The 119,350-nt window shown below is 32.7% G+C and overlaps 1 protein-coding gene across 22 annotated transcripts; it reads right to left on the bottom strand.

The window, feature by feature from the left end:
- Positions 1–20,507: 20,507 nt before the first annotated feature.
- Positions 20,508–106,378, bottom strand: LOC132744376 (sal-like protein 1). Of its 22 annotated transcripts, XR_009627690.1 has the most exons (9): positions 106,222–106,378; positions 100,055–100,237; positions 94,336–94,492; positions 91,323–92,237; positions 44,023–44,204; positions 42,227–42,291; positions 41,922–42,016; positions 39,211–41,334; positions 38,712–39,168 (listed from the first exon to the last, which is right to left on the bottom strand). XR_009627690.1 is itself a non-coding variant. In XM_060733074.1 (8 exons), the coding sequence occupies exons 2-8, from the start codon at positions 100,142–100,144 to the stop codon at positions 41,141–41,143; spliced, it is 1,698 nt and encodes a 565-aa protein (XP_060589057.1). In that variant the 5' UTR covers positions 100,145–100,237; positions 106,222–106,378; the 3' UTR covers positions 38,712–41,140. The 22 variants fall into 22 exon arrangements, 21 of the variants coding, with proteins under 21 accessions (XP_060589068.1, XP_060589067.1, XP_060589057.1 ...); XM_060733074.1 differs by having other exon boundaries at positions 38,712–41,334; XM_060733075.1 differs by having other exon boundaries at positions 38,712–41,334; positions 106,236–106,368.
- Between the last annotated feature and the right edge of the window lie 12,972 nt (positions 106,379–119,350).

The following is a 119,350-nucleotide window of genomic DNA, read 5'->3' as shown; positions in this document are numbered from 1 at the left end:
AGTCACCTTCCATAAACATGAAATATTTACATAAAGTCATAAGTAAATATATTACATGTATCAAATTCATTTGTAAAAAAATCGTAGCTATAACTATAAGTTTATCTGTAAATGCTTTCACGTCTGTACGAGTATGATTTATATGGTATATGATTTACTAGACCGCTTTTAACGAAAGAGCCGGTAGATAATATAAAATTCAACATTAAAACTGTGAAATGTGTAATATTTTCAGGCCTAATGAAATATCACTCACAACGGTGACTATAAGTAAGTAAGTAAGTCAGTCAGTAAATATTTTATTATAGTGACATGTGTATGACAGTTTACAAATAACGAAATTAAATAATTTAACATAACACCCGGCCCAATGGACCAATAAGTCACCTGAAACATATATACATTATAAATAGTTCACATGAACTTATTATACAGTACACATCATCAATATTACAGGATAAATATTTCAACGATTAAACAAAGATTTCTTTCTTTTAAGATAAGCATTAACAAGGTATTTAGCTACTTTTCGTGGAAAACTTACAACAAGATATTTCATTTTCATATCATCGTTCATGTTCATAAAATCTGCATTCATAAATTGTTCACTAAAATGTCTACTCTGATGTTGTTGTAAAAGGGACATTGGACTAAAAAGTGCTTTTCATCTTCTATTTTATTATCGGTACAAAACAGACAAATTCTTTGCTCTGGTGTTTCACTGATATAACGTCCAGTTTCAATCCTTAACGGGAGAATGCCACACCTAAATTGAGATAACATTGATCTTTCATTTTTATTCAAATTTAACTGATCATATTTTTCTCCTTAAGGGTAACATAGGTTCGTAATTTCGGTACTTTTTGTATGTCAGTTTACAATGACATAAAAGTAAACATAATAATTATATGTTTACTTTCATGTCATTGTATTTTTCATGTCATTATATATGTATGCTTGTATATATTTTAATCACGAGAAACTTGTAGTTTAAGTGAAATAAACGTTCTTCTTCTTCTTCTTCGTGAAGCGTACATCACACGGAAACTTACCGAAAATCTACCGAAGATTAATATAATGTGTGCATCGACCGTGTAATCAGTATGTAATTGACAGGTTAATAAAACCAAACAATAACGTCACATAGATTTTCGTATATCAAGTCAATATCCTGTTGGTTTTCTCGACAGCGTTCAATTTGTGAAATAATTTCTAGTAAAGCTAATCTAGATAACTCGTTATTCATAAAGTCTTCGGGTATTTTGTGTAGCTTAAATCGTACACTATTAATTTCCGGATATTTTGACTGTTCATGTGTGGGTTGATAGACAGACAACCGTAGTTCGGTCAATAGAACGCAATGATCCGGTAAACGTGATCTCACTCCTAATAACCGTGAAGACTGTATTTTTCAACAATACACTTGACAGTTACTGTCTGGAAATTTAAACAATTATGAAAAACATCGTGCGGTACACACATATAGAGGTATAATTATCATGTGATTCGTCGAATCTACCGTTAAGGACGCAACATTTGGCTTCGTTTAAGAGTTCTAACAACTCATGACCATGCTGATTAATGGATTCATCTATAATGTTGCGTTTAGGAATGGTTTCAATATCGTCCAATATGTCGGATAGGGATCCAATACGGGAATTAAAGTCTGCCGCTATAATTATACTGTCTGCCTCACTATTCATGTATATCTGCGCTAGTAAATGTGAATAAAATCCTTGCGCATCGCGACCTCTGGAAGAGTTTTCCGGTGGTAGATAACATGAAAACACTATTAATCCGTAACCTGTTACTATATGTACCAGCTTTAAACCTAGTATCCCATCTACAGTTTTATCAATAACTGATATATCAAAATTTTCTTGAATACGTTGATGCACTAATATACCTACGCCTATATAGCTTTCTTGTTTTAACTTTTGTAAACCACACCGTACAATCAAATGGACAGACAACCGTTCGAAATAGTATATACATGTCGGTGTAAAAAACACAATTGACGGACGGTAAATATTCATCTATTTTGAACATATCCCAACTGTGTTCGAGTAAATCAATGTTATGGATTCATAGTCAACATCCAAAGTAGCGCGCATGCTAACAAATTTCTGGCCCTGTCCAAGCATTACTTATGTGAAATTTGACTGAAAATAACCACACTTTCCGATGAGAGGCGGTAATTTTTAATTGTTTTTAAAAAGTCACAAAAACTTACATTTTCTAATGATAATAAATCATTTTGAGATACGATTCGTAAACGTCCGCATTTCGTCATTATATATTCCAAACCATACCTTCAAAATGATTTTCTTTTGAAGATAAAAGGGTATTTAAGTTTGAATGTCTTCAAAATTTGAGTAACGTTATCAGCCGTTCGCCTCTTTTTAATGATAACATCGACATCCACTCATCAGCAACAAGAGCACCGCTAGGCGGAGCATTATATGCCCAAAAGTGTTTTATAGTAAGTTTGAAGTATTTGTTAGACATGGGAATTAAATAAAGTTTTACCTCCTTCAAAATGCAATCCTCCTTTATAGCTGAAGAACCTTCATATATATACAGTTGCTATTTCTAAAGCACCACCATCAAGTTGTTATCTTGTAAGTAAAAATGCTCTGACAGATGGATATATTGGACATGGCTGTTCATCTTATAAAATCTTACCACTGTAGGTTGATTAATACTTAAATTATTGAGCGGGAACTGTTTTCAATTTTAAGGTAATAGTGACCTTGACCTTTGACCTTGTAACCACAAAATCAATAGGGGTCTTCTACCCAAAATGGACAATCACCCTATAAAGTTTGAATATTGTGGACCAAATGGATCTTCATTAATGCTCAGGAAACTGTTTTCAGTTTTAAGGTTAAAGTGACCTTGACATTTGATCTTGTGATCCCAAAATCAATAGGGGTCTTCTACCCAATATCGACAATCATCCTATGTAGTTTGAATATTGTGGGCCAAATGGAACTTAAGTTATGCTCCAGAAACCAAATTGCTAACGGACGGACAGACGGACGGACGCCAGGGAGTGTAACATAATATGCCCGAAATTTTTTCGGGCATATATAATGAATAACGCTGAAAACCGTTCAACAACACAATTTTCAGGGATTTTGCGCTATAGTACATGTGACTAGGAAAGAGTAAAACATTTTGTCCATTAGAAATATTCATTAATTTAAGGTACTTTCTATACGAAATCCATATACACTTCAATATTTTTAGTTGTGATTATATATGGCGGATATGTTGAATTTTCCCACCATACTTAGTTTTCAAGCATTTGCCTCAATTTATTTTGTTAAAAAATGGTGTGTGTGTGTGTGTGTGTGTGTGTGCGTGTGTGTGTGCGTGTGTGCGTGTGTGTATGTTTTATTGTTGTTGTTGTTGTTGTTTTCCGATGTTTTCCTCCACAAATTGACTTGACTACAAGATGCAATAAATAATGCAATTATTCAACTTTGTTTTTTGCTTTTGAGAGGATAACTGATTCATCCGTGAAAATTATTTTTGATAATTTCACAGTTAAAGTTATCAAAATTTAATTTTATTTCAAAGACCACATTTTAATAATTAAAACAACGACCATTCATATTTATGTTTAAAATAAATATTATCACAGACATTTTACTTTGATTTTTTCATCTAGACATGTATTTAATAGAAATTCGTCTGAAATTGAGGGCTATCAGTGGGCAAAATAGATTTTGATATTGAAGTTCATATTAAGGAAATTTCATTTAAACCTTTATTAAAGCAAAAATACAATAAAAAGAAAAATGGTTTGTCGTGTAAGATGTAATTTTACTCCATCTCGTGAACTTCAAATACAGTATCTCACTCGTAGCATAGTGTTTTTAAAGTTTAGTCGATAAGATAAAATTTAATTTTACACAAAAACAAACAAACATCCTCTTGTTATGTGTACGATGTGAGCATGTTATTATTTTTTTAAAAGCTTACATGCGAGGATCTAGAAGGGGTGCACGTGTTATTTGTGACAACAACAAAACAATATCATACTTTAACTAATTTTATTTTATAGTCATACATAGTGGCATATGTAATTTATCTCACTGAGTAATGTCTTAGTTAGTCTTTGGCATTTTATGGGCACGACTCCATTAATAAAAGCCAAAAGGTTTGGATACCGGGCATACAAAACCCTGTTAGGGCATCCATAGCAAAGCAAACAAATAAGCACATGGAACAAACTGTATAGCTTTTTGGAACAGTATGTTCTAGAAAATCATTGATCAAAGCTGTTCAAGCAATATTAGTCTTTCAATTCTTCATTCACAAAATAGTCAATTTTCACAAATGTATATGAGCAACAACACAGCATTGACACTGTTGCGCGAAATTGGTTCTGGGAAGCAGAAACAAGTATCGCCAGTATCACAAAATGTATATTCGCCGGCCGCCACTAGACTTCGGATGGTGAACGGGAGATTTCCCGTTTTCCAGTCGAAGACTCCGCCAATAACATAAAATATTGGCTTCGCCAATATCATATTATTATTGGCTCCGGCGAATTGAATACTAAAAAAAAACTAATCGTGCCCAGCCATTCTGTCATTTATAATACAACACTGCCATGTAAGCAATTCAACTTTAGCAAATAAAGCAGCATTCCAACAAATATGCATATACTAGCGCTCATAAATCAAATATGACACTATCTGAAACACAATAATTTGGGTAGTAACCATGAAGATCTCGAGTTCAGTGCCATTTTTCCTGACATGAATTTAGCAAAAACATTCGAACTGCTCAAAATATGTGCTAGCTAAATGTATATACATTTGACAGTGCATTTTCTCGAGATATTAATTTAGCAATAACGTTCAAACTGCTTCTAATATGTGCTAGATACATGTATACAATAAGTGCATTCAATCAACGTGAACTATAAATTATGCATCAACACATCAACTTTTCAAATATACATTTCCTGAACCACCCTATACCATAGGTGTTCGGCGCGCTGATCGGCCACCCACCCCACAACCCTCAGTCCCACCCCCCAAAACCATGTAAACTGCAGTATTTTTCATTAGAAACATGTTTTAATATTTGGTATATGCTTTTAATTCAATTCATTTCCCACAAAAATTAAAAAATGATTTATTAAGGTATGCAACTCGCTGCACATTTTTCAGCACTCATCTTAATATGAACTACATAACTCCAACATTTTTTCAATAATTTTCAATATTATGGTTCTGAAAGGTTGGAGGGCCGCAAAGTGGGCGAGGGGCCCCCGTGGGCAGCCACCAACCAACGCGCCGAAAACCTATGCCCAATACAATAGTGACCATCAAATCGCCCTGAGGGCAGATATTTCCAATTGCGCTCCATGGGTTCGAATCCTTCCAATTCAACCAACATGTTTAATAACGTTACATTAATAAGGTTTCCATTTGTTTTTAAATCGCATGATGTAAACACTTACGCTCCATGCGGTATAGAAAACTAGCAACAATTTAATGCATCATATCTTCGACAAGGCAGAACACTGGTATTACATTTTAAGTACGCTTAGCAGCTATTGTCATTAGAATAGCATGCAATATTAACGTGTTAGAAATTGTCCTAATTTTTTACCCCACAATTGTATATAGGTTGCCACAATTGTACATAGGTTCGAGCTATATTTTTCAATTTGCAGCATTTCACACCACCCATCCTGGTCAGTCCTGGACTGTCTTTCTTACAACTGTGTGAAGCGCTTATTTAAAATAGGTACTTATACTAATATACTTAAGGTGACAACAGACACTTTCCGTGGTACTCACATAAATGTCATTTAAACCAAGTTATTTTAGTAATAATTGTTATTCATTTAATCTTTGTGCATTAAATGTCGTTGATCATCATAAAAAATAACATATTTGAAAAAAATGCCTTTGTAAATGATTGATTTTGAATAAAAATCCTAAAATTTTAAATCGTCATATCAAAGTCATTTTTTATTTTTTTGTCATCAAACTTTTGGAAAATAACCATACTTATATTATCTGGGGAACCGTGTCTCAAATATTTTATATCTTTTCTCAAAAAAATATTACGTAACGTCAAACAAAATATGCGACTTTTTTCACCATACATATTACGTAATTAAAGATAATTAAGTCGCTGATTGAGCAAACAAAAATCCCTGACACGGTTCCCTCCGTAAATGAATTTCCTTTCATGTGCTTTAAACCGCATGTTAATTGCTTGATTATTAAAAAAGTTATGCCGATTCAAAGTTAGTCCGACCCGCATCAAACGAAGTGTCATAAATCGGCTGTTCTCTCTCGGACCCCTACGTTTCACGCTAAAATATTGCATAATACACAAATATCGCACCAGAGAGGGTCACAAGTTGCGGTAACATACTCTAACAACATTTTATGACCCAGTGACATCTGACCAATTAAAAAGCTGCTGATTAATATCAGTTTATAGCCGAAATATCTTCAATTCTTAACGTGATTTACTGTTCGTCTGGTATCTGTCGCACATGTCACGTGACTATCGGTAAAATTTGAGGCACTCAGTGGGGGCAAATGGAACGCATTTGCGCACCGCTAGCGGGGTATTTAATTGTTTCCTATTTGAAGTTTATTATTATTATCATCAGCATTATTATTGTATTATACCAGTGTCACTCTGCCTGTGTATTCGTGTATGAAATTCCGTTAAAATATAAAATAAAATAACAAAAAACTGAGCTTCTGACAGTCTTTTAAAGTCCATGGTAGATGTACAAATAAGAACGGGATAGTATATATTTTTTCCACCAAATTGATAATGCTTCACATATTTTAATAGATATAAAAGGCATTACTCGATCATTATGATGTGGCCTTCTTGACTTCTATTATCATGAATATCATCTATGCACGGCATAGAGATCCAGTTTCTACCGGGATAGACAATAAATTTCATACTTTGTCCCAGATTTATTAGTACTGTGTCGGATTTACTGGCGAACAATTTATTTTCACTGAGAATATATTTTAATATCTTTTTTTATTCATAGAGAAATAATCATCCTTAGACAATCTAAAATGGTTTAGAAATTTGTCAGGGACACCTTACCACATTTCATATAAGCGTTCACATAAAAAATGTCGTCTGTTGTTGTTTTACTTGACATTGTTAGAAAACGAGGTTGAATGTAAAGTAAGCCCTTGAATCCGTACAAAAGTCTATCAACTCAATGTTATATATCTCAGATTAACGGGATAGACAAATTATTTTCACACATTATGGATATTTTAGCAACTACATTTTTAATCAACCCCGTGGTCGTGCGATTTGCCGCTATGCTTAATTATTTATGTTTCATACATTATGTTACGTACATTGGCCGACCATTTCTTAATTTATAAAAAAGGCTAAATGTTGAGATATTCATAAAAGATGTACGGTAGATGAACGATACATGTATTACGAGAAGTATGGACCAGTATGGACCTGTAATTCACGGATATATATGGAACTACCGATTTCCCTCATTGATGCCTCAACAGGGGGCGGAGCGTTATCGATAATCGACAGGTTACGCGAATAGCAGATACAAATAGTATAGGTACCGTTTTAAATCGTTTAAAAACACATTTTTTGGACTAACTGCTTCCAAAATTAAATCACGAATGTGTTCAGAAAAGGTTGATAAATCTACTTAGCAAAAAATCTCATTTTAGGTATTTTCAGTGATAATTGACTCCGTTGTCACCTTAACTGAGCTGTAAAAAGATTTGAAACAATTTATAGATTTCATGGAATATTTACTAATAAAATATCTTTATTGGCCAAAAGCATACTAAATTCCCAAACTCCAAGAATAATGGTTTAAGCTTTTTGTTGGACATAAATTCTACTGCCAGTGTTATAAGCAATTACACAAAATATTCTTTCACTGGTCAGTTTGCAGCATCCAGCTATACTGTCAGTTAAAAGTTGTTTGATTCTGTATTGGTTATTAGTCAATTCAACCAATTAATAGACTTAAATAAACATTGATTATAATAATACACATGTATTTACATTTTATTTTAATTGAAAGCCACATTCATTAATCTATCTGCAATACAGAAAGCATTTGCTGATTATCAGCCAAGACATTTTTGATTATCAAATTAAGTAGCTGCTGGAAACAAATAGCTTAATAATATGGTAATTTAAGTTTTGAACAAAGTGAAACCTTAGAACATTGCCAAAGTATTTGCATCATTTTATTTAAACATTGTAAAGTTAGTGTTTTTTATGTGCCTTATTATGTTTATTGTTAATAAAATAATCCAAACAGAAAATGACAAGTTTATTACCATGAAGATCAAAAGGCAATCATTTTAAGAACAAAAGTTATATAAATATCAAGAGCTTAGATGGACTCTGAAGTGCATAACAATTTATTACAAAATTATGAAAATATTTGTACATTTAATTGACACTACAGTATTAAACAGTATGTAATAGATATTTTTGACATAATGCACAATGCCCATCCAAGCTTTAATTATAATGAGTGAACAGGTGCCTTTTAGAGACCTTGATTCGCGCCTGAATTATATTATAATTTAGTGTTGAAACAAATCAACAACCCTAATAAGAAGCGGGAACATTTTGGCAGTAATTAAGGCCTTTTGTTCGTCCTGTCATTTTCACATGACGGTTTTGTCCGCCCTTTCAATTTCATGAGAGGGCTTTCTTTCGCCCTGTCATTTTCGCAGGACGACTATTATCCAGGAGAGCTTTTGTCCGCCCTGTCATTTTTGGACGGCAGGGCCTTTTTCCTACTGCTCATCTTTCTCATCATAAAGTCATGATTTAAACGATCATGAGAGTTCAATTACATGTTAACCCTTCGTGCCATATATATAAGATTTAGACTCTGTAGTTGTATGGAACATTTATGTAAGCTCCTATGATCCAGATAAAAAATATTTGAACATTTTTCCTATAAATTGATGCAAAGGCGTTGTTTATAAATTTGGTCCTATACTCGTAATAGCAAAACTAGCCTTTATAAGAAACGAACGACATGAAAAAATGATGTTTATTCCTTTTATTTACATTAACAACTATTCTCAAGAATAACATTCTTACAGTTAAACTGAGGCTGCCTTTTTTCAACGACTTACGTTTAAATATTTCCGACTGGAGACTGAGAATAACAACAACAGTTTGCTATATGAATAAGAAACGTTTATTTAATTTAGATTCCGTCAAAAGTTACCATCCGAAATAATATATGCAGTGGCGCCATAGTCAAGCTGTATAGTCGCCATATGACCTTTACCGTATCATGTACATTTCCCATACAAAATGTTAATATGGTACGCCCATATTACTTTTTATTTTCGCTGTAAATGCAGATCCCTTTGGATAATTTGCACGATATATAGACAATGTCTAGCAGGTGATCATAAACGCGTCCGGACAGACAGACAGACAGACAGACAAACATTCAGTCTGAGAATCAAATTGTCTAAATCACATTGGTATTTGCAGAAATCATCATGCTAAAGTACTCATTCGTTGTTCAGTGGAGTCCAATAGAACTAAGAAAATCAAACTAGACAAATTTACCTAATTTGGTAATAAACACAATTCTTACCTTTTTTCAACTCGTTTCTTGCCATATATGTATGTAACCTTGCTAGTGCATTATATGATATGGAGGAAATGCAACTTATCTTACATATGTGATCCACATTCCTGGTTTATACGATTTAATTTAATCGTCTCTGAGTATTTGGTTCTTTGTCCCTTTATAATTACATAAAGAAAGGGAAGTAACTTCTATTGTTCCTCAACAGCATTTACATATCTACAAGTTACCTTTCTTTAAACGGATTTTGATGGTGTATCGGTAATTTATCATATTATTAAATATAATTATTAAATATACAAGTTAAATGTTGATGTTGCACATCAAAGACGCCGCAAAATGATGTGAACAGTCACAGATAATGTACAAAATCAGTCTTGACAATTGCTCTCTATTACAGTTGAATATCCGGTGCACTTATCAATTTGTCTTGGTATGTGCTCGTTGTTATTTTTGTTTATGAAAAAGTAGAACCTTATGCATATATTCACAAAGTAATGCCATGTCTGAAATTCTGAATAAACCCGTGTTTGTCTGTTGCGACAAAGATTGAAATGTCTGCTAGAAGCAAAATCAATACGCCTTAAAAATTACCAACATCCACCTAGCCTATAATGACATAATTACAAGTTCGTACACTGAATTTAAAATCTTCAGATCTCTAAATCAATCCCTTTTTTCTTTTAAAATGTATGTTTACACTTATTTGTGTTTGTTGTGCATTGCTGATGTTCTATCTACAATGACTCTTACATATAAGAAGGCAACAATCGATTGGAAAATGCATTACGATAGGTAAAGGAAATGCGATGAATTATACTCTCTGGTTCCCTGTCTAAATTTGGTTAATGTCATTAGAATATAGGCTGGCTCATTGACACGTTATTTATTAGAATAATAAAAAAGGAATATGATATACATACATGGCACTATCACTTAAGTTAAACGTTTATTTTAAATGCTTAAAGCTCGGTGACATGATGTACACCAAAAAAGCTATTTCAATTAGAGACTCTGAAAATGTTTGTTTGTCTTTGTTTGTCTAAAGACATAAGTTATTTCACACGTCACATTAAATAAAATAAATGTAATTTCTTAAAAAGTAAATGTTATAATAAACAAATGAAATTAGCTTAATAATAAAAAATTGAATGTACATTGTCCTTTTTTTTCTTCATTCTTCTTTGTTTTGTTTGTCTTAAGACAAAAATTTGTAACAGAGTTACCAACGTTCTCCTCCTAAGGGAAGTATTATATGAAGCATAAAATTGTGCTTTTTTCAAAAGATTGAGACATGTATCAGGACATTTAGTCCATAATTTTACTTTTGATATAAAACAATAAATTTATTTAATAATGAAAAATAAAATGAAATAACTTCTATATACCGCATGTGTCAATAGAAATAAGTGTATGTGGTTATCAATATTTCAAAAATCTTTGCCTTGACCTAAGTGTAGGTGACTGGCTATTGCACGTGACACATTGTCTCATTATTGTGACTATTTGTGCCATGTATTTACAAAATCTCATGATCTATGAAGAAGTTATAAACCGGACACAAAATATACCCTATTACAGACTATGTTAATCTTTAACCTACGAGTGTGACCTTGACCTTGAATTTAGGGGTGCAGGTGTTGCACATGACACATCAACTTCTTATTGTGACTATTTGTGCCAAGTATTTACACAATCCATTGATCTATTAAGAAGTTATAGACCTGACATAAAATATACCCTATAACAGACTATTTTAAATTTTACCTCTAAGTGTGACCTTGAACTTGGAGGTATTGATGTAGGTGTTGCGCATGACACATTGTCTTATTAATTTGTGCCAAGTATTTTCAAAATCCTTTGATCTATGAAAAAGTTATGGACCGGACACAAAATATACCCAAAAACAGACTATGTTAATCTTTGACCTCCAGGTCTGACATTGACCTTGGAGGTAGGTAACCGGTTGTTGCACATCGTCACAATATTGTGAAAAATTGTAGAAAGTATTACAAAATAACAACAAAAAATATTTATTCTCCAAATTTTATCAAAAGTGGCTATACAATTCTTGAGTGAATATAATGTTTTTGTATAATGTTCCCTTAAAATTCAGATCTCTCTGAATAATTACAATTACATATATGAGCCGCGTCACGACAAAACCAACAAAGTGTGTTTGCGACCAGCATGGATTCAGACCAGCATGCGCATCCACGCAGTCTGATCAGGATCCATGCTGTTCGCTATCAGTTTCTCTACTTGTAATAGAGTTAGTAAGCGAACAGCATGGATCCTGATCAGACTGCGCGGATGCGCAGGCTAGTCTGGATCCATGCTGGTCGCAAACACACTATGTTGGTTTTGTCATGACGCGGCTCATATCAACAAGGTTAACTCTTTGTACATTCCCCAACGAGGTTTAAAATGTATGGAAATATAAATATTCAAGTTCTTAAATAGAATAACTTGATAGATATATCAGAGTTAATAAAGGGGAAGAATAATTATTAATCTCTAAAAATAAAATTGAAAATCAAATACTTGTGTGCGACTTAAATCAAGAATGGTTTAAAAACGCATTTGAATTTTAAGGTCATTATGCACAATAAAAAACATTTTTATACAGGAGACACAAGGTGATTAAATTGTCATTTTTCAAATAAGCGATTAATCAAGACTTCGTGAACTAGAATACCAATGATTGAAAAAAATAGTTTCAATTATTTTATGCGGAAAAAAAACTCAGTGGCGTTCCTTTAAATTCCGACACTGTGCAAGTCTTTTGCTATATACAACAGCTTCATAGAAACTCACTGAATTTAAAATAATGTAGTAATACATGTTTTACATTCAAACATAATTAACGAAAATGTTTTTGTACATGAACTCCTATATTCCGGTTCTTTGTGAACCCCTTTCTACATTTACTACATAAAAACATGATAAAAATGTCTATGTACATAAACTCCTATATTCCGGTTCTTTGTGAACTCCTTTTGACATTTACTACATAAAAACATGATAAAAATGTCTATGTGCATGAACTTATAAATTACGGTTCTTCGTGAACTCCATTTACATTTACTACATAAAAGCATGATAAAAATGTCTTTGTACATATGTCCTTAAATTTAGATTTTTCGACTTTAAGTTCGTACACAATTTGTTACGACATTTACTTATCAACTTTATTTGAATTATGTGTTTGTAAATGTGATTTTAGATTCCACTTTTTGATGAACCCTTTGTTACAAAAACTACAGACAAATGGCCGTTCTCAAGTGTGTACTCTCATATGTTCAGTCAGATGATATAAACACTTATAATAGTTCATACAAATTTTCCCCCTTGAACTTGGAATTTATATTAACAAATGGTATCTTTTACTTTAACTTCTTGTCATATAGATAAGAGTTACAAAACGCAAGCTCCTGTTTTCCCAGAATTATCTCTATATCATTTTTGAACTTCGAATTCTATTGTAAATTGATTTAGTTAGTATTGCCTTTTTTCAAGAGCTACTTCCTCTTTGAACTTATAATTTTACTTCAAAAACTTCATTTTTTGCTCTTTTTGTTTTTGGATTTTAGGGGTATATATCAGTATCTTAATGGTCTCAAAAATATAGAGGATTTTTGAAATCACTTCCATAGCTGTCCTTTTCCATGCCCCAATCGCCTTTCAACAATAAAAAATGAAATATTTTGCCGTCAGTTACATCTTATTTTAAATGAGACTGTGAGCCATTTTTTTTTATTTAAGACCAGATCACCGTTTCCAGTTCCAGAATGCTTACATTACACTGCACACATGGTATACATATAATGCTAATATGCCCTCGGGAAAAAAACTTGGACATATCAACAACAACACCAACCGGAGTCGGTATAGCTCCGTTTTAAAAAAAATGCGTTATGCAAACGCAATTCAAAGAAAAGTGTAGTAAGGTATTTTGCCAGACCGACATTATAATGATCGAAAAATAAAGAAAATATATTGCACAGATAGTTAGCATTCATAAACAGGGACAACTTTCCTTCATTTCTTTTATTTTTCTTTTATTAGCAACAATTAATGACACATTGAAGTATCTTGAGTAAAAAGGTTTATTTTCTTAGGGTAATATTTGTGAAAACAGCATTCGAGAGCCCTTAACATAGAAATTAAAGTAACATGACTGTCTTATAAGGCGAAATGTCATTATTTATGACGGACGTTAAATGGCTTTAAAACTTCGCAGACGATTTTGTCGAGGGAAAACTACAAACGACTTAAGCAGGTGATGTTTTTTATTTTATTTTTTTATGTTTTAGAAATAATATACATGTACCCCTAACAGTGATTTTATCGCTCAATAAAATCACTGTTTGGAGTGTGGATGCGAAGAATTTTATCATACGCAACTATGGTGGCTGGTTTATGCCATTTATGTTTTCGTCCCGCGACCCCGTCAAGCGAAAACTCGAGAATTAACAAGTTTAAATGGCGGGGCGCGGAGCAAAAACACGCTAATAAGCGGGGATGCGGGGCTTAGTAAAATAGATAAAACTTCGACCCAAGGTGGCGCGGAGCGAGATTTAAGAAATAAAACGGCGGGGTCGCGGGACGAAAACACGATAATTAGCGGAAGCGGGGCGAAGTTTAATAAAACACGAATGGAAAAAAAATCAGCCACCATATGCAACCGAACGACAAACAGTCATTTAATCAAGCGATATAAAATCATAGATTTGGATATATTATTTCGATTCTAACACGATATCAACAAATAAATGCTGTCGTACTGGATATAAAGCTAAATTGGGCCTAATTTATTTTCAGCGCGTCGCATTTTTTACGTCACATGTCTAATGGTTACGTCATATGTCTAAATAAAGAAAGTCAACAGTGATTTTATTGCATAATATCCTTCTATGTTCAATAGGGGGAAAGGTGGGTCGTGTTAAAATATTCTTTAAATAACAAAACGTCAAACCAGTCATTACGCACTAAGCATATATAATTGAGTAAGAGTGCAGCTCGTAGAAAATTCAGGTGATAAATGTTTGCTAAATATGCACGGTATGTGATACATTAAGTTCTTAAATCAAGTGATAAAGAACTGATTTCTTTCAGTCATAATACCTATTTACCTATAAAAAGATGATGTCCTATATATAGCTGAATTGCCTAAATGAAGGCAAAATATGAAGAAAAAAAAGATTACTTTGCTCTGGCCCTTGAACTCATTCTTAACCGAAACTCTTGTGTTCTCACTGAAATAACACTCTTTCTGATAAAGCATTTAACATTGATTCTCCACTAAACAGTCAAATTAGGCTGTAAGTAATAGTGAATTATTGACATTTGCGAATAGTTACCCAGACACCTTTTTTAGTTGGTACAACTCATGTATAACATTGAACACATACTGGTTCTTTTAACATTTCACCAAAAAACTTGTAATATTTCCTGAAATTAAGTTACCAAGAATTCGAGATTTGTGCAAAAACAGATACGTTACCATTTTTCCAATTGCTTTCAGAGACTAGATAGAAATAATTAGCATGAATATACACGATTTAGAAAATTATTATCATTCTTTCAGCATTATAGCACCAGTATATATTACAAAATAATATGCATTAATATGTATTTTTAAAAAAATCTACGTCTGTGAATAGCTTGTGAACTGAAGCTGGTGAAAATGTTACTTCTTAATCAGACTTGTTTATTCCAAATACATGAGTTACTTATAAAAGCATTTTTGGTCAATAAAAATACTGATGTTCCATACTTGTCTACTGACACAATGTTGCTCGAATTTACTTAATAGTATAAATATATTCCGCTAAGTGGAAACAAATATTAAATCATAATAACGTATCTGTTTCACAGTTCTTCTATGAACAAAATTATGAAAAACCCTGAATACATAGATAGATATCCATAAAGCTTTTTAAACAACTGACCAATAAATAATATGTCTGAACCAGTACTTTTAATATTAAACAGAACACACAATTTCATTTAAAGTTTTTTTTAGGTTTTATTGTTTTATGTGTAGCTTCAAATAGTCAAATAACATTGTGACTTTAAGAAACCGATTGAACTTAACAAGAACATTTGAATAAAGACACTCATCTATTAGAAGAATATTTATTAGCTAGATTAACATGAGTGTTTCATAGACTAACTAGTGTGAATTGACATTCTGTTGTCTTTTTGGTTCATCTGCTGTTCAATTGTCTTTATTTTTCTATATACTTTTTCTTTATATACTGGTACAATCTCGATATACTTCGTGATATAAGTAAGCCTACGTGTATATGCTTATCTACATTTAACAAAATTATATCAGAAACAATGGTACCGCTTAAAAAATCAACTAAGACAAAGTAATAATCAATCCATATATATGTGCACTTCCAAGATTTTGAGCTATATCCAATTAGTCCATCCCTACCATAGACAGAAAATCTTGATACGACCCTGACTAAATATTAGAAACTAACGGGCATTCATTTAAAAATAATTTAATTTAATATGTTTTTTTTTCATTAAGTTACAGTGCTGTTATATATTGCCTAACCATATATTACTTATTTAAACCAAAGTTTTGTTGAAGATTTAGTTATATATATTTAACAGTACTCAGATCTCTTTCTAAACAGATACGTTACTATGATAAACAGATACGTTACCAAAAGTTATACAGTCCTTAACATTTTATTTTTAATACAAATTTTGCAAACCAAAAAGATATCAACATATATTTATTCCAAGAAATAAAACAGTAAATCTTTATATGTTTCTTTCTAGTTTTTTCAACATTTTATTTTCAAGAAAACTCACTAATCCTTAATTTCAAATTCCTGATTCACATTTTCAGTTTTCCAATAAAATCGAGATCAAAGCATCATTTATCGGCTACACGTACGTTATGCTGTGATTTTTTACATGAAATCATTTCAAAATTGAGCAAAATCGTCAATTAAGATTCAAACAATAAATATTGGTAACGTATCTGTTGGTAACGTATCTGTTGGTCAAAAATCTAAAATATATCAGATATACACATATGTTTGCCAAATATATTGAAATATTAAGTTTTGTAAAGCATATATTTTAATAATGCATAAATGGGATCCTACTTTTAAGTACTGGTAATAGTAAATGTTTCTCGTTGGGATATCATGGTAACGTATCTGTTTCACTTTAAAGTATAATCCAAATTGCCTCATCATTGCAAAGTCATTGTGGTTCTAGCATGAATATTGTCGTCAAAATTATTTTTGAATAATGAAATATGATAAAACTTGAGTTCAAAAGCAAACTTTTAATATGTTACAAGCTCATATTACTCTTACTCGGGTTTACCTGAAGTGTGGTAACGTATCTGTTCAATATATGAGGGACATGCATTTCAGCTGGTAACTTTTTTTCAAATTCACTGTAGAAAACAATAAAAATCGCTCACTTAGACATTTAAACTAAAACTTAATACTAAAGCAGTTTTTCTTCAACACATGTTTCAGGTTAAAATATGTTAAACCAACTGTAATATGGGACCCAAGCCTGGGGACATTACATAATGGGTTATACAGCACCTTTGCATGATAATATTTTCGTATAAATCCAACAGACTAAGTCATTAATTTGAATGCTTTACATACATGACTATGAAATGAAGCAATAGAATGCCCAAAAAGTATTTTTCAACTGCAGTGCAACAAAATATACTCGAGGGACAGAATATTTTCTAATTTGCACGTTTAGTGGAGAATCAATGTTAAAACGTTTAAACGAAATGATACCATGATGTTTCTTATTACTTCTTATGATACATGAGATGATATAAAACAAATATGGTCATACATGTATTGTCCATCACCATAAATATGAGATCAATTAATTTACATTTGTTTTTTTATTATAATAATTATTATTATTATTAAATCTTAATCTTTTTAGTATACATTTTTGATAGTTTTATATATGAGACTTTGACTCTGTAGTTGTATAGAACATTTATGTAAGCTCCTAAGATCTGGATCAGAAATTTTTGAACATTTTTCCTATAGGTTTATAAATTTGGTCCTATACTCGTAAGAAACGGACGACGTGAAAAAATTTATGTTTATTCATTTTATTTACATTTACAACTGTTTTAAAGAATAACATTCTTTTAGTTAAACCAAGGCTGCCTTTTTTCAACACTTACATTTATAATTTTACTTTTGATATAAAACAATAAATTTATTTAATAATGAAATAAAATGAAATAACTTCTATATACCGCATGTGTCAATAGAAATACGTTGATGTGGTTATCAATATTTCAAAAATCTTTGCCTTGACCTTAGTGTAGGTGACTGGTTATTGCACGTGACAAAACGTCTCATTAATGTGACTATTTGTGCCATGTATTTACAAAATCCATTGATCTATGAAGAAGTTATAAACCGGACACAAAATATACCCTATTACAGACTATGTTAATCTTTAACCTACGAGTGTGACCTTGACCTTGAATTTAGGGGTGCAGGTGTTGCACATGACACATCAACTTCTTATTGTGACTATTTGTGCCAAGTATTTTCAAAATCCATTGATCTATGAAGAAGTTATAGACCTGACATAAAATATACCCTATAACAGACTATTTTAAATTTTACCTCTAAGTGTGACCTTGAACTTGGAGGTATTGATGTAGGTGTTGCGCATGCCACATTGTCTTATTAATGTGTCTATTTGTGCCAAGTATTTTAAAAATCCTTTGATCTATGAAAAAGTTATGGCCCGGACACAAAATATACCCTATCACAGATTATGTTAATCTTTGACCCCCAGGTCTGCCCTTGACCTTGGAGGTATGTGACCGGTTGTTGCACATCGTCACAATATTGTGAAAAATTGAAGAAAGAATTTACAAAATCCCTTCAAAGATAAGAAAGTTATGGACCGGACACGACATTTACCCTCAAATAGACACTGTTGACCTTGAATAAGCAAGTGCGACTTTGATCCTGGAGGTAGGGGTCTGGTTGTTGCGCAAGACACATCGTCTTATTATAACATACATTTGGACCGCACCGAAGTGTGACGGACAAACGGACGGACGGACGTTCCAACATTTTGGGTTTAGGGGCTATTTTCTTTGTTATTTTCTTTGTTATCTTAAGGGCTACTAGCCCATAAACCCTTTGATCACGGAATGAACCTATTGTTCCCTTTTGTTCTCTTTACTGTTACATAGCCCCTAAACCCAAAATGTTTGCTCGGTCGGACGGACGGACGGACGGAGCCCTTTTTCTTCGAAAAGGCGGGGGACAACAAAATTTATTTTAGAATAAGAAATATACATATCTGATAAGAAAAGAGCACTATTTTATAAACAAAGTATTGACTTTGTCTTACATTCGACGTGAAATTTCCGTTAGCTTTCCTTCCTTTATTGATGTTCAGAGTTTTAGTTATTTGCTGTTAATGTTTTCGATATATTATCTGGAAAACAATTAAATAGCCTGACTTGAAAATAAACACGAGAAAAAAACAACAAATTATATCAAAAGTGGCTATAATTCTTGAGTAAATATAATGTTTTTGTATAATGTTCCCTTAAAATTCAGATCTCTCTGAATAATTACAATTACATATATGAGCCGCGTCACGGCAAAACCAACAAAGTGCGTTTGCGACCAGCATGGATCCAGACCAGCCTGCGCATCCACGCAGTCTGATCAGGATCCATGCTGTTCGCTATCAGTTTCTCTACTTGTAATAGAGTTAGTAAGCCTAATCAGACTGCACGGATGCGCAGGCTAGTCTGGATCCATGCTGGTCGCAAACACACTATGTTGGTTTTGTCATGACGCGGCTCATATCAACAAGGTTAACTCTTTGTACATTCCCCAACGAGGTTTAAAATGTATGGAAATATAAATATTCAAGTTCTTAAATAGAATAACTTGATAAATATATCAGAGTTAATGAAGGGGAAGAATAATTATTAATCTCTAAAAATAAAATTGAAAATTAAATACTTGTGTGCGACTTAAATCAAGAATGGTTTAACTTGAAAGCGTTTAAACGCGTTTGAATTTTAAGGTCATTGAGCACAATAAAAACATTATTCAGGAGACACAAGGTGATTAAATTGTCATTTTTCAAATAAGTGATAAATCAAGACTTCATAAACTAGAATACCAATGATTGAAAAGAATAGTTCGAATTATTTAATGCAGTGGCGTTCCTTTAAATTCCAACACTGTGCAAGTCTTTTGCTATATACAACAGCTTCATAGAAACTGAATTAAAAATAATGTAGTAATACATGTATTACATACAAACATAATTAACGAAAATGTTTTTGTACATGAACTCCTATATTCCGGTTCTTTGCGAACTCCTTTTTACATTTACTGCATAAAAACATGATAAAATGTCTATGTGCATGAACTCATCAATACCGGTTCTTTGTGAACTCCTTTTTACATTTACTACATAAAAACATGATAAAATGTCTCTGTGCATGAACTTATAAATTCCGGTTCTTTTTGAACTCCTTTTTACATTTACTACATAAAAACATGATAAAATGTCTATGTGCATGAATTTATAAATTCCGGTTCTTTGTGAACTCCTTTTTACATTTACTACATAAAAACATGATAAAATGTCTATGTGCATGAACTTATAAATGCCGGTTCTTTGTGAACTCCTTTTTACATTTACTACATAAAAACATGATAAAATGTCTATGTACATGAACTCATAAATTCCGGTTCCTCGAGAACTCCTTTTTACATTTACTACATAAAAGCATGATAAAAAATGTCTTTGTACATATGTCCTTAAATTTAGATTTTTCGACTTTAAGTTCGAACACAATTTGTTACGACATTTACTTATCAACTTTATTTGAATTATGTGTTTGTAAATGTGATTTTAGATTCCACTTTTTGATGAACCCTTTGTTACAAAAACTACAGACAAATGGCCGTTCTCCAGTATGTACTCTCATATGTTCAGTCAGATGATATAAACACTTATAATAGTTCATACAAATCTTACACTGGAATTTCTTTACTTTCACCTTGCTCTTCTTCTTCCATGTATTTGATGTGCACGTGTTAGATTGGTGATATTCAAGAGGAGTATGTACTCTTTGTACTGTCACTGAAAAATATATAATACAAATCTATCATGAATAAAAACATTGTGTAACTTTGTTTTAATGTTCAAGTTTTTATCCAATGTTTATAAGCAATCATTGTTTGGTTTGAAAACATGTCCGCAATGATAAAAATAAACAAACAAAAAAAAAATGCTTCAAAGTAAGATATATACAAGAAAAGCATTGATGCAAAGCATCAAAGGGCGTCCAAGCAAGAAATGCAGCAGGTGAAGATGAACTAGTAGATATATGATTATAAACTTTTCAATGGTTAATTGGTTTTTACCAGAATTGTATATCACTTATGAATGAACGGACGAAAGACATTGTTCATTATTAACTTTGATTGGCAAGCTAGAGATTAGAATATTACTTGTTATTTCTTTATGATCGTGGTTATTAATAGCAACGGATATACATGTATACAATCATTTGATTATAATCCTTATGTGTAAAGCATGATCAACACCACACTTGTCCCTTATTATGTTATCGCTGTTAGCGAAGACCCCCTCTAAAGGTATGTGTTCACACTTACTAACAATATGACACTGGTTACATTACCATGTTGATCATGTTGAGCATAATTGTTTATTATACAATAATTGTAATATCTATTTTAATAAAAAATACAGATTTTATGAATATTGTTTTCTTTTCTTTTTTGTGTTTTATGTGCTATTTTAATACTGAGATTTTACCTTTACTACTATTTTAAAAATTCAATTTGTCATATTGATTGACGATTATAAGTAAAAACTTAACTGGAAAAATCAATTGAATAATTCATAAAATCTAATTTGTAACTTTGAATAATTCCTCGGCATCTTTATTAAACACGAATAACAAATAAAATAAAAGTTTCAAAGTTGATAGTGTCATATTAATACCATAAAAATGTACATTTTTTCTCAATTATTGTACATATTTATTGTTTTTATCTCATATAGATAAAATAAAACATGCTATTGTTGTTGTTGGTTTGTTTTTTTCGAATTGTATGTTTATGTATAATAATAATCAATAAATTTGAGAATTGATCTGTGTTTATTAATTATTGTAACCAAACTAAGTGACAAACATTCATTTTGAAAAAAAAAAAACTTATATAACTGTAAAATATTTGTTCTGTTCTGTAACGATATCAAACATCTACTAATCTACTCCAAAACCGGGAGAGACCGGACAATAAACGTGTGGTACTATTCGCCGGTCACTAGTAAATCCCGGTCAAGGAGAGACCGGGAATTACCGATAGGAGTACATCCCTCTATAAATAGATTTTCGGAATATTTAGGTCATCAACTCATCATTCTATTCAGCTTTCGGATACATGTACCATAATAACCCACTGGGTACTACAAAATGATAAATAAAAATACCCCGAAGAGCGCGATTTATTGACGGAAAAGGTTATTTCATTTGAAAATGTTTGCATTGCGAAATTCTCCAGTTCGCTATTCATTGTATATATCGCGACATTTCATTTTTAATTAATAATCAAGCACCCTCATACTGATCGGAATAATCGGCTTTTATTATGTCCGACTAAAAGGCTCCAGAAGTTGCTGTCGCCCTTTCACAAAATCTGATTTCATTCCATAAGAGGCGCCGCGCTTCGGCGCGGACGCCAATAAGACATTATTTCGTGCAATGCAGCATAGGGACCCGGAGGGTGTATTAACAGCTCGGGCCCTCAATATGAGGCATTTAATAAGACAGAGGGTTTACACTTTATGAGAGATAATACTTAAATCATATTATATATTATTTTGATACATTGCTTTTTTTAGATTAAAACGTCATTTGATGTTTCAATAAAATTAAAGGTTTCTATGTAAGCAAAGTAAGTAACGGAAAATAAAAGTTCTATTTATCTTCGTTTTATATATAAATATATATATATAGTCATTTGCTTGTATTGGTCAAACATACTCGTACGCAGGCAAAACAAACACCAACAAAAAACAAAACAACAACAAAAATTAGGAATGTACAACATTCGGCTTATGTCTATGTAAAAATATACAAAATTCGGCTTATGTCTATGTAAAAATATACAACATTTGGCTGATGTGTATGCACAAATATACAACATTCGGCTGATGTGTATGTACAAATATACAACATTCGGTTGATATGTATGTACAAATATACAACATTCGGTTGATATGTATGTACAAATATACAACATTCGGTTGATATGTATGTACAAATATACAACATTCGGTTGATATGTATGTACAAATATACAACATTCGGCTGATGTGGATGTACAAGTATACAACATTCGGCTGATGTGTATGTACAAATATACAACATTCGGTTGATATGTATGTACAAATATACAACATTCGGTTGATATGTATGTATGTACAAATATACAACATTCGGTTGATATGTATGTACAAATATACAACATTCGGTTGATATGTATGTACAAATATACAACATTCGGTTGATATGTATGTACAAATATACAACATTCGGCTGATGTGTATGTACAAATATACAACATTCGGTTGATATGTATGTACAAATATACAACATTCGGTTGATATGTATGTTACAAATATACAACATTCGGCTGATGTGTATGTACAAATATACAACATTCGGTTGATATGTATGTACAAATATACAACATTCGGTTGATATGTATGTACGAATATACAACATTCGGTTGATATGTATGTACAAATATACAACATTTGGTTGATATGTATGTACAAATATACAACATTCGGTTGATATGTATGTACAAATATACAACATTCGGCTGATGTGTATGTACAAATATACAACATTCGGTTGATTTTGTACAACATTCGGTTGATATGTATGTACAAATATACAACATTCGGCTGATGTGTATGTACAAATATACAACATTCGGTTGATGTGTATGTACAAATATACAACATTCGGCTGATGTGTATGTACAAATATACAACATTCGGTTGATATGTATGTACAAATATACAACATTCGGCTGATGTGTATGTACAAATATACAACATTTGGCTGATGTGTATGTACAAATATACAACATTCGGTTGATATGTATGTACAAATATACAACATTCGGTTGATATGTATGTACAAATATACAACATTCGGCTGATGTGTATGTACAAATATACAACATTTGGCTGATGTGTATGTACAAATATACAACATTCGGTTGATATGTATGTACAAATATACAACATTCGGTTGATATGTATGTACAAATATACAACATTCGGTTGATATGTATGTACAAATATACAACATTCGGTTGATATGTATGTACAAATATACAACATTCGGCTGATGTGTATGTACAAATATACAACATTCGGCTGATGTGTATGTACAAATATACACATTTGGTTGATATGTATGTACAAATATACAACATTCGGTTGATATGTATGTACAAATATACAACATTCGGTTGATTTTGTACAATAACATTCGGTTGATATGTATGTACAAATATACAACATTCGGCTGATGTGTATGTACAAATATACAACATTCGGTTGATATGTATGTACAAATATACAACATTCGGTTGATATGTATGTACAAATATACAACATTCGGTTGATATGTATGTACAAATATACAACATTTGGTTGATATGTATGTACAAATATACAACATTCGGTTGATATGTATGTACAAATATACAACATTTAGCTGATGTGTATGTACAAATATACAACATTCGGCTGATGTGTATGTACAAATATACAACATTTGGTTGATATGTATGTACAAATATACAACATTCAGTTGATATGTATGTACAAATATACAACATTCGGTTGATTTTGTACAATAACATTCGGTTGATATGTATGTACAAATATACAACATTCGGCTGATGTGTATGTAAAAATATACAACATTCGGTTGATATGTATGTACAAATATACAACATTCGGTTGATATGTATGTACAAATATACAACATTCGGTTGATATGTATGTACAAATATACAACATTCGGTTGATATGTATGTACAAATATACAACATTCGGTTGATATGTATGTACAAATATACAACATTCGGTTGATGTGTATGTACAAATATACAACATTCGACTTATGTGTATGTACAAATATACAACATCCGACTGAGGTGTATGTACAAATATACAACGTTTGGCTTATGTGTATGTACAAATATACAACATTCGGTTGATGTGTATGTACAAATATACAACATTCGGTTGATTGTGTATGTACAAATATACAACATTCGGTTGATGTGTATGTACAAATATACAACATTCGACTTATGTGTATGTACAAATATACAACATTCGGTTGATGTGTATGTACAAATATACAACATTCGGTTGATGTGTATGTACAAATATACAACATTCGGCTTATGTGTATGTACAAATATACAACATTCGGTTGATGTGTATATACAAATATACAACATTCGGCTTATGTCTATGTACAAATATACAACATTCGGTTGATGTGTATGTACAAATATACAACATTCGGCTGATGTGTATGTACAAATATACAACATTCGGCTGATGTGTATGTACACATATACAACATTCGGCTTATGTGTATGTACAAATATACAACATCCGACTGAGGTGTATGTACAAATATACAACGTTTGGCTTATGTGTATGTACAAATATAGAACATTTGGCTGATGTGTATGTACAAATATATACAGCATTTGGCTGATTTCATGTACAAATATACAACATTCGGTTGATGTGTATGTACACATATACAACATTCGGCTGATGTGTACGTACAAATATACAACATTCGACTGAGGTGTATGTACAAATATACAACGTTTGGCTTATGTTTATGTAGAAATATACAATATCCGACTGAGGTGTATGCACAAATATACAACATCCGACTGAGGTGTATGTACAAATATACAACCGTCGGCTTATGTCTATGTATAAATATACAACATTCGGCTGACGTGTATGTACAAATATACAACGTTTGGCTTATGTCTATGTACAAATATACAACATTCGACTGATGTGTATGTACAAATATAAAGCATTCGGCGGATTTGTATGTAGAAATATACAATATCCGACTGAGGTGTATGTACAAATATACAACATCCGACTGAGGTGTATGTACAAATATACAACATTCGGCTGATGTGTATGTAGAATAATACAATATCCGACTGAGGTGTATGTACAAATATACAACATCCGACTGGGGTGTATGTACAAATATACAACACCCGACTGAGGTGTATGTACAAATAAACAACATTTGGCTAATTTTCGGAAGAAATAGTAGCTTAAAGGTAAATAGCAGTTATCTCTCATCTTGTTAAATTGGCAAAAACCATTATATTAACCTGTATGAGGGAGGATATTATGAGCAATCACTTCATCCTTCGAAGGTTATAAAAAAGTTGCAATTATTCAGCTTTATTTTATGCTTACTGATATATCCGTGAAAATTATAGAAAGACCCTGTTTTAGTTATTAAAACAAACGATCATTCATAGCTTTGTTTAAAATGAATATTATCATTTCCATCTAAAGTTGATTCTTTTTATCTATGGAGTTCATGAATTGATGAAAAATTCCTCTGGAATTGAGGCTACCAATGGAGAAAACAGATTTTGATATTGAAGTTAATATAGAGGAAATTTCATTTAAACTTTTAATGAAGCATAAAATAAAAAGAAAATTGGTTTGTTTGTCGTGAACCGCAAAAACAGTGTTTCACCCGTGGCATAGTATTTTTAAAGCTTACTCGATAAAATAAAATTTTATTTAACACAAATCAAATAAATATCTTCTCTAGACATAAGTACTTGCTTGTTATGTGTAATGAAAATCTTATAGTGTTTGAGATGTGAGCATGTATTTATTTGAAAGTTTACATGCGATGATCCAGAAGGGGTTTTATGGAATGTTGTCAGTATATAGCATCCTTCTGAAGTATGGTATTAACTAACGTTTATCTATTGAAGATATGATGCAAAAACTAATGAAGATCACGTAAAAATGTTAGTCATGACATCCTTCGGTAAACAAGAAAATTCTCAACCCACTCTGAACTATACATTACTCCTTGTTAAAATTTTGCGACCCCCTCTAGTTAAAAATCCTCGATTCGCGCTGACTTATATTATAATTTAGTGTTGAACAAGCCAACAACCCTAATACGAAGTTGGAACATTTGGCATTTATTGTAATAAAATTTTAACCAAACGTGACAGAGTCTACTGGATCTTTTTACACGCCAAATATCTAAGCATAAACCCCTTGTTATACGACATGTTATACGACATAATAAGCTTAATGCACGTGATGCACGTGTGATATATCCCATTACTCCCGTATGAAGTTATAATTAACATAGTGTAAATAAAAGCATCGAGACATTTATATGGGATTTATATAGAATACCGTCTCTTTTAACAGGTCAATGACTTAAGTTCTTTTGTTCACCCTGTCATTTTCACGTAGTTCGCGTCCATCCTATCATTTTCACATGGCAACTTTTGTCCGCCCTGTCAATTTTATGAGGGCTTTTTTCCGCCGTGCCATTTTCGCAGGACGGCTTCTGTCCAGTAGAGCTTTTGTCCGCCCTGTCATATTTGGAAGGCAGGGTTTTTGTCCTACTGCCCATCTTTCTCATCATATAGCCATGGTCTTAACGAGCATAAAAGGTTCAATTAGACCTTAACCTTTCATGCCATATATATAAGATTTAGACTCTGTAGTTGTATGTAACATTTATGTAAGCTCCTATGATCCGGATAAGAAATATTTGAACATTTTTCCTATAGATTTATGCAAAGGCGTTGTTCATAAATTTGGTCCCATCTACTCGTAAAATCAAAACTAGCCTTTATAAGAAACGGACGACATGAAAAAATGATGTATATTCCTTTTATTTACATTTACAACTATTTTCAAGAATAACATTCTTATAGTTAAACTAAGGCTACGTTTTTTAACGATTTACATTGACATATTTCCAACTGGAGATTAAGAGGAACAACAACATTTTGTTATATAGGGTTAACGCACGTTTTTCCGTGTTATAACGTCTGCAGAGTCCCGAGGAACGGTTGGTGCCCGAGCCCGATAGGGCGAGGGCTCCAACAGTTCCGAGGGACTCTGCAGACTTTATAACACGAAATAAACGTGCGTTGACGCTATTATAGCATAAAATTTTCAAACAAATTCGTGATGTATAGTTTATACAAAACACAATTACATTAAATTCTTGTGCTTGGACGGTATTTATCCAATTCTATGTTTTACGTATCCGTTTCATTTTTCCGGGGCCAACAACTTGGAAAATTCTCGGAACCGAACGAAATTTTGAATTTTAAGTGGTTTAACAAAGCTGAGCCTTTGGAGATTTATTATCTCAAGAAAAAATAAAACGTTACATTACTCTACCCTCTACCCAAGACAAAACATGACCCTCAGAAATTCTTAGAACGGAATTTAGACAATTTGATTCTCACACTGACTGACTGTTTGTCTGTCTGTCTGTCTGTCCGGACGCGTTTATGATCACCTGCTAGACATTGTCTATATATCGTGCAAATTATCCAATGGGATTTGTATTTACAGCGAAAATAATTGTACTCTATACATTGAATTCAATACGATATTGTCTATATATATATATTGTTCCAAATGTGCAAAGGTACCTCCATTCGAGAATAATATCTTAAAATAGAAAATAATATTAGTACATTCGATAATATTCCATTAATATTTTGTATGGTAAATGTACATGTTTATACATAGCTTTAAAGTCATATAGATAGTGAAAGGTAATACGGCGAATATACAGCTTGAGTAGTGGAGCGCCACTGTATATTATTATTTCGGGTTGTAACTATTGACGAAATCTAGATTAAATAAACGGTTTCTTTTGCCTATTATAGCATAAAATCGGCTATTTTTCCCTCTTTTGCCCATGTTATAACGGGACCAAAACCATGTGTTAACATAGTCACGCGCTCTTGTTATAGCCCGGTTTCACCTATGCGCAATACATACAGGGCCCAGTAAACAAACAAACAAAAAATGACGATTTGGCCTGTTTGCCAAAGAGTCATGCGCTCTTGTTATATTGAAATTTATTGATTCGAGGGCCTCAGTCGTATATTCAAGTAACTATGCCGGAAAAACGGCGTATAGACATCGGTGCTTATCTTGGTTGTCGCCCTTTCTAAGAAACGGACAGTTGTCAATGTAAACAAATACAGTAGAATCTACCTGTCATTCAGTTTAACACTCCGATTAACTTACATAACTAGATAACACAAAATTAATATGAGAAAATGTTTTTTATTTATGTTAATGTTGATAAATGCTATTTCTTTGAGAGAATAATGCTTAGTGCCTGATTTTTTTATAAACTTGTTTGAACTTGCTTGAAAAAAAAACCGATTCTGATGTCACTGATCTTTTTTCTACCGTCAATCTGAAATCATTCTAAGAATTTCTGAGGGTCATGTTTTGTCTTGGGTAGAGGGTAGAGTAATGTAACGTTTTATTTTTTCTTGAGATAATAAATCTCCAAAGGCCCAGCTTTGTTAAATCACTTAAAATTCAAAATTTCGTTCGGTTCCGAGAATTTTCCAAGTTGTTGGCCCCGGAAAAATGAAACGGATACGTAAAACATAGAATTGGATAAATACCGTCCAAGCACAAGAATTTAATGTAATTGTGTTTTGTATAAACTATACATCACGAATTTGTTTGAAAATTTTATGCTATAATAGCGTCAACGCACGTTTATTTCGTGTTATAAAGTCTGCAGAGTCCCTCGGAACTGTTGGAGCCCTCGCCCTATCGGGCTCGGGCACCAACCGTTCCTCGGGACTCTGCAGACGTTATAACACGGAAAAACGTGCGTTAACCCTATAAAAGAAACCGTTTATTTAATCTAGATTTCGTCAATAGTTACAACCCGAAATAATAATATACAGTGGCGCTCCACTACTCAAGCTGTATATTCGCCGTATTACCTTTCACTATCTATATGACTTTAAAGCTATGTATAAACATGTACATTTACCATACAAAATATTAATGGAATATTATCGAATGTACTAATATTATTTTCTATTTTAAGATATTATTCTCGAATGGAGGTACCTTTGCACATTTGGAACAATATATATATATAGACAATATCGTATTGAATTCAATGTATAGAGTACAATTATTTTCGCTGTAAATACAAATCCCATTGGATAATTTGCACGATATATAGACAATATCAAGCAGGTGATCATAAACGCGTCCGGACAGACAGACAGACAGACAAACAGTCAGTCAGTGTGAGAATCAAATTGTCTAAATCACATTGGTATTCGCAGAAATCATCATGCTAAAGTACTCATTCATTGTTGAGTGGAGTCCAATAGAACTGAAAAATCAAACTATACAAATTTACCAAATTTGGTAATAAACACAATTCTTACCTTTTTTCAACTCGTTTCTAACCATATATGTATGTAACCTTCTAAGTGCATTATATGATTTGGAGGAAATGCAACTTATCTTACATATGTGATCCACCTTCCTTGTTTATACGATTTAATTTAATCGTCCAGTTAGTATTTGGTTCCTTGTCCCTTTATGCTTACATAAAGAAAGGGAAATAACTTCTATTGTTCCTCAACTGCATTTATCTACACGTTACCTTTCTTTAAACGGAGTTTGATGGTGTATCGGTAATTTATCACATTATTAAATATACACGTTAAATGTTGATGTTGCACATCAAAGACGCCGCAAAATGATGTGAACAGTCACGGATAATGTACAACATCAGTCTTGACAATTGTTCTCTATTACAGTTGAATATCCGGTGCACTAATCAATTTGTCTTGGTATGTGCTCGTTCTGAAAAAGTAGAACCTTATGCATATATTCACAAAGTAATGCCATGTCTGAAATTCTGAATAAACCGATGTTTGTCTGTTGCGACAAAGATTGAAATGTCTGCTAGAAGCAAAATCAATACGCCTTAAAAATTACCAACATCCACCTAGCCTATAATGACATAATTACAAGTTCGTACACTGAATTTAAAATCTTCAAATCTCTAAATCAATCCCTTTTTACTTTTAAAATGTATGTTTACACTTATTTGTGTTTGTTGTGCATTGCAGATGTTCTATCTACAATGACTCTCAAATATAAGGAGGCAACAATCGTACGGTAATTGCGATGAATTATACCATACAATCTCTGTTTCCCTGTCCATGTCTGGTTCCCGTCATTAAAAGATAGACTGGCTCATTGACACGTTATTTATTAGAAAAATAAAAAAGGAATATGATATACATACATGGCACTATCACTTAAGTTAAACTTTTATTTTAATTCCTTAAAGCTCGGTGACATGATGTACACCAAAAAAGCTATTTCAATTAGAGACTCTGAAAATGTGTGTTTGTCTTTGTTTGTCTAAAGACAAAAGTTATTTCACACGTAACATTAAATAAAATAAATGTAATTTCTTAAAAAGTAAATGTTATAATAAACAAATGAAATAAGCTTAATAATAAAAAATTGAATGTACATTGTCCTTTTTTTTCTTCATTCTTCTTTGTTTTGTTTGTCTTAAGACAAAAGTTTGTAACAGAGTTACCAACGTTCCCCTCCTAAGGGAAGTATTATAATAGAAATACGTTTATGTGGTTATCAATATTTCAAAAATCTTTGCCTTGACCTAAGTGTAGGTGACTGGTTATTGCACGTGACAAAACGTCTCATTAATGTGACTATTTGTGCCATGTATTTACAAAATCGCATGATCTATGAAGAAGTTATAAACCGGACACAAAATAAACCCTATAACAGACTACTTTAAATTTTACCTCTAAGTGTGACCTTGAACTTCGAGGTATGGATGCAGGTGTTCCGCATGACACATTGTCTTATTATTGTGACTATTTGTGCCAAGTATTTACAAAATCCATTGATCTATGAAGAAGTTATAGACCTGACATAAAATATACCCTATAACAGACTATTTTAAATTTTACCTCTAAGTGTGACCTTGAACTTCGAGGTATGGATGCAGGTGTTGCGCATGACACATTGTCTTATTAATGTGTCTATTTGTGCCAAGTATTTTCAAAATCTTTTGATCTATGAAAAAGTTATGGACCGGACACAAAAATATATATCCTATAACATACTATGTTAATCTTTGACCTCAAGGTCTGACCTTGACCTTGGAGGTAGGTGACCGGTTGTTGCACATCGTCACAATATTGTGAAAAATTGTAGAAAGTATTTACAAAATCCCTTCATAGATAAGAAGGTTATGGACCGGACACGACATACACCCTCAAATAGACAATGTTGACCTTGAATGAGCAAGTGCGACCTTGACCCTGGAGGTAGGAGTCTGGTTATTGCGCAAGACACATCGTCTTATTATAACAAACATTTGTGCCAAGCTATTTCAAATTTCTTTGATAAATGACAAAGTTATTGACCGTACACGAAAGTGTGACGGACAAACGGACTGACAGACGGACGCAATTCTATAAATAGAAACAGGCAATTCTAACAATAGAAACACGCAATTCTAGGCGGGTGTCAACAAAAGTTATTTTAGAATAAGAAATATACATATCTGATACAGGTGATAAGAAAACAGCACTATTTTATAAACAAAGTATTGACTTTGTCTTACATTCGACGTGAAATTTCCGTTAGCTTTCCTTCCTTTATTGATGTTCAGAGTTTTAGTTATTTGCTGTTAATGTTTTCAATATATTATCTGGAAAACAATATAATATCCTGCCTTGAAAATAAACGCGAGAAAAAAAACAACAACATAATTTATTTTCCAAATTTTATCAAAAGTGGCTATACAATTCTTGAGTAAATATAATGTTTTTGTATAATGTTCCCTTAAAATTCAGATCTCTCTGAATAATAACAATAACATATATGAGACGCGTCACGACAAAACCAACATAGTGCGTTCGCGACCAGCATGGATCAAGACCAGCCTGCGCATCCGCGCAGTCTGATCAGGATCCATACTGTTCGCTATCAGTTTCTCTACTTGTAATAGAGTTAGTAAGCGAACAGCATGGATCCTAATCAGACTGCACGGATGCGCAGGCTGGTCTGGATCCATGCTGGTCGCAAACACACTATGTTGGTTTTGTCATGACGTGGCTCATATCAACAAGGTTAACTCTTTGTACACTCCCCAACGAGGTTTAAAATGTATGGAAATATAAATATTCAAGATATAGAATAGCTTGATAAATATGTCAGAGTTAATGAAGGGGAAGAATAATTATTAATCTCCAAAAATTAAATTGAAAATCAAATAATTGTGTGCGACTTAAATCAAGAATGGTTTAAAAACGCGTTTGAATTTTAAGGTCATTATGCACAATAAAAAACATTTTTATTCAGGAGACACAAGGTGATTAAATTGTCATTTTTCAAATAAGCGATTAATCAAGACTTCATGAACTATGATTGAAAAAAATAGTTCGGATTACTTTATGCAGTGGCGTTCCTTTAAATTCCAACACTGTGCAAGTCTTTTGCTATATACAACAGCTTCATAGAAACTGAATTAAAAATAATGTAGTAATACATGTATTACATACAAACATAATTAACGAAAATGTTTTTGTACATGAACTCCTATATTCCGGTTCTTCGTGAACCCCTTTTTACATTTACTAAATAAAAACATGATAAAATGTCTATGTACATGTAATCATAAATTCCGGTTTTTCGACAAACTCGTTTACATTTACTACATAGTAACATGATAAAATGTCTATGAACATGAATTTTTACTACATAAAAACATGATAAAATGTCTATGAACATGAATTTTTACTACATAAAAACATGATAAAATATCTATGTACATGAACTCAAAAATTCCGGTTCTTTGTGAACTCCTTTTACATTTACTAAATAAAAACATGATAAAAATGTCTATGAACAGGAACATTTACTACATAAAACAATGATAAAATGTCTATGTACATGAACATTTACTACATATAAACATGATAAAATGTCTATGTACATGAACTCAAAAATTCCGGTTCTTTGTTATTTCCTTTTACATTTACTAAATAAAAACATGATAAAAATGTCTATGAACATGAACATTTACTACATAAAAACATTATAAAAATGTCTATTTGCATGAACTCATCAATTCCGGTTCTTCGTGAACTCCATTTTACATTTACTACATAAAAACATGATAAAAATGTCTTTGTACATATGTCCTTAAATTTAGATTTTTCGACTTTAAGTTCGTAAACAATTTGTTACGACATTTACGTATCAACTTTATTTAAATTATGTGTTTGTAAATGTGATTTTAGATTCCACTTTTTGGTGAACCCTTTGTTACAAAAACTACAGACAAATGGCCGTTCTCCAGTATGTACTCTCATATGTTCAGTCAGATGATATAAACACTTATAATAGTTCATACAAATCTTACACTGGAATTTCTTTACTTTCACCTTGCTCTTCTTCTTCCATGTATTTGATGTGCACGTGTTAGATTGGTGATATTCAAGAGGAGAATGTAATCTTTGTACTGTCACTGAAAAATATATAATACAAATCTATCATGAATAAAAACATTGTGTAACTTTGTTTAAATCAACACAAACATGAAAGAATCATAAAGAAAATGACAATTTACTGATGTGTATGTTCAAATATACAACATTCGGCCGATGTGTATGTACTAAATACATCATTCGGCTGAGGTGTATGTACAAATATACATACGACTGACGTGTATGTACAAATATACAACATTCGACTGATGTGTATGTACAAATATACAACATACGACTGACGTGTATGTACAAATATACATCCGGCTGATGTGTATGTACAAATATACAACATCCGACTGATGTCTATGTACAAATATACAACATACGGTTGATGTGGTTATACAAATATACATCATATGACTGACATGTATATACAAATATACAACATACGACTGACGTGTATGTACAAATATACAACATTCGTCTAAGGTGTATGTACAAATATACAACATTCGACTGATGTCTATGTACAAATATACAACATACGGTTGATGTGGTTATACAAATATACATCATATGACTGACATGTATATACAAAAATACAACATACGACTGACGTGTATGTACAAATATACAACATTCGACTGGCATGTATGTACAAATATACAACATTCGACTGACATGTTGGTACATATATACAACATACGACTGACGTATATGTACAAATATACAACGTTCGACTGACCTGTATGTACAAATATACAACATTCGACTGCTATGTATGTACAAATATACAACATTCGACTGACGTGTATGTACAAAAATACAACATTCGACTGACGTGTATGTAGATATATACAACATACGACTGACGTGTATGTACAAATATACAACATTCGACTGACGTGTATGTACAAACTACAAATATACAACATTCGACTAACGTGTATGTAACCAAGTGATGATTGTGTGTATTGTTATTTTTCAAGAAAGACTACTCTGTCGACCTTGTTTGATTTTAGTCTCAATGTTTGTATTATTATGTCCCTTTGACCAGCTACCATGACATTTCCTTCCAAAAGTTAAGGTCATCTGTGATCATTCATGTGCTGGTTATTTTGATATGAAGTAGACCTATGTATTTTATTTAATAAGAATATGATTATTCATAAGGATTGAGGAATTTGTAAGTTTTTATAAGTTTCAATGCCTTATTTTCAATTAAAATAGTTGTACATATATTAAAAGATATTTAGATAAATTTGTATTGTTCTTGAGTGTTAGAATTCAAGATGGAGGCATATGTTCTTCTCTTACAATCACTGTTTCTATTTGTTATGCACTGATGTTTTTAATTTACAGTATTTGCAGTACAGAGTCTAATATCACGGTGTCAGTGACAGAGGTATGGTACACAACTGATAGCTTACATTATATTTATATGTCATTGTTTATATATATTTATGGAGCTACATGTATATTTTGTTCCTTTTTTAAGTTTGTATATTGTTTATTTCAAAGTTTACGTAAACAATGAAAGTAACAGATCTATTCAAAACCACTAATATGAGCAACGTATAACAACTTGTTCACAAATAACCTAGGACCAGACTACAGTAAAGTAAAAACAAGAGCTCCCATAAGACAGTGCGCTCGTCTATTCTTTTTGCTTGGCAGTAAGAAAAAGGCATAACTCCGTAAATAGTTGTTGGACATGTGCCCATCATGTTAAATAATCACAAAGAACAAGCTTGTAAAGTGTCAACCAATTCCCTTCAGTAGCGTAGGACATACAAACCTTGTAATTTAAGATATTTTACTTGGTCATTTAAAAGTCAGACCTCACCAATGACCCCATTGTAAACTGCATTTCAAACTGCATCATAACTTTCTGAGTAACTAAAGTCGGATTTACTTCAGTTGAATGTTTGAAAGTTCTTGAAAGAGGTTGAAACCCTTACATGTAAACAACGTCACAAAATGAACTTTACCCAACCAGCTGTCAACTTTTACTGACAATTTCCTGACTGATTTAACCTTTACTGACAATAATCCGACCTCTACATTAGCTGGCCAAATAATTCAGCAGTTTGGGGTATTATCTTCAGACACACGGGATGATATGGAAAATATAAACATTCTACTAGTTCTACCAAATTTATTAATTATAACAAGTAATTATGAGTACAAAAATATTTACTAATTATTTATAATGTATTAGCTACTTGAACCGTAATTACATAGATTATGTAACGATATGTTTATCAATTATTTTACAATATACATGTAAAAACAAAATTGCCTTCTTTGTTGTACACTATGTAGTCATTTTTATAACAAGAGCTGTCCGTAAGACAGCGCGCTCGACTTTTTTATTGCTTGCCAATAAAAAAAGTTTTTGCAGTAAAAGGCAATACAAGAATCTCTGTATTTTTAAAGTGAACAATGGCCATGAGCATTAAGATATTTAGTGAAGAATTATTTTACTGAATTGTGTGATACCCTTGAACACTGCAGCAAAGTTTGAAATGTTTAAGTCAAAAGAGGGCTGGTAAGAAAGAAAAAAAAACTGAGTTGAGCCTTAAATAAATTTAATAGTATTAAACCCACTTTGAGAGAATAAGGTATTTTTACATCACTCAGAACACCTTGGTAAATGACATAATAACATAATTTTTCAAGAAATCTATGCCAAGGAAGCAGTATATTTTTGTACAATCAGCATAATATATAGATTTGACTTTGTATGTGAAAGTATTATAGTTACCTTATAATACAAGTAATAGATAAATTTTATCAAGCTTTTTTAGATGTTGTCAGTTGGTCACAAGTGGATCTCTTTCACACAGGCTGTGGGTGACTGGTTACTTTTCGTGGGTCCACTATGTAGATAATGCGTTGTAAAACTGATATTTGAATTACATGAAGGAAGTTCAATTCATTATTTAATGTCATGCTAAATGTTCATGAAATCGTGACATTGAGTATATTTTTTACCAATTGGGGCATCTCGTTGAACACATTCATTCTCACTATCTTCGAATGCTCCTAATTTCTGTATGTAAGCACAGTGTAGCATCACGAAAACTGAATATAAGTTATATGATTTACTGGTAAAAGCCAATTCATGGAAGTCTATCAGTTCTGCAATATATTACAAATTATCAATTTACACTATTTATGTCATATGTACACTTGGTATGTTCCAAAAAACTGTAAATTTTTAAGATTCCATCTCAGTTGAAGAAGAAACTGGTTTGTGGTCCTGAGAAGTAAGTCTCCAGCACAGAACAACTAGCAACTGTTAGATCTCGTGTAACGTATACATGATCTATTAATGTTTTGAAAGTCTGTTTGTGGAGCAGTCAACAAGTTGTGCCACAGTGAAGTACAGCTTCAATATAAGTATCTCTCGGTATCTTTTTTAAATCATGATTGAAATCACCAATATAAATCTGCGGCTGCTGTGTATTGTCCTTTGATATGTTAGATAGAAATGTTTTTACAGTATTCTTCTTTGTTTTTGGAGAAGTGGATAGGAATGAATTTTTTTAGATTTTTTAAGTTTTTTAGTGCTTGCCTATAATACAAAACATTGACAGTTAAGGGCCATAATTCAAATAAAATCTTTGACAGAATTACCTTCTCCTGGACATGTTTGGGAATCATGATTGTAAACAAGTATTCCAACTTTCAAATTAATATCTCAAACAGTTCAGTCAAAAAGTGGACTGGTACTAAAAACTTAACCAAGATTCTAAGTCGATAAAAAGGCCTTAATTTTTAAAACAAATCCTTGACAGAGTTACCTTCTCTTGCGTACAGATGGGGGTAATGATGTGAAATAGCATTAAAAGTTTCAAAGCAATATCTTAAAGGGTTAAGGCAATAAGTGGATTTTACCCATATTCAATGTATTTTCTAAGTCAAAAAGGGGCATAATTCTGTCAAAAACCTTGACAGAGTTATGTCCTCTTGTCTGTTGATGAAGGTCGTGATGGTAAACAAGTATGGTCAGTTTCAAAGCAATACCTCCAATGGTTTTGAAATAAAGTGAGGTGGTACAAAAAACTTAACCAAGCTCAATACACTTTCTAAGTCAAAAAAGGGCCATAATTCTGTCAAAAACCTTGACAGAGTTATGTACTCTTGTCTGTAGATGGAGGTTATGATGGTGAACAAGTATGGTAAGTTTCAAAGCCATACTTGTAATACTTCTGAAATAAAGTGGGGTGGTACGAAAAACTTAACCAAGGTGTGACGCCAACGCCGACGCCGACGCCGACGCCGGGGCGAGTAGGATAGCTCCCCTTTTCATAGAAAAGTCGAGCTAAAAATAAACTTTTTAGTAAAACATAGTGTAACCAAAGTCATGAAAATAACCCATGAAATGTTCAACAGTTCACCGTGATGATTATATCGGCGTTACTATTGCACTCCTGCGTTGTTGTTGTTTGTTTGTTTTTTGTTGTTGTTTTTTCACATTCCTGTGTTAGGGGTATACACGACATTTACTTAGTCAGCTAAACTGTTGAAGATGTAGTGTTTAATGATGTATGTAATCTTTAAAGGCAGACACCTTTTACGTTAATATAAAATACTAAATTAGTGTGAATCAAACAATACAACAGCATGCAGTAAAGCAAACGAGTTTGATAAATGAAATATGAAATCTACAAAAATATGATTTTCCATTTTATCATATATACACTTAGAATATTGAAAACAACACACAGTGTATCACTTTAACCTCCTTACTAGGTACAAAAGTGACACACAATTTATTACTTTAACCTCCTTAATTTGTACAAAAGTGACACAATTTATTACTTTAACCTCCTTAATTTGTACAAAAGTGACACAATTTATCACTTTACATTTCTGTCCTATATAGTTACAAATTATAAACAATATAAAAACTACAAATTAATTATTATACGTCTGGTTATAATACCATTTTCTTTGGAGCCTAAATATTTGAACTTTTCATTACTTTTCTTGCGCAAGAAACAACAGGAAGTAGACTGTGTTATCCACTGTGATATAACTGCCAATGGAGCTGAAGAACATACATTTTGGACAGGATGTTTGTCTTAACTTCAGAAAGTAACTTAAAACCCTTTAACAAAACTCACACATCAAACATTCATTATTATTCTAAAAATGTCATTATACACAGTGTTGACAATTACAGAAGCCAAAGAAAAAATATATACAATGTTATAAGACTTTTACACTGGCTGCCGGTACAGACCGGAATATCTAGCTCGAGGGTAACTGTTAACGGCGGTAAGGAGGCTCTGTCGAGTTTCCGCTAAACAGTTACCCGAGAGCTAGATATTCCCGTCTGTACCGACTGCCGGTGTTTGATTCTTTTTCTTGCATATTACATGTCAATTATTTTCGGAATAAATATTACGAAAACAGATATTCTCATTACGCACTTTTTTCTTACAGTAGCGAAATTATGAAATATGAAATTACAGCTTCATTCATAACGGAAACAATGACGGTCATCCTATGAACGCATTCATAAAAGGCACGCAGCAATGACGTCATTTAAAACACGCGACTTGTCTTACATTGGGGTGTAAGACAGGGTTTTCTAGCACCGACGTAAATGGTAGAAAATCCTGTCTGATATGCAAGAATATAAGAATCTTACACTGGCTGTCTGTTCAGACCGGAATATCTAGCTCGAGGGTAACTGTTTACAGCGGTAACGAGGCTCTGCTGAAATCCGCTAAGCAGTTACCCGAGAGCTAGATATTCCCGTCTGTACCGACAGCCAGTGTTTGATTCTTTTTCTTGCATATTACATATCAATTATTTTCAGAACAGGAAATTACGAAAACTGATATTCTTATTACGCACTTTTTTCTTATAGTAGCATATGAACTTACAACTTCATTCATTAAAGGTCAAATGACGTCATCCTAAGAACACAATTTATTCATAAAAGGCAAACGGCGATGACGTCATTTAAAACACGCGACTTAGCTTGTCTTACATGGGGGGTGTAAGACAGGGTTTTCTAGCACCGGTGTAAGCGGTAGATAATCCTGTCTGATATGCAAGAAATATATTTACAGGTACATTAAATAAAGAAATTAAAAAACTGCAAACATTCATAATGAATATTAAACCTAGAAGTACAAGCACTAGAGCATATTTGAGTTTTAATTTTGATCCTAACCTTTGAACCTCAATGAAAGGAAGCTAGATGCTTTAATTTCAAAGTAAAATTGAAATAATTCTATACATTTCATACTAGTATGATTATAGTTTGTCCCATCAAATTTAAGCAGTTCATTTCTTATTAAATACTCGTATAATAGTAAAATCATTTAAATTAATGTCATGTTTACACTGACGTCAATATCTCAAAGCAATGCAAAGTGCTATCCATAAATACACTTAACACCTCCAGGAAAAAAGTTCTTTGTGATCGATATCAAATAAGTTGTTCATTTCTGTACTATAACTAATAGTTACCTAAATATACGCACAACTTATTTGATGAAAATAAGAAATTTACATAATGTATAAATATTTACAAAATTCCACAGAAAGTAATCACCTACAGTTCAAAATATACACACATGTATGCCGTTTCTACCTAACTTTTGTATGAGTAATCTGATGTTCTTCCTTTAGCATTTCCAAAAAATAATAGCTGTTTGTTTCAAAATCTTACAAGTTACTATGAATGCGATGTTTCGAATCATTATTAACGGCGAACGTTCTCTAATACATGTATGTTATCTTAATCATACTGCTTTCTCCGCCCACCTCCACAAGGACGACCACCTCCAATAGGACGGACATTTCCACAAGGACGGCCACTTCCACCAGGACGATCCGGGGCGTACTTTAGGCACATCATAATTGCATTTGTGACGTCATGTTCTGTTATATTTGTACTATAACTGTCTGTAACTTGTGACCTCATAACGCTGGCTAAAAGTAAAATACATCAAATACTCATATTATATGGCTAAATATAAATTGATAAATAAAAATAATAAGTTTTATCGATTTTTATGGCTAAAAATAAACCTGATAGGACACAAAATCAGTTTTATGGCTAGAAACAAAACAGATAAGTCAAATTAACAGTTTATTTGGCTAAAATAACATAGCTAAGTAATAAAAAACCAGTTTATATGGCTAAAATAAAAATAAAATTGATAAGACAAATAAAAGGTTTTTATGGCTAAAAATAAAATAGGCAGGTCAAATATTAAGTTTAAATGGTTACAAATAACTTTTAATACATATTATTATGGCAACATACACAAAAATGTACTTGAAAGCTCTAACAGAAGAAAACAAATCGCAAACAGTGTTTTAACTAATAGAAAATACAAGCTTTACATAAACTTTTTAATCTATTCTGAATTAGTAAATATATTCAAATACATTAATCTCGGTAAAAAGGCTGCTGCGTTTGATGGTTGTTCATACGTTATAAAAAAAGAAGAAGAACTTACTAATCAATGTTGAAATATATAAAACTGAACATAAAATATTGAAAGGTGACTTACAGATAACTAGTCCACACACTGGTGAAGCTTTGAATGACAACTTTTGTTTGTTTCCCGCCATGTTAAATTTGGACATCAGTTCATTAGACATCAACCTGAAAATTTACAGTAATGTCTGATAATTATGAAACATTTAATTAAAAATATAAATCTATTTCTTTAATTTAAATCATAACTATGATTCGCTCTTAAAATTTCAAATGAAAAATCAAATCGTTGCTAAAAAAGAAATCTAAAGAAATAGTCTTAAATTTTCATTATACTATTTTTAACAGCGTGAGAAAAAAGCAACAGTAGGTACATACTTCTCCATTATTTTTTTGACAATGTCTCTCAAGGTCAACCCTCCAATCATTGACAGCGTCTTTACCTGTAGAATATTCACTTATTAATGTTACATTTAATAAATTTCATAAAAACAGATATAGAGACACTTCATTAATAAATTCGGTTTCATATCGACTTCAGATCTTATTTTGGTGTCCAGGCAACCAAAATGAGTTTTATAAGCATAAAAATCTGCATTCCTCATTGTGACGAATTTCTGTATGCATGAGAAACTCCGCCTTCAGATCATCCGTACATCAATAGAAAATCAACAAACATGTCCTAATTTAACGGTATATTGCCGTATTGTAACGGATGTTTTCATACAAATTGAATCTTTTTAATGAGATGATTACTTTTTTTCTGAACCCCAGGCCTAGTGCACAGTGAAGCTAAAACGGTTAAAGTGTGTTTGCACAAGAAAATCTCATATTTGCTGTGTCCCGGATAGCACATATAACACTGTGAAGTAGCACATACACGAGCTGATTATAGTCTTCATTTGCATGTTAAAATTCGTTAATACCGTGGTTGTTAAACCGTAATTTATGAACAATTTTGTTTTAAATGTACAACAAACTCAAAGTTTAATGAAACTGTAAATTCTGGTTTTTAGGCCGCAGGCAAAAGCTTTATATCCAAAGTTTTTTTTTAATGTAATAGTACCTTTGACCTTTACTTGCTCAATAATATTCTTTACATATGAATCAGCTTAATTTAAACATGAATGGCAAAGCAAGAAACATTGTCCTAAATTTTCTCAGACTGGATAGTAAAATAAAAAAGCAGCATAGAAACGGGAGTAAGTCATTCAAAATGCTTCAGACTTACCCACTTTTGGGTAAAAAACAAAAGTATTACTTTCTGAGTATATATCTTGCTATTTATGAACATGCCAAATTGAGATGAACAAGTAATGTTATTAACGAAAAATTTAACTTAACAAAAGGAATTTCCAGGAATAAAATCAAAGAATAATTAGGACACAACTTTTAAAAAATAGCAATAACTGAAGCTTTAAATCTTCAAAAATAGAATCATCCAATTTATAAAGTTGTAAGCATTGCAATTTGACCTTAGCAATAAAAAAAGGCCATAATAGTAAACTTTAATCTACACCTTTTCTGAAATAGAGTTAAAATATTTATAGTCCATAAATGCATACCAAACTTTCAAGTGTAACTTGATAAAAAGAGAACAAGGCTTTAAACTTAAGTTGAAAAAGATCACAAAATTGATAAAATTTGTCCCTCCAATATGAAAAAACTCTTTATCGGATAAAATAGTACAAATGTAAGTAACACCTAACTGTCTTAAACCTAAGGTAAAATTTAATCTAGCTGACGCAAACATGTAAGTTTCTTCCGTACATCAAAATAGAAGAATTTAATAAAAAAATTTTATCTATAACAACCTGATTTATCTGTGTTTAAATTTATACCTCAATGTTTCCACTGTAATTTTGAACTGTCAGACATTTTCAGACTCGTTTCCGTGTAGTGTCAGTTGATTTAGTAATTTAGTCATCAATTAAGTTCCTCTGGCCTAATATTTGAACTTTATCCATGCAATGAACATAAATATGGATTTGTCCGTCTTACAATATGGAAAAAAAAACATTCATCATTCACGGAAAATAACAATATAAGTAAAGACTGAATAGCCAACAGCACAGCCTATTATCAGACCTAGGGTTACTATAAAATTATTTTTGTTGAGGTAGAATCAGGCAGGTTGAAGATCAAAATCTTGATTTAAAAAAAAATAAACTCACCATTTTTACTCTTTCCTCTGGGATTTTAATCTTTACTTCTAATTCCTTTAAATCCTCCAATGTTTCCACTTGATTAATTTCATAACTGTCAAGAACATTTTCAGCTCGCCTTTTTCCAGATTTAAGTGACAAAATTTCTTTTTTCAAGTCACTCAACATAAAAAGCATTACCCTCTGGAATCCTAAAATGAAATTTGTTCTCTTATTTCAGTACATGTTTGTGCAATAAAATATTTTTCCTTTTTCATATAAAAATAAAAAGCATTGTTTTTATGCAAGATATGTTTCACTACAACAGCATAATAATAATCTGCTGGACGAGCTATACATAGAGGATATTGAATGAGTGTAAGTTTAATACTGAATTTTTGAGTTGAATAAAATTATATAATGCGAGCCTTTCTGGCGAGCATAATATTATTATATTCGACGAGTTCAGTGAATTTTGTAATGAACTTACACGAATTTAATATTCTATTTATCACATACCAAAAATAAAGACCGTTTGAAGTGAAAAAGAACCATTTTTCATTGATGCGTCTATAGTATAACGCTTACACTTTGCGCGTCTGAACGCTATGTTTATATAAAGTAAATGACGTAACGTCCAAATATATGCACGGCCGTGCAATACCATATTTACGGAGTCGCAAAACGGTACGGGTATATGATAAATAAATATTTAATATCTTATCATATTGCTGCATAAACCCTTACCACGATAAATCTCTCAGATGGACGTTTCCATCTTTAAATCTGGACAGAACCATTCATCATTTACAGGGAAAATTACAAAATAAGTATTGACTGAATAGCTAACATTGCAGACCATGCATGTAACATGACCATGAAATAAGCTTAAAAAACCTGTGTAGGGCAGTTGTTTGTTTGCTGTTGAACGTAGAAAAGTAAGAACAAGGAAAACGGGGCAGAAAATTCGGAAGAAACAACTTCTACATCAATCAGAATGAAATTACTTTGCTCATAGACAGTCTAACAGTAGACATAGACAGTAAGTACAGTCTAACTTGCTCCAACGACCACGTGTATTTAGCGACATAAATTGTCTTATGCGACCACTACATAATCCCCCGAGCATTTTCTCTCTATATCTGTAATGTGTTAAGCGACTTTGGCTCAACCTGCGACCTCTTAGTCAGCTAATTGAAATCAATCTTTTAGTTTCAACATATTTTATTGTATATACATGTACATACATACATAGAAATTCACAATAATACACAATTAAACACAAATACATTAATGTAAATATACAAAAGGGTTGAGCCAAAAGTTACAACATTATCCATCTTTTATCAAGCGACCACTTGTATAAGTACAAGTTTTGCTATCATTGATGTAAAAAAATCGCTATAAATTGAACAAGAGGGCCATGATGGCCCTGAATCGCTCACTGAGATACATTGCTAATAATTGATAATAATGTTAGCAATTCTTCGAACCAGACGAAAGTAATAAGGGAATATTGGGTGCGCTATTTTTGCTAAATAAACCCAAACTTTATTTGCCTAACATATTTATAGATATCCGCTAGAAAAGATTACGTGGTGAAAATTATAGATCATCATACAAGAGGAATCGAATGTTTTTTTCCTAAGAAAGTTTATATTAGCTTTGTGAACTCTAGGGCTGGTCAAATTGTAACAAAAGGGGCAGTTTATCTTCTAAAGATGATCGCAAGGTGATGCTACATGCCAAATATCTACGCTCTGGCATTATAGGTTTTGAAAAGATTTTTAGGACGTTTTTCAATATTTCCATTTTGTATTCCAAGAATTTGATTTATATCACTTTTAATTGTTTGTTATCCACCTAACAGCTTTCTGGGATAACTTACCAGTAATTTACAACTTCTCCGCAAGTGACCGACTATATTAATTTCCCGTGATTTCTGAATCAACAATGAGGGACGAATCACCACTAGACCCAATGTCCAAGATTAGTTGTTGCGAAGAAGACAATGCTTTAATGCCAAACAAAGATGTCGTACCTTTTATTGCTATCCTTATTAATTCGTTATTTGTTTTGAGAGTTTGGTCTTGAAAATAACTTTATAATCAACAACTTTTTTTCAAACTAATTGCATTTGAGTATTCTTTCGTTACAGCAAATAAGCATTTAGTATTTGTTACATATTGTTCTTATTTACAAAAAAAAATGATATAGTGTTAAAGTCACGTTTACTGTACCTTATATACACACACGATAATTTTATTTTATGATAAAAACATTTATAAGATGGTGGTTGTGGTGATAGTTTACCCTTTGGCAGTAAGCCACTTGGAATATATTTTAAGAAATACCTCATAATTCGAAACACTAATGAATCGTTAATAACAACTACCACTTGTCCAGAACCTTTGCTATAACTTTGACACGTTAAAAAATATCCAGCGTTTCGGCTAATTATCTGTGATCTAAATGTTTATTAATACTTTTTTTTCAGAAAGTCCCTTATAGCACATATCATGATGTTATGTAAGAGTGACTGATTCATAAAACCGTAGAATGTTTGTTGTACATATGGAGTCGTAATGCTCCTTTCCGTATAAATCCCATATTGCACAGGTTGCAGGTATACGGTCTTTCTCCCGTATGTATCCGTATATGTTCATTTAGATGACCTCTCTGTTTAAATAGTTTCCCACAGTACTCGCAATCCATTCTTTTACGTTTCTTATCATCAGCGTGTTGGTCAGTCTGCTGTACAAACAATATTGCACTTTCTATGGGGTCTTTATATACGTCACCAACTGGAATAAACAGAAAACGAAAGGTCATGAAAAAATTCAAATTAGTATTTATAATTAGCCAGACGCATAAGTAAAATATATAATAAAATATATTAAATGGTCTTTGTAGTTAATTGACGTAAATAGCATATTCGAAAACCTTAGTAATACTTGACCTACCATAGTTAAATATTATATACAAGTTTAGATTAAATATGTTAATTTCTGTCTTCTTATAAAATAACGCTTATTAATAACTATAGGTATAAACAAACATTGATATGCACAATGTGTACATGGTTTGTTGTACAACAATATATTTATATATTCATATTTATTTATTTATTAAAGTCTCATCTATATACATGGTACAATATAATACAACATAAAAATATCAATTGAATATTATATAGCCATTCTATACAGAACTACAACAATGATCAGTCGGTAATACAACAGGTCAAAATCAAGGCAGTTGGATTCTTCCTATTAGCCATAAATCAAATACATTTATAATAAGCCTGCCTTGGATGTCGACAAAAGTTCGGCACCGACTGATAGTGATAGTTAATCACCGGTAAAAATTATTTAAGGTGATCTTACTGCAATGCTTTCTCGCCAAAAATTCTGATATCGGCCAATAACGTAATAAATCGGTCATTTCCGAACATTATTTTTCGTAATCTTCGGTATAACAATAATTTTTAACCGTTTACAAACGGAATTTATTACATTTAACAATAAAGGATGTGTGATTGTAAATAATTTAATGCCTAATATTTCGAAAAAAAAAACGTTCCGGAAATAATCGATTGGCTACGATATTAGACGAGGTTAGAATTTTTTGGCGGGAAAGCATTACAGTAAGACTACCTTAATATCACAAACTCTTCTAGCAAGTATGTAATACGCCTAGTAGTAACTCTAGATGCATCATAAAATTAGTTCACTACACAGTCCGTTGCCCATTTTGGCATTTCTATGAATAAATTTCATTTTATTGACATTTTCTTTTAAGAACTTTTGATTAATATATAAATGTCCACATGACAAACAGGTAATACTTATTTAAAAATTGGACCACCGATATTCTAAATAACAAGTATGTCGTCGTCGTCGGATTTTTTATGTTTAAATAACAAGTATGACATATTAGTAAAAAAATATCTTTCACAAATCCAGATAGTTCTAGCTATTATTGGGGCTTATAAAACTGTGGAAATCATAATAAACCCATTAAAGTCATAAACTGTTGGTAATATTAATGCTGACTTTATACGCACAAGTTAACATTTAATACTAATTTAATAGTTATCCAGGCAATCTTGATTTAATGTTATTGATTGTTTTCTATTAATTCTAGTAATGTTTAAAACTCAAATAAAAAGCATATTAATTAAATATTACTAAACAACAAGGTAAGGGCAAAATACACAGTATGGTGTTAGTCAACAACAGTATCAAGAAGTTTTCATTTTATCTTCTTTGAAATATGAAGATAAATAAAACAAGTGTGACAGACAATCATTGCATTAATTCTATATTATTGTAAGTCTTTGTTTCATTTTCTTTAAAGCACCATGACTGCATTTTTCTGTTCTCATGGCCTTAGGTGTTTATTCCACGTAGATAGTTTAAAAGGCCTATTAATTAAGCCTCTAAAATTATATATGTTTAATTTTCAAAAACTTTTACTTTTGATGTCGTGTAACAGTTTTCAAAACATTACTCATTGGCCAAATACCTGAGCTATCGTTTGCGAAATTTGCATTTTTGCAGTATGTTTAGTTATAATGAGAGTATTTTGTATAGAAGTAAACTACTACCTTATTTATAATTTACTACCTTTATAATAAATAATTTCACATTCACATGTACATTTTGAGTCACTGTTACATCTCCAAATGTTTTAGTTAAAGAGATGTTCAAATGCCAATGTTTCATCTAAAAACAGAAATAAAACACTAAAGTCTTGTGATAAAAGCAATCTCGTAAAGTTATTATGTGAAACAAAATCAGAATGTTTCATGAAATAAGTACAGTGGAACCTGTCTAATCAGAACACGTCCGGACTACAAAAAAAAGTTCAGATTACAAAGGTTTCCGGATTAGATGTTTTTATGCATATTTGTACATGTGAACGGCAGAAGAGTTTATGGAAAGAAAAAACGGAAATGCATATGAAATTGATACATTTTTAATATATGCAATCTTATAAACTCATTATACAGATTCTATATGTTTCTGAAGCATATGAAGACGTAATAACCGCTCCCGAATAAAACCCTTATTACAAAGTGTGCAATTATAAGGGCGCTCTCCGGTATGTGTCCATCTGTGTTCATATAAATGTCCTTTATGTGTAAACATTTTCTCGCAAAATTCACACTTCATGACCTTCCTATTCCGTGATCTTTTTCTACTGAACAAACGTTTGGGTTTGAAGTCAACGTTATCTCGATTCATTTCAATAACTGAAAATATAAAGAAACATGCATATTATATTGGTTCTAAAATCGATTTATAAATGTTTTACTCATATGGAGTTTCATATATAGTAGTGGAGTACGCAAATGGCAGTACCGATATTGTAGATACATGTATGAACGAGGGATATATATATAACTAACAATCAGTTTTACAATAAGGACATTTTAGACGCCTTCCTATTTACTGAATAATTTCTTTTTAATTTTCAGATGTTCGCAATTTTGAGTTCATCATCTGATTTTCAACTTTACATCCCTAGACCAAAAACTGAACAATTTCGTCTTTTGTTGATCCTGAATCTTGTATTTGGAACAGCCTTCTTGTTTTACATCAAATCTTCTATATCTGAACAATTTTAAAACCTTATACTTGAGATATTATCACATACACGAATGTAACATTAAAGCAGCATGCCTCCAGATTCATGCTAATTTTCATAAAAAGATTGTGAAGTGTTAACAAAGAAAATAATTTACACATTGCAAACAGCTCTTGCAATCCACATACATTGTCAAAAAGAGGTCAAAATAAGCCCTAACTGCGTTAGTAACGCAGTAGAAATATGGTGATAAATACCGGAAATCAGCCCCTAATCGCATGTAACATGTAAATCATAATAAACATTTTACTTTTTTTTAAATTATAGCACATTTTTCTCAAATCTAATTTTCTTAAAATATTTCGGCTCATCTTGCGGCATGTAGCTTTAAACTATTTTAATAGTTTGAATACGTTAATTAATATGGTTTCTTGTTGACGACCTCGTGGATGAATGATATGTTATTCAAATGAGTTCACTCGTTAAATAAAGTCTTTATTATTAGTATACTATTATCATTTTTAACCCGTCTAGTAATTTTTAACGAATTTATTATACAATAAACCTCGTTCATAAGTGATAGAAAAAAAGTTCTTCATAAATTGACATAAGCCTCGCGGCTCGGGTTATATTTCCAAATAACCGTTTATATAGGGCCATATAACCTGTCAAAAATCTTTATAACTAGAAATATAATAATCTTTATAACTAATAATACAAAAATTAAAAGCGGCGTTACAAGTCGTGCAATATTATAAACATGCTCGGTAACCAATTCTGTATACCGTATACCAGTTCCACATGTAGCTCATAATTATGGAATGTGTTCAGTGGGTTCCGGAAGGTGTTCAGTGGGTTCCGATGATGTTTTATTAATTTCATAATAAACGTTATTGTATACAGAAGAATAACCATGAATAAAACCTAAAGTTACAATATAATCCTTTGCCCCCGTTGATTTAACAAAACGTAAGGGAATTCAATACCAAAACGAAAGTTGATATATAAACAGTTAAACTGTGCCCGATCAAACTGCGGGCATTTGTTGTATACTGATGGCAAAGGTTATCATTTTAAGTCCAACAGGTTTAAATGTTTAATATTTACAAATGATGGAAAAATTAACACCATCCATTGTAAAAACGGTCATATGTAAACACGATAAATATTTAACTTTCAAAATGTTTAATAATTCACATATATTTCATGGGTTATGTACATATTCCGCTTCTGGCTTTAACATCGTGAAAAAATTATCAACTTAGTAACTTACAAAAAATAAACATCCAAAGGCAATAGCGTCATGCATATATATAACAATTAATGACAATTTGCAAAAAACGATATGTACAAATATCGATAAAGAAAACAAAAAGTGAAGAAACGATATGTACAGATATCGATATAGAAAACACAAAGTCAAAATACGTGAATACAAAACCGTTATGTACAAATTTTAACAGACTTATCATTGTGTTCGGCTATATATTTTAACATGGCGCCTTGAGTAAGAGCAACAACGGCGCTAGTTCGCGTGACTTTACCCGTTAACGCATACTTTCTTTTCCGTTTTCCTGCATGCACAGTTATTTGTGTGCAAAAATCTAATGTTCACATTTAGTATAAGTAGTAAATTATCGACGGTTTGGAGGACTAAACATAACTAAGTCTCCGTTACTTGATAAAACAGATTTTGACACAGCCTTCACTAATACAAGTTTGTTATTAATGAAGATTTCACAAACAAACATGCAATGAACACATTTCGATAAACGTTTGACCATGTATTTGTCTCTTTAAGTACATATCTATGATGCCCACTTTCGAGCAGTTCTAAGACCAAATGAGCCGCGTCACGACAAATCCAACATAGTGGGTTTGCGACCAGCATGAATCCAGACCAGCCTGCGCATCCTCGCCGTCTGATCAGGATCCATGCTTTTCGCTATCAGTTTCTCTACTTGTTATAGGGTTTGTAAGCGAACAGCATGGTCTGGATCCATGCTGGTCGCAAACCCATTATGTTGGTTTTGTCATGACACGGCTCAAATTATTTTAGAGTTTGACCATGTATATTGAAAGCGTGAAGTCGAAGAGCTATCTTCTGGATGAAGCCTTTGTTACAAATCGTGCATACGTGGGGGCGCTCGCCTGTATGTATCCGTCTGTGTTGGTTCAAATGTCCTCTATGATTAAATAATCTCCCACAGAACTCGCATGCTGTTGTTCGTCTTTTTGGGGTTCGTTTTTTATGCTGTCTTCCTGATGACTTGTTTACATTGACGTGCTCCAATTCGGCATCATTTTCTCGATTTATTTCAATAACTGAAAACATACAGACACAAATGTTGATTCATAAAGAAAAGAATATATTTTATATTTAAATACATGAAGAAATGACAAAACAATATTAAATATTTTACTCTACTTTGATCTAGACATATAAATGTGGCGATGCTCATTAATACAACAATTATATACAATGTTTCACAAAACCTGAAAAGAAACAATGAATATCTTTAGACTGCGATTAATTTTTCTTTACTTCTTAAACAAAGAATAAAATTTAATTTGATCCGGAATGGTAACGACACTTTGGTTAACTGTAAGAATATTGATTGGCAATGGCTTCTGGCAAGAGAAATGTTTGACTCTCCTATGCGCTTGGAACAATACGCTCATTTCATTTAGAAACGATTTTTGTTCGTCTAGTCACAACAACCGGTGCAAAAGCTTTACCGTATAGCTATTTAAAGAGTAGTGACCGTTCACAAAGCTGTTAAAGTTTACATTTCTTAGATCAACTCTGCTTAAAGTCAGTCTGCTAAGCTCATATATGATAGAATTAGATTTGTCAAGAGGTTTTACTGGTTCGATCCTAGGCCGAAGGACATTGAGTATAATTCTTATTTGTCTCTCACCGCCGCTCATTCACTTAAGTAGTCGGTCACTTAATTATTGAGATACTGGTTTGTTCGTTATTGGGAAAAGCCGGAGGAAGCGTCGACATATGGCAGCAAGTAATATGCAAGTGAAAATTGGCATAAAGAAGAGGACCATGATGGTTCTGGTAACATTTTTAATGTTAAAAAGGAGGTCATATTAGATTGGTTAAGTATTTAATTTTCATGTCGGGGCTTATAAAACTGTTGAGGTCACAATAAACCCATTTAAGTCATAAACTGTTGCTAATATTAATTCTGACTTTTTTACGCAAAAGTTAACATTTAATAGTCATCCAGGCAGTTTTTATTTAATCTTATTAATTTCAAGCCAATTGAGACAAGTTTGATAGGCAATCATTACATTAATTTTAAGGATTTTTTCATTGTAAGTTTTTTATCTCTTTTATATAACCGTGTTTTTTCTTGTTCTCCTCTTACGCTATTGTGTTTATTCCCTGTCTTAATATGTCCATTACACCTATAAGTTTGCTAACATTTTTAATTTTCTAAAGCATTTTACTTTTGATGTCTTGTTACTGTTTTCAAAAAAGTACTCATTGGCCAAATAGCTGAGCTATCGTTTGTGTTTTGGCAATTCGTAAAGTAATAATGAGTGAGTACTTTGTCTAGGTATCAAAATACTACTTTGTTTATATTTAACTTCCTTAATCATTTCATATACATCGCCTATTTCTTAGGTGATAATTATTTTAAAATGTTTCATGAAATAAGTAATTGAAAACACGAAAGGGTACACAAACAATTAGTTATTATAATGATTCCCTGTTTCTGAAACATATGAAGTCGTAATGATCGCGTTCGAATAAAGAATATTATTATAGGTTTCAGGTTTATTTTTTACATATGGTGGCATTAACAGTATCTGATTCAAATACTCACTTGTAAAATAAGGTCATATAAATTTGTTATCAATCACAAGTATTCCATGGGTTCCGCACACATTTAACTTTTAACTATGACACTTATATGAATTTATGCAGTTTTTTTACATGAAATAAAACTAAAACATTCAAAAGCAACAGGATCGTACATATATAAGTGATTCAAACAATAAATAAATTGCAAAAAAAAACAAAATGTACAAATATTGATATAGAAAACACAATGCCAAAATATGTACATACATAGCCATTATGTACAAATCACAACCTATAACAGCTATATAAAATTTTGATGTACATAATCATAATTATGCAGAAGTATAAAGACGCCGAGTTTGCATAACAAGGGATTTCACCTCAAGTTCACTGCATCCCGAGGACTTTTGCAGAGGTAAATGAAGAAAAAAGTGTTGTTCCTGATTTTACACGTAATCGCACGTTTTCTTCCACGCATGAACTGATTTTATGCAAGAATGAGGATTTATTTTTCATATTCAGTATACGGAAGAAGTAAATAATAGATAGTCTGGAAGCTTAGATATTAGGTGTATCAGTAGACTTCAATCATCACTTTGATTTGATGGGGCATTAACTAATACAAGTTTCGTCTCATTCACAAAAACCGAACATGTACTTGTGTCTTCAAATGACATGTCTATGCTGACCAATTTCGAGCAAGTAAATGGTTATTTTAGAGTTTGACCATGTATATTGAAAGCGTGTTGTCGAAGTTTTAACTTCCGGATAAAGCCTTCGTTACAAATCGTGCATACATGGGGGCGCTCGCCTGTATGTATCCGCCTGTGTTGGTTTAAATGTCCTCTATGATTAAATAATCTCCCACAGAACTCACACGCTGATGTTCGTCTTCTGGGAGTTCGTTGTCTTCCTAATGACATGCTTTCATTGACGTGTTCCAATTCTGGTGATTCGGCATCACTGTCTCGATTTATTTCAATAACTGAAAACATACAGACACAGATGCTGATTCTCAAATTGATAATTTATAACAAAAGAATACTTAAATGTATTTTCCTACAGTAACCTACGTAAATTAAGTGACACCAACGGCTGTCAATTTTGAACCAAGTGGCATGTTTTACATTACTTTTTGAGGGGAGATGATACATGCCAAATACCTAAGCTCTTAGCATTGTAGTTTCTGAGAAGAAAATGTTTACAACTTTCATTTTTAAGACTATTTTAGCTCCTGTCACCTATTTATGCATCAGACAGGAACCCTTTATATAACTGTTGTAGAGGTCCACCTAATTTTTCATTCCTGTTGAAATTCGGTCAAAGACTCTGTGCTCAGATCAAACAAGCACAGCTTTTACACGAGAAGTATGAGATAAGACGTCAATGCTTCTGTATTATGCTTCTGTATTTCGTTAACAAGCTCAATCAAAACTGGCTTTGTAATTTCTGTGCTGAAAATAATAAATATAAACTTATTTTATCAATTAACAAATATGTGCTGAGTTCGGGTGAAAATAAAATCAGGTATACATTATTTTCCGATAAAGCCAATCATTGACCATTACTAATGTGTAATGACAAAAAATGGATGATTATTTGTAAAGCAATTAAACCTTTGGAAACAAAAGCTGCCTTTATAGTTCATACCTTTATAGTTCAAAGATGGAGATATTAATTGTTTGGTAGTTAAATAAGTTCACAATAAGTTGTTAATTTTAAAATGTTAGAAAAACATGATAAAGAAGGGCCGTCTTTTGGACCAAGAACGGGCAACCATGACCTTGACTTGAATATCAAAGACATGGTTACTATAAAGTGTTTCAACAATAAAGAAACATAAACAAATATTTTCTCAAATTCTCAGTTAGCCCAATTAATTAAAAAGATATCCGTGAAAGAATCACAAAAACATGACCGGACACAGCTATGTCAAATTCGTGTATGCTTCTTTTAAAATGGGAATAGTTTGCATTTGTATCATAGCTATATGATAATAAACAAAATAAAGAAGAAAACAATGCACAGACTCATACATTTAATCTCCATATACAACGACATTCACAAAGACGACACATACAAAAATCATTTACAATAATATATCTAAAAAAAACATAATGTATAATATAATGAAAAAATCCATGTATCCAAAGACAGTATGTGCAAGTCAACACACGGCGTATAGAGCAATATAAATGTATAAATATCGATTAAAATTAAAAATTCTGTACTTAAATATTAAGTACTAAATCTCATATTTTTACGTTAAAACAATAAAAAGCAACATTTGAATAATAATAGCTTGGTTACAGCATGATACTATTTATCTCAAGAGTCCATTTCAATGTTTAACATTAAACATCACAACTGTCGATATTTTCTACTAATGAAATATAAGCACAAATTTACTTGCAATTAAACAAGTCTATCACTTCTAAAATGAACTACTTATGTACACGTTCTGTTAAAATATATGATCAACTAACATAAAATGAAAAATAAATATCATCATCTCTTACAAGTCTGTGCTTTCCAAAGGGCCATTAAGCCTCAGGGGGTTTCTTCTGAAGAAAGGGCGAACGTGTTTTTTCTTGTAATAACGGTTAGAAAATATGAGATGATTATCACCTTATGAAAATATTGTTCAATTTGAAATAATGTTGAAAGGAAAGGGGCAAAATGGTATTTTGACTTCAATACTTAATCACTGTAACTTAACTTAGTGCCAAAACACAAAATAAAGTGAACCATGTTTCAGTTATATTGTCACAAAGTAACCTTTGAGCAAAGCAAAAAATGGCACCAAACATAAAAAAGCTTTTGAACTATAGAAATATGTGTATTTTGAGGTTAAATGGACTTTACGGCTTTAAAGGGATACTTCTACCACACATGTTATTATTGTAAAGTTTCTCCGTGTTTATTGAAGGCGTGTAGTCGTAAGGAACGTTTCTGACTGAAGCTTTTGTTACAAATCAAACACACATGAACACGCTCGCCTGTATGCATCCGTATATGCTCGTTCAAATGTCCTCTATGATTAAACAATTTGCCACAGAACTGACACGCAATTATGCTTCGTCTTGGAGGTTTAGTCTCACGCTGTGTGTGTTCCGATTGGCTAAAATTGTCCGCTTCCTCTTGAAGCACTGAAATAAAATACACAGAAAAAACATTAATATTCAAGGAATTTTCTTTAAAACAATATCTTAAATCTATGTTAAATTAGTTTAGATACATTGTATAATATAATTACATAAAACATTATTTCGGCAAACTGCCGACTAGTCTATTTATCTTGGTGCTTGTTTTAGTTTGTTTTTTTTTCTATGAAAAAAAATCTAACAACTCATGCGTTTTGGGAAAAACTTTGTCAATACTATGAAATGTACTTTAATGTACTTTTGTACTTCCGAAAAAAAACTATCGTCTATAAATTTATATCTGTTTTAAGAAACAAGAACTAAACTTCCTTTCAGTGAATAAAATAATTTAATAATAATTGCAAAATCTGACCAAGTCGTGAACATAAGTTATTCAAAAGTTTTGTAAATATAGCCTTATTGCTTACTGATATTATACGACAGAAAATTCATTAAACAAAGAGGACTTCTTTTAACTTGTGATATGATGACAGAACACTACATGGTCTTGTATAAAGCTGTCATAAACATTCAACATTCTTTTTAGATGTTTATGCTTAATAATATTTCATTGCATATATAATCAATATATAATCAACAGAACTAAACAATATACAAAAGGGTTGTCCAAAAGTTTTTGCAACATTATTGTGGGCCCATTCCTCACAAAGTGAGTACAAAAATTCTAAATTCTACTGGACGAGTTTACAGTTGTCAAATCTTTTTTGGACTAAGTGATAACAACAGAGTCCACTACAGGTTTTGAAGTTGCGTACGAGTCCAATAGAAACAGTATTGCACCCAACAATGTAAAATGACCATCACCATTTTTTGCAATGTGCCATGACTCTGTTACTTCAAGTTAAATATGCATTTGTTTCTTAATTACTCTGAAAATGACCACGAGGCTAAATATAGTACATACATATTCGTTAGGTCTAAGACTAAATTGAGAAGAATTGACCCACGAATGATTTATATTGTGGTATTACATGGTACAAACTTGGATATACTCGGGCTATCGTATACTTTAAGCAGTCATTATAAGACCAAGTTGAGGGTCTAGGAACTCTACATTACAGTTTTGATGTCTTCATAAAAGCATATACATTGTATATTAAAACAGAAAACAGCAAGTGTCTTTCATCATGCATGCTGGAACCTCCAACCCCCCCCCCCCCCCCCTGATCTTAAAATGTTCCGAAAAAGGGCGAACTAACCCGGAGGAGTTCCACGAACTTCTGGTATATGTTAAATATGCGGATTTAATGGCCTGGTTTAGATACGTTCGATTGGACCTTTTAATTAACATTTTAATTGTGCAAGAAACATCTTTTCTTTTATTTTATTAAAAATTCAACAGTACTCACGATATTACATAGTATGATATCTGTATAATATTTCATTATAAAATCACTTTGATTTTCGGGTCTTGTATAAAAATAACATAATTGGCATTGTATAACTTTCTCTTTTTTCTCTCCAGAAATCTTGTTTCGTTTATTTGATCCACTTCTGTCAAATGAACTCACTGAGTTGAAGAAGGTCGAAGACTTCATAAATTACTTCATTTGTTAAAAGCTTACTAAGTGTATACTATTTTTTTATTTTTTTTTTTGAATAATAAAATATTTATTTACATGTTAACAGTTAGTATATCCAATCACACGCATGCTCTATTTAGCATTTTGGCATGAATACTGTCCCTTAATCATACAATCACACATTTGCACATCACTATTCTGACCTTTGTTATTTCTTCATCATAACTTATCATATAAACAAATATAAATTTAGCTCTGTTTGGTCTCGTAGGTCATTTTTCTTTTATACTTTTTAATCCAGTGATAGTGATTAATAAATCACGTGTTGTGATGGTCACTCACGAGATATTGTATCTCTGACGTCAAGTTTTGACGTGGCGAAGCATATGGGACTGAAGAGATCGCTTGGTTTTAAAGTCCCGCCCACATATCTGACACACAAATGGTCGTTCACCAGTATGCATACGTCGATGACCCTGTAATTTCCAGTTGTCGGGAAAAGTCTTTGTACAAAACTCGCAGACGTATCTCAAAGATCTCGTCGGCGTTGATGAATATCTTGGTTTTTGAACCTTTCGTAGTTGCTCTGAAATAAGAAAAAATATAGTTCATTTGTTATTTATGTCGTAATACTTTTATGATTATGTTGAGATGAACAAACACACAAACAAACACACAAATAATTCAAACAATAATCAACATTTGTTGAGGTAATGACAAGGTCACGTGATATATGGGTGATAATGCCGGTAAGTTGGTCGGTGAGAATGTCATTTAGTTATGTGTATTACTAACTACAAGGTTCAGATTTCATTATTTCAATCATATAGGAAATACTTTAACTATGTTAATCAAAGCGCTGAAAGCACGAAATACGATGGATACATGAACGCATAGTGAACGCTGAGCATAACTTAATGGTAGTATATTTTATCACCGATTCACAGGGAAGTGAATACCTATTACTCTCCAATTACTTTACAGGTATTGCAGTTATTTCCTTATGTTTGAAACACTGACAGACGACTATTTAAAGGTAACAAAGGCGAATTTCCAGTTTTTTTCCATTACATATTATTTATTTTTTATTAACTTCTGTAATTATGTATTGTTGAGTGGTTTGATAATAATAAACATACAGCATAAATGTCTCAAAATACAAAAATAAATAGAAAATAGAGAACAAAATGAGTTTATTATATCATACTGTACAGAGAACAAACATGAAGGATAATTTTGACAAAAGTTATATTACGACATACATGAAAATATTAGGATCATATTTACAAGTTACATAAATGGTCATGTTATTACAATAAAAGGCACGTTATGCCTCAGAAATGAATAAATGTTACATCTTTAGAAAGGGCAAACATTAATTTTATAATGTTTAAAAAAATATCCATTTAGAGCATGTTAGATGCTTTTTTACTGACGAAAGTAGCGTTAATGTGATATAATTTGTCATAAAAGTAGCAAAATGTAAACACAGTAGTATTTTGACTGCAATTCAAAATACTTAATCACTAAAACTGTACAAAATGCCAAAAAAAAGTAACAGAATAAAAAGATGGAGCAGATGATAAGCCAATGCGTAACTTTTGGAAAATTGTAAAAGTCCATCAAAAATAATAAAATTTTGAGAAATAAAAATCAAGGCATTTCTGGGGGCAAAATGGGCATTTAAGCAATTCAAAATCTAACTACGTTTTCATGTACTGTTGGTATTTAACGAATTTCTTAAATCATAAATATCCATCTATTTTTTATTTTTATTTTCACCAAAGAAATTCCAAAAACCGTCCTTGATCCTTTTGAATACAACTGGTTGAGTACTCTGGAAGAAACGTCTGTACAATGTATATTATGAACACTTGTCAGTTTCCGAACTCCTAGCACAATTATTCTCTATGTATTTTTGTATTTCGTAAAAGCGTTCATATGTCTGACCACGTGACTTTTAAGATGATATTTCTGAGAAAACCGGGAGTGACATATTTCACATTGGAAGGGTTTTTCACCTGTATGCACTTTCATATGCCGCACAACCTGCCATTTTTGACGGAAACATTTGCCGCACTCTGGACAACTTTCTTTCTTTTTCTCGTCGCCCGGTAACCATTGCTTAGTTCTAGATGGACTTGATACTTCAACAGAGCCATCAAAAATCTCTGGTAACATGTCAAATGAAGAAACTGAAAAATGAAACAGGTACACTATTAATTATGATCTTTTATATACATGTATATTATTAAAATATTACGTAGCTAAGACTACAATAGATTAAATTCTGAAATATAAAGCTATTATCCGATATAAACAGTGTAAACTTTCTGTGTATATAGTTACTTTCCGTATTAAGCTGCTTAAGTTAAAGCAACGTTACACTCGGAGCAAACCTAGCCATCTTGTCTCTTGCAATGGAATGAATTGAGTGCAGCAAACATGACACCCAATTCATACATGGGAACTCCTAAATGTCCAACAACTAATATCAATTGACATGTATACGAAATTAAGTTTAGAAGTACGGTTGATTGAAACATATTCAAAATCATTTTTTTTTTGTAAGGGACGGATTTATGATATCGGATACAAAAAAATTAGGTTTGAATACTCGTATTCACGCCGCTGCTCTACGTACTGTGGTCTCAGTTCAAAAATCCGTCACAAAAGATATCGTCATATCATAAGGCATTGTCATAAATTTATTCTCAACAAAATTACTTGTGAAGAAAATCACAAATTACTTGTTGAAGACTTAACATGCGGATGTCATTATTTGTTGTTTTGTTTTGTTTTACGTCACATCAGCACAGTATAGGCCATACGGCGACTCTCTAGGTTTACTGGTGCAGGGCCTCGGGTGCCCTTCTGTGCATTTTTGTGCACCAGAGTATAACCAATGACGTTGAATAGCTTCTTCTCATGAACGAATCAGAAGTCCCTGTTGTGATTTGAACCTACAGCTGTGAGAGACAAGAGGTTTGAAGTCAATGACCTTAAGCACTCGGCCACGGACATACCAATATGTCTTTAATTAAACACGTGAAAGAGTGGCAATAAGTATTAAATAATAAAATTTATGTTTTATTATTGATCATTCACAAAAATGCATGTGGATCAAGGCATGTTTAAAACAGTTTTCAGGTCCGATTAAATCATTTGTAAGATCAATTCATCAGCTTTTATAATTGTTAATTCAGTTGAAATTTGAAGAACAAATATTTGATTACTGTCATTTGTGGCAAAGGTCACAATATACTATTAACTATAGAACGTTTTGTGCAATTGATGTTTTATTACATTTTTAAATGACAGGACCAAATATATGTGCAATAGAATAATTATATCAACATTTATGACATACAAACTTAGTGTGAAAATGTTGGCAATAATTGTGTTTGTGGTTTAACATGGATTTTTTTCAGATACGTATTACTTATATAATTATAAGTGTAAAAACTTTTTTTTTTTACTTTTGTTATTGTTTGAGGAAGTGGGGTCTAATTCAAATACATGTACAGTCATAGTTGTTTGAAAACATTGTCATTAAAAAAAGAATTATTTAAAAACATAAAATAAATCATTCCAAAACATGTATCATTCCGGTAATTAGACCCCACAATAAAGTGAAATAATCAGCCAAAACATATGTTCTGCTTATTTATTTATAGAACGATTTTGAAAAATATCTATTTTAGTAAAAAAAGTATGTGCAAAACCCAAAATATATGCATATATCGATACGAAAAAAAATATATTCTTGAAAAAATCTTCGGTACAGTATATTTACTGCACATCGTTTTTTGTATTTTCAAAAACGTATATATTAAGCATGGTATTATATTCAGTAAGTACATATGCAGTATGTTATATTTTCAGTAACGTACATGTTCAGTATTTTATATTTCCAGTAACGTATATGTTCAATATGTATATATTCAGTACCGTATATATTCAGTATGTTATTTTTTAAGTAACGTACATGTTGAGTGTGTATATGTTCAGTAACGTATCTTGGTATATTTTCAGTATGGTATATTTACAGTAAACGTATTTATTCAGTAATGTACGTAGGCATATATATTTATTAACGTAAGCATATGATATATATTCAGTAACGCATATATTCAGTGTGGTATATTTTCAGTACCGTATATTTTCTGTAATTTTTTTCCATATGGAATTAATTTCCGTATAGTTTCTTGTCAGTGTAACAAATAATATTAATTTGATTTTGATATGATAACCTAAGTCACACAACATCAATGATGAAACAAAAAGGGAAAGAACTTTCTCTATTGTTTCCAATGAACAATAGAATGTGTTTTTAAATTCGACTTTGTTGAGAATGTTTTTAAGCACACGTTACACGTGAACGGTTTCTCTTTGCGATGGATAATGGCCTCGTGACTTTTGAGGTGGGATCTTCTCTTAAAATACTTGTTACAGAGTTGACAACAGAATGGTTTACATGCTTGCTCGTTCTGCTCACTATCTGGCGGATAGAATAATGTACTATCATCAACACTAGTGGACCCAAACATACCTGAAAATACAACAATACATTATCTTAATGTTTTATCGTTTCCTTATAGTAATCTTACCATTCTAAAGTTCATTATAATGACAGCAAATATTCTGTCTAGACTAGAATAAAAAGAGGTGTGCACATTCTTATATTTCTCCCACTATTTGTTAATACAAGAAGTGTGTCACATGTAACTAAATGTAAAACAAATTACACAACATTTTGGTCTCAGTCAATTAAAGTAACAGCATATCATTTAATTCACTACAGAAACCACCAGTCATGTCATGTAACACAAAGCCTGAATTACAAATGATTTATACAAGATTTGCACACTGTAATGTAATATACACATTTATAGACTTTTTGCAATTCACTGCAAATAATAAAATACCAGTACAGGAATAAAGCATACAATCTATCCTAATCAATAAAACATTCATACAAACGTTTCTTCTTCCATATCTATTACGCACTTTCATCTCACTGTTACACTGTTTAAAGTAAAAACAGAACTTTGTAATTTCCACTCATTAGTTTTATTTTTAGGTGCAAAACAAAAATATATATGGCAATTCTTATTTTCGTTCTTTTATTTCAAATTAAGACATACAAAAATATTCAATGCAGTCTAGAATACATGTATCGGACAAATGCAGCCGGTGTCAATGGCAATATATTTTTATTTAATTTAAGTAAAATGATTTTGTGGTTGTTGTGTACAATGTTGTTCATGTTCTAGTTGGGGTTTTGTTGTTGTTTTTTTTTTGTGTTGTTTTTACAAATATTTAAACAGAGACTAAAAGATAGATTTAATAGATTTATCAGTGTTGAATGCCAATTGTTTTTCTATAATAAAGCATTAAGTTAATACATTACACGTTGTCTTATACAGGAACACATTTACAATAACACCTGGAAGTTAGCATGAACCATCGAATGAGTTTTTAAGTTGGCTTTCGTTGAGAATGTCTTCTCACATATATGGCACATGAAAGGTTTCTCCCCGCGGTGAATAATTGCCTCGTGACGTTGTAAATTATCTTTCCTTCTAAAACTTTTGTTACAGACCTGACAGTGGAACTGTCTCGTCGTAATCTGGCTCTGTCCAAAGTCTGACCAACCAAGTTTGTTTGTAACGTATCTAGATGCTTCAGCGGCAATATCTGAAAGGGATAAACAAATAAAATTCTTTTGTAACAAACTTTTATTATCACCCTCAGCCTTTTCGCTCTGTTCTGATATGAAATTTCTAAAAACATTTATGTACACAAACTTTGGTTTGGGACAAACTAAACTTTATCACAGTACAGTAAAGAGATCAATTCAAACTAGGATACTGGATTTCCTAAACCACAAACCTGAGGGGTTAGCCTGTATATCTTTCACCTAATTCTCTAAATATTTCTCAGTCACTAAATTAAAGTTAAAACAAGAACACATAAAAGAACAAAAATTACTGGGATTAAAATATATTTTAATTTCTATAAAAAAATGAAGTAATGTTGTATGAACACAAGCATGTAGTATCAAATCACAGTTCCAACGTTTCTAATTCTTTGCCTTCTTTGTCCATCAAAATTGTTTTCTAGCCCATTAAGGACTAGGTAATCCTATATGATATATATATTGCAAACTTCTATTTATTTATATAACATGATGATGATGATGATGATGATGATGAAATGTTATAATTCTACTTGAAAAACAAAACTTTATGGATAACATAACATATTCTTTATTAAGTAACCACATTACCAGATATTTTAATCATTTTTCCACAAAATCAAAAAGCACATTAATCTGGCATGATGTTATACAATATTCTCACAATTGTTTATTTATGAAAACAGACAAGGGTATCTCAATTTTTGACTGTAAAAGACCATTAATATTCATAATTATAAGTAAAAATTTCTCAGAGAAGTAAATTTACAAGAAACAGAAAAGGATATATTTTAGTTCAACTAAAGTATTTACTGCTTGACAAATTCAAAAGACTTGATTACATTAAAGACATTACTTTTAGCACCTTACAAATGACAAAGATGAGCTCCCTAAAATACAGTAAGAAACAAAATTTCTACAGTTAGTAACACAGTTACTGCAGTTAGCAACACAATTACTGCAGTTAGCAACACAATTACTGCAGTTAGCAACACAATTACTGCAGTTAACAGCACAATTACTGCAGTAAGCAACACAATTTCTGCAGTTAGCAACACAATTACTGCAGTTAGCAACACAATTACTGCAGTTGGCAACACAATTACTGCAGTCAGCAACACAATTACTGCAGTTAGAAACACAATTACTGCAGTCAGCAACACAATTACTGCAGTTAGCAATGCAATTACTGCAGTTAGCAACACAATTACTGCAGTCAGCTACACAATTACTGCAGTTAGCAACACAATTACTGCAGTTAGCAACACAATTAGTGCAATTAGCAGCACAGTTACTGCAGTTAATAACTAGAATACTAGAAAGTGCTTATATTATTTGTTTGTAATGTACAATGCTATGGTTCTTCATGTTTGCATTGGTTGAAAACTTTTTCCCACAAATAGAGCAGGTGAATGGTCGTTCCTTCCGGTGAATTATTGCCTCGTGTCTCCGTGCATGTGAACTCGAGTTAAACATGCGCAGACAATATTTACAGGACTTCTTTGACAGTTGCTGCGACTCCATTTGTGGCAGACCTTCCATTGACTGACTATTGTCGGCAGAATAAAGAACTTCATCAAAAACTGCGCTGTTATCAGGTTGATAATGGGTACCTGAAATACAAACAAAATGTTGAAGAATGAAAGAAATATGTACAATGTATATAAATAACTTATATCCAACTTCAACCACCATAATTGTTTAGATTTTAGTTAAACCATAAAAAAATATTATATTCTAAATTGTCTCAAATTTCTATGTATTGGGGGGGAAAATCATGTGGTCAATCAAGTAAGGTATATGAACTAGTACCATTGTTTACATTATTTCATGTGTGTTACAACATTTATGCAAATAAAATGTTGTTGTTGTTGTCTAAAATTTCAAACTGGAGGGAAATATTGGGGGTAAGTTAAAAGAATAAAAAGTCAACATAGACATGTTGAAAGTAAGTCAGTTTATAAACAGAAAACATACATATTATCATAGTAAAGTAAGCTGTTAAATACAGTTTAATTACCTGCTACATTATTTTTGCTGAAATATGCATGAAATAACAATGAAATCCAACACATTCCAATAATCAAATGTTTACAACGATTCTGTAACAAGTATAATTACGGACAATAATTCCCACTGTTAGACAATCTCTGACGCAGTGATCTCCCCTTATCAGTATGATCTCCCCTTTTCAATACAATCTGCCAAGAGAGGTAATCACTGTGAGAAGTTTGACTCTTACAATGCAAATGTCAAGTTTAGCTACATACAAGTTCTGGTGACCAAAAAATGTTGATCTACCTCAGTAATAAATATGGTGATCTTCTCTTAAATTCAATGTAGTGTAATTTCTCATTTTAAAATAGTTCTGAAAAAAAACATACTACGTTTTGAACCATTATATATTAATAGCTTTCCAAGATTTGAGTGTTATACTCTGAACAAAATTTCTCACTTGACCAGTACATTAAGATTTTTAACGAATTTATATTAATTTTATTTTATATCCTGAACCATGGACTATAATTACAATTGACAAATTAAATCCGTGCCTGAACAAATGTTTTTACTAAGACAATATTTTTTTGTATTGAATTTACACTATTATATAAATTCTTTTATGAAACCAAGCAATATGTTTTTTTAACGAATTTTATAGTTAAATCCTGAATAAAAGAACTTGAATATGCGGATATAACTCTGAATTTTCACAAATTTATAGTTATATCCTGGATAAATATTTTACTAAGCCGGTACATTATGAGTTACAAGTCTATAGCTGTATACTTCCAGTGTTCCAGTTCCAACAAACAATTAACTCACATAATAAATTATGGATTATTTAATTGTTTCTTTTAAAGAAAACTTATGTAGAGACAATAATTAAATACATCTGATTAACAAATGAGTTTAAATTTCAAACAAGTTTTAATGTTTTAACGATCACAGACCCTGTCAGTGAAAAGCTAGCTGACCTGACCAATTGTGTGTGTTTGTGTTTCTTTCACCCGAAATACCATATGGGCAAGCATTCTGACCACAGATTTTTTGACCGAAAGTGGTTTGTGTCCTTAAATATGGGAAACATTCCATTATGTTAATTCACCAACTTTAGTTTTTGCATATTATTATGCACATAAACAGTATTATGACATTATACGAATGTCGTTACACAAGTTTTACTACAAAAATTCACATCAGTTATGTTATGTTCGTGGTTAGAAACTCTTGACACATTTATCATACTGCAATAGAATATTTACATTTCAAGTCAATGACCATGACAAATCAATGATGCAATTATTTGTTTTTATTCGTTAAAGCTGCATGATGAGTAAAAATATTTCAATAAAATCAAACTTGAGAAATATGTACTAAGATTTTTCAATTGGTTTTCAGATTTTTAGGGTAAGTTCAATGATTCAAGATTCAAGTAGTATTTTAAATGTTATATGCTATTAATGACTGATTTTTTCAGTATTTACAACTATATTTCTACTGCGTTACTAACGCAGTAAGGGCCATTTATGCATATTTTGACCACTTTTTGGAAATTTACGTGGGTTGTAAGTGACATTGATAATGTAAAAATTGCTTCCTTTTTGGTTATTTTACAATACTAAACATTCGAATACATTTTCAAAATTTTCATGAAAAATAGCATGAATCTGGAGGCGTGCTGCTTTGGCCATAAAAAAAAAAAAAACTAAATCATACAATCATGATATTATGATGACAAAGATACGAAAAAAACATTAGAAAACCATCATCTAATAACAAAATAATACAATATAACTCATCAATTAACACTTGTGATAGACATAAGCAATCAAATAAGCAGTAACAACAAATTAAGTGTCAAAGTCACCTTAGACTGAGAGTATTCTCATTATGCACAACACAAAGAACAAAGTTATTCCTGCCATGGAAAACACATACATTATTAAACTGAAACTGAATTATTATAGAAATTTAAGATACAATTCAAGGTTAATAAATGTTCCATTCCAAGGGAAATGACTTAAAAAACTTACATGTGAATTTTAAGACAATTATTTAGCAACTATAATTGTAATTAGTCATGCGCAGGGGGCACCTTGGAATTGCAAATTTTCCATGACCTAGCTTAACAGTTTTATGGTAAAATAATTCAATGTATTGATTGCTTTTAATTCAGGAGAAAGTAAAAATTGTAGCTATTGTCAATCAATGATCTATAAATCACTCAATGTTGATTTAAAATTGCCTACAGTAATGTCACTGGTGGTATTTTAATTACAATATCATTCATTTAGCTTGTTAATGGTTGTGAGCCACTTTCATATGTTGGTTCAAGTTGCTTTTCTGTGCCCAGGCTTTCCCACAGATGCTACACTTGTGTGGTTTCTCTCCAGTATGTATTCTCATATGTATTCTCAAAGCTGACCCAGACTGTAATAATTTACCACAGGTTGGGCAAGAGTGTAGAAGTCCAGGTAAAAGAGTTGATGAGCCCCCACCAGGTAATATAACTTGTACAGGTCTGTCTTTGTATACTGTAATATACAAGAAACAATTGTGTTTACAAGACTTAGTTTTAATCATATCATTATTCAATAGTTTTCTTCTTGTATAACGCATAGAAAATATAAATGTATGCTTAGTATATGTTGCTGTGTTTGTTTGTTTCATTTTACGCCTTTTCCCAACAGTATTTCAGTCATAATTAGGCGGATATGTTGCTGTGATTTAACAACTAAAATGTTAATGTTATCTTATTATACATTCAGTTCTTCTTTTAATTTATTCATTTCATTTAAATCATTTGCGTGATATTGTATAATGCTGGCCAGCTTGGAAAATGTTCAATGCTTTAAAGTATCAATAAGCTATCGGCTATTGAGGGCCGCCAGAGTACATACACAACACGACAGGCTTATCTTTCAAGCATAATAGCATGAAAAAAATTATAAAGCCAATTATTCTATGTAAAAACATAAAGCAAATAAATTGTACTATGTATATCTACACGTTATTCTAACACAACCCGCATTTTTCCCATTGAACTTAGAAGAACCAAAAGTGTGTGTTATTATGCAATAAAATCACTGTTGACGTTCTATATTTAGACATGTGATGTAATCATTATAGGTGACGTAACCACTAAAATGCGACATGCTGAAATAAGTACAGAAACAAATCAGGCGCAATTTAGCTTAATATCAGGTACGGCAGCATTAATTTGTTAATGTCGTGTTAGAATCGAAATAATATATCCAAATCGGTGATTTTATTACTTGATAGAATCACTGTTTGGCATTCAGATGCGCATCATTATATCACTCGGGCTACGCCCTCGTAATATTATTCCTCGCACCTGAACTCCAAACAGTTATTTTATTGAGTGATAAAATCACAGTTTGGGATATATTATTTCTTAAATAAATGGATTCGGATGTTTCAATATCATAACTAAAAGATTTACTATATTCTTTTTATAATAAGTTTTATTTTGTCATTGTCTAAAATACTGCAGATCTCTAAATGCTACAATACTAAACTCAAAACTGATCAATAAAAAACATGAAATCCTCAATACAATACTTTATATATCAAATATTTGAGCCGCGTCACGACAAAACCAACATAATGGGTTTGCGACCAGCATGGATCCAGACCAGCCTGCGCCTCCGCGCAGTCTGATCAGGATCCATGCTGTTCGCTTACAAACTCTATAACAAGTAGAGAAACTGATAGCGAACAGCATGGATCCTGATCAGACTGCGCGGATGCGCAGGCTGGTCTGGATCCAAGATGGTCGCAAACGCATTACGTTGGTTTTGTCGTGAGGCGGGTCATTTATTAAACATTATCCTTTATCTTAAAATGACAAGTTTCATTTCATTCTAAAAAGTACTAAAACTTGAAAAGTAAAAATACTAGCATTAATATAAAATATTTCTTTAAAATTTTCTCATTTACATTTTGTATAATTATATTATTAACATTTTTCACAGAGAAATCAAAACATTTATGTACAACTATTTATAATACAACATAATTATGAAACATAACATGTTAAAAGAAGACAATTAGAGTTCAATACTAACTAGAACTGCCACTATCATGGCGTGAATACCCCCTCATACCACTTTGTCAGAATCAACAGTGGCCATTTAGAGCTCAAGGACAACCTCCCTGCCAAATCTGAGGTTACTAAGCCAGTGCATTGCTAAGTTATGTATTCTACATGCTTCAAATGTGAAAATGTCAAAATCAATACATTGCGGACAGGACATTCTTTAGCAATTGAGAAGAAAAGCTTTTTTTTGTCAAGGTCCCTGTGACCTTGACCTTTGACCCAGTGACCTCAAAATCAATAGGGGTCACCTTATAGTCATGATCAACATCCATACCAAATATGAAGACTGTGGGTCAAAGGAATCTAAAGTTATTGGGCAGACAAACTTTTTGAAGTCAAAGTCCCTGTGACCTTGACCTTTGACCTGGTGACCTCAAAATCAATAGAGGTCATCTACTAATCATGACTAACCTCCATGCCAAATATGAAGACTAAGGGTCAAAGGAATCTTAAGTTATTGGGCGGACAAGCTTTTTGAAGTCAAGGCCCCTGTGACCTTGACCTTTGACCTAGTGACCTCAAAATCAATAGGGGTCATCTACTAATCATGACTAACCTCCATGCCAAATATGAAGACTAAGGGTCAAAGGAATCTTAAGTTATTGGGCGGACAAGCTTTTTGAAGTCAAGGCTCCTGTGACCTTGACCTTTGACCTAGTGACCTCAAAATCAATAGGGATCATCTACTAATCATGACTAACCTCCATGCCAAATATGAAGACTAAGGGTCAAAGGAATCTTAAGTTATTGGGCGGACAAGCTTTTTGAAGTCAAGGCCCCTGTGACCTTGACCTTTGACCTAGTGACCTCAAAATCAATAGGGATCATCTACTAATCATGACTAACCTCCATGCCAAATATGAAGACTAAGGGTCAAAGGAATCTTAAGTTATTGGGCGGACAAGCTTTTTGAAGTCAAGGCCCCTGTGACCTTGACCTTTGACCTAGTGACCTCAAAATCAATAGGGGTCATCTACTAATCATGACTAACCTCCATGCCAAATATGAAGACTAAGGGTCAAAGGAAACTTAAGTTATTGGGCGGACAAGCTTTTTGAAGTCAAGGCCCCTGTGACCTTGACCTTTGACCTAGTGACCTCAAAATCAATAGGGGTCATCTACTAATCATGACTAACCTCCATGCCAAATATGAAGACTAAGGGTCAAAGGAATCTTAAGTTATTGGGCGGACAAGCTTTTTGAAGTCAAGGCCCTGTGACCTTGACCTTTGACCTAGTGACCTCAAAATCAATAGGGGTCATCTACTAATCATGACTAACCTCCATGCCAAATATGAAGACTAAGGGTCAAAGGAAACTTAAGTTATTGGGCGGACAAGCTTTTTGAAGTCAAGGCCCCTGTGACCTTGACCTTTGACCTAGTGACCTCAAAATCAATAGGGGTCATCTACTAATCATGACTAACCTCCATGCCAAATATGAAGACTAAGGGTCAAAGGAATCTTAAGTTATTGGGCGGACAAGCTTTTTGAAGTCAAGGCCCCTGTGACCTTGACCTTTGACCTAGTGACCTCAAAATCAATAGGGGTCATCTACTAATCATGACTAACCTCCATGCCAAATATGAAGACTAAGGGTCAAAGGAATCTTAAGTTATTGGGCGGACAAGAAAAAACCGACGGACGGCCGGACGGCCGGACAAGCTGATTCCAGTATACCCCCCTTACAACTTTGTTGTGCGGGGGTATAAAAATCTAACAATGTCTGCATAATAATAAATTCTAAAAACAGTATTTAAGCTATCATAACATATTAATATTACATGTACTTCCATATGTACAATTCTTGTCACAAAATTACACTAATGGCTATCAATAATTCCTTCATATTTAAAGTTTCACAATGGTATTCTATTTAAATTCAATCATTTTAAGTTCACCTTGGCATGAATAACGAACATTAAACAAGAGGGCTATCATCATTTATTATTTCATCAATGCACATTGACAAATTGACCATCAAAGGTCAAAGTTCTATTCTATACCATTGTTTGACTGGTTGTTGTTTTTTTTCACCAAAATTTCTGGATAACTGAACCAGTTCTAATGATTTTTTTTTGGGCCAATGTCGCCCCACTACTAATAGCACATGATTTCTGAATCAGCATTGAGAGAAAAATAACCATCACACTCTAAATTAAAGAGCCTATGCATAGGCATTCAAAAAAACAGGTCAATAAAAGAGTAGAATTAGAAGGGGGGGTTTGGTGCCTCCCAAAACTTAAAGGTAAGATACTCAGATCGTTCCTGTCACCTCAGTCCTGTATAGTTTTGTCAAAATCCTGTCAGAAGTTTGGCCTGTTAAAGGCGGACAAGATTTTTCTATTTAAAAGTGTGGCGACCATTTTGTGCAGCAAAGCAGAACTTGCCGGCAATATAACACAACTAAGTATTTTCATTGAAATCCCACAAACAGTTTACCCAGTAAAGGCCAGGCAAGATTTTTGTGCAGCAAAGCAGACAGTGGTAGCAATATGAACACTAGAAAAAGTACTGATCACTCCTGTGAAGTTTCGTTGAAATCCCGCCAGCAATTTGACTTATGAAAGCCGGACAAGATTTTTCATTTTTTAGCGCTGGGCGAAATCAATTTAGTGCAGCGAAACGGAATGTGCTGGTGATATTCACAACTACAGATGATACTGGTCACTCCAGTGAAGTTTGGTTGAAATTACACCAGCAGTTTGACCTGTGAAAGCTGGACAAGCTTGAGGATGGACGGACGACTGGACAGACGGTAAAGGCAAAATCAATATGTCTCCAAAAATTATTAAATCATTCCACTCATAAAAGTCTTTCATATTAATTATATGACCTGAATTAGAATACATATAGCTTGAAAAATGTAAAACAAAGCTGGACATAAAGTTTTTGAGCTTGTGACAAACAAAGTACACTGGGTGTAAGAGTAATGTTTATGAAAAAGTGTTGATAACAACAAACAATAGTAATCATGCTATCACAATGCCTTATGTTAAGTTATATCATTATTATGAACTTTCCTCATATGTCTTGTTAGATTATTTTTCTGTGCCCAAGCTCTATTACACAGATGACATTTAAATGGTTTCTCTCCAGTATGTATTCTCATATGTACTTTTAATGCACACTCTGACTGCATCAATCGATTGCAATATATACACAACTGATGACTTGTTACAAGTGGTGTTACCATGCCAACGTCAGGCCTCGCTACTGGAGGCATTACTATAGCAACGTCAGACCTCCCTACTGGTGGTGTTACCATGCCAACATCAGGCGTCTCTACTAGTGGTGTTACCATGCTAACTTCAGACTGTTCCAAATCGAGTGTTTCTGATGAACTCCTCGTCTTGCAGTGAACATCTGTTTCTATCTCTGACTGGCCAGCTGAAACAAAAGATGTACATAACTTCATTTATATATAGATATGATTGTAAATCTCTAACTGATCAAACTAACAACTTATAATGTAATTAATTACACAGATTAGTTTTAAAAATCAGGTTAAAATTCAATTTCTTAATTATAATGTTCCCTGTATATGAAGGCAAGAAGCTGCTCTGGGAAATAAAATAATTTTTCAATTAAGTAAAACTGCAAAATATAATTCTGCTAATTCTCTTTCAAGACAGACATATTGAACGCTACCAGAAGTTGGAACCAAAGAAAACTACAAGAATGAGAACTATTTACAAAAAGTTTAATGTTTTATTTTAGTTAACAAAACATATCCAGTTGTCATCTTGAACATTTTGTATCAGCCTCAATTTATATTACAAATAATTTTACCATTATAACATTTTCTAGAATTTTCAGTAACAATATAGTATGATTCTGGTGACAAGCTTTCGACTGCAGGCCCAGACAAGAAGAAATTACATGTACTAGTAAGTAAATTGTACAGGCTTTAATTAAAGTTCCATAGTTATGTTCCATGTTATTTATAGGGGTATGGAAAAATTACATCCATAGGCAGTTAAAACATTATATACAATAAATTTCTCAAACAATTTATATACTTGGAAATCATTAAAACAATTTAAATATAAAACAATCCATAACCAAGACATCATAGCATTCTACTCATGTGATCACTACAGTTGACACACTGTCTCTTAACACAGATATTGTACAGGCATCAAAAAAAATTTTCAAAGTCACTCGTCCTGCAGGATAAGTAGCTTCTAAGTCAAATGTGCAGGCAACATTTTTCTTCTTGTCCTGCATTGAATTCTCTTAAATTCTACTTGTAATTACAAGCTGACAAGTGGAATTTACCTATTTAACAGAGTAAAAACCAATAAAACAAGAAGAAAGTTCACACAAGCTGACATTAAAATGATAATCTTACATCAGAATATTTCAACGTATGTAAAGTTGTGTCCACCATTTGTTTAGTTTTCCTTAATATGACCATATATATATTGTTTTAAATGGCACAGGAGAAGATAAACAAATGCCTAGGGTCATCAGAGTTACCATGGTAACAGTTCTGTTACTACCTGGGAACTTGGTAGTTAGGGTCATGTACTATTCTTATATGTTGATATTTATTACTCCTCGTTATAAAAGCCCTGTTACAATAATCACATGTGAACGGTTTCTCTCCTGTATGAGTCCTCATGTGAATCTTCAAGGCGGAGGTAGAGGAGGACATTTTACCGCACACTTTACATCGGTATTTAGCCAAGTATTCTGGTATGCGAGAGCTTTCTCCGCTAACTTTTGTCATAATGTCATGAACCATACCTCTACCACCTGCAAAATATATACAAAGATTAACATATAGAAATAAAAATGAGCCGCGTCACGACAAAATCAACATAATGGGTTTGTGACCAGCATCATGATCCAGACCAGCCTGCGCATCCGCGCAGTCTGATCAGGATCCATGCAGTTCGCTTACAAACCCTATAACAAGTAGAGAAACTGATAGCGAACAGCATGGATCCTGATCAGACTGCGCGGATGCGCAGCTTGGTCTTGATCAAACCCATTATGTTGGGTTTGTCGTGATGCGGCTCAAATTAGTGGATTGTTATTAATCAAAGGTGGAAGAAATCAAGAAACTATGCAACACAGGTCAACAGTTTCTATATCTAGATTATCAGTCTTGCCTTAAAGGCTTTATAATAACAATATTTTCGGTAAATAATTTAGAGTATAGTTATGGTTTAAAATATGTGTATGCAATTCCTGTTTCAGTACATTTTAATATCAAGCTTGAGGAGTAAACAATTTAAACTGACAATGTTGTTTATTTTCAAAATGTGAAAGGTCAACAAACTTAATATTTACACTTTTCTAGGTTAACAATCCACTTTTCTAGATCAACAAGTCAACAAACAAACAATAACAGTTTTCTCTGACAACAAATTTTATTAACAATTTTCTAGGTCAACAGACAATCAATTATACTTTGTTAGTCTGGTCAACATTTTTATTGACACTTTTTTAGGTCAACAAACAATTATTTTACATTTTTCTAGGCCAAAAAAATTGTTATTGTCACTTTAGTAGGTCAATAAAGACCATTAATGCTTTACCTTAAAAACGTTTGAAAATTTAAAGTGAACAACACACTGTAGTCTCTTATTTATTTTAAATTTTATGTTCATTTGGCTTTAACTTATACATGTATATAGACTGTCAATATTATACGGTATTTAAACATTTCATAGTAAACCAAAGGTTCAACTGCCTCATAATGTTCTTTTATAATTTCACCTAAAAAGGTGTTTGTATTTACAAGGCTGCAGTGCTTATAATAGTAAAACAAACACAGTCACACACAATAAACACCAACAACACACACATTTCTTATTCTTTAACTTGTGTTTAAAGTCTTACTAACACATAGTTTATAGTGCAATAAAGGTTTAACTCCTATTAAATTTAGAAGAACTTATTCTGTTACTCCACTAAGATGACAATATGGTGATTTAACATTTTTCATCTTTAAAATAAAATCTGTATTCACTTCTTATATGATGTCTTTAGATCCTACTTTGTGACTTGATAATTTGGATCATGTACTGATCTGATGTGACGGTATTTTTTACTCCCGGAAATAAACGCTTTGTTACAAAATTCACACGTGAACGGTTTCTCTCCTGTATGCGTCCTCATATGAATCTTCAATGCGGAGGTGGATGATGACATTTTACCGCAAATAGTGCAGCGATATTTGAGGAAATGTTCCGGAATATCTATCTGCGGACTCGTACCTCCTGCTAGATTATCTTCAGATAAATATATCTCACCTGAAATCAAATTGAAAGATAATAAGTAAATAAGATAAAGTTAAATTAACCCAAAGAAGATAAAAACACAACACTTCACAAAACAGCATCACTAAAGTAAACTTTAAACTACACAAAATTCTACTATAGAACAACACAGTAAAATCATTTAAATTTTTTTCTTAATGGAATGGTTTTGTGAATTTTAGTTCATTAAATTACTGATATGGCACCAGGACATTTATCAGCCTCTTAAGTAATATGAAAACTCCCTATAAAATTATTTTACAGGAAAAAATACATCTAAACTTGTTGTTTAGTAACAGTTACTATAATCAACCAAAATAAAGCAAACAAACAAAATTCAAACATCATCATATTTATTGCAATACATTTTACTTCCTTTTCAAAACAATATACAAACGTTTGTATATAAAACTTTAATCACAACCAGTAATTCCAGGTATCAAAATAAAAAGTTTACAGAACAGGGCAACACAACAATTCAATACAAGTCATGATAGTTACTGTGTTATGACACAATAATAATATGTTGAATCCAGTAAAATTAGTACAATTTTTATAGATTTAACAATGATTTTAGGAACATAAGTTCTAACTGATACATACTCTCAGTCTATCAGTGTACATGTTTTAATATTTACTGCAATCTTTATGTACGTTTATCAACAAACCATAATTATTTTCAGAATATCATTTAGTTTTTAGAATAATCACTTATTGTTTTGTATAATCACTTTTATGATTACTGATGTGATTCTTGTATGTTGGGTTGTATGATCTTTGTATGATATGTTTGTATGATTATTGCAGGATATGATGTAGGATTCTTGCATGACGAGTTGTATGATTATTGCAGGATATGTTCTTTGACTATTGCATGACTTGTATGATTCTTGCATAATAAGTTGTATGATTCCCGCATGATAAGTTGTATGATTCTTGCATGATAAGTTGCGTGATTATTGTATGATGACTTGTATGATTATTGTATAATGAGCTGTATCATTCTTCCATAATGAGTATTATGATCTTGAACGACTTGCATGATTATTGCATGATAAGTTGCATGATTTGTTGTATGATGACTGTATGATGAGCTGTATCATATTCCCACAATGAGTTGTATGATCTTGAATGATGACTTGTATGGTATTTGTATCATTTTTGTATAAAGACATATATGTGTGAAGTCCTTGTTCATATAATACTAATCATTCTCATATAAAAATAGATTTTGGCTAGCACCATTAAAACATGTTGGTATAGCAATCATTAACTATGGCACAAAGCTACATCAGCACTTCACTGCTATCTGAACAGACTAAATTATGTTGGCAGCTCAGAAAAAAAAAACACTATGTGACAAAACACTTCAACTGTTCCCATCTACCTTTACCATGGCATGTATAAATTGTTCAACAACTATGGCAACACATACCAAATCACATGTCATCCAAACTAATAGTAACTCAAAGCTACAGGTATTTAGCTTGACAAGGTAATTAAATCACTTTTATACAATTTCTTATTCACAATCTTCTGCATTGAATACTCAATGTCAAGCAAATTTTAATTGCTACTACTTCATTGAGAAGTTTGGATTATGAAAGTTTCTTATATGTAAGTAAAGACTGCTTGTACAAACGTATGACTTTCCACAGTAATCACAGTTGTATGGTTTCTCTCCTGTATGTTTTCGCACGTGTATCCGAAGTTTAGCTCGTGAAGCCTCGTGTTTACCACACACCTTACACACAAAACTGGCTGAAGCAATATCACTGGCAGATTTCACAACAGATCTCCCGTATCCTAACTGACAATTCTTCCCACTGACAGCCTCACTGTTACCTGCAAACATAAATAAAATATCCATTTATAGCACAATGATAATATACAAAGTCATTTATTATGTCAGATTTTTACTTAGTTCATGTCAAACCAGCTTGTAAACTAAATGTATTGTTTATTACAGGGGTCACAACTCTGTCAGTATTTATGCCTTAGCCACCTAGCTAACTTGAAAAAAGATTAGCAAAAGTTCATTCATCATGAACTATACATTACTTTGTTAATTTTCTGTGAAATATCTGTTCATCTAATGAGATGAAGTTTATTTACACAGATTATTTCGTGTTCCTTAGAAATCTATATTATATACTATTCATAAATTGTTTACATCTTTTTATGTATTACTACATAATATCTAATTACATCAAACATCACCGTAAACAGCACAATAATGTACGAGTTCGGTTAAAAACTTATTTGCACATTTCCTACATCCTGCATAATTTGCACAATTCCTTTGTTACTTGCACATTTCAAATGTTGCTTGCACATTTCCTTTGTTACTTGCACAATTCCTATGTTACTTGCACATTTCTTTGTTACTTGCACAATTCCTATGTTACTTGCACATTTCCTTTGTTATTTGCACATTTTCTATGTTATTTGCAAAATTCCCGTGTTACTCATATTTCCACATAATGCTGTTCATAGGCAATAACTTCAGTAATAAAGGGGAAAGAAATCTTGTGATAACATCAATACCAGTCAACATAGAGTTATCAACATAATAACATATATCTCTTATCTTTATAATATTTTATTCCAATCAATACTTAGATTTCAAGTAAACATTACAGACATTTTGTTTATCTGACTTTTTACGGCCATTCAAGCACAATTTATTGTTCATATCTTGACAGTTGTTCTACTTTACAGGATTTCCTGTGTAACTTACCAGTAATTACAAATTTATACAAAGTATTGGACAACTTATCCCACATGATTTCTAAATCAGCAATAAATGACAGATGACCAGAAGACTCAATGTCTGAGACAAAATGTTAAATAATACTAAACACAAATAATGCATCAACAATAACACATAGTAAGTACATTGGCAGTTTGAATGAATTGTGTTGCCAGTGTTTTACCAATGAATAACTAAAATTTTGGATACCATCCTAGTCACTGATACCTGCAAGTTTTATGTATAGCTAAAAATCTGACAACATTCTGGAAATACACTGGCATTATACTGCTGACTGGTCTATAAGTATAAAATGTCAGCTATTTCATATTGTCAGTAATTCATTTTTCCCTAATGAACATAGAAGAACCGAAAGCGTGTGTTCTTATGCAATAATATCACTGTTGACATTCTATATTAAGACTTGTGACGTAATCATTATACACGTGATGTAACCTATAAAAATGTGATGTGATGAAAATAATTACAGAAACAAATCAGATGCAATTTAGCTTATTATCAGGTACGGCAACATTTATTGTTGATGTCGTGTTAGAATCGAAATAGACAGTATCACAATGTCATTTTGTAGACATGTCCATAGTCAATCACAAAACCTAAACTTAAATGGCAATGAAAGTTCACACATGACCTAAAAAAATGGGGGAAAAACCACCAAACATGGAAGAATTTCTGAATGATTTAAAGACTATCCAACGGCAAATTATCGTAGAATTCTTGTTGTTCTAGCTGTCTTCTCCACTTCTTTTCTCTGTATTTCTGTGGGTTGTACATTCCCACTCTCTTTGGTCCCCTATAGTTACTACACTTGTCATTGACTACTTTTATTAGCTTCGACTCATCCACAATATATCTATGCTGAACAAATCCTGGAATAAATGTTAAACGTAACCATTACGAGTGTAATTATCACAAATAGAAAAAATTTTGAATCAGAATATCTTATTTCATTATAAAATTGATATAGAATATAGAAGAATTTGAACCCTTAGCCTCTTACCAGATCGTCCACTGAATTTGTAATCAAAATAAATCAAAGAAAAAAATGTCAACAGACAAACTGGTTCACTTAGCTTCAAAATCCATCTCAAGGTTCAGAAGATGTTTCTTGTCTTAAATTTCATACAAACAGATACACAGACAACCATCATTTAACTTCATTATAAATATTGTGCTACTCATGCTATACTAACTTAAGCAAGCATCAAGTATGGCCGACGGCAGTGGCGAGTATTGGCCCTGTCCTCGCGCAGATGAATTTTTTAATGTCTCTTTGTCGAAAAAAACCTCGATAGCTTTCCCCATCAGTTGTTCCGGTTGATCTTTGCTCTTATACAACACAGCTTCTTGTTGTCCTTCAAACCAATACACGCCAGTGTCCCGAAATACCTCTATCATCTGTAATATTTTATTATAAATGACACACCAAAAGGGTTCAAATTCTCTTTAATCAAAATATCATAACAAATATTCTTTTCTTTTTTTAAAGTAAATAAGTGATGACTTAATACTCATTGAGTCATTATTAATCATCAAATAATTTACCAAACGGTTACCAAGCAACCAAAATCATTTTGAGACTTGACTTGAAGCTTCTACATTTTCACAGTGAATTTACCAATCCAACTTTCAAAGAACACATAAAAAAATAAGTTAAATACGAGTACATATTTTTGCTATTATTTTATTACTTACTCCAAACTGACTTGCTATCTTAGGTGGTACAATACCAGGCTTTGGCCGCCTGTTGTCATCAAATACTTGTGTATGGTCTGCTGTGAAAAAGAATAATAGATGTTATCGGAAGCTCAGCTCTTCTGGGGTTTACCTATCTAATCCAGGGTAACAAACAAACTTTAACCCTTGAACTTTGACAGGACATTTCCATTCACAACAGAGTTACCAGTGCATTGCTCTTATTAATACTGATACACTCACAGAGTTGTAATTGTTAAAGTTTGTTCATTATAATCCCAAGATTGTAGAAGACGTGAATTTTAACAAGTTATTAAATTCTTCACTTTTTTTGGTGTCACTTTTTTTATGATGGGTCTTTAAATCATTTATTGAATCCGACATGGTGGGGCAAGTTCGTAAATGTGTACTGTAATCATTATTTTTCATGATGTTCCCTATTGTAAAAGAATTTGCTTTTTCATTTCATTTCATTCAACATTATCGCTAAAAATGATTTTTTCCATTAAAACTGATTTCAAAGTTCTGCAACTTCTCAATGGATTGAGATCAAGTCAAAGGCTTTTCTGCATTGGTTACACGTTACCTAAAGGTCAATCTGAGGCCATTTTTAGACTCTCACAGTCCAAAATTTTCTTGGCAAAAGAGGGCACATCCCCCTGATGTATCTTTTTGATAGTGAATGGCGCCAAGAAAAAAGAGATCACTTTTGTTGACAACATTTCTCAAAGGAAAACAAGTGTTTGATGCCAAAGTGGGACAGTTTTTCACTAATTGAGGCCTCAAGGTGGGGGGGCGGGTCAAAAGTGCATTGAATCGCGTATATATATGAGGTAAAGAGTTAATTATTACTTGAATCTTGAATCTATTTACGTTTCCTAATACATTTTTCTCAAGTTTGATTTTATTGAAATATGTTGGCTTATCTGGAGGCATGTCTAGGTTAAAATTAAGATGAAATAGTTATGACTCTTGTTACAAGCAAAGTTGCTATATTCATAACAACAAAAATACAACAAACATGGGTAATATGACGATTTTAAATCCTCACTTTAATATGAACTTCTTAAGATGTAAATAACCATGAAATGTATGTCCTTTACTGACATTATCATATTTGTAAAGATTAAGATATTTACATAATTATATTTTACTGTTGCAATTCTAGTTCACTTTAATTATTTATATTTTCACATGTAATTCATTGTACTAGTATTGGGTCTCCTGTCCAAATAAACTGTCTATTGTGTAGCATGCACCATCTTTACATGTCGCTGAAGATTGCCTTTTGTTGTAAACCCTGTCTGACAGAATCGACACACAAACGGGCGTTCACCTGTGTGCGTCCTCATATGAGTGTCTAGACCCGCCCTTGATCCATTCGGCTTCCCACACACTTTACACAGGTACTTCATATATAAGCTATTTGTTTCATCTGAAATAATAGATAAATAATTCAATTATCTATGGAGTTGTGTGTGTCAGAATTAGTGCTTTAACCTGTAACACATTATAAAGTTAAAAACATGCAAAGCCAAAATAAAATGCCAACATCAGACATGCATGATGTTAACCTAAAACACATACATTTTTCTTTTAAAAAATAAATTTGTAAATATATTCTTTCATATACCATAATCCCAACATAACAAACTTTCCAGTGAGTTACATACATATTTCATTGATTATAATTCTTATATTCACCATTATATGAAAAATATACCCAAAAGACCTGTTCCCTTCTCTTGCCACCCAAAATATTTCTTGTTCCCATCTGCCTCACTGTGAACAGTTCATGTCTAAGTTTTTTAATTTAAGATAAGTGTGTGTCAGATGTAAAGAATAGGTCTTCAGACCTCTGAACGATACTTTACTCATCCATAATACTCGGATTACTCCCAATACAAAAAATTAACGAAAATTAAATTAACATATCGGCAGAAGTGGGCAATCAAGCAGAACTATCCATGATCCCTAAAGTGACTGGATAAACTTCCTCACATGCAAGAATCCAAAGTCTCTGGCTGGACTCTAACCCACAGCGGAGAGAGGCAAGTGGTTCTAAGGCAATGGTCTTAACCACTTAAAGACAAACCTTTAGGCTTTATTGATGATGAGAATTATTTGTCAACATTTGAAAACTCCTTTAAAACTATTATTTCATCTTCCAGAAAAATGGCACCTGATAAGCAGACATCTTGAAAAGTGCCGATCGAACAGACTTGAGGGGTAAACTTTCGGTCAGTTCAAAGAAAATTCTGTCAAGGCTAGTCCAACTGTCCAGTAAAAAATCCATGATTTTACAATAAACTTTTACCCAGTAATTAATAAAATAAACATTTATATCTTGCAATTACTTAATGTTTTCTATCATAATTTCCATCAAGAAATCACCTCTGTAATAGCAATGGGGAGAAAAACTGAACAATTAAGTCCTGAACTTGAAACAAATACATGCTTCAGGTATGAAAATCATTAGTTTTCTCTACCTTTAGAACAAGTGGATTCTATTTCTTTGACAGTGGTAAGCATGAACAAAATTCGTTCAACACTTTCTTATGCTGTAACACATCAAGGAGGGCTTAAACATATAAGCAACATCAGACATAGTATAAACAATGTACAATTTTTAGCGATATCAGTTTCAAAGTGTGGCTGTGGCCATGCTAATAAGGTCAGACTACATAATTAAATCTGACTCCATGCAGTTTTATCAAGTCGTGTAATAGTTACACATGTTAAGACTTTTCATAGATTTTTGGGTGACTGTAGGGCGAAGTTAAAACATTTTGGGCAAAGCTTACACCCAACTTCGCCCTAAACCCAGTCCCTAAACATATTGCAGATTGATTACTGTTTTACAACAGAGCACATGTAAGACAAATACAGTGTCAATGAAATGCTTTTTACCAACTACACTTCAGCCTTATTATAACGCTCATGGTTGGGTCCAATGTCTCAACACCGCGTTCTACCGAGGCTCTCATTAGAACGCTCATTGCGAAATTACCGCATTACCCCACCCACTAGGGGTGTAACAATACAGCAAAAACCGTATTGCAATATATTGCCATTTTGCTGAAGCGTATTGCAATATATTGCAATACGTATTGTCGTGTATATGTTTTGATGTAAAGATGGGGTAACATTTATATATTATTATTATATGTATATATTTTTAGTAGAAACTTAATAAAAATGTAAGGAATAAATAGAAAGTAGTGTCACACAATTTGATAAACAAAACTAGTCGCGTGTAACCTTTCACATCTTATGTAAATTATGCGGCCGCTTATTGACTTTTAAGTGTACTACTTGTCGGATACTTTTATCTTACGTTGGCGCCAACAAAATTTGCCAATTAAAGATTTTATGTGAAATTTGTACAAAATTAGAAGGCAATTAATTGAAAATTATGATTTTTATAAAATACTGGTTTTCCAAAAATCGTACCGCAGTTCGAAATTAATTTTTTCATATTGCAATATATCGGTATACCGGTAAACCGTTACACCCTTACCACCCACCGCATATATCTATAACGCTGACAATTTTTACTTACTGTTCAATGAATATTGACATTATCTTTTTCTTTAACAATTCAATGATGTAAACATATATATTCACAAATAATACTTATTATATTTAAAAGAAACAAAAAACTTTCGAAAGAAAAGCATAAATCATGAATGTAGTGTAAACAGTTAGCCATTACTGTAATGGCGTTTGATTAATTAGGGGACACAACTAAAGCTGGACTGTAAATTACACTGTTATTTACAGTCCAGCTTAAGTTGTGTCCCCTAGTTAATCAAACGCCAATTACTTCCTGTCTTGGCCGCAGGATTTTAAATTGATTTTGGGCTTGTGTGGGTTATTTAATTCAGCGATGTTTATATGTCAAAGATATGTGTGTGAATTTTAGTTTATTTATACTCACCAGCGGTTGCCCATGTCACAGTTATGATATGAATTTGAGATTTTGGAAACAATTTGATGCCTGACTGATGGACAGGTAAAACAACAAAAGAGCAGATGAACGCTTACCTGGGCATGTTTTTCACACCTTTGTTCTAATAACAATTGTTTATTTTTCTTGACTGTCAAATTGAACAAGCGTTATAGCCACTATAAATCTAGATCTACTTATTTTTTTTTGGGGGGGGGGGATTTTTTTGGGGGGGAGCCAAGGTCTATGAGCGCTATACTGAGATTAGCGTTATAATGAAGAGCGATATATTGAGGCTACAGTGTATTAAAAAACTGGTCTTAAAAGGAATAATTAAGTTATAAAAATTATGAGCAATCAAGGCAATAATGTCATATTTATTATAATTATACTCATATAAAATTGTACAAAAATATGTTTTTTTACTGTTTTTTTTTAGGTCCAAGGAATACTAAATGGTTCAGTGATCATTCTTCCAAGAATACTGGATCCAATGTCCAGCAATGCCAAAACACTTATTGAAATATCTATGATATATAACTCCACATTCAAGTCTTTACACAATGTCCCAACACTGAATACAACAATGATATGTATGAACAATTTAACATAAATGTTTCACACAATGTCCAAACACCTCTCCAATGTCTAGAATTCAACAAACACTTCACTGTTGACATCACTGTAATGTGGCATGAGTCACCAAATGTGTTTTAAGGTTACTTTTCTGGGCAAATGCTTTGTTACAATACATACAAGCATACGGTTTCTCACCCGTATGTATACGGTAATGAATAACAAGCTGGGCATGACATGCAAAATGTTTGCCACAAACGTCACATTTTGAGCTTACAGAACCACTTGTTTTATCAATGCTTTCAAAAGATCTGCTGACTTTATTTACGTTTGTCCTATGATCTGGTGTAGTTAATTCTTTCTGAGTCGCTGCTGTTGGTCTTCTATATGACTGGTTGTTAACATCTACTGGTGGAAAATCTGCAAGACAAGAAAACCTATTAGTGAAAGCATCAACCTGGCTTCTTCTATAATCCAACATATTGGGCTGGTACATCGAAATAATCTAACCCTGAAATATAAATACAGACTTCCCGAAATACGTCGGTCCGACGGACATGTCCGATAAATTTTGATCAGGTCCGACGAGTTTTTATTCCGGATCGGTCCGACTGTCCGGCTTTTATCCAAGCCGCATGTTTACAAAATGGCGTCGCTAAAAGTGCCAAAACTTCGAAAAATAAAAAATCTACGTCAGAGGAACAGGCAGAACAGCAGTAAAAGGATAAAAAGAATAGACCTGAGACAAAATTTAATGAAAATTAGAAGCAAGACAGTGAATCGTTGGTGTATGATAGGGAGGAGATGAAAATGTGCTGTAAGAATGTGCCGATTTTTACGGCGAAAAAAAAAAAAAAAAAAAAGTGTCTTAGAAATACAAACACTAGTTATTCTTTGATTTTGATCAATTTTATTTGGTCCGACAGATTTCGTTTCGGTCCGACAGATTTTCATGGTTTGTCAGACCGAATGTCTGACAGTTTTTTTCAACTTTCGGGAAGTCTGTAAATACAGATAATTAATGTACATTGACAAAACCACTCATCTTAAGATATTCATTAAAAACTCACTGTTAACAAACCACATGTGAATATATCAAGATTTAATTATTTATATTCTCTTAATAATGGTACACAATCCAGAACGACACAACTGTAGGAAACTGTGACCTCCTTGAAGTCAGACAATAATATAAAAATTTTGTATGCAACTTATTTAAAATATGAAATTCAGAATAATCATTCTGATACAAACATTATATAAGAATCACAGAATACCAATATTGTGCAACCTCCAAAGATTATTATCATTTCACAATTCTTTATTTGTATTTCCTTTGTAGCTTTAAAATAAATATGTCCATGAACATGTAAAACTCTCAGTTAATGTCATCCATTTGTTACATTTTTCACTTGAAAAATCCATTTCTGACAATTTCCTGTCAGTGTAGTTTGCAGCTTTAAAGTAAATCTAACTTTTCTATATAATGTACATGTAAGTGTTTGAACAATATGTAGAATAGATTGTTGTACAATATACTATATGATCTAATGATGTTTGGGGTTGTGGTTGTTTTTTCTGAGACATTTCTGAACAAATCTCCAAACATGTGAAATTTTATAATGTACACAAATATTTCTTCCTTTTAAGCAGAAAACTTTCCTTTTTTCCCCCATTATAACAGTTATACAAGATATATCTAACATCTATATATACAAAAACATATAATTGGTGACTTAAATGTCATAAAACACAATTTTTCAACAAATTATTTATCTTTAAAATTATATATTGTGCTGGCACAAGACACGAGACTTCAGAAGACAAGCAATAAATAAAATCATTAATGCTGAAATAGAAAAACATAGATCTGACATTTTTTAATTTTAATAAAAAATCTTTTGTGACAAAGCTAACAATGTAGACACTTGTTTATCCATAGATAAAATGTCAAGGTCATAATCTCAAGGTCATGGCTGAATATTTTCACCACACAAACCTTTACATTACTATTCTACACCTCTCAAACTTTATTATCTTCCATTGTAACTAATGGCAACTATTCACTTAGTAACCAATGGCAACTACATAAAATACACCGCAGTGAAATAGTGGGAGGTAGTGGTGTCTATAATGGGGTTATATTTATTATATATGTTATGATCATTTTTATTATGTTAATTGTTTCTATGACAACCATACAACTATGAGAATACAAATCACTAAATTTACAGTATATCATACAGTGGAGACCGGTGACATTGACAAGAATTAAACATCAGATGGACTTGAATCACAAAACAATTTATATAAATTACCAGTTAATATCGTTATCAAGTTAATTAATACATTCACCATGATTATCATATATAATACATAATCAGGTCATAATGTAGAAATATAATACAATGTTATACCAGCTTATATACTCTCAACCTTCATCAAAATATAGCATGATTTATGAAAGTTTCTTTATGGCAGGAAACTTGTATTAACTTCTCTCAATCTGCCTAACACAAATGCAACACCATTTGTATCGCAGGTAATTCTATAGTTTTCATTTCTCCCTTTAAGATATTATTTCTATCATGTAATGTACATCATATATATAATATAAGTCAATTTTCTCACCAACAATTGCATCTACACACCACACATAGGGGAATACACAGAAACAATCTAGATTTTCTCAGGTTTCTTACAGTTGCATTTTTGTAAAATTGACTAATATATATGTTACATCGTCATGTTAGGTACATTTAGTGTAAAATAAGATTAAAGGTATAACAATGTCAACATGGGAGAATGGTAAGAAATTATCAAAAGGCTTCGTAAAAACAAGGGTAGCTTATGCCTTATATTAATCATCATTATTTATAACATAAAATAAGGGTTTAATGCAAATTGGTTTTGAATCACCTGTTTTTTTTAATTTCATTTTTTCCTCTACAACCATTTTGCAACAAGCCTGATTCATCCAGAATATTATGCTGTTTTTTATACCATGCCTGTACAGCATGGGCTTACCAGGAAAACATATTCAGTATGTAGAGAAATACATATACAAAAAATGTACATGTATATAAATTTACATTTGGGATTTAACTATATTTTACAGATATTATACTTGAGTGTATTTACTGTTAAAATGTTTCAAGTTTTGCAAAGTTTTATGAGTAACAGGCCTTGAGAAAATGTAATTATTTGTAAAACATTATAAGGTAGTTTGAGAATATTAATTCTAAGAATATACATAGTACATTTATATAATCATTGTTTGTAGTATTCCATATCTATTTTAATAACCAATTTTCTTTGTAAACCAATTTTCTTTATAAACAATATTCTTAATAACCAATGTTCTTAATAACCAATATTCTTTATAATAACCAATGTTCTTAATAACCAATGTTCTTAATAACCAATATTCTTTATAAACAATATTCTTAATAACCAAAATCCCTTATAACTAATATAAATCCAATATTTTTTTATAACCAATATTCTTTGTAACAATTTCATGTGCATATCTAGCTGAAAAATGTTTTTTTGGTGACATCCAAATCACTGACAAGAGGGGCAGAAACTCTGCAATGCTTGATTTTGAAATATAATTGGTCCAATAAAGATAGCAACAGCTTCTAAGTTCAGGTAATACATGTTAATGTTTAAGTTGAAGGATGTGCTAAAATTTGCCATTTCAAGGCCTCAACAAATTCACTCGCTCGCTCATAAAGTTTGGGTCGGGCCAGTAAAAATTTAATCATACTCGCGGCTAACATTTTTCCCCGATCCAAATGATGTTTCTCTAAACAAATAAATGAAGTTATTTGTTTAGACAATCAAACTGCAGACGCCTTTTCAATCGTAATATTTGTCAAACAAAACCGAAAATCAAACTCATGGCTAAGTATAAAACTTTACCAAACTCAATTAACGCCTCCCACTTCCGTAACCACGGCAGCATTTGACAATGTTTTATACATAAATACATTTGGTGAAGTTTAGCCATTAGGTTGATTCCATAGCCGTATGCGTTAAGAAATTTTTAATGAAATAAGTGTAGAGGCTATGTTGATGATTTTGAATTAAAGGTATGAAAAGTAGAATCTGAAAAGCTGGTTTTACCAATATAGATCGGTAAATAGTAAATATGCGTCATGTGTTTTGATTTTAACTATTTTTGTCCGTTAAAATGCAGGGCAAGTACATTTTGTGAAGGTTGAGTAAATTTATAGAGGCCAGATTTCTATTCTATTAATATATGTATGTATTTACTAAATTAAATAATGATCTTTTTTTTGTCCCAAAAACTGACCATTACCTAATTTCAATTAATACAGTATAGATTTTACCCGATACAGAATATTGGTTGTTAAAATACAAATACAAACTACAATAATTATTAAGCATGTATACAAAAATAATACAAAACAACAATTTTCAGTACACAACACATTTCGGTTACATTTTTCAGTTTCTATTAAATTAACTCATTAAATCATGACAATGTATAAAATATTCTTGATTTTTCTCCTTTTTTTTATGACTTTTTACTTTTTCTAATGTTTTATCTTTATTTTTTGTTTCTTTATGAATAGACAGTTCCTTTCCATTTTGAACTACAAAAGTACAATGTTGACCTTTAACCTTATAACATGAGCAAAACAGCTCTACTATCACATAACTATCAATCTGTTTGTTTTTCTGGTTTTTATGCCAATTTGAACACATACATGTATGTTTTTTTATTTTTTTTTTTTTAATTTTTTTTTTTTTTTGGGGGGGTGGGGGTATGGGTTCTCAGTTGTTGATCTACACAACAGGCTTTTCTAGATAATTAACAAGTAATTACCAATTTATACAGCAAATGACCAACTTCTAATCGAACCAGCGTTGACAAACGACCATTATAACAAAATTAATGTCCAAGAACAACTATCAGACAGAGGTATTAAGATCGTCTGAGGATCGTGCATGCCACCCCTCCCCTAAATTACATTCTATTTAATGCTCTCTCTATTCGGCCACATAGGCGGACAACTTGCGATCTAAATGGTCTGTGCTGTTTGCTTTAGAGTCAGTTCATATTTTGATTTCTTTTCCATTCATAAAATTATTGTTTTATCCTCATTAAAGGATGAACTTGTGCATTAAATATAATTAGGGTGGTAAGGGTTAAACAAAATCAGCAAGGTGAAGGTTACAACAGTCCTTGTGGCTGAAAATTTTTTTTTGACTTTAGCACTGACTGATACAAGCATGGTTTCTCATATCTGATTGTACAATACTACTTGTTATGACATATGAAATGTTCAAAACAGAAAGGAACAGTATATATATATGTAAGGTAAAAATGTGTTGTGTACTAATACCATCCTCCAACTACTGACTACAATCATGAAATTCTTCCTATTCTATCTTTACAATTTTTGCTGTGTTTTTTTTTACTCCAATTTTAATACATTTTTTAGTCAATCCATCCAACCAGCTTTCCTAGATAACTAACCATTAATTTTCAATTCCTCCGAATGACAAACAAGATTTCAAAATAAGCAGAGATAAATAAATAATCATTAGACTCCAGGGATTTTTTTTGGCTTATTTTGTAGCCGATATTCGGTCATATTCCCAATTGAAAAATAGTCTATTATTTTCCCAATCCACAGGAGAAAATTCCCAATTTAAAGTTACAAAATAAAAATATTGAATTACATATTCTAAAATCTTTGAAAATAAGGGTGTCTTTACTGTTATGGTGCTTCAATGTTTGAAGATGCCATCCTAGACATTGATTCCTTGGATTCATTTAATTATTGCAAAAAATTAAGTCATGAATGCATTTTTCCCAATTTTTAGCAAAACATCGCTGAAATTCCCAATTCCATGGGTATGGGTCATGTTCCCAAAATCCTTGGAAAAAACCCTTGACTCTGACAATGTATTGATCCATTGTCATAGAAAAATATAATCTTGTCCAAGGATTGCACTAGCAACCATAGGATTACTAGCCTGATGATCTCTCTATTGAGCTAAGTTGGTGGATTTGACAAGGATTGGTATCTATAATCAATTAAACAGCACTTGTATTGTTGTAATTGGAAGATGGTAAAAAAGAAAGTAAAAGGAAATAAGACACTTACTGTAGCCTTGTTGACCTGCCATATCTGCAGAACTGCCTGATGCTCCTTGCATTACATTTTGAACATTTGCCATCCATTCTTGTGAGCTCATTTGCTCTTGTGTTAAAGTATTTTGACCTAACTCCACACCCGTAATTTCTAAATCCATTTCTGAATCACCAAACGCTTCAAGTTTTACACTAATATTTGGGTCTAATCCTTCCATTGTTCCTTGTTCATTTCCTTGTGAAGTAGAAGGTTCATTCACAGAACTATCTGTTGGTAATATGTTGGAGAGATCTGAATCTAAACTAAGACCCGCAGCTGGGTTAGTGTCACTAAATTTGAGATCTGATGCTTCATTTGGAATGGTTGATGACGATGATTCTGACCGAGCATCTTCATTATCTGATGCTGAAGGTCCTTGTGTTTGAGAGGGTGTGGATGGTTTGATAGATGGAGAGGATGGTTGACTAGATTCAGATATGTTAGTTTTTACATCACTTTGAACATTTGTATTTTCATTTGCACTTTGATTGGACTTTTCATCTTCATCTTCTGGTTCTATTTTAATGACTTGTCCATCAAGTTTAGTGTTACGTACTGGAGTTACCATAGGACCAGGCCCCTGCGCAGGTGAACGCACTTGTTGATCAAAACTTAATGTTGGTCGTGCAGGACGGGCCATTGAATAAGGCTGATGCCTGTTACCAGATATCACTACTCTGCCACGGGATGCCACTCTACTCATAGATACAGGATGAGGTCCTTGTTGCCGTGGTGATTGGAATCTAGGTGAGCGTTGAGACATGAATCCCATTCTGTTACCCATACCGTCATATCTAGGTGGGGTAACTGCCTGCATATTTCTAGCCAGAGCTTCTTCTTTCTCCTGAGCTTCTTTTCTTTCTTGTTCTTGTTTCTTTTTATGATGTCCTTAAAAAAATATAAAAACAGTCAGATAATTAAAGATCTTGCTAGTTTGAACAGAGTAAACTTTAAAAGGACACCTCCAGAGTTGTTCGACATGATGGATCTGGGAATACTTTTTCAAGATTTGTATGCTTATTGATGTAGGACCGGACATATAACTTGGGTGCATAATTTCAAACAATTTGCTCATTCAGTATTTTCAGAATAATTGTTACTGTGCAAAATGACCCAAAAATGAAGTGTTTAAACAATTTGTACTCAAATTTAAGTGAGAACTGCACAAAAATCCATTTCATATAGTTTTGAGTATAATTCTTTATCATCTTAGGCATATTATTAGGTTGTATATGCCCTACTTAATCTATGTACGAAATAATTTTTTACATTATTAGGCTTTTGGACCACAGTAAAGCTCCTCTAAAAGATGGTTTTTACCTACAATTTGATATACAGTAAACTCCGCTTATAGCGAACTCATTGGGACATTCAAAATCTGTTCCTTATATCCGGAGTTCCTTGTAAGCATATAGCGAATTAGTTCCTTATATCAGAAGTTTTTATAGCGAACAGTTTTGCATATAACAAACTAATTGTTAACCATTATCCTCCATTTTGAAGAGCATTTTGATTAAAAGAAATAACTCTTGGGTTCTTTGCTATTTCAATCTTAGTTTTTCTGCTTTTTTTCAATTTCTCGTAAAATATCATATTTTGTTTCTAAACTCAGCGCTTTTTGTTTTCTTTTCATTATAAAGAATAAACAAGAGTTCGATTTTTGCTTCCTTTTATAATGAATATCTTCTATTATATTTTAAGGGTGACTTTTACTCAAGATAGATGCTGATCTCTTTTTATTCAACCAAGCGTTCTTTTCAATTGATTTTACTCAAGAAATAGCATGATTTATTATGTTGAAAACCGATTGCAAATAATCATAATTATTTTCCTCGGGCAATAATCTTAAAGAGAAAAATAAAAGGATAAAATGAATAATCGTTTTATCTTGGTGACAAGAACTAATGCGACAAATTGCTATACACCTGTGTTGAAGTACATACAACAATAAACGGTACATTCGGTCATTTTTTATCTGTGCCATTGAAAACGAAAGTAGAAAAGGTGTGATCTGTTTACGGATAGCCGATTTTGGAGTTCGTTATAAAAGTGTAATTTTCTGTACTTTTTATGGCATTGGGACTAAAAAACTTGTTCCTTATAAGCGATAATTCCTTATAAACGTGTTCGCTGTAACCGTATTTTTTTATATTAAATAAAGAAGGGCAAAATTCGGGCCAATATTTTTTGTTCCTTATAACCGGTAGTTCGCTATAACCGTGTTCGCTATATGTGAAGTTTACTGTACATTGTAATTTATTTCAGAATAACTCCAGAAATCTGGACTAATAATGACCTTGTGGTGTTAAGTCTATTTGGCATAATTATTCAACCCTAGGTCTATATAACACATTACCTTAATGCAGAAACGAGTTAAGTCCTTCTATCTTTAATAGGAGTTAACTAGTTATTGCACTAAGAAAGTAAGTTTTGTTGGTTTTTTAAACTGTTTTTAAACTATCCTAACAATGTGCCAGTTCCCTTTGATCCCAAGTACTTACAAATATAATAAAGTTCTAGCTGATATTTTGAGGAAAGTATTAACATTCAACCACAGTGGCACTATTTATTTCAGACAACAGATTTTTTCTAAATACGTTTTAATGGTATTTCTAATACAAACTTTTCTTTTGTAACAGTAAGGAGCTTATTTTTTCCATTATATGCAGGTGTTATACAAGTTGCTTTGTTGTAATTCTAGTACAATTGTGTATCCAGTGACTTTTTTCTCACTTAATTGTGAAGATGCCTTATTATTGTGCAGAAATTATTCCTAAAATTGCTAATTTGGGAAGTAAAAAAGCTGGTGTAAGTACAGATTTAAAATTGCCCAGTTGCTAGAGCCTTGTGTTGCAGAATGAAGGCTACATTATGCAGAAAGAAGTGAATTGACTGATTGTTCATATTATATAAATTTAACAACAAAATTTGCCATGTATTAAACAACAAAATTTGCAATCTATAGAATATCATATATTCCACTTACTTTTCAGACAGAAGCCAAGGAACTGAGATTTGATATCCTCGTGATCCTCGAGGAAAACTTTACCCGAGTCTGAACCGAGGTGACAAAGTGTTCCATCTGCTACACTTGCTGTTAGGATAACTGATTCTTCCTCAGTCGTACTAGCCAACTGTTCTACCTGAAAAATGTGAAAATATAACATTTCATACTAGCCAACTGTTCTACCTGAAAAATGTGAAAATATAACATTTCATACTAGCCAACTGTTCTACCTGAAAAATGTGAAAATATAACATTTCATACTAGCCAACTGTTCTACCTGAAAAATGTGAAAATATAACATTTCATACTAGCCAACTGTTCTACCTGAAAAATGTGAAAATATAACATTTCATACTAGCCAACTGTTCTACCTGAAAATGTGAAAATATAACATTTCATACTAGCCAACTGTTCTACCTGAAAAATGTGAAAATATAACATTTCATACTAGCCAACTGTTCTACCTGAAAATGTGAAAATATAACATTTCATACTAGCCAACTGTTCTACCTGAAAATGTGAAAAAATAACATTTCATACTAGCCAACTGTTCTACCTGAAAATGTGAAAAAATCAGGGTTCTCGGGGACGCTTATTTCGGCGTCCCGGTACGCATGTTTATTACAGCTGGACGCAAATATTTCAGAGCAAGGATTCCACGTACGCTTAATTTTGCCTGGGGACGCATAAACATTACCGATTGTTTACAACCACAAATACACAAATGCGTCAGCGCGTGTCAGTCTATGTAGGCGGTCCTATGCACATCGACCCGTGAAGCGATTAGCCAATCAGCGATAACGCTTCCGATCATTATCACGCAATAGTGATACACGTGTATACACGCGCTGTATTGTACATGTAATTACCAGATATAACACGAGGTGATAATTTTATATCTTTGATCAACAGTTGATTGGAAATTATCAAATTTTACCGACAAAAGGATAAAATTATCGACTATTTACGCCGCAAGTTTAAAGACTGTTTTCTCAAATTACAAATGAGTGTAATTTTGAATGATTGTCGAATATTTTCGGCATTTTCTACGCACAATTTTGCTTTAGTTTCATTCTTGCAAAAACTTTTTATAAGAGAATTAAGAATTAAAGATATTGTGCCAAAATGCCAGGACAACAAGCATTTGATAGTATTGCGGGCAATACAGTAGTCCCCTACCGGTCCCTCAAAAAGTTCTTTAATTGTCATACACTCCTGTGTATTGCCATCTATAATGAATTTGAGGATGAAGTCTGTATTTGAAAATATCGACCACAAAACATAATTAAATAAGTTTGTCTATATCACAGTAATGTGTTAAGTTTCCATGCTTAGTAAGGAAATTATGTTTATACAACCTTGTCATATTATTACGATGTGGGATTTTAAAGTAAATCCTATAAGGAATGAAGAAGTTTGAGTGAAAATACCAGTTTCTCGAAAAAAATCTAAGTTCAAGGGGGACATAATTCTGGAAATAGTCTTGCTAGAGTATTTAACCTTCTCAAAAATGTCGAGTGTTAATAAGAAACATATATATGAAGTTTGAAGTAGATACATTAGGAAATAAAGAAGTTATTTAAAAAAGACAACATTTTTTCCCCTAAAAAATCTAAGTTCAAGGGAGGTAATACTGATATTTTTTGTGCTAGAGTTATAAACCTTGTCACATATGATGTGGTTGATGACCAGAAACTTATATTTAAAGTTTGAAGTAAAGACCTTAAGAAATAAAGAACATAATTATAGTGAAAAAGCTGAAAAATTTAAATCAGAAATCTTGAAATTTGAGCCAAACATGCGAATGAATTGTTCCTTTAATATTTAATTAACATTAAATCTTTAAATATCGATCTTCAATTTGCCCCCTTTTAAAGATGTTTGCTAAAATAATTGTCGATCGGATGAATCTCTTACACACTGTGTGTAGCTGTACACGATTTTCCTATTCATTCCGCTAAACGCTGCCTATATACATTTACGTTTGTTTTACAAATATAAACTTTTTGTCTTTAGAGTGGACTTGTTTAACCAGAATAAAATTTAATTTGGTATAAAAGTGAAAAAAAAAAACAACAAAAAACGATTTCCATGTGTTGATGCATTATAATAAGATAATTTCATAATAAATATTAACAACAAAACAATAATTATACTATGTAGTTCAGAGTTTCTTTTGAATAACTATAAACTTTGGAAGTCTTTTGAAGATTCAAAATATCAGCAATGCTATTGTGAGCATTGAATGACTAATCTGTAAACATATTAATTGCGATGCGTTTTTGGACTCCAACTTTTTCAGGGTTGGGAGTCCATGGACTCCATGTTTTAAAGTCCTAGTGAGAACCCTGAAAATAACATTTCATACTAGCCAACTGTTCTACCTGAAAAATGTGAAAATATAACATTTCATACTAGCCAACTGTTCTACCTGAAAAATGTGAAAATATAACATTTCATACTGGCCAACTGTTCTACCTGAAAAATGTGAAAATATAACATTTCATACTGGCCAACTGTAAATGTGAAAATATATCATTTTATACTAGCTAACTGTTCTACCTGAAAATGTGAAAATATAACATTTCATACTAGCCAACTGTTCTACCTGAAAATGTGAAAATATATCATTTCATACTAGCCAACTGTTCTACCTGAAAATGTGAAAATATAACATTTCATACTGGCCAACTGTTCTACCTGAAAATGTGAAAATATATCATTTCATACTAGCCAACTGTTCTACCTGAAAAATGTGAAAATATAACATTTCATACTAGCCAACTGTTCTACCTGAAAAATGTAACATTTCATACTAGCCAACTGTTCTATCTGAAAATGTGAAAATATATCATTTCATACTAGCCAACTGTTCTACCTGAAAAATGTGAAAATATAACATTTCATACTGGCCAACTGTTCTACCTGAAAAATGTGAAAATATAACATTTCATACTAGCTAACTGTTCTACCTGAAAATGTGAAAATATAACATTTCATACTAGCCAACTGTTCTACCTGAAAAATGTGAAAATATAACATTTCATACTGGCCAACTGTTCTACCTGAAAATGTGAAATATATCATTTCATACTAGCTAACTGTTCTACCTGAAAATGTGAAAATATAACGATTCATACTGGCCAACTGTTCTACCTGAAAATGTGAAAATATAACATTTCATACTAGCTAACTGTTCTACCTGAAAATGTGAAAATATAACATTTCATACTAGCCAACTGTTCTACCTGAAAATGTGAAAATATATCATTTCATACTAGCTAACTGTTCTACCTGAAAAATGTGAAAATATAACATTTCATACTAGCTAACTGTTCTACCTGAAAATGTGAAATATATCATTTCATACTAGCTAACTGTTCTACCTGAAAAATGTGAAAATATAACGATTCATACTGGCCAACTGTTCTACCTGAAAAATGTGAAAATATAACATTTCATACTAGACAACTGTCTCGATAATGGAACACATTATGTGACATAAGTGCAAAACAAAGACATGCAAGATTTATCATAATTTTTTTTTCATCTTAAATTCAAATTTGAATTAGCTGCATGGCTGAGTGTGAACGCGTCGGGCTATTAATCTAAGGATTGCTGATCGTGTGGGTTCAAACCCTGTCAGGTGGCTGGGCAAGCCGTTGTTTCCTTGAGCAAGAAACTTTACATTTAAAGCTTAGTAATGGTTGGTTCCAGGAACAGATTCAAGAGTGTTTCAATAAGCTACTAGCTTCGAACACAATCAAACTAAAATAAATGTATAAACTAAAAATTCAAATTTACTTTCCATTTTGTCCATCATTAAATCTGGACAAATTCATCATTTTAGGAAAAATTTCAACAATTGCACTGAATGAACAGCAAACATTGCAGACACAGTGCTGGCTGATTATTGTTTGCATTTGTCATGTTAAAAATAAATTCATTACAATAAATAGGTTTATCATGTTTGTGATTTTATGCCATCTCAACACAATTTTCGTTAATACCTGGGTTATTATCTCCACTTGACTGGCTTTCCTGGATAAGTTACCAGTAATGATTACCAATTTCTCCACAAGTTATTGACTACTAACCCCACATGAACTTTTTTTTTAATCAGAGGTGAGAGACAAATGACCATTAGACTCATTGTCTGAGTGAGACAGTGTCTATTCTAGGAATTCAAAATAGGGGTGATTTTCCGCCCTCTATTTCAAAAAGGGGGCGATTTTCAAAATCAAGGGGTGCCAATATAAACTGCCAATGTTAAATTGTTTGCATTAAGTTTAAACTGAGGCGTTCAACCGATGAAATAATTAAAACTAAAATATTTATTTAAGGCAGCAGAAGTTTTCCCCCCTTAATTTTTAATCAAAAACAAATTATTATATAACAATCACGATTGATTAACAAGGGATTGACAATACAAACAATCAATCTATCTTTCACGTCTAGTTCGTAGCCAAGCTAGGAATTGCCTCATTTTTATTGATTATTTACTACATGAAAATGGCGCCCAACTGTCTGACCTAGCACACTAGTTCCGGTCGGTACAGAACATTCCGTTAATATCCGTCAACTCACGTTACCAGTACCATACGGTACTAAATTATTATAATTAGCTTACAGTAAACTCCCTTCGGTTTTCGGTGTAAATGTAAACAAGAGGGCCATGATGGCCCTGAGGTCGCTCACCTGTATATAGGCCCCCCAACCCCCCCCCCCCCCCCCCCCCCCCCCAACGTTGCAGGGCAATTTAACCCAAGGGCTTTTATTTGCACAAACTTGGTAGACACCCATAAGAAGATGTTTCATGCTAAACATCTAAGCTCTAGCTCATTGGGCTTTTCAAAAGAAGATTTTTTAAAGTTTTTACTATATACATATAGTTAAAAACAATCTAACAAACTTTGTAGACACTTACTAGAAGATGTTTCATGCTTAACTTAATATCTAAACTCTAGCTATTTGGGTTTTTTTCAAAGAAGATTTTAAGTTTTTGCTATGCACATATAAGGAAAATCAATGACCCCGGGGGCGGTGCCAATTTTGACCCCAGGGCTTTTATTTGAACAAACTTGGTAGACACCTATTAGAATATGTTTGATGCTAAATATCTTAGCCATAGCTCTTTGAGTTCTTTAAAAGAATATTTTTTAAGTTTTTACTATATGCATATAGGGAAAATCAATGACCCCCCGGGGCGAGGTCAATTTTGATCCCAGGGCTTTTATTTGAACAAACTTGGTAGACACTCACTAGAAGATGTTTCATGCCAAATATCTAAGCTCTAGCTCTTATGGTTTTTTAAAAGAAGATATTTAAAGTTTTTTCTTTTGGTTGCCATGGCAACCAGAGTTCTGCATGGAATTAAATTCTTTGAACAAATTTTAAAGGTGACCACCAATGAACATTCCTGTGAAGTTTGGATGAAATTGGCTTAGTGGTTTATGAGGAGATGTCATTTAAAGTAAAAGTTTACGGACGGACGCCGGACGAAAAGCGATCACAAAAGCTCACCCCTTCACTTTGTGACAGGTGAGCTAACAAAACAACCAAATATAATGCGGGATGGAAGTTTTATGATTTTGAATTGTGCGCGATCTGTGAAATACTAGCATGAATCGCGCAATCGCGCGTCCTAGAATAGACACTGAGTGAGAAGAAATTTATCAAAATTTTATTAAAAATTTACCAGTTGTTGTATCTGGCTCTTGATTATAGCCTTCAGTATGACCTTGTAGCCAGGTATATCTTTAATGACTTCCATGTCCGGTGTTGCCATGGTAACAGTATATCTAAGTTAACTTCAGTCTTCAATACAACAATTGTTCAGCTATCAATCGACAATGTTCAAGACTTCAGTGAATGAACAACTCTGAAAAGTAAAATAATATTATAATAATTTATAGACCCTTTCATTTAAGACCGTATTCAAGTTGTCGCCCTTGGATGACGTCATTGGGGGATACGGTGGACAATGCCGATACGATTAAGTACATAAATAGAGGGATATAAAGATCTTAATCCTTTCTCTTTTAAGATTGGCAGATTGAAATTGGCAAAATTTTGTGTAATTTGATAAGATAAATAAAAGGATGGTGAAATGAATTAATATGTTTACTATATAATATGGTTAATGATTTGTTTTAATAGTAGACCATATTCCTGGGTAACTAATCATGATTATCATTTTCGTTAGATTCTTAAAAATGAAAATTTTACCAGGCAGTTAAATCATACGATAATGTATCTATGTCTCTGCTAATATACAATACTCAAAAGATATTTTGAGTTTCAAAATGTAAGGATTCTGTAGTTTCGAAAAACGGCTGCGTAATAATTAATTGAAAGATACTGGTTTATTAAAAATCATTTTGATTTAAGCATTACTAAGACAAAGAAAAGAAAACAATATAAATCTATGTAATTTCAAAAAAAAATGTACATGTAAAGGCATAAAAAGTAAAAATTATTTTGAATGTACATGACTGTACTGTATACTATTTGTGTCGGCAAAAAATGCACTCTCAAAAAATCGTACATCACACCAATATATTTCAGCTGGTAAAGCACAGATATATAAACATATATTTAACTCCATGGGTAAAGTAATATTTTCAACTTGATACTTTTTAATTCATACTCTGCTTATCAAATATTTAAAAAATCACAAAAAAAAACAACAAAAACAAGTTGTGAAACACGTTCACATAAATTCGTTATTAGCTGAATTATAATTTTACGTATTTTTGACTGTGCCAGTTGGAAGGACTCTGGATCGAGTATCAAATCAGTAAGGCATGACCAATAAAGGCCCTAGGATGATCCATAACAAAATTCGGACCATAAATATTTTGACAACTAACAAAAGTGACGTAATCTGATGTAATGTTATAACTCTAACAAGAGCGATCAGTAATCACATGTGTCGCCTCATGATGGCCAATTTCATGTTGGGACACATTTTGTGACAGACGGACAGACAGACGGACAGTGCACAACTAGACTAACAACTTTGTACTGATCATTCCTGTAAAGTTTGGATAAAATTGCACCAGTAGTTTATGAGGAGTAGTCCGGACAAGCTTTTGCGTATCTGGCAACACACAGAAAAAAACACCTTTTTATCAAAGGGCCATAACTCGGCCAAAAATCATTCAACCGGAAAACCCTTGCAATATGCGCAAGGACTTGAGCTACAGATCAATCCTGTAAAGTTTCATTGAAATTGCATAAGTGGTATAAGAGAAGTAGTCTGGACAAACTTTAAAAATAAAATTTTTTAAAGGGCCATAACTCAAACAAAAATCATTGAACCGGAAAATCCTGACAATATGCACAACTAGACTTGGTACTGATCATTCGTGTAAAGTTTGGATAAAATTGCACCAGTAGTTTATGAGGAGTAGTCCGGACAAGCTTTTGTGTATCTGGCAACACACAGAAAAAGAAACCTTTTTATCAAAGGGCCATAACTCGGCCAAAAATCATTCAACCGGAAAACCCGTGCAATATGCGCAAGGACTTGAGCTACAGATCAATCCTGTAAAGTTTTATTGAAATTGCATTAGTGGTATAAGAGAAGTTGTCCCGACAAACTTTAAAATTAGAATTATTAAAGGGCCATAACTCTGACAAAAATCATTGAACCGGAAAATGCTGACAATATGCACAACTAGACTTGGTACTGATCATTCCTGTAAAGTTTGGATGAAATTGCACCAGTAGTTTATGAGGAGTAGTCCGGACAAGTTTTGTGACGGACGGACGGACAGACGGACAGACAGACAGACGGACAGACAGACAGACGACGGAGAAGTGATCCCTATATGTCGCCACTACTCCGTAGAGGCGACACAAAAATGCACCCTGGTGATTTATGATATCACAGCCAAGTGCCGCTTGTATATATACTGTTAATTAATATGTTACGGCCCAGTGGCGCTTATATAAACACATCTATTTATCTATGAAATCATTAAGTTACTGGGAAAAGGTCTTTAAAGAATAGATTTTTTATATCAAAATTATCTTATCGTCTTTTGCAAATCTAAAATTATAAAAGTCAATGCCATTTGGTTTTCGTTCTTTCCGGAATATTTATAAAATTATATCCTTCACTGGTTTTTTGAAATATTTTTTATTCGGCATAATGAAAAAGAATCAGTAAGTATTGACATAATGCATTCTGTTATTGTTCTATTAAAGCTTGAAAAACAATCATTAAAAGACAATTGGCAATATTATTTCAGGTTTGTCACAAATACGCCGGAATTTTCTAAATGACAGAAAGTAACACAGAAAACTAGAAAATGGCCATTTAAATTTATAATAGGCAATTTCAGTGTGTATGGGTGTTTATTAAATATTAAAATTTGATTCAGTTACTTGCTTTTTATCCTGCAATTGAGAAAATCTAGATCTTATATGAAATTTCGCTGTTTCACTCCGTAGCGACACGGATTTATAAATCCGTGGTAGCGAGAATTAATCTCAATCTTTGCTTTGTATTTTTTTCTATTGTCTTGATATTGAATTTATGTATGCATGCGTAAATTTTTAAATGTTATAATAGAGCTGTCATTGATTCAGTGCAAAGCATATCAACAATATATCGATATCAAGTGACTATAATCAACGATACACCGATATATCGATAATATCCTATACTCACTTGTCTGTCATTCATTTTCATACCTGTTTCAATGATTTCAGTCAAAAACATGTTCTGTACAGTGTCTTGTTCACTGCATAATTTTTTCCAGACAATATTTTTTGTCACCATTGCTATGAAATAATTCCACTATATAACAAAAGCATAAAATTAGATATAAGTAACTGCTTCTGTATATATTTTGTGTGAATTTTATATAATTTCTAGACATTTAATTTATAAAATAAAAGTATCGATTTTTTAAAATGTTTATCGAGTATTGATCGGCAAAAAAATATCAACGATACATCGATATTGTCGATATCGATGACAGCTCTATGTTATAATCATAATTGAACAATCAGTAATTACGCATTTAACTTTTCAATAAGCTAACTTTCTATGCGACATGCATAGTTTTATCCCCATTTACGTCACATCTGGTAAGGGAAGTAACTCTTCACTGACTGTTATCGCTTAAATGAAAGGGTCTATATACATTGAATGATTGGCAGCATGGCGAAGTACAGTATAACTTCTATGAGTGACAGTCTCTCTTCTTTAATTTACTCATCAGACTAATCTAAGATTACTGGCCACAAACAGGGCATTTTTTGTCAAAATTGCGAAGTGGCCTGGACCTGTTCATTTTGTGAAAAAAATCACGATTTGTTATAAAATTGTGAAAAAAAAATTACATAGTATTTGGCATTTAGCGACATTATGAAACCAGGAAATCTGCTTCAAGTCGATACTTTAACCTGCTTCACATGTGCTAAAACCATTTAACTTGATTAAAACTATAACTGTGTTTTTGAGATTGGCGTAAATCATGTTTTACCAGAAGGTAATCAATGTATTTCAAAGACAAAGTCCCATTATTTTGTGAAATTTCTTTTGAAATTGTGATTATTTTTCCGCCACTTTGTGAAAAAAAGTGCAATTTTGAATTGAAATTCTCGATAACAAAACTGACAAAGTTGCTGGAGTTCATGAAGCACATGGGTTCTGTTTCCTTAACCGTCTGCACACCTGTAGGGTCAATCTCATAATCACGTGTCCAAGTGCTGAATTTTTTACCTGTCTTTAATTTTTATGTAGTTTATGTTCCTAATAAATTGTTTATGTCAATCCTTGGCTTATCAACAGATTATACATAGTTATATCAAGGTATCATGCTTCACTTTACTTCATCAGTTCATGGCATGCTTGATGAATGAATACAGGCATGTTAGATTCCTTGCACTATTATTGGTGGACTTTCCAATTGGGTCTGTCTTCAGTGTTCATGTCATGTCATAGTATATAAACAAGTATGCTGAAGAACTTAAACTAGTTGGGTTATTCCTATAACAGGACAATCGCTTAAGAATAATCGTTGGGGTGTTCCAAGTGAAACCTGAAGCAGTGCATGAAATACTGAAGGACACCTTTAAAACAAAAAATGAATGAGTTTATCTGGCGTCCCCTACTTAATATGGTTAACTTGCTTTGTATATATTATGAAAAAAATATGAAGGGTTTGCGAATGATTTATTTACAGGGTTTTAAATCTCTTTGAAATTTTTGGGGTCCATTGTTATTCCCTGCTGTACATGAAATCATTTTTCATGGTTACTACAAAGATACTTGTCGTTTGACAATGGAAAACGGAACATAAACAAAGTTGGTTCCCAAACAAGAGCGATCAGTAATCACATGTGTCGCCTTATGATGGCCAATTTTATGTTGGGACAAGTTTTGTGACAATCGGACAGACAGACAGACAGTGCACAACTAGACTTGGTACTGATCATTCCTGTAAAGTTTGGATGAAATTGCACCAGTAGTTTTTGAGGAGTAGTCCGGACAAGCTTTTGTGTATCTGGCAACACACAGAAAAAAACACCTTTTTATCAAAGGGCCATAACTCTGCCAAAAATCATTCAACCGGAAAACCCTTGCAATATGCGCAAGGACTTGAGCTACAGATCAATCCTGTAAAGTTTCATTGAAATTGCATTAGTGGCATAAGAGAAGTAGTCCGGACAAACTTTAAAAATAAAAATTATTAAAGGGCCATAACTTTGACAAAAATCATTGAACCGGAAAATACTGACAATATGCGCAACTAGACTTGGTACTGATCATTCCTGTAAAGTTTGGATGAAATTGCACCAGTAGTTTATGAGGAGTAGTCCGGACAAGTTTGTGACGGACAGACGGACAGTCAGACGGACAGACAGACGACGGAGAATTGATCCCTATATGTCGCAACTACTCCGTAGAGGCGACACAAAAATTACTTGCTTTACATCGCTAACGAAAGTAAGCCAAGAAACAGTAGTGACATGGCAAAAAGTGCGCGGTTGAACACCACTATAATGAATTTGGCGATCGGAAATTTTACTCGCCAGGCGGGCGAGCAAAATTGGATTTTTTAGTCGCCCGAATTTAATATTTACTTGCCTGGGCGATTGGACGAGTGCTAATTTCGAAGACTGTCATATAACACAAGGCCAACGAAACCACTTTTGCACCTCCTCATAAGTTAAGTTCGCCGAAACCATTATATTGCCAATATCATGCGCAGTAGATTTCAATTATGTTAACTTCCGAAATAAACAAATGCAAGCATTTTCTGCTCGCTGTATTAGATTTTAACTGGAATTTTGTGAGCTTCAAGAAGAAATAGATAAAATCATGTCGGGTCAGAAACAATAATAGAAATCTATCTATTCTCTAAGATAATTTTTGTGCGTACACTTGGACGCAAGTGGATAACTTATATGCGAACATGTCAAAATTTATGCGTATAAGGACGGAGAATTCTGCATCCCGTAAAACACTGTATTTATAATTAGCCATGATGCAGACAAAGAAGGGGAGCAACTCACTTAACCCCATGCTCCCGTGTCCCTGAGCAGTAAAGAAGTTCAAATGTTTTTGCTCATTTGGACCTGAATGGAGTTCCTTTAATGATAATCATAGATTCATAGCCAATATTACAAAAACTTAGTTTAACAACATTTCTGAAAAAAACATGACATTTTGATCTAATATAAATCACATTAGCTGTAAATTGCATTCATGAAACAAAGAACCGAATCAATCATCTTTCATGACCTACATTTTTTACGGATTACCTCCCTTCGACATAAAATCTAACATCAATTCTAAGTTGAACGAATATCATTGTCACTCTAATTATTTTGATAGTAAATTACCTTTACTTATTTACGTTAATATAATGTTCCTAACTGCTTGGCAAGATGACGTAAGATACTGCATTAAACTTTGAATTTTGGAGATTTGAACGTGCGTCTCGCCGCCATATTTTATTTGCCACGGGAGATAAATATTACGGGCTATGTCTAAAATTTTACGTTTCCGCCGATGTTGAGCAGCTAAACGACCATTTGATCAATAACTCAACTCCTTCGAGTTTTAGCTTTTAAGGCTTTATAACTTTGATCACGGCTCTGATAAACATTAATATCTATGGATTGACTCTTGTTTTGTCGCTAAGATGGCATGGATGAACTGCAGGTTTTTATAACATTTTAAGATTGTTTACCCTTTGTGCAGGAAAATAGACATGTACAGTAATGAACAAATATACACAGCACGATTTGATTGGTATTTGTAAATATTGATCTTCAACCTGTTAACGAACTAGATACTTTCTTGTGTTAACCGAGTATCAGTATACGCCGGAAAATGTCTGTCTGAAGTCTGATGCGGTGTCTGCAAGGACCAATGTGACTGGAACCAAAACTCCATACGATGTGACGACTGTGAGACATGGTTCCACACCACCTGCATTGGATTAAATGATGAGGTATTTCTCCCATATACAAAATCTGATAGCCTGCCATTCACATGCTTCTCGTGTGGGGTACCTGTTTTCTCAACAAGTCTATTTGAGTCAATATCTTTAGACACTATACCATCAGACCATCTCGCCAGCTTAAATTCAATAAACAGTAGTGATATCTCGCACCCAGATAGCATCTCCTCATGTAACATATCTGACCTATCAGGTATTAGTGGTTCAACATCAAGCTCAAAAAGTGCTCAAGCACCAATACCATCATGCTCAAGTCCTAATGCCAGAAATAAGCAAAAGCTTCGTACCAACAACATCCGTCTAGCCAGTCTGAACATACAGAGCATAACCAGTTCAAAGAAAAGGGCCAGCTTCTGGAACCTTCTTGATTCGATTAACTGTGATATCCTTTGCGGATGCGAAACATGGCTCAAGCCTGACATCCATGATGCCGAAATTCTTCCCCCAAATAGCAATTTTAACATCCATCGTAAAGACAGACGTGATGGGTATGGAGGTAGCATAATCCTGATTAAAAATACCATCAAACATGAAAGAATTGAAGTAGACTCCATATGTGACATTGTCTTTGTTAAGATAGAATGTGCTAACAATGAATCACTTATTATAGGGTCAGCATATAGACCAACAAACAACGATGAATCTTATGCCCACAACCTTTTTGACACCATATCAAAAGTTTGTAAAATGTACAAAAAATCTGCTATCTGGATCACTGGAGACTTCAACCTGCCAGATATAAATTGGACCAATAACACCATACAAGGTCATCAATACAAAAAGTCAATCAATGAAGCCTTTCTGCATATGGAACCGGACCTTGGCTTAACCCAGATGATAGATTTCCACACCAGGGGCAACAACATCCTTGACTTGTTCTTCTCCAACCGACCAGATCTTGTCAACCAATGCTCTCCCATGCCCGGCATCAGCGACCACCATGCAGTCTTTATCGACACGAACATGTGTGCCCCCCCGCCTGAAACCACCTAAACACACTCTACTCATGTGGGGTAAGGCAAACATTGATAATATGAAAAAGAAATACATCAGTCTCTCTGACACCATCCTCAACCTAACTGACACAAACATTGAATATTTCTGGACACTTTTTAAGCACGGATGCACACTTAAAGTTGCAGAGGAGGTGCCAGCAAGACAGACATCACAAAGATACAACCAACCCTGGGTTACCAGAGACATCAGACGTATCACACGGCAGAAGAAACGCTGGTTCAAACGTGCAAGGCGATCTAACACCCAACATGACTGGGACAGATACATAACTATCAAGCGCCAAGCCCAGCTGAAATTTAGGCGTGCACATGACCACCATGTTGCCTCAATGCTGAGTGAGGACCATGAAAACCCCAAAGTCTTCTGGCAGTATATCAAATCAAGGAAAAAAGAAAACTTTGGAGTAGCACCCTTGAAGAAAGACGGGATAACCTTCAGTGGAAGCAAACACAAAGCTGACATACTTAATGACCAGTTCACCTCTGTCTTCACTAAGGAAGATGACTCAGACCCGCCACAACTTCCAAAACGCCATATCTCAGATATGAGCCACATTACTGTGACAGAGAAGGGTGTCCTCAAGCTTCTCCTTGGACTTAAACCACACAAAAGCTGCAGGCCCAGATAAAGTTCCTACCAGACTCCTCAAACTCTGTGCCAAGGAACTTGCCCCAGGCATGACCAGAATCTACCAGCTTTCTCTAGACAGTGGTACACTCCCAGCTGACTGGAAAACAGCTGATGTCTCCCCAATCTTCAAAGAAAGGAAACAGATCTACACCATCCAACTACAGACCTATCTCTCTCACATCAATCTCCTGTAAGATCCTCGAACATATCATCTTTTAGCAACATCATGGCTCATTTCGACAAACAACAACATACTGTCTGACTCCCAGCATGGCTTCCGACGCCGTTGCTCCTGTGAATCACAGCTACTCACCACTGTGAACAACCTTGTCAAAGGACTTGACAAAAAATGAACAAATAGATGCTATCCTGCTGCTCGATTTCAGCAAAGCATTCGACAAGGTCTCACACACACGACTGCTAATGAAACTAGACAATTATGGGGTCAGAGGCAACACATTAAAATGGGTCCAAGGATTCCTCTTTGGCAGAACGCAGCGCGTGGTCCTGGAAGGCTCACATTCCCACACATCCCCTGTCACATCCGGAGTGCCCAAGGGCAGCGTCTTAGGTCCTCTGCTCTTCCTTGCTTTCATCAACGACCTACCCTCTAGGGTAAAGTCGAGGACTGGCATGTTTGCCGATGACTGTCTCCTCGATAGGACGATCAAGAGCCAGGAGGATGCCCGTGCCCTACAAGACGACCTTGACAGTCTCCAAGTCTGGGAGAAGGAATGGCAAATGGAGTTCAATGCTGCAAATGTGAGGTCATCCGAATCACCACAAAGAGGAACCCCATTATCTTCCCATACACAATACACCAGACAACCCTCAACGTAACCAACCAGGCCAAGTATCTTGGAGTCACCATCACACCAGATCTATCTTGGAAATGCCACATCGACAATATAACGAAAAAAGCCAACTCAACCCTAGCTTTCCTGCGCCGAAACATCCGGTCAAGCCACCAGATGCCAAAGCCAAGCTACAACACCTATGTACGGCCAAGCGTTGAGTATGCCTCCTCTGTATGGTCACCTGCTGCTGACAGCCACATCAACCAACTAGAGATGGTACAAAGAAAAGCAGCACTGTTTGTCAAGAACGACTACTCACGCCAGAGCAGTGTCACAGAGATGGTAAATTCACTACACTGGACCACTCTACAGAAGAGAAGAGACATGGCAAGAGTCACCATGCTCTACAAGATCAAGCTGACCTTGTAGACGTCACACCAGATCCCACTACGTAATGCTAGAAATCTAGAGGCAACCAACAACAACTCAGCCAGCTCACTTGTAAGAAATCTGTGTACCAGAACAGCTTCTTTCCGGCCACCATCATCCTCTGGAATCGCCTACCCATACAAGTTGTTGAGAAACCAACCTTGGAGGGGTTCAAGTCGGCGCTGACAAAACACACAACCATCAACTAGACACATTGCCAGTTTTTACCAGTTTTTAAATAGATGTAAATAGACAATTTTTAACTGTAAAGAGGAAACCAATTGCTGCGCATGTACATAGTTTTAATTTCATCGCGATTATGCTCTATGAAGAGTGAGGCGATTACTGAAGATGATGATGATGATGATCTCACAAAGTCAAACTCAAATTGAGCAAGGCAATTTAGTAACTAGTGGCCACGGCATATAGTACCTCGAGTCCACGACTTGATTATCTACTGCGCACTACTTAGTAACTCGTGTCCACGACATAGTATCTCGTTAGCACCCCTGAATTATCTCTTGCGCACGACTTAGTCACTCGTGACCACGACATAGTAGCTCGTGACCATATTATTAACAGTATATGTTAGTAAATATGTTTTAAAAGAAGTCATATATAAGATAAGATAAATAGGTTCGTTATTAGCTAATGTTTCTTGTAATTTGTAAACCGACTTATAAATAAAGTTTCTTGTATCTAGTATCATGTACCACGAGGTAAATAAAAACACGCACATGTCACCTCTGTGCCACCAACGTCTTCCACTGGAACAATCTTATATTGTTTAATTGCCTACACTATGGCTGTTAGCCAAATTGAACAAATCCCACCATAAAAGATTGCCAGTTTTAACAAACCCTTTACATTTTCTACTATTATTTAATATGGACATAATATCTTATATCTTTTATTTCACATTTTAACTGTCGTCAGCCGCGAGGGGTTTGACAATAAAGATAGATTCTAAACCCATAGGCAGGTTGGTAGGGAGTTCCATTATCCCTTTCCCTTTTGTCACAATAAGTAAACAGAAAATGTATACAACCGACGAGCATGCTCTATGTTTATCCCCGACAGACAGTGCAGTAAAAATGGAATGCAAGTACGAGTAGCTTATATTTAAATACCTGCACTCAAGTTAACGCAGTGTGCCTTCATGGCTATCAGAACAACTTAACTCAGGCCCCCTAACACCGGCTATATATATATAAGTATTCAATTTAAACACATTAAGTACTGGCAACAATGATTCCAAAGGACCAGAAAATATAACAACATTGTAGTGATGTACGGGGCCACTTTTTACAGTTGCCACACGGCACTAAACACCAGCTGTTGTGAAATATAAAAAAAAAATCTTGAAAAAAAGGTGATCCCTCAGAAGCTTTAATCACAATAAAGTCGAAAATAATTGAAAGTTTAGGGGGGGGGATGTTTATAAGACAGCTTACATCTACACGGAATGACCATGATCACTCTATCAATGCCTTTTAATAATCGTATTTAAGTTGTAATCTCGTTTTGAAAACTTAATGATTTTTACGTTTGTCAGGTATCAGTCATGTTATTTCATAAAAGTAACTGCAGCTATTGCTCAATGTTGGTAAATTTACCGTATTCTTAAATATACATTAATAATAATAATAATAATAATAATAATAATATAATAATATATAATAATAGTAATAAAATAATAATAATAATAATAATAATATAATAATAATAATAATAATAATAATAGTAATAATAATAATAGTAATAATAATAATAATAATATTAGTAAAATAATAATAATAATAATAATAATAATAATAATAATAATAATAATAATAATAATAATAATAAGTAAATAATAATAATAATAATAATAATGAATCAATTAAACCATACAGCTTATTTAGGTTTACAAAATGTATGTGCCACCAAAAACGCTGCCATTTTGATATGACCCCCAAATCAGAAAATAGATGATTTTCATATTTTCCAAAAACTACCATAAGAATGGAAATGAATTACTTTAAAAATGTACATGTACTTATAATCTTGATCAGTATGAGGAATTCTTATAATTTGGCATTCGTCTTTGAATCCATCGTATAAGTATAATTAATTGATATATATATATTTATATAATGTATTTATATTAATGTAATATAAATCCGTGACTGGAGTAAAGGTATTTGTTATATTAGTTACCCGCACTCTGGTTACCGTACCCTCTGTCGGGTCGAGTATAAAAATAGAGCATTCCCGTTGGCTGCTTTAATTTTTCTGAGGCGACACGAAAATTGATAGTGCTGGGGTTTACATATTGTGACGGCAGAGAAAGGGAAAACGGCAGAAATATCATATTCAGATGCTCGATCATTGGTTACTTTTTCCCGGGGTTTAAAATTGTGACAACAGGGAACGTGTTTTTATGTTTGACTAGGATACAAAAGAGAAAGAACACCAAAACACTCGGCAATCTAATTTATACTCGGGGGCTACGCCCCCTCGTACAAATCAGATAGCCTCGTGTTTCGGTGCTCTTTCTATTACATGTTACCTCACTTTTATATCACTATAGAAATAGGTAATATCAAGATTTTAAATGAGTTGTCACCAGATCCTACGTTATTAGAACGACTGATATATGTGTATTGCAACCACTTCCAAAAAGAGGTCATAATATGCAAAAATAACCCCCACTGCGATAGTAAAGCAGTAGAAATATGGTGATAAATACTGGAAAAAACAGTCATTAATTACATAAATTTACACTTGAATCTTTAATATTTTTTCATTTAGTACATTTTTCCCATGTTTAATTTTCTTGAAATATTTTGGCTCATCTGGAGGCATGCAGCTTTAAAGGAAGGATATAACTTTTCATAACTGGTAAAAGGGAGATAATCATAACAATAATTGCTTAGTTACATACAACGGTTATGTCATCTTTGGAAATAATAATATTGCTGTTTAACGATAATGCAACGTTTACAAATATATTTCTATTTTGATTTATATGTATAAGTATTTTTTTCATGCAAAATTTTGTCAGCCTAAACTTAAAAGTAGCATATTTTATATTTGTGTTATTTACAAATTATGTTAGATAGGTCATTTACCTTGTTATACTTGTCAACAAAATTTCTCAGCTAACTTGCTGTAATTTATAACACTTAACACCACATTAAATTTGATCTTTATGATTAATGACTAATGTATGTATACAATTTTTTGTTGAATGAATGTTATGTTATGTTATGTTATGTTATGTTATGTTATGTTATGTTATGTTATGTTATGTTATGTTATGTTATGTTATGTTATGTTATGTTATGTTATGTTATGTTATGTTATGTTATGTTATATAGAGGATATTGAATGAGTGTAGTTTAATACTAAATTTATTGAATGAGTTGAATAAAATCATATTATGCGAGCCTCTGGCGAGCATAATATTGTTTTATTCAACGAGTTCAATAAATTTAGTATTGAATCTACACGAATATAATATTCCTTTTATCACATATATTAAATAAGAACAGTAAACTGTTAAAATTAGTATTTTTTCAATGACGCGCCTATAGTGTAACGCTTACATTAGCGCGCTTTAACGCTATGTTTATATATCACACACCCGTGCCGATTTTGCGACTCCGTAAATATGGTATTGCACGGCCGTGCATATATTTAGACGTGACGTCATTAACGTTATACAAACATAGTGTAAAACGCGCTAAATGTTAGCGTTATACTATAGACGCGTCAATGAAAAATGACTCTTATTTCACTTTAAACGGTCTTTATTTTGGGTATGTGATAAAAAGAATATTAAATTCGTGTAAGTTCATTACTGAATTTATTGCACTCGTTGAATAAAATAATATTATGCTCGCCAGAGGCTCGCATAATATAATTTTATTCAACTCGTGCAATAAATTCAGTATTGAACTTACACTCATTCAATATCCTCTATATATAGCGCAAATGACGTAACGTCAAAGTGTTATTACACTAGTTTATTTCATGCTTTCCAGTGTTTTATTTAGGAAATAGATATCAATTCTGAGTGCATTGTTGTAGAATAATGCACGGTTTGAGTTCAAATGCGTAGTAATATAATCACGAAGGCCGATAGGCCTGAGTGATGAATTACAAAGCATTTGAACGAAAAACGTGCATTATTATACAATAATGCACGAAGAATTAATATTTATTTCCATTCTAACACGTCAAGATAAAAATATAATTATTATTATAAAGTTGGACTTTATGTTTGGTGGTTAAATTTGTTTTCGCCTCAGAGTTACCAATAGAAACGTTCTTTAAAGGCTGTTCAAGTGGGTTGAAAAAAACTGTCGTTAAAATTTACCGTGTGTAGAAACATTTTGAGAATAACGAATTTTGAAAACGTTTATAAAACTTTGTTTGTTTATTTTATTTCACTCTATAATTTTTTGAAGCGAAATACAATTATTAAAAAGTGAAATAAATTTAAAACTTAACTCGTTTGCGACATTGAAATAGCGTACTTGGTTTGATTGTTTTGCACGTGCTGTTTGGCGCTACATTGTGACGTCACGTAAACAACACTTTAAACGTCTGTACAGCGTTAACGACTGAATTAAAGATATTGGTGTTCGGATTCATTTTCTTGGTTAGAACATTTTCTTTCATTCTAGATAGTTTTCACACCAAAATTCGACAAAAAATTGTTTAAATTTTTCAGATTTTTTAAACAAAATGGCGCCCTCAATGTAAAATACACAGGGAGATAATAAGAACGGCGAGTGCATTGTTGTAGAATAATGCACGCTTCGGGCCTTCTTTGTTTATATAGAAAAATTTCCGATAGTGTTAGAATGTAATATATCAGATGATTATATTCTGATAAACCACTAGTGAAATTTATAAAATATAAATTTTCACTGTAGACGGACTATATCTGAATGCGGATGAAAAGAAAATCATAACTAAATGGATTCAGGCAGAAATTAATGCCGTCGTGCGTAAATTTTGCTTCTTTAGGAAAAGAAAGTGGATGTCATCATACATCATGTTAAAAACGTAACAAAATTAAAGAAATTTAACAGACCTATATTTCAAAATTGATTATGTGACGTCATGATGTGATGACGTCACAAAGGAGAATGCGTGACGTTACGCGGCAAAACCAGTAAAAAAATACGTAAAATCACTTAAAAAGCATGAAATAAAAAGAAAATTTATTTGTTTTACATATAAGATTGAAAAATATTTCATTCGTGAACACCAGCTATTATATTTTCACTCGTGGCTACGCCACTCGTGAAAATATTGCATCTGGTGTTCACTCAGTGAAATTATATTTCAATCTTACATGCAAAACAAACAAATATCCTCTATGTAATATCGTTTTTATTAAATGGCTTTATTACACTCCTGCGCCGCGGATAATTTGATAAATAGAGGATATTGAATGAGTGTAAGTTCAATACTGAATTTATTGCACGAGTTGAATAAAATTATATTATGCGAGCCTCTGGCGAGCATGATATTATTTTATTCAACGAGTGCAATAAATTCAGTAATGAACTTACACGAATTTAATATTCTATTTATCACATACCAAATATATAGACCGTTTAAATTGAAATAAGAGTCATTTTTCATTGAAGCGCCTATAGTATAACGCTAACATTTAGCGCGTCTTTACACTATGTTTGTATAACGCTAATGACGTCACGTCAAAATATATGCACGGCCGTGCAATACCATATTTACGGAGTCGCAAAATCGGCACGGGTGTGTGATAAATATTATTAATGTTTCATTCCAGTCTCGTTTCTAATAGGAGTATGTATGAACTTCAGTATGTTGTCATTCCCAGGTACTGACTTCAGGATCATGAATAAATATAAAACACTTAATCGGTGAACTATTTATAAAGATTGTTTTAGACCTATTGTGAACTGATGTGAAATTGCTGTCCTTAACTCCTTATATTACATATTTGGACCAAAAAAATCATCCTCATAACGACTTTTACCTTAAGCCATCACCATTAATAAAATAGGTTTAATAAAACGGAGCGAATATACTATACATATGAGAGACTTGGTTATGATTTATGACTTTTGGCAGTGACTTGTACGGCAGCCCATTTTAGCACGTGCGCTGTGACAAATGGATCAAGTAATCTATAATTAATTAGACTTCAAATGGAACTCTTTACAATCAAGAAAACAACAGACTTATTCTTTTCTATAAGATAATACCTAAATGAACGTGTGATATCAATACCAGTCACTATCTCACACCATATAATAGACGAACACGCGTTCATCATCACATGGTATATCATATACCTGGGACATACGATATATCCCAGCATATACCTACTAGCACAGTTGATAACCATATTTTTTTTATTATTTCCAAGAACAGTAGTTCAATGGAACACACTCCCATCGTATGAAATTAGTGCTGACACGAACCGAACTCAGGATTTAAGTCAGCGCTGACTTCATCAGTGTGCGTCGATCCTTAGTTACATCACATACTGCTTTTATAAACCGTGTTTTAACCTAACTAACATTCTGACCTTCTGCACAACAGTTTTGTCTGTATATATTTAAGTCTTAAGGGCTTAAGCTTTTAGGTTTTTGCACTTTTTATCACCGTTGATAGGTTTTTACCTGAGTGGATTGAGTATACATGTATTTGGTAGGATATGGCACATCCACCGCCCCCCCATGACCAGTACGTTTCATATGAACATAGCCATTATTGTAGAAAAAGAACAACATCATTTTCATTCAAAGTTTTACACAATTTATTAAAATGTTCGTGTATGTAACATATAGATGTAATAAGCCTTATAATACCTCTAATAAGTCTTTATGCCTTCTCCTTTATATTTTGATAAATTCATTACTCTATATTAAATTTTTTCATATGACTGTACTGCGCAGTAGATCTATTTAGACTTTTTCAGTGGCACCCTAGTCCCCCAACAAAATAAAAGAATTGATAGAAAATAAAAAATTAATTTTCAAAAACCTTAAATTTAAATAACCGACTTAATTATCCCGGCACCACGGGTAGACGGGCGGGGGCAGTCGTGAATTTCACACTTCCGCGGGCTTTTTTTTCTCAGAAGTTTCCTAGTTTCCTATAATTGTCTGCTAATTGACGCAGCAATTTAGTAAAACCCGCCAGTCGACCCAAACTTCGCTAAATTAAAAAGGGCGGCGATGGAAAACGCCGAAAATGAATGTTATAGAAAGCAGTTTTATTTAGATACGATGTTTTTCTTGCGGCATAAGACCCGACAATGTGTAGAAAACACGTTTAAATAAGAAAGTAAGTAATTGTACAGTCTCCGACATAATGAATAATTTTCAACGCATTGATCTCTCAAGGGAGGTAATTAAGCTTGGCATAAATTTGCCTTTGTCCCCGCCAACTTGGCGTCACCAGCTGAATTATAAATATGTGACTTGACAGACCGACACCGTTCATCCATTTTGAAATATTCATATTGGTAAAAATCCATTTGTATGTCATGAGCTTTCAGGGATATTTTTTGCTTATTTTATAGCCGTTATTGGGTCATATTCCCAATTGAAATGATTCAGAGTCAACTCGTCCTCTGGTCAACTCGTCACCTTTTTGGTCAACTCGTCCCCTGGTCAACTCGTCCCCAACTCGTCGCTTATATTTTATTACTACTTGTTTTTCATATAGTTCATAAATCATTATAGACTGTTAAAATAATATATTATAAAATTACTGAATTGGACATATTTTGACGCTTTTTGTATGCGAATATTTGGAGTTTCATCTAATAATAAGGATATATATGCATAATTCTGATTAAATTACATACAGAAAAAAAACACGAAGACGATCAATAGCAATGACATTTAATGTATAAAAACATGTTTTATATGCAATGATAAAATATCATATAGAATGTCTTTTTTGTCAATATTATGTCATATATATTCACTTTCACGCTTTCATTGTTTTTTTTTCATGCACATATTTCATTGTCTTTTTTTTTTGACATCTTAGGACTCTTGGGGCTTGTCTAAGTTGCCGAATTCTCTTAGAAGTCCCGTTGATGACAACTCCCCATTCCTGTACTTATCCCACAGCCGGTGCGTCTGTCCCATGTAGTTTGACATCAAAGCTATGCACGTGCGCTTAGATAAAGATCATTAAAATTTAACGTAAAAAAGACGTAATTATTTTATTAATATTTCGATATCAATCAAATTCAGTATTAATTTTACATATTTTACATAAAAGAACTATTTAAAGACATTTTAAAGACAGAGATCGAAAGTAGGGGACGAGTTGACCATATTAGGGATGAGTTGACCAAAAGTAGGGGACGAGTTGACCAAAAAGGTGTCGAGTTGACCAGGGGACGAGTTGATCAGGGGACGAGTTGACCGGATTGCATTGAAATTAGTATCCACAGGAAAAAAATTCCCAATTGAAAGTTACAAAATAAAAATATTGAATAAAAATTCTAATACCGATTATTTCATCCTATTTCACGTTCAAAGTACATTGAGCTCGCTTTGAGGCTTTGCCTTTTTTATATTAGTGCTTAAATGTTTGAAGATGCTATCATAGACTAATTGTTTGCATCCATTTAATCACTGCAAAATTTCAGTCATGCATTTTTGCCCAATTTTTAACAAAACGCTGCTGAATTTCCCAATTCCATGGGTATGGGTTGTGCAGGCTTCGCGAAAGTTGCCGGACCGTCGGACATGTCCGCAAAAAATCAGGCCGGTCGATATTTTTTTTTTTTTTTTCGCTGTTGGGCGGAGTTTTCCGGACCTTTATGTCCGGTACGAATACCGGGATATATCCAAGACCGATCAAGACCGAGTTTTCTCCCTTGAATAAAAAAAATGTAAAACGAGTTTGTGATTCGCCGTTTACATTATAAGTGTCGATACATACGACTGTCAATAACCAAAATGTCGGGTGTTACTACAGTATTACGCTGGCGCTAAGCCCGGCAAAAATGTAAACTATCAATGAAGACAAAAAAGCGAAACAAAAGGAATACGAGTCCAGGCGCCCGCCGAGAAAATTTGTGGGTAAATGGAAAAATGGCCCCTTTGATCATGAATGTTTTGATTTCCAACAGAGTCCATCCACAGGTGCTTGAAACAAACTTTTTACAGTTTTATATGGGTATATACTATATATTCTTTATATACCATATATAGACTGGTTATGTAAAATATTTGAATATATATGACTAGCACCTGTGAGTCCATCAATCTGGATAAACTAATGTTTTATTTAAGGGAATAAAATTGTGTTGCAAATCTTTAAAAGTTGTTCTGTCCTTAAAAAAAAACACCAAGGTATTACCATATACATATATTTGGGGGAAAACATTCGGTCAGACAAAAGTTCTTTCGGTCAGACAAGAATTGAAAGTTTGTCTGACCGAATGTCAGGCAAATTTTTCATCAGTTTCGCGAAGCCTGGTTGTGTTCCCAAAATCCTGGAAAAAATCCCTGGCTTTACAAGGTTTGAATTTAGCATGTTCACCTGTAGTCCTTTAAATATGACGTCACTTTCACAGGCAGTCGGTGTGTAAAGTAAATATAGTAAAGGTAGAACGGT

Source organism: Ruditapes philippinarum, unplaced genomic scaffold, assembly GCF_026571515.1.
Source record: "Ruditapes philippinarum isolate M1 unplaced genomic scaffold, ASM2657151v2 ctg3261_1_1_1_1, whole genome shotgun sequence".
Classification (NCBI taxonomy): Eukaryota; Metazoa; Mollusca; class Bivalvia; order Venerida; family Veneridae; genus Ruditapes; species Ruditapes philippinarum.
This window is presented reverse-complemented; position numbering and strand designations above follow the sequence as displayed.

Excerpts from the sequence above, each read along its gene's own strand:
- LOC132744376 (XM_060733074.1), bottom strand. The coding sequence starts at position 100,144 with ATGGCAACACCGGACATGGAAGTCATTAAAGATATACCTGGCTACAAG. Across the intron at positions 44,205-91,322 it reads GGCAGGTCAACAAGGCTACA|GATTCCAGAGGGTAATGCTT; the intron begins GTAAGTGTCTTA and ends ATTTCATTTTAG. Across the intron at positions 42,292-44,022 it reads CAGAGGAAAGAGTAAAAATG|GTAAAGACGCTGTCAATGAT; the intron begins GTGAGTTTATTT and ends AATATTCTACAG.